Genomic DNA, 144179 nt, shown 5'->3' with positions numbered 1-144179 from the left:
TGCAAGGCCCCCCCCCCCCGCTCCATCAACATGCCATGTACAGAGGAGTTTACAAGGCTTATGCGCTAGAGCGGCTACCCATGCACTGTGATATTGCTCTGCATCATTGTCTGACTAGTTTCCCTACGACATCCCTTCTCCCTTTCTCCAAAAAGGCATTCCAATGTCTTGTACAAAGTAGATTGTAGCTAGACGTTCCTAGGAATGTGAGTGCGCAAGGCCCCTCCCCCCTAGCTCCATCGACATGCCATGTACAGAGGAGTTTACAAGGCTTATACGCTAGAGCGGCTACCCATGCACTGTGATATTGCTCTGCATCGTCATTGTCTGACTAGTTTATATTGGCCCTACGACATCCCTATCTTTCTCCAAAAGACAGTACTGCACGATCCTCTCAATTTGATATTGGCCATGCAACAGGAAATCCTTCGCTAAACTCAAGTACCATCGCTGTTACCAAGCTGAAATCATAAGCATTTGTACTATGAGTAGCTTCAATGCAGATGATTTTGCCATATAAAGGTGCAGCTCTAATATTCATAGTACAGAATGTGAATATTTGCCATTTTTCATTCTTTGTTAAAATTGTTTATTCAATTAAATTTGATTAAATTATTGATTTAGTTATTCCCTGTAATGTGAAATTTTCACCATGCATGCTGCCTCTTTGCTCCTGATGAGCACAGTATCCTCATCTGCACAGTGACAATGTTGGATGAGGGACTCTTTACCGGCGCTTCCTTCAGAGCAGCAAGTTCAGCACGCAGGGTCGCAATCTCATCCATCTGCTCTCTATTCTGCTGCGGTAGATCACGGACGAAATCTGGAGTTGCGACACAACCAGCTTGGTTTCTGGAGGCGGCCTTGTTGGATTGGTCGGCGAAGGATTGGTCGTCGAAGGATTGGTCGGCGAAGGATTGGTCGGCGAAGGATTGGTCGGCGAAGGATTGGTCGGCGAAGGATTGGTCGGCGGGTGATAGGTCGGCGAAGGATTGGTTGGAGGCTGGTAGATCGGCGAGTGGTTGGTCTGAAGACTGATCGGTGGCTGGTAGGTCGACTAAGGATTGGTCGGGGGCTGGTAGGTCAGCAGGCTGCTGGTCCGCAGCAGGCGGGTCAGCAAAAGATTGGTCTGCGCCTGGTCGGTTGGTTGTTGGTTGGCAACATTTAAAACATTTAACTGAATACATAAAAAAACTTAGAATAAACTTAGAATAATTTCATTTTTACAGAAATAGTTATTATTAAGATAATGAGCAGGAAGGAGGTTGTTTGATATTTGGAGAGGAGTTACTGGGCCCTATAGAATTTGGGGTATGAGATTGTGGAGGAGTAGAGGTTTGGACAAAGGCTTTAGTTTGATTAACTTTTGGATGAGAAGGCATTGTTTGAAGATGGGTAGGTTTGAGGGAAGCTTTACTTCCTGTTTGGACTGCGTTGGCATGCCGTTTGTAATTTTGGAGCATTGAATTTACTCTCTTCAGTGCTTCTGGATAGGTTTCTGTGTACTTTACATTTTGTACACATTTGGCTTTTTTTGTATGCTTCACACCCTGGGATGCTGCACTATGGTGCTTTCCGCACCTAACGCAGATGGGGTTCTTTTTTGACAATTGTCAAGGGTATGATTTCAGCCACACCTAGCGCATCTTGTTTTGGATCTACATGTTTGTTTAAGGTGACCAAAAACAGTTTTGGCACCTTTGTACCTTCATATTTATATTTATTGTACCATCAGCCTCTTTAGGAGCGCTATCTCTCCTTTAGACCATGTGTCCCTCCTATTCCTCAAGGCTTGTTTTCTGTCAATTTCAGCCTGCCTAGCTTTCTTTTGTACCAACAGACATATCTCTGGATGTCCATGCCGTTCATGTTGCAATAGACCTCTTTTTGGTACTAAAGCTTAATCCGCACTCAAAACATCCAAACTGTTGCCTCTTCATGACCGGGTATCTATTCGGCCTTTGCATTTTGGAACGTGGCATTCAAGCCCTGTGCTTTCTAAAAATCTGTCGAGACATCCAGTGCATTCATACACCACCCTCTTACCGTGAGCGTCTTTGATATGCGCCCTGATCGTTGCTAGGGTGAGGAAGTCTTTCGTGTAGCACTAACGGCTATAAACCTCTAATCACCACAATATTGGTATGCTCCCACCATCATCTATCATGCTGCTTACCATCTCGAAGGAACGTCACCCGTCGTCCCTGTGTAAATTATCAAACTTTGATTGGAATCGTGCCACGAAGGTGAAGCCAATGGCACATTCGTACTAAAACAGCGTATCATTGACCCATCCTTTCAATCCTTCGGTACGGTGAAACAGACCTTGGCAATTGGCGCAATCATGAGCTTAGACTGACGTGAGACAGGCTGTTCCACCCAAGCCTCTGCAATTGGCAGCCTTTTGCTTGCTTCGCAATTTGTGCGATCTCACTTGCAGATGACCCGGGCATGCACCTGCATCCCTGCTGCGATCCGCTGTGAGGGGCACCTTTGTAGGATCCAAGGGATTTGTTAGGGTAGACGAACCCCGTATATTAGTAACCAATGAATGATATACATCAAGTAATGACATGAACAATATCCTGATGGTGGATATTGTATAAATGTTAATTGTCATATTGCAAATGTATCTATGTGTATTATATATGATTATATGAAATAGATTCCAGACTCTCGAATGTGTAAGTACCCCATCCAACTGCACCGTCAAAGCACATGTATACAAGCATGAAATATATAAATTGAATCCGACAAACAAATCAACTTATATGAAATATATGGACTGTGAGTCACATAATCGTCCACTAATACCATGAGGCATTTATAAAGAACACAAACATACATTGAAATCATGATAACATGTATTATTTTAAGTACAAAAATGCAGTAATGAAATGAATAAGAGGATATGCAACCGCGTGCATATCCGGTTTCCATCCAGACTGGAACCTTGATCAATATCACCCCAGTCATGGGTGGAGCAAGGTAACTTCTTATCTTTTCATAAAAGCCCTCACCATCCAAAAAAAAAATGTCGCATAGTACCTTTTGCAGTATCATGCTGACTCGGCCTCTACTGAGGCCTAAGACCTTCACCACCTCTTTGAGCGGACACCATGTGCCCCTGGCTCCGCAAACGAACCTGAAAAACGGGGTTGGATTGTTCCATTATCACTGGTCTCAGCGGTGTGTATTTTTGCACTTTTTCCAACCCTGCCCTTCGTGATCTGCTTGGGTCGTCATCCCAAATGACTGTAGGGTGTATCACCTAACAGGGTCTATTGTTTCCTGCCGTGAACTCAAGATTTGGTTTGAGATTCCCAGAAACCCTTTCAAAGAGGGGCTCCTCCGAGACCCGGAGGCCTGCCGCCTCAGCGGCCTTAAACAAAGCTTTGCAGACCCTTTCGTGTCTGATAAGACCCAATTTCTGTACCTTATCGCAGAATCGGGAGATATGTCAACCGTTTCTGGATAGGCTTTACAACTTCGATAGTTGGTGTTTGCACCAGCCGTTCCTTGGGCCATCGTAACTCTAGTACATGTAGGAACGACATTGACTCGAATTTTAAGAGCCCACCGATACTCGTTTTCTTTCAGGAAACTCTGTACCCTGATCCACCTATTACCTTCACGATACTTGTAGCATTGCACCCCTTTACCCTGGCTGGGTTGGGCCTTCCAATTTTCATGTTGCCTTTTTCTCCACTTTTCATGTTGCCTTTTTCTCCACTTTTCATGTGCTTTCTTTTTACTAATTGGTAGTGGGAGGTTGGCATTCACCCCTATTTGCCTAGCTTTCTCTTCTATCTGTAAGGCTTTGGCCATGTCTGCCACAACCGTGTCTTGTGAATTAACTATCTTCACCAATTTTCTCATGCGTTCTGTCGGCACGTAATCAGCCAAATAGGTGATTCCTAACCCACCTTCCCTTGCTCTGGTGTACAGAAAACCATTGGTGGTGGAACTAGGTAAGAACAACCACTTTTCGACAAACGACCTGATTCAAAGATCAATCAACCTAACCTTGGTTCTGCTGAACCCTCTTTCTATTAACATATATGATATCTCAAATCTTGGTCACATTTGATCTACGGCGGCCGTACGGCGAGTCAAAAACAGCCGTTTTGTTAATTTTGATTCAAAAACCTATATGCAGCTGGGACAAATTTTTTTTAAACGAGTGTTTTCAACTCGCCGTACGGCCGCCGTAGAGCAAATGTGACCAAGGTATCAGGAATACCATGGGTTGTCAAAAGAAAAAAAAGGTCTGCCTCCTTTTCCTGCTCCTCCTGTCCGACATTTTGGCGCCGCAGACCGTGGCCTGGGTGTGCCCATCGGCGACCCTCCCTTTCTACAGCTTTTTGTGCTACAAGTCAATCCGTTACTCTCTGGATATCGGAATCTAATAGGGATTCACAGTGTCTATCTTCCTCTATATTGACCCATAAGTCTCTCGAGGAGCCTGTCTGGCTCCTTTTCTTACAGATAAAAACACTTCACAGTGTCTATGCTGCTCATGTTGGGATAGACGTCTTATGGTACTGTATTCAATTCAATTCAATATTTATTTCAATCAGTCATGAAAATACAGGTATATTACGATTCAAAAAGGTGTACAAACGTTCAAAAACAATTTTTCTAGTATCTTTGAGAAGATGGGTAAAACAGAAATTGATCTATAATTACCAATGTCTTTCCGATCACCCTTTTTGAAAATTGGAACAATTTTAGCTATTTTAAATTCATTAGGAACTTCACCATATTCAAGACACATATGACACATGTATGCAACTCTATGGAAGCAGGAGACCGTCAAAAATTTGGATATACGTCGTGTAGTAAATTGAATTACAACACAACATAATTATTTACGTGTAGTAATTCAAATTACTACACGTCACAATTCCAACGATTTAATGTCATGACTTTAAATGAATCAGTGTTGCTACATCAAATAATTTCACGATGTAAATACGTATTGTAGTAATTCCAAGTACTACACTACCTAAAGAATTATGTCTTGTAAACTATAAATGTAGTAAATAATTACTACACGACGTATTTCTGAATTCTCAACGATTTAACGTGACGTTAAATCAACAAATGAGATTGTTCGTTGTTTGCGTTGACTGCCGCAGACATGAAACTACACACATTATATGTACTGCCGCCATGTAATGCAGTCCCCAACAGACCTTATTGTCCTGCTGCTTGTTGAACACAACTACAGATAAAAAATATAATTGCTCAGTACCTTCTCATTGTTACATATAATTTTGAGTAAGGTAATCTTTTTTCATTTAGACCCCATTTACACTTGTTTGGTGCATTATAATTGCGAGGCTCAGTCCACAACTTTTGGAATTTTCTCGTTCTGGATTCCGACGGCATTTGTTCTGGTCGGAATCCAGTATCACTTTTGTTCCTCTTTTCATATTTTACTTGCCCAAACACAGTTTAAAAAGCAGACGTGAAGTATTTAACTTTTTTTTAAACTAGTCTTATTTTTTTTTATGTGGGGGGATAAAAAACAAAAATGCAAAAAGAATAAAGTGAGAACAAATTTTGTTAAAGACAAATGGAAAAAACATTCTTTCATCCAATTTGTGGTGCAGCCACAATTTGATGTTTGCTATTTCTATTATGATACATTTTACAGTTTTAGGTTGATGACACAACAACTTTACTGTATAACAAAGGCATGAACTTTCAAAAGGTCACAATAAAAGCAGCACTCATGAGAAATAAATGTAACCCTTGTGAGATAGTAAAAACTTGATGGAATTCGACTGTAGTCTCAGCTCTTCGCATTGCGCTCATATAACAAACGTTCGCATTGGTTGATTTAACGTCACTACACTAATTCATTTAACGTCATGACGTTAAATCGTTGAGCAGTAATTCAGAATTACGTCAGGTAATTACTTACTACACGACGTAATTCTTTAGGTAGTGTAGTAATTGGAATTACTACACTAAGTAATTATTTACGTTGTGTAGTAATTCAAATTACTACACAACCTTGCATGTAATTATTTGATGTAGCGACTAATTCATTTAACGTCATGACATGAAATCGTTGGGCAGTAATTCGTAATTGTGTTGTGTAATAATTCGAATTACTACATGATGTAAATAATTACGTTGTGTGGTATTTCGAATTACTACACAACGTAATTATTTACATCGTGTAGTAAATTGAATTACGACACATTTATTCATGTTTTTTACGGTCTCCTGCTTCCATACAACTCCTCACTCTAGACAACCAAAAACTTGTCTCTGAAGTAAAGGAGTATCAAATCGACCTCCACATTTTGGCACGTGGCATTGCTATCGACGCGAAGTAAAGCGAGCAAACTCTCGACGAAAAGCCAGTCCAGATTCGCCGACGAAATGATGAGGGCTGAGAGCCACAGTACGAAGATTGCTACGATGAATCACAAGTCACGAACTCTGAGTTCGAGGATGAAGTACGAGCCCAGCTCGTCCAGTTCTTTGGAACAGTCGTGCCTGGTGAGATGAGGGCAGATGTGGTGGCTTTACCTGGCCTGTGCTGCCTGGATCCAGCTTGCCAACGATGGGGATTAAGACTCAGCTGTGCCTGCACTACACTGCCTGCACTACACAGCCTGCAACATTCACCCAAAGTAATGGCCTACGAGAACCACACCCTCACACTCCGAGTTAAGACCAAATGTGGAAGGGTCTTCCTCTCCCGAGAATCAAACGATTTCTGATTTGCTTTTACTCAAACACCACTCCATCTTGACTCTCACAAAGACAAAGTCATTAACATTCTCAATATTCCTCTGCTTTACTCTTCCACGCTGAACATATCCAATTAAAACTACTTAACTATCCAAGCTTTAATTTCACCTATTCAAAACTCCCATCTCAAACATTCTCAACAATCTTTTCCTCTCATACATAAAAACAAACATCTATAGAATTTTAGAGCCCCATTGAACTTAACTAAATATATCAAGTTAAATGACCCAATGCTCATGACCTAAGCTTGTCAAGAAATCAAAGTAAAATTCTAATCCTTACACCCCAGCGGGTTTGATCACTTACTTAAAGATACAGTTGATTGACTCTGGGACTATGACAAGAGTCAACCACCCAAATTCCTTTTATTATATACAAGCTGAATGGTTACTAGGGTTAACACTAAATAGACTTACAGTCGCATTGTGACTACATGATGTAAATAATTACGTTGTGTGGTATTTCGAATTACTACACAACGTAATTATTTACATCGTGTAGTAAATTGAATTACGACACATTCATGTTTTTTATGGTCTCCTGCTTCCATACAACTCCGCACTCTAGACAACCAAAAACTTGTCTCTGAAGTGAAGGAGTATCAATTCAACCTCCACATTTTGGTAAGTGGCATTCCAAGCCATGTGCTTTTCCAAAACAAGTGAGACATTGAGTGCATTTGAACATGAAACCCTTCTTGTGAACTTCTTTTACATGCTTTATATAGATCTAAGGGTGATAAAATCTTTCTTACAACATGGACAGCTATAAACATCCCTTTTCCCTTTAATAATAATAAGATTGTGGACCGGAGTCCGGAAATCTTGAAAGTCAATGAAGTCCTCCGCATCTGATTTATTTTGATCGGGTATTGGAAGCAAGTGTTCTCTCCACCATAAAATCGGTTGTTATGGCCCTATCATCACGGGACCTAAAGTTTTTTGCCTGACCCGGCTGACCGCTGATCCTCCCCGAGACTCTATCCCTGTCCTGTGCACAGGTAGTGTGACTTGCCCAGGTCGACCGCACGACGACTATGCCTTCCGTCATTGTCCTCTGTATCACGTTCGCCCTGCGCAGAGGGGCCCGGTGTTCCTTCCGTGGCTGCTACTGTTGCCGTTATTACTATTGTTCCCTGAATCCATTCTTATGATCCCTCCCCCGAGGGGATATTGATCAAAGTTCTCTTTGTTGTCCAATTCTGGACTTGACTGCAATGCTCTTTCCATAGATTGGAACTTGTGCCACTCAGACTTCAATATTAGAATCTCAGACTACCTGAAAGACATAATGTACACGACACTCAAAAAATAAGATATATATATCAACCCACCGGGGGGGGTCACACAGGACCCGTCGAGGATGTGGGCCAGGAATACCTGTGAAGGAAATGAACATGTTATCGTAATCACCATACACCCCGAACTTAAAAGATGGGAAAGGGCATTTGCTCTTCGGCCGTAAAATCGTACTGCCATAAACCTTGCACATGGCGATCTTGTGGCTGCGTGACGTCTCATGCTTCAAATTGTTGCGAATCCAAAGTGGGAAGGTATTCACAGGGTGGTGTGACCGATCTCAATTCTGTGTGCTATTTTTTTTTCCCACAAACGACTGTTACGAGAGTGCTCTTAAAGATAGCCAAAGGTGAGTTTGGAAGCAATACTAATGATATTACATGTTCTTCTATAATCATTTGCTAAAGGGCCCAATATTTTCTTGAACTGGCATGGAGTACCCCTTTGATATACAATCAAATATAATGAATGATAGACAAACAATACAGTAATACTAGTACCCTTTGGGAACTGTTCCTGTAGAAAAACTGATAAATTAAATACAGACACTTTAAGTTTCCCAAACCAAATGCCTCCCGATGTTTCCTGCATCTATCAATTGTTTGGAGATAATCACCCCATGACTGCTCTTTACACATGCAATCGGACGGTAGTGGTAGCAATGTTATAAAATTATCCTCTCATTGTCCCTATCATCCATCAGTAAACTGACAAATGACAGAGACTGAAAGTTTCCCATGCACCGAGCGCCTCCCAAAGTTTCCTGCAGCTATTAAATGGAGTTAAATCACACCATTCTTGCTCTGTTTTTGATATGCCATTTGGCAAGGGTGGCAACAATGTCACAAATTTTACCCCTACCTCTTCCCCTTCCCCTACCTTGGGGTGGCGGCATGTTTGAATTGTTCCTGGCTCTTGTCGCTGGAGCATGGCCAGGAACTCCTTTAGTTTACTTTTTGGGGCTCAAGAGAATTCCTTTACCCCACCCTCAGCTTCCTTTTAGCCCTTCGTAACTTAGATGTAGCCATGTTGGTTTGTTAGCCGTCCCAGGTGGTGGTGCCCGACCCATCCTCGCTCTCAAATCCCCCAGCATAACGCTTGGGTGACAAGAGGACACTGCTACCAGCTCCACATCAGTGTTTTCAATGTCAGGCTTTGAATTTCAAACTTCGCGCATGAAGGCCTCTTGTCCCGTGGGGCCACTTACAATGTACATTGACGAGTGGATACCATGCGCGACCAAAAAACACGTAAAAAGGATGTCTTTTTCACGATAGGGCACGTTACGTACGAAACGTGATAAGGGTGTCAAAAACACAGAAATAAGGAAAAAGGTATCTATTTTGCTAGGAAAATTACGTGTTTAGAGTCGAATTTGCGGGAATGATAAAACAAACTTAAAATGTTTCATAAAGAATGCCCATTTTGCCCCAACACTTCGTGTTCAGAGTCCGATTTGCGCGAGATGTAGAAGCTGGGGTCGTTCTAAACCAATTTTAAGGTAAAGCCGACGACAGAAGGACCCGTAAGAAAACATTCCTGTACTTGTTTAGGGGTTCATTTCAGGGAATATTTACCAAGAATATTGTTTTGTTTCCAATACATGTTATGGGTAGGGTTTCATATGCCAATACTTGTTAAGGGGTACATTTTCAGAATATGGAAATTACGCGTTTAGGGTGCTCTTCGAGACCCCATGGTCGCGCATGGTATCCATTCGTGAATGGAAGTGGGCCCCACCCCCGGGCCTCTTGTCCAAGTTGCTTTACACTATTCCATACAACTTTGTATTTCCATTACACAACATTCACATGTACACATATACAATCTTGCACATGAAGAACTAATAATAACTTCGACAACTCTTACATTTTTAAATTTTTCATTATTTTATCATGTCACCTGGCTTAAAGATGGTATAGCTGATAACTCCTGTCATTGGGCTTGTATCATAAAATAATACGAAATTAAAAGACAACTCTGGACAACACTTTCCCACAACGAGACAAATAAGCAACACGCCCCTAAGCAGTCAAATTTAAATCTTCATGTATCCCACTGCCGCAGCCGAAATTAGAAATTCACAACAAAAAAATCATTACAACAGTTAAGAAAGTAGTTTTTTAATGTATTGATAATAGTTTGATATCGGCTCTTTCTTTCAGAATCGGCCTGTTTGGCCCATTTCCTCACCGAAAGACACACTCCAGGGTGTCTATGTCGTTCATGTTGGGAAAGACCTCTTTTGGTGCTGTAAGTAGCTCCGCACTCTAAACAACCAAATTCTTGTCTCTGGAGTGAAGGGGTATCAATTCGACCTCCACATTTCGGTACGTGGCATTCCAAGCCATGTGCTTTTCCAAAACGGGTGAGACACTGAGTGCATTCGAAAGTGATATCTCTCCTGTGTACTTCCTTAATATGTTTGTAGATAGTACCAAGGGTAATGAAGTCTTTCTTACAACATGGACAACTGTAAACATCCGTAGTTCCCTTAATTACAATAAGACTATGGACCGGGGTCCTAAAATCTTGGTCAATTCCATTCTCTGCCTCCGATTCCTCAGACGGGGTATCGGGTGCAAGCGTTCTTTGCACCGAATCAATAAAGTACCTTTCTTGTGACTACTAATATTCTCATATGTGACCCCGTCAGGACCCGGGTTTGAGCCCTTCTTTGTCGAATCAAGTGCTTTTTCGATCTCACCTATCGTGATTGGTTTCATGAGATCTTCGTTGTTGGCCATCTTGTCTGGAGGACCATATTTCTCGATATAGACTATCTTGCTGGTCTTCGAAAACCGAGTTGTGTAAGTATGAAAGATTTCCTCTGGGTCCAGGTTACACTTTTCCCTGAACCTGTCCTCTAAAATTTGTTCCGCTACCTTCTGCGGATTTTTCCTAAATAGTGTTTGAGTTTCGAAAAAGGTTTGCCTCCTTTTTCTACTCCTATTCGACAAATTCGGCGCCGCTGACCGGGGTCTTCTGGGGGTGCCCAATGGTTGCCTTCTGCGAGGGCGACCTTCCCTTTCTATCGTGTTACGTGCTACAAGCAAGCTCGATACTCGTTGGATATCAGACTCGAGACGGGACGCAGCCCTGTCCTTTTCCTCCGGTGAGTTTGCCATTCTCAAGGTATCTAGGAGGATTGATTACTAAGGATGTAAACATCCTTAGTTCCCTTAATTACAATAAGACTATGGACCGGGGTCCTAAAATCTTGGTCAATTCCATTCTCTGCCTCCGATTCCTCAGACGGGGTATCGGGTGCAAGCGTCACAGACAAAATGGGACGTGACGGTACGTTGCTTTTTTGTGTGTGTTTTAGGCAAATCCTACATTCTCGGATGCTGCGACCCAACAGCTCTAATTTGTATGTTGCATCAGAAAACATGTCTCTTTTGTGGAGTTCTAACAACCATCTCAAAAGTTTGTTTTCGCTCCAACAATGCAGTGTGGTCATGCTCAGGTGCACCCCCAAGCTTCTGCAATTTAGACACGTCACAAAAATGTGAATTATGATAGCATAGTCAACGCTATTTAATATGACTACGCCAGTACCTTTTTCAGGCTTGCAGATACATGTACAAGTATGTCCGTATTGACCCAAAGATCACACGTGGCAATCAGACATTCATGTAGAGGGTGCAAATTGCACCATGTGTAATTGATTGCTTTTGCAAATCTTTAGACGACAATGATAGTGAAGTGGACAATATACAATTTATACACTTCATGTAGTATCAACACAAATCTCGTGTTTAATACTATGTTTGACGTTTGAACAAGCATTAAAGACTCATTGATATTGCACTTAACTATGGCATGCATTTAATTTGTTTTTAAATTGATTTTATTTTTTCAAGTGATGTGTAAATTTCGATATTATTTTCTATTTCAGTATTTGAATTTTACTTATTTTAACAATTATTATGTATTTTGATCTGCAACCTGATCCTGGTAAAAAGCTTTTCAGTTGATTGTATATCTCTTTTTAAGATTGATTTTATTCATAATATGCAATCAATCATGATATGAAACTATTATTGATTGCTTAGCTTTACATTGGTGCTCAATAGTGAGTGAACCCCATCAGAAAATGAACATATTCAATTTGAAATGTGCTCAAGTTCTGCCATGTTTTAGATATTTAATTGTGAAGTCGGGCAATTACAAATATAACATTACATAAAGTTTCTCTCTCGGCTTGCCGAACACTGTAGGATTCATGGAGCTTTGTGGCCCAGTGGATAAGTCTTCTGACTTTGAAACAGAGGGTCGTGGGTTTGAATCCCAGCCATGGCGTAATTTCCTTCAGCAAGAAATTTATCCACATTGTGCTGCACTCGACCCAGGTGAGGTGAATGGGTACTCGGCAGGATAAATTCCTTGAATGCATGAGCGCTGAAAGCCAGCTCGAGCTAAAGTCGGTAATAATAACGCGCCTCGGAATAGAATATTTCTAGATAGATGGGCTATATAAATGCCTATTATTATTGTAGTCGACATCAACACTCGGCATTAAGGAGTGCATTTCGGGGTGAGGTTTACTAACTTTTGAGCACAATTGTATATGATAGGGTCTAAACTTTGCACCTATTCTATGAGAGCCATTCAGAGCACCTACGGCCTGCATATACATGTACATGTAGGTGCAGTCGGCCCACTTTTGCAAAAATGCTGTGAGAAAAGAAAGTGGATAATCTTAACCATGATCTCACGGGGCTAACCTGCCATTTTAACACCACCTATAGTTCAGAGTTAAAGGACAAGTCCACCCCAACAAAAACTTGATTTGAATAAAAAGAAATTCAACAAGCATAACATTGAAAATATCATCAAAATCGGATGTAAAATAAGAAAGTTATGGCATTTAAAAGTTTTGCTTCATTTCACAAAACGGTTATATGCACATCTTGGTCTGTATGCAAATGAGGAACTGATGACATCACTCACTATTTTTGTATTTTATTATATGAAATATTTTCATTTTCTTGTCATTTTCATGTGAAATGAAGTTTCATTCCTCCCTGAACACATGGAATTCCATTATTTTAACATTTTGTGCTTCAGGCAAGGAGGGCCTAATCGTCAAATTTGTAAAAATTGAAATATTGTATAATTCAAACAATAAAAAACAAAAGAAATAGTGAGTGACATCATTGACTCTCTCATTTGGATGTAACTGGCTCGTTCATATAACTATTTTGTTAAAAATAAGCGAAACTTTGAAATGTCATAACTTTTTTATTTTACATCCGATTTTGATGAAATTTTCAGCATTGTGCTTGTCTGATTTTTCTCTATTGATTCAAATCAACATTTTTCTGAGGTGGACTTGACCTGTGAGGAAAATTTTGCCCATGAGAAAAAGCAATACCTGGGAACCATTGCATAAAAAATTTGCCATAAAAACTCTGGTAATGGTTTGCCAAGAGTTTTTTAATGTGTAATTTTCAATGGCATAATTTTGTTGGCCAGAGTTTTTTATGGCAAGAGTTTTAATGCATCAGGTCCCGGGTTGTCCATATTTTGCATTGAACATGTATAGAAATGAACATTGGAAGAAATTAATGTGGATTGATAATGATTAAGTCAAGTTATTTCCTCTTTGTGAAAGACCCCAAAGAACTGCTTATTGCAGTATCTTGTTAGATAATATCTTTTACTAACACCTCTTTGGTTATATTGACTTGTTATATATGTGGATGTGTATATATTTTTATGACAACCTTTCTTTGTGAATTATCTATTTAATATTTTTTACTATTCAAGTGCAATGATAATGTATGTGTAAATAACTATCAATTTATGAAAAGTGATTTTATATTAGTTATATGTATATGTCTTTACTTCCACAAAATCGTTTCCTCCGAATCCACAGCATTGAAATCCTTTCGAATAATGAAATTCAGTACAAAAGCATTTAGTCTTCGGCCACTTGCAAAGATACTGATACTTTGCTTCCAGTACTAAAATAAAAGATTTTTTTTCTCTTATCTAAAGTTGCTTTGTCTTGGGATATGATTCAATTTTTCTGTGTGATTCTCATTAATATGAATATGTGTTTTTGTTTTAGCAGGTATCAAGGAGTTATTGCTACACGATGCATGACACTTTCAAGAACATAGAAAATGTATTATCAAACGCCCTTCATGATAATGAACGACCAAGAAGTCTTTGTCGAAAATTGGTGAATCAAAACAGCCGTTTCGTTCTGGACTCTGGACTGATGACATATTTGTCATTCGTCAGCTTCGGAACCTAGGACGAAACTGCTGTTTCGGTTCACCAATTTTTGACAGACCCTCTAGCTGTTCATTGTCATTTGAAGGGCCTTTTCAATACATTTTGTGTTTTTTAATCTTTTATTTTGCGGAGCAAAAACTCCCTTATTTGTTACTGCTGGTTTGGGTTTTTGATATAACTCTCTCTACCTATTAAATGTTATGATTGAACTCAATGCAGCATATTGAAGGAATTCTTACTATTTATTGGGACTTATTGTACCCATACATCCTAAAAACATCAGTTGTTTAAAGTCGTAACTCACCTACTTTCTCTCTTGCCCCCTTCTCTCTCCCCCCTTACAACACCCCTTCCCCTCCTCCCCCCCTCATTCTTACTCCCTCTTTGACTATCTTTTGCTCTATATTCTATTTTTCTTCCACTTGTCTTTCTATTTTTTCATAGCTCAGTTAATTTTCTCTTTCCAAGTCAAAACTGTCATTCCCATTCAAAATTTTCAATTGTTTAATACCTGGTAATATTAAGTCCAACACCATTGTATGTAAGATATGTTTATTGTAAATCTAACTCATACGAAAAGTTACAGATATCTTATGTAATCTGAAGACATGTGAATTCAGAGTCATTAAACATTATGAAACCAAATACATTGTTTTCATTGATTCTTTGTTTTGAAACTCATATAAACCGTGAGGTAGAAGACATATATGAAAAATAGTCATTTAATATACTCAGTGCATACAAAAATTCACTTCCCTGGTAAAGCTAGATAAGTGTCGTGACAATTTCAGATTAAGTGATTAGTTGAGCTGCAGCAGAAATGCCTAGCTCAATGGTATAGCTCCAATGTTAGACACTTGATTCTTAAACAAAGGGTTGCTATTTCATTTTTTATAAAAAAAATGTTAATATTCCAGCCAAAACATTTGACACCCCCCCCCCTGCAAAAAACTCTCGGGGAAATAAAACATGTACATATACCCATTGTGTGAAAGAGAAACAAAATCCTGTCTGTATAAAGAACAAAATGATTGCATATACACTAAATTTCAAGTTCATGGTTTCAATTTTGCTTTGATCTGCCTTTCTTGGCATGTATTTGTTTAAGCAAAGAAATCATTTAGGAACCTAGAAATAAATAAACTTCAGGAGTCAGGGATTGTGCCCATCTTAGAGTTAAGATGATCTAAAACGAATAAGTGAAAGCCATTAAAAATTTAAAATCATAAAAAATCGTTGAGGTTCATGCTCTGCCTCTCTGGAAACAAAAAGGGGCAAACTGACTGGAACAAAACCATGCTGCATTCTTAAAAGTTTCTCTTGCTTTGCACACACTTTGAAAGGATACTGCATTCTATATTTAGCTTCTGGCTTTCCATACTTTGATTAGATCAGCCGCATCTCTTTGTGACATGGGGCCCGGATGTGTAAGATTTATAAAAGATTTGAAGGAAGAATGATATTGATGGAATTTCAGAAAGGACCCATGTTTGACCCCTGAACAGCAGTAGCTACCATGTTACCACTGCTGAACAGTCAATCAAAATCAGTGATTTCCTCAAAAGTTAGCATTAATTAAACTGCAAAGATACCATAAAGTTATATTTATGCAACAGACCTTGCAGGGCTCTCATCTTTTACAAAGAAACAAGGTTATCTCTCTTTCATTTCAAATCGATCATTCATATCCAACAGACCTCGAGGAATTAATATCTCAAGATACTGTAATTACTGTAAATTGCAATTTTCCGTTTCGCAGTCCATGCAATTTGATTTGAATCACTTAAATGATTATTTAACACTTAAATGAAAATGATTATTCAAAATGCATTTTCACTTCACCAGTTCTCTACATTCCTTTATTCACAATCTAGTTGAAATAAATTGATATTTTCTCTTCTGCTAACCCTCGAGAGCTCATCCCCAAGCTCCCTCTCTCCTTTCATGGTGGGAATGCATCGTCAGTGTTTTACATAGCAACCGAGTTATGATGTCATTTCCATTTGCTGGATGTGGAACTTAATGTGGTCCTCCATGCACGAAGCGACGAAAAAGTAGCTGTGGTCGTGACCCTGAAATTATTCAAGAAAATCAGAAAATTGTATTTTAATTGCAGGAAACAAAATTGCGAGACAATTTGGAACACCATACTTCCATCTTTCTTCTCGTCTCATTAGCGAGTAGAAAATACTCCTCATTTCATATCTTACTTAGATTTTAAAATATATATATTTACGAAACTCTTGTCTGATCTTTCCCGATTTATTGAATTGATTTACTTGTAAAAATCCTGGGTTGAGAATAAATATTGGCCAGGGAAATTTGATTTAAAGACTTTTTTAAAAGGGTGCTTCTTGATCGAACTTGTCCCATACACCAGCCCCCTCCCCCTCTTCGACCTGAAACATGTCAAAATGGAAATAATCCATTTGTTGTGTATTTCAATCAAACTTTTTAAGTTAATTTCTTGATTCCAACCAGGGCCATATCCAGAATTCCTTGGGGCCCTGTCTTTCACAGATCGAGTAGCAATTGATCCAATCAACCACAACTATGGACGGCCAGCAACGTCAACTTCTGAAATGCAAATTTCCTCAAAATGTTTTCTAGATACGATGTATAATCATGCGTTCATCGTTCTCATGAAGATTCAGTGTGATTCTCTGTTTACTATGGAGATGGTGCAAATGGTGTGGAAGGATTTCCATACAGTTGAGATTGATTGGATCAATCATAACTCTTTGAAAGACGAGGGCCCAGATGTTTATGCCAAGCCAAAAGAGGTCAAAGGTCACCACGACAGAAACAATACCGCCCCCCCCCGCTACAAAAAAAACACCACTCACCTCGCGTATATCCATGTTAAGGGTGACATTGTTGCTGCCTTTGCAGACCTCAATCAGGTTTTCTGGTAGGAGTTGTTTATCTGGAGTCCATGGATCGTTGGTCCCTTGGCTTAGGAAGATCTCTCTTGGTGGCCCGTTGTAAAGTGGAACAAGTTCACATGTGTCGTACTCCTGCAAAGTGAAATATCATTCAAAAGAAAAAAAAATATGATAAGCACGTTACCTGGGAAAGATTTAAGCGCAACTCAGGAATACCTTAATCAGAATAAGAAGTTTCTTTACTACCATGGCCATTGGTAGCGGGCAGTTGCCCCCCCCCACCAAAATTTTGAAAACTTACATCAAAATTTTCACAACATTCCCCAAAAGAAGTGCGCACGAAATCCTTTAATCTCACTTCACTGCAAAAGTTCCCCAATGTCATGCTCAGTCGCTTTGCCCCCTGACTGTCGAGTTTGTTCAGAAATTTTTACCCGTCCTGACCACCCCCCCCCGAAAAAAAATGTACGCTTAGCCTTAGGGCCATGTTTCCTTTCAATAATACATCCCTGCGCAGTTTGAAAATCATTTTTTTCGCATCAAAAGTACATACCTTCCATGCGTTGACATCGTTCCCAAGGTAACCCTTGAAGGCTCTCACCCCCCACGGACTGATCGACGGATTACAGATTGGAGCAAAGGCTGATATAGACTGAAAAATAAATTAAAATCATTCATAACCTGAACATTTGATTCTTTTATTCATGTGAATATGTATACCCAGCAAGCTAGCCCACTGTTTTTTTAGTCAAAGGATACTTGAATGTGAATTGTATAGAAATATGCGTCGGACATTGGTTATGCCATATTATCCGTTCATTCTGACATTTTCTTGTATTAAATTTTGTCTTAATGAATTCATATAAACCTAACTTTTTCTCACTCGAAAAACGGTTTACATATCTAACTCCTCATGCGAAGGGTGGATGCAAGTTCTTTAATTTCCAGTGCATTTTACTCGTTTATATAATAATATCATAATAATAACAATGTTAACAATGATAGTAAAAAATAATGATTATGATTATAGTAGTAATAATAATGATAATAATAACAATAATAATATGATGATATCTAAGTATTACTACTGATGCATAAGATCCAGTTATGGTAATTACCATGGTAACGATAATCAACATTCAATCGAAACCAATGATTCCCTGCAAGTAAATCAATAAATGGATAGGAAACTCACCATCAGAGTGTACACAGCAAAAATTGTGGTGTTAACCGGTGTACATAGAGGACCTCACCAGTTATTTTACACTGGTGTTATATTGGTGGTGTTAGTTTTACACCTATAGGTGTTATTACAACACTTTTGGTTGTTACATTTACACTCTTTGGTGTTATGTTCAATATCTAGGGTGTAATTTTAACACCTCAGGTGTCAGTTTTAACACCAGTTTTTACAGTGTACCGTGATCAGAATGATTGATAAATCTCACTTCTATGCAACGAGGCCCATGCACATGGTTAATTTGACCACTATTAAATCCCTCATTATGATGGTGGATAAGGAAAATGAATTACCTTAAAGAGATGTGGATTCTTGAGGCCAAAAATCATAGCACCGTGTCCTCCCATGCTATATTAACAATAATTATGTATAATAATTAATTACAGACTTGAAAGAGGGAATTCAGAGTCTCTGGATAGCCCAAAATGGTAACGATCATAAATCATACACTCTAAAAACAAATCAGTCAAAAATGACTAGTTAATAGGGTCAGCTGGGTGCAACTGTTATTCTAGTCATATTTTACTAGAACAGAGTTATTTCTGACTAGAATATATGTCAGAAATGTGAATATCAGTGATTGCCATATCAGTTCCTCCCATCAGTCAATTTGACTGATTTGTTTTAAGAGTGTAACACAAAAAAATATATATATAGTCATCACCAGATCACTATAATAGTCAATCCAAAACCACTTTATATTATGAAATTATTCAATTGGGTGGGCCAAAACAGCCGGCTAATAAAGGCAAGATTAATGATTTGAGATTTTTTTTTTAAAGTGAGTGTTAAACGTGTTTTGATAATAATCAGTTCTCGCATTGTGAGAAATAAAAATAAGAGATCACACTCACGCTTTTCAAACGGCGCTAAAAACACGAATTTTATATGGTGCAATCAAGTTTTGGGGGTCTGGCATATTCTGACAGATGATTGTTTTTTCCTCGTGAAATCGTCTTTAATCACGTGAACACCAAAATAACCGATCATTGAATGCGAATAAATATCCATAGAAGGGGGATACAATCGTATTAATTACCTGTGGCCTGTAATTCCAACTTTTTCCGGATTGACGTTGAAATGCTTTACGAGGAGATCGAGAAACTGTGTCGATGTAATAAATAAAACATAAATGAAACGGTTTGAGGAGAATGGCATTCAAAGCCTGTATTTCAGGGGCCGCGGAACGGTTTTGAAAGCGGGGGGGGGGGGGTGGGCTGAGCCAAAAGTTGGGGGCTGACCTTGTAAAAAAAAAAAATCAGATTGTAATTTTTACGTTTTTGTATACGGTTTTGGAAAATAAAAGTTGGGGGCTGAAGCCCACCACCCCCCCCCCCTCATTCCCGCGGCCCCTGTATTTAGCTTTGGTAAATTCCCAAAAATATGGCTATCACTATTCATATTCATTTATCAGATTGTATTTATTTGTATGCCCTAAAACAGTTATGATGTACAGGATGAAATAATAATGTGTTTTACGTGATAATTGGTTTTTTTTTACAATCATGAAAAGTTATTTTGGTCAGGTGCCCGATCGAAATAAAATATCTGCGTGATTGTTCCACAATTAAAAAAACTATGCCAAAAAACTATTCCAAAGCATGGGCTGGGCTGAAAATATCAAGATAATCTTTATCTGTAGTTTTCTTGAAATCAAATGCATAAATTTGTAAGATAAATGGTCATAGAGCTCTGTTAAAGGAAAATAAAAACATCCTTGAGAAAGGGTGCTTGATAATAATGTTTGATTTTACTAGTTAAATTTTCGAAGAGGATTGGAGGTTGCAAAAAGATCAAACAACTATTACAAGGTTTTTTTTAAGACTATGGAATGCTAGATGATACTCGAAGTGTTGCGTGTATAATTCTCCATAGGCAGCACCCCCTGGAATTCTGGTAGGTGTGGCAAAATGGAAAAATGTTACCATAATGACCTACTTTTTTTTTGCTTGTCGAATTTCTCGGCACCGAAATGGCATTCATATTTGTTTTGGGGGAAATTCTTTTTAGCACCCCTGTCAAAAAAATAATTCCCAGTGCCCTGGAAAGAACCACCTTAATTCCAGAAAGGTCGGGGCTAAATTCACCCGATTTTTTTGTAAAAATTGTTGGCCAAAATATACTAAGGTTCGGGTGAAATTACTGAACCCCACCTTTTAGGAATTTAGCACGGGCACTTATCTCGAATGTTCGGGTTACGCCGGCGATTGTCTGACCAGACGTGATAAACCTGATGTGATGGCACATAATTATACAAGATCCTATTTCTCAGATAAAAAAAAACAATCGGTTCAAAGTTCTCGAGATGTATGCGATAGTCCTTGGCCTTTTCGTGGATCATTATCTCCTGATTAATCAGATTTTACCCATTAAATTCATTATCTTGCATTAAGTTACATAATAACGACAAACATTAAAAGTGTACACAGCCCCTTGCTCTATTTCACATGACTTTTAAAGTCGCATATCCTATACAAGCAGTAATTGTTAATGTTATTATTGTAGAATCATGAACGTAGAATATAATACAACTTACAAAAATAACTTGACTAATCCCATAATGTCTTTGGACGTCCGAGAATCTGAGCCCTTCTTTTTTTTTTTTTTTTTAGCAGAAAACGCACTCTTTGGAATAAAGTACAACTGATTGAAATCCGTTCATGCATGGATAGTTTCACGTTTTGGAACAATATACCAGACAATGGATATTTGATAATTGACTATTGATAGTTTACCCTGAAAGAAACTTTTCATTGTATTTATATCTAGCAGTACGTCTTCTGGATGGTTCTACGTAAACACAAAACAAAAAAATGGACCGGGGGCGGGCTCCACCTTTTTCCACAGAAGTCGCACCTGGAAATCCTCGTCAGGGAGGGGAAAATATTGACGCCTTAAAAAGGGTTACCGTCATGTTTGAAATATATTTTTCCGTGAAAATCTTTCCCCACAAGAAAAACTAAAGGATGATTTTTTTTTAGAGGGGGTAATCAACATTATGTCAGGAGGCAGGGGGGCAGAGGTATTCACGCTCGTGAATTGTAGGCTTTATATACCTCTTCTGTGATGTAAGAGTACATTCTGAAGTGTTTCCTCCATTTTTCCTCCGTGGCGTCGATGTAAAAGCCAGCCCCGATACCAAATTCCCACGTGTCCTCCGCCCCTTCGATGTTTAACCCACGGGGGCTTGTGTCTGGGCACGCGACTATCATACCATACTGGGCTGCTAAACGCTGGAATCCCGATTTGATGGCCGCATTTTGTTCGTTGGCGCGCAAACCTGTAGAGAAAAGGAAATGGATATTGAATGCATTGCTCCTTTGTCTTTAAACTTATATCAATGTAAACATCGCGTCTTTATGCACTATTATTTTTTACCGTGTAATCCCCCATCTCCTCGAGCTCTTCTCTCCATCTCTCTCCCTCTCTCTCTCTCTCTCTCTCTCTCTCTATCCCCTTCCTCTCTACCCCCTTCCTCTTTCCATTTCAAATTGGCATCGACACAATTGCAAGTTGCTTGCTAGTGCTTACTTGCTATTTTGGCAGTCGAAAAACATACGGTGCCCCCCCCCCTCCGTATATGGGAATTATATTTACTGAACTTACCGGCAAGAAATATGAGACATGGACATTTGCCTTTCTCGGCCTGCTTAGGAATATAGACTGAGAAGGGCATCTTCGCCTTGCATTCTGAGCTGAAAATTTGAAGAAAAACAATAGAATATTCTTTTGGTATATCAAAGTGTTCAAACCGCGGAAATAGCCAGCTGTCCATCTATTGACCAGACATGGCTTTAAAAAGAGAGAGCAGTGGGAGACATGGCCGTACGCAGCGGGTGAGGGGACAGTTGCCCCTCCCCCAGAAATTTTTAAAACTTACCTTTTTACTGAAAATTATCGCAAAATTCACCAATTATATGCATGAAACCCTTACATTTTGCTTTACAAACTGCCGAAGCACCCCAATGACCAGCTTGGTCGCTTTGCTCTCTTGCTTTCGAGTTTTTAGAATAAAGTTATTGCGTCCGCCCGCCCCCCCCCCCTACCTCCACCAAAAAAATCTTCGTACGGCCATGGTGGGAGATGCGAAACAAGAAGAGCCAGAGGGAAAAGAAGTACAGATGGATTTTGGGGAACAGAGAGAAAGAAAATAGAGGTGGGGGGGGGGTGTTTGCGGGATTTTATCAAACAGGCAAAGATAAATGACAAAATTATTCAAGTAATACGTTTGTTCCGTCCAGTATAAAACAAAAATTACTCCCGGTTATCCTATAACCGTTATGATACTTAAAGATGAAACATGCCTGAATATGCTCTATGTAACAGGTATAATATTACGTTGCAGAATTATGACCCCCCCCCCCAAAGAAAAAAAAATGAATAAATAAATAGATAACTAGATATAATAAATAAATAGATAAATAACTAAATAAAAGAAAATTAAATGAATATTGAAATAAATTTGATAAAAAATAATAAATTTAGAAAAAATAATGAAAATGAAAATTCAATAAAATAAATGAATGAAAACAAATAGAATGAAAAAAATCTTACCTCTCGTGTGTGAAAAACTTTTGGTAGCCGCCAAAGCACTTGTGGCTCGATACCTCGGTAAGCCCGTTCATCTTTCTTGTCTTTTATTTCAGCTGATGGGGGTAGATAGAAATATTGTTTCATTTCACACGTTACATTTCATACGTTATGATCGAGAGATATATTGTTTCATTTCAGACGTTATTTGAATAAATACAATTCTCACTTTTCGATTCGAATCTGTGAAATTGCGTGAAGGAGAGAGTTATTTCCTACCTATTCACAACTTTAATGGAACTTTGTTTTTTACTTAGCAAGAAATTTCGAGATTGGCAATTACGAATTACATACTAGACTATAGTATAGCATAATGGGCCTGATATTCCGGGGGGGGCAGACAATGGCGAATGGGCCAATATTTTGTAAAATGTCGCGAGCGATGCAAAATACTTGACGTCGTGATACGAAATTCATTTTTAAACAGGATTTGTCCTCATATTCATAAAATGGTATCATTATATGTCACGTTTTCTTTCATTTTCTGCTAGCTTCCTTAATAGGAAGCTAGCAGAAAATGTAAGAAAAATGTCTGGGGTCTATGGCCCCAAGCTCCCCTCCATATCTGTACGCCATTGTTTTGGACCAAAATGAAAAAATAATACATTTTTATTAATCAAATAATGAAAATAAAAAATGCGTGCAAAGCTAACATGATGAAGATTATTATGACTAAAAATATTGTAATATTTATTTTGATAATGATGATAACATAACTTTAATCATTATTGTTATTGAAATGATTAACATCATCACCATCGTTATCATCATTATATTTACTATTTTATACAGTACATTTAATTATTATAACCAATATATCGAATATGCAATGCATTTCATATTTTACCCAATTTATATGGACCCTTGTACACAGTAAAAAATAATTTAAACAACGTTGTTTACTATGTCCTGTATGTGAATCGCACAGTAGTTGTTTAAACATTTTAAACAAGTGTTTAGAATCTTAAACAACAAAGTTTGAATTGAAATATTTAATTATCAATAATTCAAGCATTGTTGTTAAAGATTATAAACAACTTACGACTGTGCGATTCACATAGTATACAGCGTTGTTTGAATTATTTCTAACAGTGTACAGAATTTACCTGCAGAAGCGTTGATTTTGTATCACTTAGACTGATTTATACTATTGAGACAGGATTTAATCTCTTGGGTAATAGTATGATAACACCTAAATGCAGGTTGATTCTAGGGATTAGACACCAAAAGCATTCCTACGCTAATCACATTGTTTAATTGGGTTATATAATAATTGGGCGAGAGAGCAATCCAATCTCGAAGGAGACGTGAATATTTTTCTATCGCAATTGTATTTACAATTCACAATTGTATTATTCACAATTATATTTACATGTGTATCCCGGCGCCACAATGGGAGAAAATAAATGTCTATATGAGAGAAAATGTTCATATACACGTGGATATATAAAAACAATATGATGAATTGAAATAAGCCAAGGTAATGGCGTATGTCTATCAATGCTGGGCCCTGCTGCAGGTAAATGCAATATAGGTATAATTATTAAAGAAAAAAAGGGGGAAATAAGAACCTCTAAATTACTTTTTGCTCCTAGCCTACGGCTACTCATAAAAGGAGAAGAAATTGAACAATATATATTTTGGAAGTTATTGTTTTTATACCTAACTAGTAGGCACTAGTGTAAAGATGAGAGGAGGGGGGAAAAAAGTTTCACAACCAACTGAAGAAAAAAAAGGAGAAAAGGAAAGTCGAAAAAAATTATCTCATTTTCTGAATATAATGTCAAAATCTATCACACATTTAGATAGGTCACAAATTATGCTTACATGACGATATTGAGTTATGTTCTCCTATGGTTGCATGAATTAAGGTACATAATTTATATTAAACGAATTAGCCTTTTTTGCGTCATGAGCTGCAAATGAAGAGGGTGTGTAGTTTTTTTTACTAAAACAAACAAATAGACGAAGAAACAAAGACAATTACAATTGTAATAATAATGCATAACAACCAAAAGTAAATACATATTATTTGCAATACCCATTTCGATTCATAATTTACTTACTTTAAAGAATTCCTGTTGTTTTTTCCGTGATCGATGACGTGATTCGTCGTCGCATTCGCACAGGTCCTCACTTGTGTTCGTTCACGTCTATTGCATTCTCATTTTGAGCACCCGATTAAGCCACGCCCAGTTTGTGCATTGACGTAACCTGATTGGCTTGTGCCTCTTTTCGTCAAGCGGATGGTTGGAAGCTCATTGGCGGAAGAAAATAGGCATGCGCAAAACTCAGAGGTTTTGATACCGCGATATGCATGGCGAGCATCAGGTGGAGTATTACATAATCACAGGAACCGGAGGGTCCCTTGCATTAGCGTACCTACGGGGGGGGGGGGTGGGCAGAGGGGAAGACTGCCCCCCCTGACGAGTCACAACCGATCCATGACGACCCACAAGCGGCATGCTCCTTTGAACTTGACTTTTTTTTTTTGCTTGTCAAATTTTTCTCTGGTACGAAATCCTTTATTTGTGGTTGAAGACCTTTTTTTTTTTTGCTTGTCAATTTTTTTTGCGGAAGAATTCCCCCCCCCTTTGGAAAATACTAGGTATACGCCACTGGTCCCTTGTGCAAAGTACAGAGAATGGGGATAACATAAAAATCAGTAGTAAGTGGCTTCCAATTTTAAAGCCCCATCGACACATACATATTGTTCAAAGTTCATATACTGTGGTGGTATACTGGCAGGGAACAAATCCGAGGAGCAAAACGAGGAGACTTTGAAAAGGGAGGACGGATCTATAAGATTGTGTGGCAAGAACAGGCTATATTTAACTAAAATGCACCTCTATGGGCAAAGATAACTGTTCCTTTTTATCTTGATTATCTTCTTTAAAAAGGTTTCTCTTGGAAGATTTTGAAATATTTGTCGCCCCCTCCCCCGCAAAAAAAATTGCAATACGAAAACCACTTAAAAGAAGAAACTTAAGGAATATATATTATTTGGACGGAACCTTCAAACATCGGGGGACCATTTCGTGATCAGTTTATGTGAGTGATTTCCAGAGCATGATTTGCTCTCATCCATACAGATGCAAATATTTCCTGTAGCTTATAACATATGTTGACGAAAATCTTTTTTTTTTTTTGCTTGTCAAATTTTTTGGCGGACGTTTTTGCCCCCTGTGGAAAATCCTAGGTACGCCATTATTTTGATACCAAAAACATAATGTTTCTCGCAAAATAATATGCTGTTATTTTCGCCCTTTTCCAAAACATTTTCCGCTTTCTCCATGATTTTTTTTCTCTCTCCTCCATCTCTTATGTGTATTCGTATCTTTCATTTTTCTCCTCGTCCCCCTCTTCCACAAGGTTTATTTTCGAATGGTCTAAGGCCAATTCGTCTAATTGCCAACTCGCCTAACTATCATTTGGTCCATCATCAATTCGTCCACTATCCATAGGATCTAAGTGCCATTTCGTCTACTCATCTTTTCGGCTAATACCCAGTTGGTCCAATAGCCATTTAGTCCATAAACCATTTGGTCTAGCTGGATAAGTGATAATTGGGAGAAATGAATGAAAATTAAATGGGTATTAGACCGACTGGTTATAAGACGAAATGGTCATAGACGAACTGGTGATTAGACTAAGTGGTTATTGGACCAAATGGTCGTTAGACGAAATGTTGATGGAGGGAATGGTGTTATTACACTAACTGAAGGTAGACCATGTGATGAAAGGACGAATTGGCAATATGCGAATCGGTGGTTTACCCTTCCACACGTCTAATATCGCCACCCACGTCTAACCCCACCCTACCACTATCTATTCTCCTCACCTGCTCTAGACGGAAAACTCTCTCTTTCCTTCTCCCCTCCATCATTGTTTCCCTCTCTCTACCTTTCACCCTCTCCACCGTTCCCCTCTCCTCCTCTCTTTCCATACCCTCTCCCTCTTTTTCTTTACCTCCTCTAGATCTCTCCTTCTTCCACCCATCTCCTCTCCCTTTATCGTCCATTACCTCGTTCGTTTTACCCTTCACCCTCATTCCCCTCTTTCTACACCCCCTCTCTCCCTCTTCTTCCACCCCTGTGTCCACATCTTCCTCCCTCCTCCACTCTTTCCTATACCCCCTATTCCATCCCCTCTCCTTTCCTCTATCACCCATTACCTCTTTTTCTTTACCATCCACCCCCCTCTTTATACACTCCCTCTCTAACTCTTCGTTCATCTTTGCACCTCTTCCTCCCTTATCCGCCCCCTCTCTTTCCTATACCCCTCCCTTCCATCTCCTTCCCTCTATCATCCATTACCTCTTTCGTTTTACCCTTCACCCTCCTTCCCACTCTTTCTACGCCCCCTCTTCTTTCACCCCTGGGTCCACATCTTCCTCCCTCCTCCATCCCCTCTCTTTCCTATACCTATACCCCCTCTTCCATCTATCATCCATTATCTCTTTCGTTTTACCCTTCACCATCATTCCCCTCTCTTTCTACACCCACTCTTCTTCCACATCTTCCTCCCTCCTCCATCCCTCTTTCCTATACCCCCCTCTTCCATCTCCTTTCCCCTTCCCTCTTTCATCCATTACCTCTTTCGTTATACCCTTCACCCTCATTCCCCCTCTACACCCCCCTCTCCCTCTTATTCCACCTCCACCATTCCTCCTCTACACCCCCTCCCTTTTCTCTCACTCTTCAACATCTCATTACTCTGCTTCACATCCAAATTTACATGGACAATGGCTTTTCTCTTTTTTTCCAGTTCATGACGATACTGTTCCAGGGGCCGTTTCATAATGCTGTTTGTAAGTTAAGAGCGACTTTCAGAATGACTGGTGATCCTTTCTTCCGCGCTTAGCCATTGTCAATGTATATATATCATTCACCACACGAAAGGATCACCAGTCATTCTTAAAGTCGCTCTTAACTTACGAACAGCTTTATGAAAAGGACCCATGGTTCATAATAATTCACACTTTGATAATATCAGGAAAGTATCTGAATTAAGGTCACACAGTCAAGCAGATGAAGTTTGAGACATTGGTGTTTCTGATTTTTTTTTAAAAATAATTTTCTTGGAAAATTCATGAACATCATGATTCACAAACATTATAATTCATCCTAGTAATTCATATACATGTACATTACAAATCAGTTGCAAATGAATTTGAGTTCAATGTGTAGTGTTGAGTGTAAGATTCTATATTGTTTCAATGGAAAAAAAATTGTGGAGGGTCCAAATTTGAATGAAATCAAAGAAAAATATGAAAATCATATTTTTTTCTAGAAATGCTTTCACTCAAATCGAAATTATATTGACAATTTCTAAAATTTGTACGGTGAAGTTAGGGTCAGGGTTAAAATATTTTAAGTTAATTCTCCCAACTAAAAATGTATGATTGAGGAGTATATTTCCTTTTCAGAGCAACTAGAATCATATGATATCCACAATACATTTTAAGCTAGGCTCAGATTTACAAGGCACACACTATAGGTAAATATGTAAATGAATATGGTTGCAGGCATGACAGATTTTTCCATAAACTCTGTAAAAATTATTTGACAATTCGCCAATATGATTATCCTCAATCCCCAGAAATGCTGCCTTCAGCATTGAACTGAAGTATGGAAATAGCGAAAAGCACTCATCCAGCAAAGTCTCAAGCCAAACTCCGGCAGATAAAACTGAATATCTGTAATTCATCCACTCAACAGAATTTAGTAACAGCATTATGAAATCATAGCTCCTTCATTGGACAAATTATGCGCTTCACAGAAGCAAAAGTATATACTTAATACTGATTTTTATTATTAGATAAATACTGGATACAAGCACATGGGAGCGATTCATTCTTTCCTCATACATTAAATGTGATCCTATGTCCTTCAAATGCACTCACAAGTAATGTGCTTTCATTGATGCTTATTAAGGTGAAAACCCTTGGCTTAAGCCCTCTCTGTATGGATGAAAACCCTATTTTGGATTTGGAGCTATAATGTGAATATCTACAATGATCAAAATCGTAAAATGAATTTATTCGCTTAAATATAAAATAGCTCAGCTTTTCTTTCTTTTTGCATCATAAATCACCACACACATTATCTAAAAACAATATTTATACTTATTCGACAAAGCAACATCCCATGATGTGCATTGCCTTACATGAAAATATAGAAAAATCATACATGAGCCTGCTTGAATAAAATGTACGTTCATACATAAACCTGGGTGATACATGGACCAGGATAACTTTGCCTTCAACCATAACTATCATGGAAATCTTATTTTAATTTTGAACTGGGCCCTCCAGTTTGAATTGGAGCAGTTCTCAAACCAGTCGATTTGCTGAAATTATCAATCAGATCATACGTAATCTTCATAATTGAAAATCTTTATTTTGATTTGCTACTATTGAAGACAGGATAACTAATGTTTTATGTGACAGGGCCCTCCAGTTTTGATTAGAGCAGTTCTCAAAACCAGTCGATTTGATGAAATCATCAATCAGATCATAGAGATATACTTTAAGCTTCACATGATATTGTGAGCAAATCACTTTATATATTTCCAGTTTCAGGATTGGTAGGCTATCTCACCTTATTCTCATTCCCCTTTTCAAGGATGCCACTAAGAATTGATTAAAAACTCTGAAATCATCTAGAATGACCCCTTTCCTACATGAAAAAGGTGTTTTCAATGGCTGAAAATATGTCGAAAATCAGACTTTTGTCTGAAAAGGGGCATCACTGTTATTTGACAACTGATGTGTTCCCAATATCCCATGGCAACCAGTTGACGTCATCACAGATGTTGTATGTGAAATTTGATATGATCCTCCATGAATGTTGAGATGAAATAGTAGCTGTGATCGTATCCCTGTAATTAACAGATTGAGATAGGAAGATTTAAATAATGTGGTATATACATGTATCCAGTGTTAGTGTTGGATCATGTTGAGGTTACCAACAAAATTGAAGTCTATAAATTTTTATCGAGGGAAACAGAGATGATATCAAAATCTCTTGCCATTTAAAGGAACATAAAGCTTATCCTCATTTTACAATTTTACCAAGTTCTTCTTCTTCTTTTACTTCTACTACTACTACTACTTTTTTTTCGTGGTCATGATTTTTTTTACTTTTTGGGGGGCCGGGGGGGGGAGCACCCCGAGCCCCAACCCATCAGTATGCCACTGTTCAAAGGCACCATAACCTTTGAAGCACACAATGAAAGGATTTGAAAAAAAAAGCTCTCCCATACTTCGGTTTGAAAAAATTGTTCTTGCCTAAAGAAGGAATATTCAAAGCTAAATGAGAACACATTAAACAGGAACAACTGGGGGGTGTTTCACAAAGATTTAAGTATGACTTAGAGTCGCACTTAAATGTCTAGTTGCGCGCAGTATAAAAGGCATGATAGCATTGGTCAGATCATACCAAGAGGACGCGCACTACTGCGTATTGATCAATAAGATTGCGCGTTGCATATCATGTACGCGTCGACATTTAAGTGCGACCTAAGTCATACTTAAATCTTTGTGAAACACCCTCCAGGACTATTTAAGCAAATAAGTAGATTTGGAAATGAATTTGACCGCATAATTCGAAAATTATGGCAAAGATAAGTATAAGGTTAAGAGGAAATCTGCTGATTAGCAAGAAGTCGATCATCATATTTATCATTTCATGCCATTTTGGCGCAAGCCTCCTTTTTAATCCAAGACAGAAACATTCCGTGTTCGCTCAAGCATGAACGAAACAATTATTATTTTAATGGCAATTGAAGGATAAGACTTTAGAGCACCTATTGTCACCAAAATATAGAGATCATAATTAGAGACAAAAATTTTATAGACTTCAAATCTGTCCTGGGTTTTTTTTATATGCACTGTATTTAATACTAGCTAGAGGGTACATGATTGTGCCTTTAAACAGGCAAAGACACTGCATCTTCCTTCAACAAATTCATTTCTTATGGGAGATACAATGGAATAAACCTACCTCACGTAGATTCATGATGCATGCTGTGTTACTGGCTTGACAAGCCGTTACAAAGTTCTCAGGAAGAAGCTGCTTTTGAGTGTAGAAATTATCGCCTTTCCCTTGATCAATGAGGATCTCTCTTGGTGGTCCATCGTAGCTCCTGACAAGCTCACATGCATCGTATTCCTAGATGATCATCAATGAATGATACATTAAGTAATTCTATAAAATGCAAACATTAAAAGAAGTGGATGCAATATGTAATACATTACAAATTCTGCGAAATTGATAAGGGTTGAGGACTCCATCACCAATAAACAGATAGCTTTTCTTTAATTCATTATCATAAATTTGATAATTAATTCTTTCATTCAATCGTTTGTTCATTCATTCGTTCATTTATTAATCCATCGATCTCTCCATCCATTAACTCATTCATTCAATACGTCGCTATGTAAGGTGTGCGATTGGTTTTAACCATGTACCAATTCACTGACTTGTCCCTCATGTAGCTGTTTTAAGTACATCAGACCCAAGAACTAGTAAGAAATTCTTTAAAGGCATGTGCAACTATTCACAAATGCCACACTTAAAGATAAATTCCAGTTTTGGTAACGATCTCAAAATGACTTTTGACAGGATCTAATATAAGTGTCTGTTTGTATGAATAAAAAATATGTGCCAAAGGATTCTGGAAGAAATTGTGTAATTGCTGAGAAATAAGCAAAATAAGCACGGATTCGGTCACTTCCGTCGGGTCTTTATTCCAGCAATATTAATACACTGTCCCATGTGTGCCTATCTGTGTTGGTGATCTCCACTATGAACATTTTTCTGCGTAGATTTCAAGATTTCACAAAGTTCAGTTTATGTAACTGTACCAGATCTAAATCCTCGATGATATTCTGACAATTAAGCCTGGTTTTAAAGACTTTCGCATGAAATCAGTGTTTACTGCAACTACTGGCATTTCTCTTTAAGTCAGATTAGAATTAGTGCATATGTACAAGTGTACTTATATTGCCATCACTTAGAAACAAGTGATATTATTACACAAAGTATTAAAGTATTACAGTATTACTATTATTATTATTATATCATTATTATAGTATTACACGAAAGTCTACATAAGTTGACCTTCTTAAATTTTGGTCAAGTCGAAGCTATTTTTCACACCATACTGAGTGCTCAAAGCATGTTTATTTACATCTTCCAAGTTTAATTTTGCTAACGTCATACTGATTTCTGTAATCACAAGAATCTTTACTCAGGCAGACTCATGTTTATCATTACATCATCATAATTATTACAATATCATACCTTCCAAGTGTTAACATCTGGTCCTAGGTAACCCTTGAAGGCCTTCTGTCCCCATGGGCAGTCGATGGGATTACAGATTGGCGCAAAGGCAGATACAGACTGCAAAAGAGCATCGAAAAAGTCAAGACATGATTAGAACTACAAGATTTTCAATGTAATCTATTTATACGAAGCATACGAAGGGGAGGAGGGTTACAGGGGTACAAAACCCCCCTTTATTTATTTTGATACCTGAAACCCCCCTAAAAATTTTGAAGACTTTTTTTTGCTTGTCAATTTTTTTTGGGGTAGGAAACAACCTAAACCTGGTGGTGAAGGCCTTATTATTTTTCTTTTTGGTTGTTAACATTTCATTCAGCTTGAACCCCCCCCCCCCTTTCAAAAATTCTGCCTATGCCACTGGTAAACACCATGTATGTAACAAACCTCTTCTGTGATTTTTGTTTTTGCTCTAAAATGGGTCAAAAGTAAATTATCAAAATTCTATTGCTTTTTGCGATTTTTTTTCAAAAGGGGTTCTGGAAACTCACAAGTATACATTTCCAGATCCTGTTGTGAAATTCACAGAAATCAAACTTTTGGAAGATATTCAGGTAATTAGACACAGCACATTCTTATCTAGTATGTAAATATGCATATAGGAATTTCTAAGATGTCTTTATATCATCCCATAATTTCCACAACAATTAGCAGCCAGCAGTCGCTCTCTCTCTCAGCTCAGCAATTAACATCATTGTTTACATTCTGCAGTGGACAAAATAATCCTACAGAACTGTAATTCATCTGGCATATTAAGAGTTGACAGTTTGAATAATGCCAAAATATATATTTTGCCAAATTTGAATTAAGATTATTAGACTTATAGTTACATAACTTACATTAAACCTTCATCTTAGGATGAGGAAAAATTTTCAGGTGCCCCAATTTGGCACTCCATAGTATTGTAAAGTCATTGGTAATAGTACAAAGAGTTCCATGAAGCACTCCATAGATAATGAAGAACACATTATTAGATTGGAAATATATTTACCTTGAAGATATGAGGGTTCTTAAGTGCAATGGTCAAAGCTCCATGTCCTCCCATGCTGAAAGAGAAAGATGCAGTGGTAAAAAAATATATGTATAATCATTAAGCAAAAAATTATTATTTTTTCATTCCTTTTTGCTTTTTTGCTGGCTTCTATTCACAACTGATTGTTTAAATCTGAAAATTTTGATAAGCTTTAAAGGGGAAGTTCACCCTGAAGAAAACTTTGTTGTAAAAATAGCAGAAAAAATAGTCAAAAATATTGGTGAAAGTTCGAGGAAAATCCGTTAAAGAGTAAGAAAGTTATTAGAGTTCAAAATTTTGGATTTGTGACGTCATAAATGAGCAGCTGCCCCATGTGTTATGTAATATAAAATGTATGAATTTCAAATTTTGCATGGTTCCTGATGACTTAATTTTGTTTTCTTTTCATGATCGGGTGTGAAATGATTTGTCTATTGATATACAAAAGTTCCAGTGAAAACCATTTTCAATTTTCTGAGAAAATGACATTTCATTGATTTTTTACCATTCGCTATGTAGGAATACTGCTCGCATATGACGTCACAAATCAAATAATTGAAATTCTAATAACTTTTTAATTATTTGATGAATTTTTCTCAAACCTTCGGCAATATTTTTTATTATTTTTTCTGCTATTTGTACAATAAACTTTTTGTCAGGGTGAACTTCCCCTTTAAACCTTGCAGTGAATGGGGAATTCGGGGGCTCTTTTAATTTTCCAAGGCTCTTTTGAGCATTTATGGGGCAAAATCACCCTGAGCCCCTAGGTAATGTGTTCACCTGAAAATCACTAAGATCTTAAATTGCAACACGATGGAAAGATAAAATTACAATATTGATTTTTTTTACATTATTAAATGGTGTCATAGATATTTTTTCCATTCACACATGCGGCCTGCTGCTTAAAAGAAACAAGTGGAATGCCTCTGGCCGTCTCACCTGCATCACGCGGTTCAACATAGCAGCAGTGCTGACTTTGAAAACTACTATAACTCGCACAAGATGTTCAGTGATACTTGGTTACTCTTATTTCCACGTTTTATGAACTAGACCAATACACTTACAGAGATAGGATGGTAATTCAACAAATACCCCCAATGTGGCCAAAGTTCATTGACCTCACATGATCTTCGACCTTGATCATGTGACCTGAAACTTGCACAGGATATTCAGTGATACTTGATTACTCTTACATGTATGTCCAAGTTTCAAAAGTCAGATCAATAAACTTGCAAAGTTATGATGGTAATTCAACAGATACCCCCATTATGGCCAAAGTTCATTGACCTTTGACCTTGGTCATGTGACCTAAAATGTGCACAGGATGTTCAGTGATACTTGATTACTCTTATGTCCAAGTTTCAAAAGTCAGATCAATAAACTTGCAAAGTTATGATGGTAATTCAACAAATACCCCCAATTCGGCCAAAGTTCATTGACCCTAAATGACCTTTGACCTTGATCATGTGACCTGAAACTTGCACAGGATGTTCAGTGATATTTGATTACTATTATGTCCAAGTTTCATGAATCAGATCCAAAAAATTTTAAAGTTTTGATTGTAATTCAACAGATACCCCCAAATCGGCCAAAGTTCATTGACCCTAAATGACCTTTGACCTTGGTCATGTGACGTGAAACTCTAGCAGGATGTTTGGTGATACTTGATTAACCTTATGTCCAAGTTTAATAAACTAGGTCCATATATTTTCTAAGTTATGATGACATTTCAAAAACTTAACCTCAGGTTAAGATTTTGATGTTGATTCCCCCAACATGGTCTAAGTTCATTGACCCTAAATGATCTTTGACCTTGGTCATGTGACATGAAACTCTAATAGGATGTTCAGTAATACTTGATTAACCTTATGGCCAAGTTTCATGAACTAGGTCCATATACTTTCTAGAATATGATGTCATTTCAAAAACTTAACCTCAGGTTAAGATTTGATGTTGATGCTGCCTCTGCAGTCGGAAAAGCGGCGCCTATAGTCTCACTCTGCTATGCATGTGAGACAAAAACTATACCAATTTTTTTTGGGGGGGGTCAGAGTTTTTGTTATTTGCTGGAGTTTATTTACAGCAAAAGTTTTATGCAACAATCAAAATTTTTAAATTGGCAACTTATTATTTAGTTCAGTATTTCCACTTGATAGCACATTCAGTGTCAGTATTTGGTTTATTATAGCTACTTTCAATAGCAGAGTATATCAGACAGAACAATTCCTCCGAAACCAAGGTTGAAAACGGATTGTTAGTGATTTTTGCATGAAGGCTTGAAGAAATATATATTTAATTTAATATAGACTTTTAATAAACATCAATAAAACCCCTATCAACGCTTTAGAGACTCCATACACTCTGGGTGGGAGTTTCACAAAGCTGTTCGTAGGTTAAGAGTGACATTAAGAACGACTGGTGAACTTTTTAAATAATCACTAATGAACATTTAATGGTGTAATTTATGTATATCATTTACCACAAGAAAGGATCACCAGTCGTTCTCAAATTGATCTTAAAGGAGAATGAAACCATTGAAACAAGATAGCTTGTGTGAAAACTGAAAAATCAAAGAAACAGATCAACGAAAGTTTGAGAAAAATTGGACAAACAATGAGAAAGTTATGAGCATTTGAACATTGCGATCACTAATGCTATGGGGATAGCAAATTGGCAATGCGACAAAGATGTGTGATGTCACTTGTGAACAACTCTCCCCATTACTTTAGTATATATTTCACTTGAATTGCCTCTTTTATCACATCTCTCCATTAATCATACTGTTCTTTCTACATGAGGGCATGTAATACATATTTTTTAAGAATACATCATGGATAAAGAGTTTGTATCATCATAAGAAAAAGCAAAAAGAGACATTTTGAGGGTATTTTATAGTCCACCAAGGAAAAGTTGTTCATCAGTGACTTCACACATCCTTGTCTCACTGCCAATGTGAGGATCTCCATAGCATTAGTGATTGCAATATTCAAATGCTCATAACTTTCTCACTATTTGTCCGATTTTTCTCAAACTTTCTTTATTCTTATTATTTGATTTTTCTGTTTCTACACAAGCCTATTTGTTTCAAAGGTTTCATTCCCCTTTAACTTGCGAATGGCTTTATTAAACGGCCCCATGGGCCCTGTCCCCAACGGTAAATTGCCAATTAGTGTACTGCCAACTTGTCCACTCACAACATGGTCTACTTTCATTTACTGGTAGTCTAATGCCATTCCATCCATCAACTGTTTGTCTAACAACCATTTGGTCTAATCACCATTTCATCTATGACCATTTCGTCTCACAACCAGTTGGTCTAATATCCATTTCATTTTCCTTCATTTTGCACAATTCAACACTTAGTCCAATTAGCAGAGATGCCAAGTTCAAAGACCAGCTATGCGTGAGATTTTCTGTGAATCTGAGTGAGATCATAGACATTGTGTACAATGTATATGGGGACAGGCTGTGATAGTTGCGTGAGACAGAGATTTGAGGGGATGAACAAGAGTCCAAAATGCGTGAGTCTCACGCATAATGCGTGAGACTTGGTAGCTCTGAATTAGACCAAATGGTATGTGGACTAAATGGCTATTGGACCAACTGGTTATTAGAAGGAATGGCATTAGACTGAATGAAAATAGACCATGTGGTGAGTGGACAAACTGATGGTAGACCAAATGATAGTAGACGAATTGGCAATCGGACTAATGGGCATTAGACGAATTAAAAATAAACCGCCTTCAACAGGTACGAATACCATAGTATTACATATTGACATTCCTGAATGATTCTAATAGAAAGAAAAAATAAAGAAAGTAGATATTAACCTGTGGCCAGTTATTGCAAGCTTCTCTGGATTAATGGGGAAATTCTCCGCAATCACTTGAATCAGCTGTACAAAGAAAAGAGAATAGAGGAACATTACAATAATCGATAAGCCAATTTTAATATACTGCTGAAAAATTCCTGTTTTGAGAAATATATCGTTTCTTTTTAAAAGGGGTCAAGTATATCAGAATCATCAGAATCATGACGTCTGTTAAAAGCTACAGAAATAGCCGAATCTGATTGGTTACCAGCGTGAGTGCGAGAGAAATTAAGAACGTATAATTGATAATGAGGAAAAATGATCCAGAATCATATTTAGAATCAGAATGTTCGATATCTATTCTGACTTACATTTTTTCACTTAATAAGCGACTTTTTTTTTTCAATTTAGGTGATCCTGTGAATTTATTAATGGCGTAGTCACATTTCCCCTATAGAGTACCGAAGTGCAGCGTCATAAATTTTCACTTTTTGCATGAAAAACCCCCACAACCCAAACATGATGAGAATCGGTCCATGGGGTCCCAAGACATGACCTGGTTGAAAGGTGACACGACATTTGCTCCGGCGACACAATTGCTCTGGGCTTAATTTCGTCTAAGATATAGGTTTAAAGAGAAATTCCAGTAGTTGCAGTAAACACTGATTTCTTGAGAAAGTCTGTAAAACCAGGCTTAATTGTCAGTATATCATCGAGGATCTAGATCTGGTACAGTTACATAAACTGAACTTTGTGAAATCTTGAAATCTACGCTAAAAAATGTTTACACTGAAGATCACCAACACAGATAGGAACACGTGGGACAGTGTATTATTATTGCTGGAATAAAGACCCGACGGAAGTGACCGAATCCGCGCTTATTTTGCTTATTTCTCAGCAATTACACAATTTCTTCCAGAATCCTTTGGCACATATTTTTTATTCATACAAACAGACACCTGGGTGGTCATTATATTAGATTCTGTAAAAAGTCATTTTGAGATCGTTACCAATACTGGAATTTATCTTTAAGGTTAGGGTTGCAATACGGTCTTATGTTAGGTTTCGGGTTAGGTTTAGGATAGGGTGTAGTGTTAAATCTAGGGTTGAATTTGGTCATTCTATTAATGAGTGCAATTTGCAGCGGAGCAAATGTCATGGACCCAGATGCAAGGTGCTGATGTACTGTACATTATCATGCATAAGGAAGAAAATGAGAGAATACGAGGATAAAAGACACAAACGTGTACTAATAATGTATAATGGTGGACTGCAGAAAACTTTTGTAAAAAAATGGAATGAATTATCTGTATAAATCATGAAGCTTAAAACAGAAGCAAGAATAACACATGAAACCAGACTGTATAGCTTACAAATTGCTACATGCCTACATCCCAATTGAAAAACAAATTGTTTATTCAACAAACAAATACTCTGGACATTAACCAGGCAAATCAGAATACAGTGCACACTGCTTCTATCTACCGTCTTGCATCAAATTATGTAACATCAAACACAACATCAGATTTAGAACAGATTCAAATCAATGATACCCCTGTATGAAACACCCCCTGGCCAGAATAGCTTCAGAGATGGATTAAAAGGGGATTAATTTCCTGATGGATAGACTTTGATTATTCATTAACAACTAGGGTCATTTCATGGCCAACTTTGGTTCTTATTCTGAATGCCAATGTCACACCAGAAAAAATGACTTCAGACCTAGCGAAGCTATTACGTTATTTCCAATGACATACCATTGGTCAATTTGGAGTCTGTCTCGTTGGTGTGGCTGCACCCCATGGCAGATTGTACATCAATTGAACAAAAATCCTGCATCTGGTTAAACCAACAATCTGGTCGCAAACACGAGGTCATCTCTTAGATAACGACTCAACCCATTGGAAAAAAACAACAAACTTGATACCGATAGCCAGACGATCTTGAACATGGATTACAGATATGGGCATCGCAGAAGACAGCCTTGATCATCAGGGAGCGACGTAAGATGTTGTCTGTCGTTCAAGACTTGGTGCCTCCTCCTGCACCAAAGATACCCAAGAGAGGGACATCCATGGGAAATGAGTGGCATCTGCAAATGGGTAGTCTTTATAGACAGGTTCTATCATGGGATATTTTTGGTAACCACTGGAGGCAGGTTATCACTATGTACATGTACCTTGAGACAAGTTTGAGGATATCACCATGTCCCGTGAGACAATTTTGAGAATATCTCCAGAACAGTATCTTTGTTGTTTGGGAAGGTACTTCTTCAAGGCTGAAGATCTGAAAAACCTGAGAAAATAGAGAGCAGCCAATGTTGGTGGCCACTGACAAAGATTTGACTATGTCTGCAGAACAGCAACTTTCCTTTTTTTTTGGACAGTACTTCTTCAAGGTTCAAGATCCCCCAAGCCCTAAGAAAGCAGAGGGAAGCAAATTTTAATGGCCACTGAAAACAGATTTTTACTACATCTAGAACAGCATCTTTGCTTTTGGGGACAGTACTTCTTCAAGGTTCAAGATTTAAAAAACATTCCTGAGAAAGTAGAAAGCAACAAATGTTGGTTGCCACTGAGACAGGTTTGACTAGATCTCTGGAACAGCAACTTTCCTTTTCAGGACAGTACTTCTTCAATGTTCAAGATCCAAAACCCTGAGAAAGCACGAGCAGCAGATATTGATGGGTTTGACTATATCTCAAAAATGGCATCTTTGCTATTGGGAAAGTACTCCTTCATGGATGAAGATCCCGAAACCCTGAGACAGAGCAGAGAGCAGCCATTGTTGGCTAGGAGAAAGTGTGGACAAAATCTTGTCAAGTACATTGTTAACCTCAAGGTAAGTACATGTACATTTACACTTTATGTTTAGCAGCCTCATCCATTTCCAATCTGTTTGTATCAATATATGGTTGTCTTGATTGTATTGTAATTACAAATTTTCCTTATTTTATTGATTATGTATCAAGATTCAAGATGCATGGAAAAAAAACTTTTGTATAAGTTGAAAATGGAAATAAATGAAATGAAATGTTTTGTCATTGCTACACAGAACGAGATTTTATGACAAATTTTGAATATCTTTCATTCTATTCTCTTTCTTGACAGTGCATAGACTTCATTTTACAATTTTATTATTTTCGCTAAATACATGTAAGCAAAAATAATTTGTGTATAATTAGGTGTTTTGGTGATTTGTATCAAGTTTGAATTGAAGTGTCTTTTAATTTACAATAAGGATTTTTGAAATAAAATGGCCATCTAACTTTATTTTGTGACTTAGGATAAGTCTTATGTTCTTGACTAAATTTTATTGACCTCAAATGAAGGCCAGGGCTTTGGAAATTTAGAATATGCCTTGCAAGTCTCGTCACAAGATTGGTAATAGTCAATTACCCTTGTCTGATTTTATGAAGAAATATATCTTATGCATTTACATCTAGTAATATATTCTGAAAATTGAAAATCTATCACACTTACGATTACCAACACATATACGCATATGTGGGGCAGTGTATTATTATAGCTTGACAAAGACCTATAACCTGGTTGTAATGCCATGCCTATTTTGCACATTGCTCAGCAATTACACACTACTAGAATCAGTCCATGTTTATTCATACAAACAAATACTTGGATGGCCAATTATCAGCCATATTGGTCATTATTGGATGTGTGGAACAGTCTCCCAGAAGACGTAGTTACTGTTTGTTCAGTGATTGCATTTAAGAAGAGACTGGATAAGCATTGGTAGAAGATTGCCTTTGATTTTGAGTGATTTTCGATTTTCGTGTGTTTTTCATGGAATTTTTGCTGTCTACGATACCCCTGCCACCCCTCCCTGCCAACATAAGTAGCGCATTTAATTTTGTCTGAAGGAGAGCAACAAAATACATTCTACTTTGATCAATGAACAGGCTTAATCCTACAACATTAAGTAAACTATACTATAATATTGGATTCTGTTCAAGCTCACTTTGAAATCCATATAACTGGCATTTATAATGAAACTAAAGTTTTTCTGCAATAGGAACTGAAAAGCCAGTAAAATGTACATTGCATTAATCACAGCACATAGGGAGATGAGCTGAGAGATACATGTATTTACTTCATGATTTCCAGTGAATCTCAGTGTAAATATTTGAAAAGAACACTATGTAAAATAACTTTAGATAAGATCATCAAGCCCTATGTGATCACATTTCTTCAAACACTACAAAGATACACTTATATTGATTCAACACATGTATGTGAAAATCTTTATGTAGAAGTAGCTGTCCCAAGACAGGACTTTCCAAATACTATTTTGTTTACTTTTAATAGCTATTAATTTTCAATTTAAAGGAAACCAAACCCCGAGAAGAGAAGCAATCTTATTGAAAAGAGTAAAATTAGAGGAACAATTTGAAAAAAAAATTTATCAAAATCGGTTATGAAATAAGCAAATTATGGAAGTTTGAAAACTCTTGTACTTTCTATGGAGATCCTCAAATTGGCAAACATGCTCCAAAATGGCTGATTCTGTGGACAACTCTCCATTTGATTTCTACACAAATTTTTAGATTTTCCTCATTATCTTTCAAATTGCATTTTGCCTCCTTTTAAGCACAACATATGTCATGGGAAAATATAATTCACACTACATATGTCAAGATCAGGAGGAGATAATGTGAAATATGTAAAATAAAGGGGAAAATCTGAAAATTTGTGTAGAAAACAAATGGAGAGTTGTCCACAAAATCAGCCATTTTGAAGCATGTTTGCCAATTTGAGGATCCCCATAGAAAGTACGACAAGACTTTTTAAAGATCCATAACTTACTTATTTCATAACCGATTTTGATGAAACTTTTTAAAATTGTTCTTCTAATTTTACTCTTTCCAATAGGATTGCTTCTCTTCCTGGGTTTTAGTTTCCTTTAAGATGGAAAAAGGGAAAAATCATATAATATTCATCTTTGTGTTTGGTACAATGTAATATTCCTATTCACAAGGCCAATAATGATTACGGCACCAGTATATTTCATGGGCATCATAGAATCTCTGAAGGACTGCTTTTCATAAAATTAAGAGGTGGATTATTAATAATGGTTATTTTAGTTTTTTTATCAAGACCCCCATTTATAATGTGAATTGAGAACACCTATTCATACAAGTAAGTCACATTATTGAACACTGTCCATGAACATAATATAGGGGGCGCTATTCACAATTGATATAACAGTGGGTTTGCACAAGTACAGCTGGTTGTAATATGCAACAAAGGTCACCTTAAAATGACATAACGACGGTTAGTTATTATGTAGTCATCTTCTCTTCTTCATATTTCAGTAAGAAGTGTTCAGTTTCATCTTGGTTAAGTTCAAATAAAAAATCAAATAATACTTATATATCAGACCAAATAAAATTAATTCAAATTCAAATAAAATCAAAAGAAAAAAGACATATCAAATCAAATCAAAGCAATTTAAATCAATTGAATTCAAAGAAGCTCGAATAAAAATTCAAGTCAAATAGAATTAATCAAATCAAACTGATTAATATAAACCAAACATAATCAAATCACCTTGAACAAACCAATTCATAACAAAACAAAACAAATCATAACAAATCAAATCAAACCAAATATAATCAGACAGAATCAAATCACATCATACTCATCAAATCAAACCAAATAACCTTAACTCAAGCATATATCAAATTAAAAAAAAAATCACACTAAAATCAAATCAAGGCAAACCAAACCAAAGAAAAGATATATATTTTTATTCAATTTTGATTAATTTAAAACATATCAAATCAACTCGCCGGATTCAAAGAAAAACAAATAAATCAAATCAAACCAAAACAATTCATATCAAATCAAATCAAACCAAATAAAAGTGAAGTATTTTCAAGCACAAACAAATCAACTTAACTCAACTCAAGCAGATAAAATCAAAACAAATGCATCATATTAATAGATATAGAAAGCATTGATACCTCTTTTGTAATGTAGGAGTACATCCTATAATTCTTCTTCCATTTCTCTTCGGTGGCATCGAGATAAAACCCGGCTCCAGAGCCAAAGTCATATGAATCATCCTCTCCTTCGATGTTACACCCACGAGGGCTTGTGTCTGGACATACAACGATCATTCCGTGCTGAGCGGCATAGCGCTGGAATCCACCTTTGGTTGTGACGTTTTGATCTGTACACGTCAGCCCTGAGAAGAAATACAATGAACGTTGCACAATTATAAAGATGCCAGTTGTGGTGATTTTAAAATGAGTTCTTTCTTGGGGACATAAAACAATAGGATACCTTGGTTATATTTTGATTACTGCCCCAAGGGAACAGGTTTGAGAAAAATCATGAAAAAACGAATGCTTGAAATTGAATTAAAATATTACAGAACATATGTGGTAATTTCATGAACCACAACATTGGCCACATTCCAGTTCGCAAATAAGTACAGAAATGTCTCATGCAAACACAATGGCTGAATTCCCAAAGGTGTGTTCTAACCTCTGGCTTCAAAACAAAGTTTATACAGATTTCTATCCACAATTACACTTAATTCAGTCCCTCAAAGCTCACTTATTTCAGCAGATGTGTAACAATTAGCTTAATTGGATGAGCCTGTGCCTATGAACGTTTTTAACAGAAATATGGCACAATATAAATGCTGTGGATATCATCATCATCATTCGGCCTATATCAAAAAGGCAAACAAATTAAAAGCTTTTATCACAGAATGTTGAATTTATGCTTGTGACTAAGGTTACAGTCAATAAAAATTATTTCACCATTTGTTATTAATGAGTCCACCATTTGTTTTAATAAATAATTTTCATAAAAAGTCGACTCATTAATTGACCTTTGACCTTAGTAACAAGTTCCTACTAAGCTACCTTATTAAAAATATCCACTAAAAATAAAGTAAATGAGAATGAACACCTCTGTGAATTTGGGCCAAAGATAATGCAAGATCTTTGAGAGTGGTCTACTTTGTGTGCTTACCAGAGAGATATATGAGGGTGGGGCATGGTCCATTCTCAGCCTGGCTTGGAAGAAAAACCGAGAAGGTCATCTTGCAATCGCATTCTGAGCTGTGATATAAAGTAAATGAAAGAAATTTTAAAGGTTAAAATTTCATATAGAAATACAACAGATGAGATTCATGGTCTCACATAATATGTGGTTTATATTCACAGGAGCTGTGGAACCAGAGGGGGGGGTCTAAAACCATGCACAAAAAAATACCATCTAAATGTGATTGTTGCATGGTCACCCCCCCCCCCCCAACTTTAAAACCGTTCTGTAGCCCCTGAATTTACTTGGTCTACTGCAAGGAGATAGTCTATAGTCTGCAGGCACAGACCCTGATAAGCAAGTCTCCATGCAAAGACTAGCACATACAAAACTTGCTGTCCTGAGCGAGAGCGCCTTCAGGACACAAGGCATCATAGTAGGCTGCACATTCAGACCCTTAACTCTAGTGAAGGGTTTGCACAGCAGACTTGATGGTCTACTTCTCTGATAGTAAAAAACCACACAGGCTATTCAACCAATATGGTCTACTATCAATTTGGCCCAATTGCTGTTTGGCCTACACCAAACTTTAAATAGTCTAATTCCCACTTAATAGCCTACTTATCATGTAAATGTAGTCCAGTTCCTAACAGGTTTGATGTCCATTTCTTCCACATAACTTTTTACTTTGTCAAATAAAAATTTGGTTCACAAACATAACCATATATTCATGTATAATAGAAAGATTAAATGAGAACAAAGTTTGAAATTTAATATTTATTTTATGAGTAATTTGGAGGGAGAGATTACAGGAGATCCCGCCCGCGCATGCGCAGTCATCATTCAAAGCATCAAATATGACTCCTGATAAAACAGCAAGAAAGATTAAACTAAGATGAGAACAAGTTAGAGCTAATTTTGCCCTTGAGTAATGGGAGGGAGTGGGGGGCCTGTAATCTCTCCCTCCAAATTACTCATAAAATAAATATTAAATTTCAAACTTTGTTCTCATTTAATCTTTCTATTTTATTTCGAAATTCTCCTGGAGAAATTACAGGAGATTTCAAAGCTCAGGAGGCATATTTGATACCAAAATTACACCAAGTCACAACCCTGGTGTGAACACAACATAACCTCTACAACCGAGTATGAGGCACTGCCTAACAAGGAGGCTGAGAAGTCACTTTTCTGATCCAAAGCGTACGATAGAGTTGTTAAAAGTTTTCTCATTAGTCCATCCAGCCTGTCTGAGATAATAGCAGCGATGGGAACTTCTGACCTCTCAGCTTCTGACACCGACGCAGCCCTCGTGGATTGCGCCTTATAGAAATCAGTGTCTATACCCCAGCTGCAGCTAGATTTACTCGTATCCAAAGGGAAATGGTTTGTTATAAATTAACTTATCCTCACATGAGGCTTCTGATAGCTGATAAAAAGGAACTTTTTATGATCCACTCAGACGTTCTGTTCCTCGAATATAATGTTTTAGATAATCAAGAACACACAGTCGCTTATCTAGAGGGTAAGCTTCCAATGTCATATCTTCATATGCCCTGGTCTGTCTTGTTCAGTAGTTGACCAAAGCAAAACGTAGCTCCACTACTAGTATCTTTAAGAGTCATATGCTCAATGTTTAACTGATGAAGCGACTGCACCCGCTGCGCTGAGGTTAGTGCCAAGAGGGTGACAATTTTTAGGCTCAAGAGCTTGAGGCTAAGGGTTCTCTCAGGTGCTAGCTTAATTCCTTAAATGGTTCAACACTTAAATGGTTCAACACTAATTTAACGTCCCAGATATGTTAGTGTACCTGGGTTTGGGTGGTCGAAGTTGAAAGGTTCCTTTCATAAAGTGGTGCACTAATGAATGAGTTCCCACTGTAAAAGGACCATCTAAAACTAAAAATTTAGACAAGGTACTTCTGTAGTGTTCAAGGTACTATAACCAGCTCTGTGTTCACATAACTTGTAAGGAACTCCAATAAATGTCTTGATGATTGAACATAACTCCAACCTTTGTCTAAATAAAATTTTTCCATTTTCTTATGTAGATACAGCGCATAGGGACATGCTATGCTACATGCGCTTTACAAGAATTGAGCATTATTATTATTATTATTGATTTTTAGTAGAGTCTCTCCGTGAAGACCTTATGATCTCCGTGGTCTTTTTATTCAGTCTCTTGAAAGTTTCCGGAGATCGTGCAACATATACATCAATGTGATCTCAAAAGGGGTGAAATTTGAGAAGGGTAAAGTTAGTAACCCTTTCCTCCTCTTGAATTCTACAGGTTTCCCTATAATTTGGAGCAAGGGAAGCCGCGATTGTGAGGGCCAATATGGGACACCTAGCAAGCCCGTATATCTTTGTCATTCAGAATTTTCTGCAAGCAACTTGGCATGAGACAAAATACGTGGGAAGACATAAAAATTCAACTTGGCCCAGTTTAGAAAAAAGAATGCATCAACCAAGAATGCACTAGGATCGGGTTGCCAAGAGACATACCTAGGCAATTGATTATTTAGTCGAGATGCAGATAAGTCAATATCTGGTGAGCCAAAGTAAGGAGTATATTGGTTAAAAGCTTGTTTATCCAGTGTCCACTCTGTCCTATCATTGAATTTACGAGACAGCTTGTCAGCTACTACATTTAGCTTGCCTGGAATATAAGAAATAGACAGCCAAATATTTCTCTCTAAACACCATTTACAGATTGCATTTGCAATTTCATTACAACTACATGATCTATGCGTAGTAGGATATGGTATTTTTCATAGATGTCCAAAAGGACTTTAGTCCGAAAAAGGCTGCCAGTAATTCAAGATAATCAATCTCATTATTCTGAGCTTTGGCAAGCTCCTCGGCATGACATCGCCCATCTTTACTAGAATTTAGCTCTATACATGTAGTTTCCCATCCCGAACCGCTTGCATCGGAGTACAACTCCAGGTCCGGTTCTTTACTCTCAAAGACGAGTATACAATGTGCAGGTTTGCTATCCACCATTCAAGATCGTACCGGGCTGCCTGCGAGAGTTGCATGGGTCTATCAAAATGACCTTTGTTAATTTTCAGTGCTACAATTTTGTCCAATTCCAAAGCCCGATAGAAAAGAGGGCCATATTGGACAGCAGGGAATGATGGTACAATTTTCCCAATTGTTCTGGAGACTGCTCTAATACTAGGCAAGTTGGTTTGGAGGAGGCCTATAAGCAACACTTTTTAACTTCATTTACCTTGTCAGAAGGGAATGTAATGGACATATTCACTGAATTAAGGACCAATCCAAGGAAAGTAATTTCCTGTAATGGTTTGAGTACCGACTTATCAGGGTGAATAATAAACCTAAGCTCTGATAAAAGGCCAACCGTGGCATCAATTGCCTTATGTACTTGGGCCTTATTGTTACCAATAATGATGGTGTTGTCATGATAACCCACTAAGATGTGGTTTGCTTGGTGCAGTGTGGCAAACACTGGTTTCAAAATTTTGGTAAAGAGCCGTGGTGCAGTACTCAAATCATTTGGTAAACATGTAATTTGAAAAAGCGTGTCTTGCCAAATAAATCTTAAGTACTTTCTATCTGAAGGGTGAACTGGGACCGAAAAGTAAGCATCACGGAGGTCCACTGAGGCAAGAAAACAAATTTTCTGACATTGTGTTGCTGTATGTATGCTATCCATCTTAAAATGCTGACAGCCATACTTTTTCAGGTCAGAAAGATCCAGAATAACTCTTAATTAGCCCAGTATTTTTCTTGGGCCGAATAAAAATGTTGGACACGAACTCTCCATTCTCATGGGAGCATTGTTCAATCACCTTTTCCTCAAGTAAGTGTATAATTTCTTGATTTGAATTACTTCAACTGTTCTGATATGAAAACAGTGTGGGGGTAGTGAACGGTATGGTTTAATAGATAAATTTTCAAACTCTAATTTATACCCTTCAACAGCTGATAAGATGACGTGATCAGAAGTAATATTTTCCAATTGTTTACAAAATGCCTCATTCGGCCACCAATAGGAAACTTTGAATAATCATTGAGTTAACTCGCCTCTTCAGTAGAAGTAGTTACTTTGTTTTCTTCCAAGATGCACCCTGCTTTGGGGGAAAGGGGCTGTTGAGAGGCATTCTGCTCTGCGAGCCTGGGTTCTGCCACTGGTCATGACCCTTGTTCTTGTGTCGTTTCCACTGGGGATGCCCTAAAAAAGGACCCTATGGTTGCCTGACCACAAATCATGTTGGGCTGATTGAGCCCATCCAGATTCACGAGTACTGGTTTTATTCCTGGCATATGGGTGATATGGGCTGTTCCACGGTTACTCACGTTACATTTGGAGACACCTTGACTCATGCTTGGAGCTGTAACTCCATTATTATTGATAGGAACTAAACATCTCCTTATCACAACAAAGTACACAGTCTGACTATCCTTCGTATAAAAACAAAACTTGGGAAATTCTAATATGCTCCTTGCAAATCTTTGGAATGTGTCGGTTACTCACGTTACATGATTTGGACATGCATAAAATGAAAAGTCAACATAAGTGAAAAGTCTCCTCATACAAGGCTTTTATGAAAGTTGATTATATCCATTTCAAAGAAGTATATTAGAGAGACAAACTTTGTATATAATTAAAAAAATAAAGAACACATGGTTTTTACTTGGGGTGCAGATAATATGGTTACTCATGTTACGGTTACTCACGTTACATTTTGTCCATGTATGGTTAACAACACACATGTCATTAAAAATTCAATAATGTGTGTAAAATTCATTGCTAGGAACATCTAAAAGAGATTTTATACCAAAAATTGGAACAATTGGAGCTTTATTAGGGAGTAGGAGGGAAAAGTATGATTTCGCTTACTAATTATGCATAAATTAGCATAATCGCTTAATACCAATTTGCATGAAATAAATTACTGTATAGTATTGTAGATTATGTCCAAGACAACCTGCACGCAATTTTTTTGGCATGATCGTGCCGAGATGGCCGAGATCCCAAGGGGGGCCTGGGAGCCCCCCCACCCCCGGGCCATATCAACTCCCAAAATACATGTACCCCGGCCTAGATAGGATTACAGGTAAGGGCATTCAATGTGTTGTTCAAACACTCTTTAAAGTTTGGTTAATCAAAACCAAGTCTTACTAATGCACTCTCGCATTGTGAATACTTCTACTAATATTCATTTTTTTGTGTGATTGTATGACCACTGATATTTTGATGAACAAAGAGTCGCATCAAAGAGATGTACCCTCATTTTGCTTTTAATTAATCAAAAATAACTTCACAACTCACCATGAGACTTAAAACTTGACATCCCACAGAAAATGTTACCGAACTGAATAATTTTTACTAGTTACTCACATTACATGATGGTTACTCACGTTACAAAGTTACTCACGTTACAGTTTTTCTTCATCAATTTTATAAAAAATTGTACTTTTTAATGATTTTGATAGTCATCACTGTGTCAAAGATTGTTTGAAGGAAGAGAATTTAAAATCCCACCAATTAACTGTGAAGAATTTTTCTCTCAGAAAACAAAGTCAGTTTTTTCGGTTACTCACGTTACATCACCTGAGCAGGTTGCAATATTTATTTTTGAATGAGTACTACAAATTTACTTGAAAAGCGGTTGTGTATTTTAAGTAATTTGACTCTTCTAAACTTCAGAAATATATAAAGTGGTATGTTGTTGCAACAACAAAATGGTAATAAGGCATATTTCATTTTTCACTATTTTTCTTGTATTTTGGTACACAATGGAAGACACAACTTTTGACCATTTTTTTCCAAAGTATACATATGAAAATAAACTTTTTATTTCTTGTTCCTGAAACTATCATGTATGAAGGACTTAAAGTATTAAAAAATTCAAGAAAATATTGAATTTGAATTTTTAAGCTCATGTCCACCAACCTGTGGAATTGCCCATATGTGTGAGACATGCTTGTCCTTCAATTGGCCTCTCAGGGCTCTCATCATCCCTGCAGCTGCCCACTCAGGTCTTTCACTTGCTTAGCAAGATCATCTCCAAATAAGAAGTTGCCCACTTGGGAAGATTTGCACAATGGTGTAATTTTCATATTCATATCAGGTCTGATAAGACGTTTCCTTGTGCAATTTAGCTCAAAATTGGTATTGCTGAGCAAAGCGAGGCAATCTTGTTGAGCTTCAGAAATATTCTCTGGGTCTAAGGATTGCATGAATGCTGTCAAACCTCTGGTTAGTGAACGTTGAATTTTTTGTAGTTGCAGGTTTCTTTGTCTAGTTAGGCCTACTTGTTTTAGTTTGATCCCCAATGGGAGCATTAACTCTTGGCATATCGACCAAGGTTATCAATTGCCGTGCCCCATCTCTTGGGGCTGGGAAAACTTCGCGGCTAATGCCGGTATGCCTGGGCCTTAATTGGCCCACATCACATTCACCTTCCCCACTCTCGAAATCTGGAGCTTGTGAATTGTCATCATTGACATTGGTCACATGGACCTGACCTGCGTGGAACTGTATTTAAGAATTCTGATCATCATAACCATTATTATCATCGTAAAAAGACAGCCTTAGAATACTATCTTGATAATGGCTGACCTATGCCTGGGGAGTAACTAGCTCCCTGACTGGTTCTGAAAAGCCTGGTTCTCCAGTGCTTCCGTCAAAGTGATTCTAATTTAGTCTCTCCTCAAACTCAGAGTTTGAAGTTGAGGGGGAAGGTTATTCTTTTTGGGCTTGGCTTTGTTGTCATATCGGTTCCTATGCCCGAAGAGCCCGACGGAGATTTAATATCTCCTTTATCTTTGTTTTTGACAATTTTATTGGGCTTGGCTTTCAATAGTGCCATATCGGTACCTATGCCCGAAAAGCCCGACGGAGATTCAATCATATCTCCTTTATCATGAAGTTAACTGTATTCGACGAAGTCGAATACGAAGACTGTTGATGCGACGCTGGTTGCTGGCTCGTGGAACGGGTCCCTGCGCCCGGCTTCGCCGGCGTCTGGCCCGGTGGAGAAACCGCACTCCGCTGCGACTGAGTCGCCGGCGGGCTGGTACCCACATTCAAGAAATCACGAATCATAATCGTATTTTTGTCATGAAGTACTCCAATTCGAACCCAATGTCGATATCAGAAGGAGGTTGTAATAGAAAAGAGCTCTAGCGCATAATTTCCAGCAACCAACTCGAAGAAGGGGAAGAAAAAGCAATTTTTATCTTACCCCAAATGGCGGAAAATGACTGCCAAAATCAATGCTGCGAACGTAATGACTGCGCATGCGCGGGCGGGATCTCCTGTAATTTCTCCAGGAGAATTACGAAATAAAATATGTACTGTCGATTGGGTGGTGTCAGACAAAGTGGATAATACACAAAATAGGTAGGCTACTATTAACCCTAAATAGACTGGGCTATTTTGATGCCTAAAAAAACTGGGGGGGGGGGGGGGCTGATTCAGCCCCCCTTATGATCTCGGCCGTCGATCGCGCGATCGCGACGAAAATTGGCATGCGCGTTACCCATGGCATTATCTACAAGACTATAATATCAAATTCTGCGAAAAATCTCATTGCTCATTAATTATGCTAATTTATGCGTAAAATCATAAGTTTGCTCTAATTAATAAAATAATGCCCCTAAAATGCTAATTTTTGTTTCACATACTCTAGATAGGCATCTGATCAAATTTATTTTTCAAAAATTAAAAAAAAACATTTATTTTCTTATGTATTCTATTGTTTTCTAAATTTCTTATGTATTTCTTTGTTTTTCGACTTTTTGTTTTTTATTGTTTTTTCAATGGAAATTGTCGGGGACTTTATTTTGACCATAAACAAGATAAAATTAATTGATTTTAAGCAGTGAAAGGAAAAATAATGATACATTTATGAATTTTGGCTAAAAACACTATTTGCATTGGGTTTGTACACAAATTCACGTTTTTGAGTAATTTTGGGTCTGCATGCACTTACGAAATGTTGCGTAATTTCGGAACCGCGTACACGGGGGTCACAATATTGGTCTCAAATGTTGCACGAGACTTGAAAGTAAAAAGTCAGTGAGCGACGTGGTTAAAAAATTTTGAGTGGCGGATTTATCACGAAAAATGTCGAGGGGGCTGAATCCGCCCCCCCAGTCTTTTTAGGGTTAAAGCTTTTCTATCCAGAGATTCTACATGTACATATTGGTAATGGGCTAATGACAACTAGACCTAATGGTTAGTACTGTAAGATAGATGAACTGGTTTTAGATTATTTGGATTAGAAAATGCGGAATAAGACCAAACGGAATGTAGATAGAGCGGAATCGGCAATTAACCTGTATGTACTGTTAAAGGCGAGTACTAGCCAAGTTCCACCAATATAATGCATCTAGATCTGTCATTCTCCCATCTTGATATAAAGATGGCACTATTCACTCTGTCCCGTATTCTGAAGTCGGGTTTAACTTAGACTCGGGTTTAAAGTTGTGGTTTAAGTATGGCGAGCCAATTGTCACATAAATCACTAACAGTAGTGATATCATACTTCAGCTCATTTGGCTCTTAAATCATTCATAATTGTCTAGGAAGTACAAAAACATTATTGGCTTCACCATCGATGAATCAGGAAAGAGCACAGTAGGGCCTAAACATAATAAGAAACATACAACTTAATAACAAATTTGATACGTTTGGCTTCCCATACTTAAACCACAACTTTAAACCTGAGTTTAATTTAAACCCGACTTCAGAATACGGGCCTTTGAGTTTACATGAAACTTTGTGGGTCTGTTTCATGATTGCTTCTCATAAGTTCTATGAACTGAATAGAAATATCCCTAAATTCAAATATGAGTTTTTTTCGTTCCACGATTATTTTCACTGGTCCGAAGCTATGGAATTGTTTAGATCCTGATATTAGAATTTGCCCCACACTGTCTAGTTTTAAAAAGGCACTCATATGATCAAGTCGTATACCCCCCTGATCCTAGTTTTATTTTATGAATAGCATGAATTTCTTATTTATTGTCTGCTTATTGGTTTGTTTACTAATGATCAGCGCCATTTCCTAAAGCTATTCGTAAGTTAAGAGCGACCTTAAAAACGACTGGTGATCCTTTCTTGTAGTAAATGGTATAATATATTGGCAATGGTTTAGCGTATAAGAAAGGATCACCGGTCTCTTAACTTACGACCAGCTTTATGAAACACCCACCAGTTATGATATCTTTAAATGTTGGGGACAAGCCATTGATAGGCCTCAGGCCTTTGTTTGTCCCTCCACCTGTTGACATTTTGTTTACTTTGTCTATCCGTTGTTTTTGTAAGAATTTTTCTATTTATTGTTTCATTGTTTTTGACTGTCGATTGTGCAATTTTGAAGTGATTTTATGAATTGAATGAATTGAATGAATTGAGAAGCATTGTAGGAAATACACTTCTCATTCTTTGTACAAGGATACTATGATCTGGTCAATGGCAATAAACGAGACTGGGAGTGGAAAAACTCACCTTTCGTGTGAAAACACCTTCTGCAAGCCATTGAAGCTCTTATTGGAAGATATCTCAGTTAGAACACTCTTTGGCTGTCCTATATATCAACAAACATGAAACAAAATAGATTATCTGAACACATACCCATCATCTGAAAAGAAGGCTCGTATTCTGAAGTCAGGTTTAAACTTAAACTCGGGTTTAAAGTTGTGGTTTAAGTTTGGATAGCCAATTGCTACATAAATCAACAGAAGAGATATCATATACAAGTATCAGCTCATTTGGCTCTCAAATCATTCATAATTATCTAGGAAGTAAATTAGATGATTGTCTTCACCATCGATAAGTCAGGAAAGAGCACAGTAAACATAAGAAACATACAACTTAATACAAATTTTGACACTTTTGGCTTTCCCCCATATTAGCACAGAGTTAGACCACAGTCTACGATAAAACTGACTTCAGAATATGGGCCACAATGTCAATAGTTTTTCCTGCAGTCTTCTTATCATATCTCAACAGAAAAATTGACTCACAACCATTTTATTTTCATAAAGTTCATTTCAAAACACATTCACCAAATGCAAAACATAGGCCTACCATGACCATAATTTTGCCTTCACAATACCAATATTTTTCATTTATATCTATTTCAACAGAAAAATTCACTCATTACCATTTTTAAAAAATATGGAAAAGAACAGGAATTTCTTATTAAATTTGGAGTTATGTTGAAACACAAAGGAGTAACAACATGGTGAATTCTAACTAAAAAAACATCAATAGATCTCATTATTTCTTAAAGGTCAAGTCCATCCAAGAAAAATGTTGATATGATAGAGCAAAATCAAACTAGCATAATGCTGAAAGTTTCATTAAAATCAGATGTAAAATAAGATAGTTATGACATTTTAAAGTTTTGCTTATTTTCACAAAACAGTTATATGCACAACTCAGTGACATGCAAATGAGACAGTTGATGATGTCCCTCACTCACTACTTCTTTGTTTTTTAACTTGAATTATACAATACTTCATTTTTTTTACAGATTTGACAATAAGGGCCAACTTCACAACTTTACTGAACCATATAAATTTCTAGTATTAAAACAATGCTAATTCCACATATTCAGGTAGGATTTAATCTTTGTTTCACTTGACAACGAGGATAAAATTAGAATATTTCACAATTCATATAATAAAATACCAAAAAAAATAGTGAATGACATCATTGGTCTCTTTATTTGCATCCTGACCAGAATGTGCATATACATGTAACTGTTTCATGAAATTAAGCAAAATTTTAAGATGTCATAACTTTCTTATGTATATGCAATTTTGATGAAATATTCAGTGTTTTGCTCATGGGATTTTTCTCTTTTTATTCAAATTAACATATTGTTGGGGAGGACTTGTCCTTTAATTATTGCCCAAACTTGCGCTAGATCTACCCAATCTAACTCAAAGAACTGGTAATTGCTATAATAGATCTGGTCGCATGTCATAAGGTGGTTCAATTTCGCGAACAGGGTAAAAGTGGTCAAAAATTTTATTATTTGATATGTTATAGCTATTACCATTCTCTACATAATGAAAAAGTTTTAAGTCTCGAAAACCATTATTTTTCCTTAAAATGACTAATTAACAGCAAATTATTACATAGATGTCAATGTAAATGTGAATTTTGAAATGCGTTTTTCTCAAATTGGACCTGCTGCACATAAAATGGTGTCAAAAGTTAATGCAACATTGGATCACCCTAGTATTTTGCAGTTATAATCTTGAAACATCAATGATTAAATCTGTACCAAAAATGAAATAATTATCTATTATTTTATGCATGTTAATTATACTAATTAATTAACAGTATTTAATTTCACATTTCTGCCCCCAAAATACCTTTCACTGTATTTGTATGCTTGGCAAAATGACAACATCATGGGTAGAAATGTTTGTTGCAATGATACACAACATTTGTACTAAAAATTAAGATTACAAATTAGATAATTAACCAAATCTCTCCGGTTTACTAATTGATAAGGTTGCAGATCAGAGCTGACATACACATGTATTCCATTGCTGCATATTTTCAAAATTGTCAAATTTTTATGACATTTAGTTGTTCCCTGCTTTAAAACGCCCAAAAATATGAGGATAACAGTCATATTACATATTATAGTAAGTTGTTAATTAGGTTTAATTAATATTTTATCATTTACCGCATCCACCAGCTCCGCATCCACCGGCTCCGCCACCCCTGTTACTTCAAACTTAATGTGCTATAGTTTTTGTTCCTGATATTGTATTGATCTAATTCATAGTAATATATTTAGCCTATAGTTCTAGCTTCAAAATGAGATATTACTCAATAAATTTGGTCAAGATGCTGTGATGTAGCAACAATTTATCCATGGCACAGTGTGGAAAATTGTTCATACGCCACCCTTTTTGCATACCCAACTTATGAAATGCGACCATCTAGACTCTATTTAGGCTAGGCAATGACACTAGATTTGTGCTGTAGACATGTGTCCAAAAAGTCAATAGGTGAGTTGGCCTCAAATTTTCTTTTTCTATTTTGAGTGAACAATGTAGTTAAACTTAGCGACATCTTTACATTTTCTGGCAGCCAAATTGATTATTAATTGATGTGACATTTCCACGGCTCCTCTCAGAGGCTCAAACAGGCTAGGTCAGCATAAGGACTTAAAAAAAGGGAGGCGCGATAGCTCAGTCGGTAGAGCAGGGATTCGTATTCCAGTGACTCTGGTTCAATTCCCACTTGGTGCGCTAGTGCCCTTTGGTAAGGCATTAATCCTCAGTACCAGGTCCTTCGGAGAGGACCTTAAGCCGTCGGTCCTCTGGTTGCTTGCTTACAAGCATTCATGCTTTCTTAGCAGTCAGGTAAAAAAAATCACCACCAATCACGACTAAAATGCCTATATTTAGCCACCGGCCCACACAGTATAGGGATAAACAACATGCTACATGCATTTCCAGGCAAATTTTATGGAGTACATTTAAGCCTTATTTTTCACTATTTAGGATATTTTGAGGTAAGTTTTGGGTAATGTCTGTGATAATAATGCTAATAAAGAATATATTATGGTAATGCTTTTTAGTATAAATGCTGTTTCACTTCTTTTTTTTTGTCCTACTTACCCTATTTACAAATAACCTGAAGAGGGACATGACTTCTGATGGGAGGGAATATTAAAGCCAGTGTCATCAAACATCTTACTCTCAATTTTTTTAGTTTTAATTTTAGACTTTACTTCTAGTCTATATTTAACTGTGTTAGTAACAAACTATTTAATTCATATAAAAATCAAGAAAGCAACTGAGCAAGTCTAGGCTCTTTGTCTTGCCGATAACAATGGCCTCTTCTTTCCAGGCCTGATCTAACTAAGACACAGTTGCCACTAACTTCCTAAAAAATAGTTTACTGGAACCCACTCATTCAATGAACAAGGTTATGATATAACCTTGTTCTCACTTATATCTCCATGTGTGGCAAAATAAGGGTGGCAATGTTTGGCTTATTTTCTCTTTTTCTTTGGGGCAAATGCCTGATTTTTTTACACTGACAGTTTCCATTACACCTATTATTCATACAACTTGGCTCTTATTTAAATTTGACACTTTAAATAATTTTTTTTAAAATTAAAAATAGAGATCAAAAAATGAAAAATTTCTTGCCATATTACTTTCCACCAATAGAGGGCGTACACAAAAATATGCCCAAAATTCAAGTTTTTGAGCGCTCTAGTGAATACAAAAATTATTCCCAAGTTACTAATGTAAAATAAATTGCAACTGTATGGAAATTAGTAATTTTGGTCACAAAAGTGATATTTTAATGATTTTTTAAAGTGTGTGCTCTGTACAACATTGGCATACCATAGTCCTACCTGTAGATTCCCCACAGGCGGTGAACAAGTGGTTGCCACTACCTTCCTAAAAAATAGTTTACTGGAACCTTGTTTAGGCCTAGTGGAAATTTAGTTTTAACGTGTAGTGAGAACGGTTGAAGCGATCTTCCAAACCAGTTCAGAAATCCACCTTGAGATGTAGTTTTCAAGATTGCCTCGTTAAACTGGTTTTGGCGCGAGAACACAAGCGATCTTCTCACATTTTGAGCGCGCTACACTGCAGTTTCAAATTTCCCGCGAAATTTGTGTCACCCCAGTGAAAGTGCTTCAATAGCAACAAAATCGCTTTACATAAAGTGATTTTGAAAACCACTTTCATGTGATCAAGTGGGAATGCTAGCAAAGCGATCTTCCATTTTTCCAAACATGTCAAACTCTTTTCCTGAATTGGTTTCCAATTCCAGTCATGCCAGTACTCTAGTTTTAGAAAGCGTAATGAGAACTGTTTAATTTAAGTCAAAGTGAAGTCAAGAGGTTGTGAAAAGTATATTATAAAATAGCTCTGTATTTTTAAGCATCGTGATTGGCCAATACGCGACACATGACATCCAACTTTTTTGGTTGCCGTGCAAAAGGTGCGCAATGAAAATTGATATTGCACGCTCGAGCAAACCAGTGCGGTAGAAGTCCAACAAAACTGTACTGTAACTTTTTAAGTTTGTTTCTGTGTTGCTATTTTATAAAACAAATAATGCACTCGCTCTGTCGTGCGTAAAAGTAAATGCAGAGAAAGCTTGGTTTCTTCAGATGATGCACACTGGGCACTCACCGCAAGCGGCTCGTGCAAAGTGCGGCATCTATCTAAAGAAACCACGCATGCTCTGCATTTCCACAAACGCACTCGGCTGCATGCATTATTTGAATACTCTTCTAGGAAAGACTTCCATATGTCCCCTCCACTAATTTAAAAAAATACTTCTCCAAAACCCCTTCTGTCTTTCTCTTTTTTCTTCTTTTTTTCCTTCTTACTTCCGGTGGGAACTTGGATTCGAACCTCTCGCTGCAGAACGAAGCATCTCCAGTCTGTCGCCTTACTCACTGAACTAGCAGGAATTGTTGAAAGCCATGGGTTTCATAACGGTTATCAAGCGATATTAGGACTAGTCTACTCTCCAAGAGTATTGGGTATTTATTTTTCTGACTAAATAAACCAATGCCATTGGGAATTACACACACTCGAACTTTTGACGGAATAAAGCGGCCATATTTTGGTATGTATCCGACTTTTCCTTCTTAAATCTCTTAGATATATGTTAGATAATTCTTGATAAACCTTCTCCATATTTTTTTTTCAATTTTAGTGGAGGGGACATATGGAAGTCTTGCCCTATTCTACCCCCCCCCCCCTTTTTTTGACATGATTGATGACGCCGACAAGTCCTGTGGCTGTGACTCAGTGTGAGTGTGACACAGGACTCGACTCAATGACAATGGAATCCCATCCATTTAAATATTCCCCATACCAGAGACAACCCTACATGACGAGGGGTAAATAGGCAAAATCGTGATATAGGCCCCGCTCGAGAAACACTTGTAATCGATTATACTACCTCAATATCTAGGTTGCTAACTTCAGCTCACTATATATACTCGTTATATAGGCCCCGCTGCTGTGTTGAACGGCTTGGAATGTCCGTGCGCGGGGCCTGTTTCACGAGTATAGTACTATAACCGTTATATAGGCCCCGCGCTACGGCACTGCAGACACTCCAACACAGTAGCGGGGCCTATATCACGAGTATATATTAAGCTTGCATCCTAAGATAGTCGCGAAACAGGCCCCGTCCAATGTGCTTATCCCAGCATTCGCACGTGCGTGGGGCTCGGATGACGGCTATATTAGTATACTCGTTATCGAGGCCCCTTACACTGCTATATAGTGGTATTTAATGTGGTCGTGGGGCTTGTTTCCCCGCGCGGTGGTCAATGAGAATTATGACGGGCGGGGCCCCCTCCCCCCGGGGGGGGGGGGGCTCTAATTTGTTTTCCAAATAATCAAGGAAAGAATATCATGGGCGCGGCGCCAGTTTAGGGGGCGGGGGGGGGGGGGCTCCAATTTAATTCTTCAGAAATCTATCTGTCGATTTACTTATGTGTCAATATAGTTTTTCATTATTCATTCATTAACTATTTGTATTGATTAATTAATGTATTCATTAATCATTTGATTTATTTGTGTTTAGTGTTTTTTCTTTTGTGATCTATTTGTATTGATTAATTACTGTATTCATTAGTCATTTAATTTATTTGTGTTCAGTGTTTTTTTTTCTTTTGTGTTATATATATGGAGTCAGAGGTCGTTTTTAATTTTTTTTATGCGGATCGAAGTTCATTTATTTCAATCTATTTTTATTGATTATCTATGTATTTATATTGATTAATAATGTATTTATATTTTTTCATTCAACTATTAGGTTTCATTTTTTTTCTTTTGTGATATGTAGAGAGTCAGAGGTATCATCCGTTTTATTTATATCTGTGCGTGAAATTTCGTTTATTTATTCATCAATCTATTTTAATTGATTAGTATATTAATACATATTCATTAAGTATTTCATTTATTTGTTTTCAATGTTTTATTTTCTTTTGTGATATAGAGTCAGAGGTATCATTCGCTTTTTAATTCTTCGTGGAAGTTCATCTAATTTATTTTTAATTGATTAATTAATGTATTCATTGAATCATTTAATTTATTTGTGTTCAGTGTTTCTTTTGTGTTATAAATATGGAGAGAGTTAGAGGTCGTGTTTAATTATTTTTATTTGCGGAAGTTCATTTATTTCAATCTATTTTAATTGATTATCTATGTATTTATATTGATTAATAATGTATTCATACTTTTTCATTTAATCTATTTGTTTTCATTTTTTCTTTTGTGATGTAGAGAGTCAGAGGTATCATTCGTTTTTAATTATATCTGTGCGTGAAATTTCATTTATTTATTTATCAATCTATTTTAACTACAGTGTTTTTTTTTTCTTTTGTGATATAGAGAGTAAGAAGTATAATTTGTTTTTAATTATTTTTATTTGTGGAAGTTCATCTAATTTATTTTTAACGGATTAATAAATGTATTATTAATTATAGGATTTATTTGTTTTCATTTTTTCTTCTTTTGTAATGTAGAGAATCAGAGGTATCATTCGTTTTAATTCTTTTTATGTGTGGAAGTTCATTTAGATTTTTGGTCAGTCTTTTTTTAATCGATTAAGAAATGTATTTTGAACACATTTTTATGAAACCAAGACAATGTACTCTGAACAGTAGATTAAGAGAATTTCAGTTTAAAATGTTACACGGCATTAACACAAATCATCACTTGTTCCGTTTTAAGATCTCACAAAATATCCTTTGTTTTTATTGTAAAAAAGAGGAGGAAACATATCGCCATCTTTTTTTGGAATGTGAATATGCTTGTCTGGTTTGGGATAATTGTAAGGAGATGTTTGGTTTTATTTCTACCGGTAATTTAAGCTGGGAGGAAATTCTTGTAGGGGTAGAATTAAAGGACGAAGGAAAAGAACGCTTAATCAATCACTTTTTAATCTTTGTTAAATTTTTGATCTTCAAAGGGAAGGAAAAGGGTGCACATATAACCATGGATGAAATTAAAAGGAAATTTAAAGAAGAAGAATGGGAAGAAAGAAGGCTGGCGCTAGGTAGAGGCAAGATGTCTCTTCATTTAAGGAAATGGGAAAATCTTAATTAAAAGAATAAATAGGGAGAGTGAGGCAAAGCCACAAAACAAAATAAATAAAAACACAGAAAAAACCAATACGGAGAATTGCAGTCCCTTCCATGTAGAGTATAGGCATAAAGGGAAGAATGCTCCTAACCTGGGGACGGACGGGGGGGGGGGGGTGGGAGGTGGAACAACATTTTTATCTTTTTTTCTCTCTGATCATGTCATATATTTTGTTAATATTTCATTTTGTAATTGCTGAAACGCATTTGCATTAATTTCTAGTATTTTTGAAGTTTGATGTATAAGTTGTATAATTATATTGTAATGGATTTATTGTATAATTTATAATTATGTTTCAAATAGTTTGTACAAATTGTTTATAGAATCTGATTGTGTATTTTGATTTGAGAGAATATAATAAAACATCCTTAAAAAAAAATTCTTAATCGAAGGTGCTCGGCCACGGAGAAGCCGTGGCCGAGAGGTCTACGCGCCTGGCTGTACATGGAAAGTCCGGGGTTCGATCCTCGGCCACTGCACCTACAATGGTCTTTTATCCTGCATTCAAATAAATGGAATTGCTATATGCATTTTTGGTAAGTAGGTGTGCACTTGTGTTTAAAAAATATAAATTTATTAATTATTTACTATATTCTTTTCTTTTTTGATATGGAATCAGGGGTATAATTCGATTTTATTTTTTTTATGTGTGGAAGTTCATTGTTATCTCCCTTGTTTTGGGGAAAATAAATTGGAGCCCCCCCCCCCCCCGCATTTCTGGGCGTTGTGGCGTGCGCCTGTAATCCAAGCTGTGGGGAAGTTACAAATTGATGCGGAGGTTCGAGTCCTGGTCACGTCTTTCGGATGGTGACGTTAAAGGTCGGTCCCATGCAGACGTAAATAATCATATCTGATTGATACACGTCTGACAAAATTCAAATACACACACACACATTTCATTTTGATTATTTTTTGCGGGAGGGAGGGGTTCATCAATAATCAAATTATATAATTCTTGTATAATTCCCCCAATCTTCCATTCATTCATGTAATCACCTGGATGTAAGAAGTCAATATATATATATATATTTTTCAAATCGGCTTTCTTCTCTTATTCAATATTGAATCATTCATCTGGCTTCGTGTGTATTATCGATTTGTATTTTTCATTCCTTTCATAATTCCCCCCCCCCCCCTTCCCAAATTTTCATCCATTTAAGTTCAGAAAAGACAACGAATAGTCATATTCATTCGGGGAAGATTTGTTAATTTTCTTTTGGTTTGGTCAATTTTATTATTGCTTGAGGGATATCTACACTATATTTAACTTAATCTATATTTTACTGAGACTTATCCCCCCCCCCGCCCCACAATTGGGGATCGGCCTTTCATTATGTATATTATCTATTTCGGGTAGGCCCTAATTTTTTACCCAAATATCAATTTATTCATGTTTTGTTTTTAAAAAGCTTACAATACCGTCCATTGATATTCCAGTATTTCTTCAGCTAACCTATTTCCCCATCCTGCAGTCATTTTAAAACTTAAAGGGATGGTCCGTGTTGAAAGTATTTATAGCTTAATATATAGAGTAGAATTCACTGAGCAAAATTCCGAAAATTTCCTCAAAACCGGATATCAAATAAAATTATTGAATTTTAAAGTAGTAATATTTTGTCAAAACAGTCGTCATGAATATTCATTAGGTGGGCTGATGTCACGACCCGGGTCACGACCCCACTTTCCTTTTATGTTATTAAACAAAATCATTGCTCGATTTTTTTTCACAATATATTTGTGAATAATGCGTCTCCTTTATAATGAAATAAGTTGCAGCAATGATGCACTAAATCAGTTGCCAATCCAATGTTTTAAGTTCTTCGTGGAAAAAAAATTGAATCAACCTAATTTTCATAATACAAAAGAACAATTGGTGATATGACGTCACCAATTTGCTAATTGAATTATTATGATGACACACCCAGGACTGTTTCATCGGATTGATGCAAATTTTCAAAATGCGATAACTTTGTTATTCCTTGTCCGATTTTGATCATATTTTCAGTGTTTTGTTTATCTGAATTTTCTTTACTTGTAGGCATACAAATCATACTATTTTCTGCCCAAAGTTTATTAGCCAACACGTTTATACGAGATTCTTTCCATTACCCACTTTCTAAGTCCAGTCTGTCGTTCTTATTATATTTGTGGGACTTTTTCGGGTGATCCCTCTCAATATTTAAGCAATCGTGAATTATCACTTCACTGTTCATTAATATTTTCGGGGGGGGGGGGCGGGGGTTACGGTCACTGTTACTCATGTTGAGAGATGGATTTTCTTACTTTTTATTAGGGGTGTATTGAAGTTGATTCCAGTCTTTAAATTTTTATTCTTTTATGAGAATTGCCAATTATTTATCTTATTTGAAAATCGCATCTGTTGATATCGTTTTTTTTTCTAGGTTGAAAATCAATTGCTTAAAGGGGAATGAAACCTTTGGAACAAATGGGCTTGTGTAGAAACAGAAAAATCAAAGAATGAGAATAAAGAAAGTGCTAGAAAAATCGGACAAATAATGGGAAAGTTATGAGAATTTGAATATTGCAATCACTAATGCTATGGAGATCCTCCCATTGGCAATGCGACAAGGATGTGTGATGTCACTGATGAACAACTTTCCCTTTGGTGGACTATAAAATACCCTCAAAATGTCTCTTTTTGCTTTTTCTTACGATGATACAAACTCTTTACCATTATGTATTCTTAAAAAATATGTATTACATGCCCTCATGTAGAAAGAACATATGATCTATGGATAGATGTGATAAAAGAGGCAATTCCAGTGAAATATATACTTAAGTAATGGGGAGAGTTGTTCATCAGTGACATCACACATCTTTATCGCATTACCAATTTGCTATCTCCATAGCAATAGTGATCGCAATATTCAAATGCTCATAACTTTCTCATTATTTGTCCGATTTTTCTCAAACTTTTGTTGATCTGTTTCTTTGATTTTCTGTTTTCACACAAGCTATCTTGTTCCAATGGTTTCATTCTCCTTTAACCATATTTCATTGACGAAACTGGTGCCTTATACTTTATGGGTGCATTGAGGTTTATCCCTGTCTTTATAGTTATATTATTTATTTTTATTAAATAAATTTGCCAATTACATATCATATTTAAAAATCGCATCTGTTGATACTGTATATTTTCTTGGTTAGAAATCAATCGCTTACCCATAAGTATTAATTGAAGAAAATAATGTAGGATGTTTATTGATTTTTGTTGAAGAGGTAAATAGAGACATATCTATTCAGTTTCTTTCTTGGTAATTTGGTGACTCTGAAAAGAGCCGTTGTGTTTAGAGGCGAGATTAAATATCAAGCCAAAATGACTCCTGAGAGTCATTCGAAGTCGCTGTCATCGCCTTCGCCCCAGGTAAAGACGCTCCTTGAGCATGTTGAGTAGTTGTTTGCCGTGGCTGGTTGACGACTGCTTGGACCTGAACCCTCCTCTTTCCTTCCTAATCTCGATGTAGTCAGCTGCACTGGCGTAAATCCCGGGGGGGGGGGGATGGGGGATATGTCCCCCTCTTTTCGAGGAGGGGGGGGGGTGGCCAGTACAAACACCCCCCCCACTTTTTACTGAAGAAATGAAAAAAAATCACAAGAGATAATTGGTTTGTTGGTGAAAATTCTTCCTAAAATACCGCTTAACAAATAAAACAATAATTGGATCATAAAATGCAAATAAAGAGCCTGCAGTTCACCATTTGCCAACGAAATCCTTATTATAACATTGAATTAAATTAAATGATTAATGAATACATTAACTAATCAATACAAATACATCACAAAAGAAAAAAAACACCAAACACAAATAAATTAATATAAATAGATCACAAAAGAAAAAAAACACCAAACACAAATAACTTAAATGATTAATGAATACATTTATTAATCAAGATCACAAAATAAAAAAAACTCCAAACACAAATAACTTAAATGATTAATGAATACATTTATTAATCAAGATCACAAAATAAAAAAAACTCCAAACACAAATAACTTAAATGATTAATGAATACATTAATTAATCAATACAAATAGATTGATAAATGAATAATGAATAATAAAAAACTATTTTCATACATAAGTAAATCGACAGATAGATTTCTGAAAAAGGAAATTGGAGCCCCCCTCCCCCGCCCCCTAAATTGGCGCCGCCCATGATATTCTTTAAGTTTATTTGGAAAACAAATTGGAGCCCCCCCCGGGGGGGGGGGCGCCGCCCGTCATAATTCTCATCGTCCGCCGCGCGGGGAAACAAGCCCCACGACCACGTTATTTTCCACTACATAACAGTGTAAGGGGCCTCGATAACGAGTATACTAATAGCCGTCAACCGAGCCCCACACACGTGCGAAGACTGGGAAAAGCGCATTGGACGGGGCCAGTTTCGCGACTATCTTAGAATGCAAGCTTAATATATACTCGTGATATAGGCCCCGCTACTGTGTTGGAGTGTTTGGAGTGCCGTAGTGCGGGGCCTATATAACGATTATAGTACTATACTCGTGAAACAGGCCCCGCGAACGGACATTCTAAGCCATTCAACACAGCAGCGGGGCCTATATCACGAGTATATATAGTGAGCTGAAGTTAGCAACCTAGATATTGAGGTATGATCGATTACAATTTTTTTCTCGAGCGGGGCCTATATCACGAGTATGCCAGTAAATAAGCTTCCAGCGTTGTCTCTACATCCAAGTAATTGTCTGTATAGTGTGTACGTTGCGCTGCACGTCAGGGCATCTATACACCAGCTGCTTCTCCCGCCAGCGCCAGCCATCCGCCGCCGTCTAGGCCGGCCGAAATTACAGGGCATCCCCGACTCCCGCCCCGACGTCCGACTCTAATTAAATTTTATACTTAGCAGCTTAGGCCTATTCGACCTAAAAAGTAAAAACTATGTCATGTATGTCATTCAAGCTGTCATATGCTAAGTAAATTTTCGTTTTGTTGTTACCTTGGTCCATGATGATACCAACCAGAATATTCGTACCAGGTTCTATAATTGACAGATTTTACCACCTTAAAAATATTATGAGTGTGCTGATCATGTGACTTGATGATCCATGGGCCTGGGATCAAAGGCCGACGAATTTTACGTATACCCTCAAGCTGGTGTACGGTGTTTTCGACTTGACAAATTCTGTATAAACTTTAAATCCGATATAATTATTATGTATGTCTGTCGTTGATCTTATTTGTGGTATCTTAGTATTAATTCCAGGTATCAATCACACTTTTCACAACATTCTAAAACTCATCTTGAAGAAAAGACAGAAATTAAACACATGAATCGTGATGTAACTAAACTATCCGCCATAGCTATCATTTTAGAGACTAAGGTGCTGAAAAAAAAAAACAATATCTGGAGTACTTTTCCATTTGTCGACTTCTGAACCCGGGGGGGGGGGCCACTTCCATTCACGAGTGGATACCATGCGCGACCATGGGGTCTCGAAAAGCACCCTAAACACGTAATTTTCATATTCTGAAAATGCACCCCTTAACAAGTATTGGCGTGTGAAACCCTATCCTTAACAAGTCTTGGAAACAAAACGATACTCTTGGCAAATATTCCCTGAAACGAACCCCTAAACAAGTACAGGAATGTTTTATTGTTACGGGTCCTTCGGTCGTCGGCTTTACCTTATTTGGTTTAGTACGACCCCACCTTCTACACCTCGCGCAAATCGGACTCTAAACACGTAGTGTTGGGGCAGAAAGGACATCCTTTATAAAACATTTAATTTTGTTTTATCATCCCCGCAAAGTCGACCCTAAACACGTAATTTTCCTAGCGAAATAGATACCCTTTTTTCATTATTTTTGTGTTTTTGACACCCTTATCACGTTACGTACGTGCCCTATCGTGAAAAAGACATCCTTTTTACGTGTTTTTTGGTCGCGCATGGTATCCACTCGTCAATGTAAGTGCCCCCCCCCCCGGGCTTCTGAAAATGTGCAATAGTCCCATAGTGCACCCTAGCATCAAGCTGAGAGTACTTTTCACCCAGCTTCTTGTCCATTATCGATGACAAATTAAAATGTATGATTCAACCAACCATTCTATACGATACTTGCCTGGGAACCGACTTATACACGATCGAATGTTCACAAAAAAATAATGAGGAAGTTATTTTTTTTAAAAATCGTCAGAAGTCGACAAGCTGATGAAATTATATCCAACAGTGGCGTAACTACGGGGGCATAGGGGGGCACGTGCCCCCCCCCCCAAATCGGCTGGCCCCCAAAAAACGGGAAAAGGAGAAAAAGAGGGGAAAAAGAAGAGAAACGTAGTGGGGGAAAGAAGAAAATGTTGTTTATCATAGTGTTGTATTATATTATGTTATATAACATAAGAAGCATTTTTTCACAACTTTATGAAACATTATTTGCTTAATTGTGTCTTCATTGTTCCTGGTGCTCGCATAGACTTTTTAACGAGATATATAACCTGCTGTACTAAAGCCTCCCGTTTTCAAATCAATATACAACAAAAATTGTTCCTGGTGCTCGCATAGACTTTTTAACGAGATATATAACCTGCTGTACTAAAGCCTCCCGTTTTCAAATCAATATACAACAAAATAATATATTTCCTCGCAATTAGAGTTATTATTGTTTTAAGTAGTAATATATTCTTCTTTTTCATGACTACTGAAAGTTATTGCCCTATTTTAAGGTCTTAATATAAAACATTTCCTGTCCGTGCTAACGTTCGCATTAGTGGATTGGTGAGATTTCTGCTCTTCATGAACTCCTAAAATCAGTCCTTAAAATGTCAATTTTTCTGATCTGAATATAAAAAAATTTTAGCACGCGCTTCGCGCTCGCATCATTTGGTTAGTGAAATACGTGGGGTCTTAGTGAATTCCTACAAACAAGCCTTGGAATGCCCCTCTTCATGTCTGAATTTCCTAGATTTTCAGCTCGCGCTTCGCGCTCGCAGTATTTCATTAGTGAGATGCGTATGATAATCATGATTACATGACTACAAAAGGTGCTTCATGACTGTGTTTAGATGTAATTCTAACAAAATCAGCAAAGGATGGCAATAGCATTAGATGACTATGGTGAGATATTTATACTCTTAATGGATTCTAAAATATAATCCTTAAAATTTCCTTGTTTAGGGTCAGTATATACAAAAATTTTAGCTCGCGCTTCGCGCTCGCATTGTTTGTTTAGCGAGACAGTTAAATATCATGATTACAAAACAATGCGCTTATAATGTCAATTTTTAGCCCTCAATATAAAAAATTTTCAGCTCGCGCTTCGCGCTCGCATTATTTAATCAGTGAGATACATATCCGTTTGATGGCACTGCATGTCCTTAAAATATCTCTATTAGGTCAGTATACCTGACAACTGAGCGCGCTCCCTAAGTGACCCGAAATTTCTGCTGGTGCCCCCCCCCCCCAATGCCGTGACTCACGGTACGCCACTGATATCCAACATAATTTAGAATGGGGATTTCATATAATAGTAAGTGTAACGTTAAAAGTCAAGTCCTCCCTAGAAAAATGTTGAATAAATAGAAAAAAATCAAACGAGCATAACGCTGAAAATTTCATCAAAAATGGATGTAAAATACGAAAGTTGGGACAGTTTATTAAGTTTCGCTTATTTTTTTTCACAAAATAGTGATATGCACATCTCGGTGACATGCAAATGAGACAGACGATGATGTCCCTAAACTCACTATTTCTTTTGTTTTTCATTGTTTGAATTATACAATATTTCTTTTTTTTTACAATAAGGACCAACTAGTCTTGATCATAGAGTAATGCTAATTCCAGGATTATTAATCGTTGTTTAACTTGACCATGAGGAGAAAATTAGAATATTTCATATTTCATATTATGAAATACAAAAGAAATAGTGAGTGGATGATGTCATCAGTCTCCTCATTTGCATGCCGACCAGGATGTGAATATTACTGTTTGTGAAATTAAGCGAAACTTTAAAATGTCTCATAACTTTTTTATTTTACATCCGATTTTGATGAAATTTTCAATGTTAGGCTTGTTGGATTTTTCTCTTTTTATTCAAATCAACTTTTTGTTGGGGTGGACTTGTCCTTTAAAAAGGGGCATATTAAAAAACTCTTTATGTTTAGATTAGTGGAAAAAATGTGAATTAACAATTTCTGATTTAATTCAAATATATATCCGTCCTGCATGTATTGTGTGTGCCTGAGTGTTTTTAATGGAAGTTTTATGACCATGTACAAAAATTAGAAAGAATCCAGAAAACAGTTTGTAAAATTATCCAAGGTAAAAGTTATTAAAATCATAAAGATGCTTTAAAACGATGTAAACTGGATACACAAAGCCGGATGGAGATGAACAAGTATGATTTTGCAGTATTATATGTAAGCAAAAACCCACAGTGTAAAATCTGGTTTCCGGAAAGAAACGTTGTTGGTATGACTTTACGCAATTAATATGATAAACAAAAGTATATGCAATGAAAATGTCCTCTCCTAAATAACTGCTGAACTGTATAGCATAATTTCATATTGTATACTGGATTTTTTTTTAATGTAGCTTTATCATCATTGCCATTCATGGGCGGAAATCCCATAGGGGGACAGGGGAGACGTGACCCCCTACCAAAATAATAGGGGGACACAATATCAAATGTCCCCCTACTATTTTTTTATGATAGAGAAATAATATATGTATTTTGGACTTAATGACCTTACAGTTTGGGTGAAAACCTTCTTTTTTTTTTGGGGGGGGGGCTTGTCAAATTCTACAGGCACTGGTCCCTCCTACCTTTGTGGACAGATTTCCGTCCACGATTACATTATTATTTTTATGCTACGTTGTGAAATGTTTATACCTCTGTAGATGCATGCATATCAGCTTTTTAATTGCAGTATAATTGCTTTACTGGGAATAATCAATAAACCGTGAAATGAATGAACGAATGAGATAATGTATTTTATCATTCAATTACCTCGGTGCGTATTTTTATTTGGCAAATTATAACCAGCTAAAGGGTGCAAAACAGTAAAAGAAATGTGCTCTAAATCTAATTTCAGATTATAGTATTCACTTTCATCACAATAAAATGGATATACAAATATTATTAGAAAAAGCACAGTATCTCATTTTGTTGTTGTAGGCCTATGTGAAACATTTACTTGGCCAAGCTGTATCCCAGCTATATTATGTTTCCTTTATAATTGATTGGACCATGACCGATATCGGGGGGGGGGGGGGGGGAGGGGCGTTGATTCCCCCAGGAATTTAAGCTCGCAAAATAGCCAGTGTATAATAAAAGGGTTAAAGGTTTGTTTTTTTGTATTTCCCAATGCTTTTTAAAACACATATTTGCATTGCATATTAGAATTTTTTCAAGTTATCATTGGGGGATCGATATGTCTCTTCCCCATAGGCGGCGGAAGCGGGGGGGGGGGCGGGGGACACCCAGACAGTTGGGGGATGCATTCCCCCATCCTCCGATCCCCCTCCCCCTCCTGTCACGCCCTTCAGGGGCCGCGGAATGGTTTTCAAAGGGGGGGGGCTGACCATGAAAAAATCACTGTCATGGTCATTTTTACGTTTTTGTACACGGTTTTGGAAAAAAATGGGGGAATCCCCCAGCCCCCCCCCCCCTCCCCTTCCACGGCCCCTGCCCTTAGTGACCTCCTTCTAATCCACCACTTCTATCTATTTGACCTTGATATTCCTCCGAAATTTCTTATATTTTTTCAGAAGCTAACTTCACTTATGGGGTCACTTTCTCAATACAATCGTAGACGCAAGTCTTATTTCCAGGGCTTTCCTCAAAAGCTTTCGATGTGGTCAAGCCCCATACATCTCTGGGATGTCCGTGAACTTTTGTTTAGAAAAGACATGTGAAACCTGGCACTGGCCACGTACGTCCGTAGCTACATGTAGCATGCATACCGTATACATCGACGACTCGACTGATTAGAGTGGAAGGGCCAGCTCCGAGTTAGGAATGAAAATTTACATCTATTTTCTAGCATGCTTGATTGATGACCCACATCTAGGTCAAGGTCTAGTTTGAGGATACTTGGTTTAAACTTCTTAAAAAAATGGACGACGAAGAGGAGATAAACTTGGAAGATACTTTTGATATCACGCACGAGCTTGAAAATCCCAATTCACCGTTTGCAAATAGCGACAGGGAACGGGAATGTAACGCTGAAGCACCGGGGATCGGCCCCGACCTTCTTCTGGTGGATGGGTACAAATCGGAGACGGAGGATGAGTCGCTCGGGATGTCCTCTGACATTTCTGATCAAACAAGAACCGAAGAAAGCAGAACGTTTCTTCAGAGTATTGGAGTCGGTGTTGTGTTTATTCAGTGTTGTAAGTATTTCCTTATTTTATTTGTTTGGCAGGCGCAGGTTTGCAATTGCAGTTAATAAATAATGTTATTTTTGACTTTGTTTTTATTTTGTTTATGTCATTTCATTGATTGTCAATTTGTGTCATGTTTGTTTTGTAATTTGGTCGTCTTGACTCTCTTGTTTTTTTTTTAATTATTATTATTATTTTTTTTGGGGGGAGGGGAGTAGCCAAGAGGCACCTAGACTAGAGAATGTGTTCTTACTCTCCACAGAGCTAGGTCCTAGGATTGTGGCCATGCATAGACATAATCATGTATGTCATACAGGACGGACCCTAGGCAAATTGACCCCCCCCCCCCTTGAGATTTCTACTTTTCCTAAAAAAGCTAAAAGTTCTAGCCCAAAATAATTAAATCATGTAAATGGGCTAGAACTTCATTTTCGACATTTATGCATTATCGATTACATTTTTAAAACGATACGAATTAAAAAATCCCAGAAATGAGAAGATGGGATGGCGATGTAACTTACTGATCATGTTTACATCGCCATCCAAAAAAGGTAGGAAAATTTTAATGTTTTTTGATTTGTGACATCATTGTGACTATCTCAAACTAGTATGGTAAAAAAATTAGTATACTAATACTAACCTCGCAATACGTGAGAGTGATCGCCATCTTGCTTTCTTTCATAGTAGTACAATGTAAGCTAAGCTATGATATGCATAGAGAGGGTGGCATGATGTTGCCTTTTTTTTCAAGAGTGGGTTAAGAATGATTTGTCTGATGATATACTGAAGGTAAAGTAAAAATTGTTTAATTCTTTTGAGAAAATTTAATTTCAATGTTTGTTTTTTTTACCATGGTTTGAGGTAGTCGATATGGGGAAGCTGCTCATTTATGATGTCACAAATAAAAAAAATATTAAAATTCTCCTACTTTTTTTTAGGGGGGGGGAGGATTGGTGGATTTTCCTCAACCTTTGCCAATGTTAATATTTTTTTTGTTATTCCCACTATGATTTTTTTTGCTATTTCCACTATGATTTTTTTTGCTATTTCCACTATAAATTTTTTCCTTAGGGTAAACTTTCCCTTCATGAACAGAACAACAATCAGCCAAGAACATTTAAACCAGAAATAAGGCGGACCTTCAAAATAATGTTACAGAGAAGAATTCTGTATTTCTGCACTGATCACAGACATCTCAAAACAATCACATTATCGTTATCAATATATTCACAACCAAGACAACGTAGGCTTAGCCCAGGGTCGGATCCAGGATTTTCCAAAAAGGGGGGGGCACATTTTCCTAAGGAAAATTTGACAAGCCCCCCAAAAAATGTTTTCGCCCAAAATTGAAGGTCATTTTTGTCCACAAAAAATTTGACAAGCAAAAACAAAAACAAAAAAAAGGTCTGAGTCTTGTATGAATGACATTGCCATTAATATGATGTAGCTTTCAAAGGGGGAGGGGGGGCACACTTGTGTAAGAATGGCATATTTACATTAAAAAAGACTATGCCTCTCAAAGGGTGGGGGGGGGGCATGGGCCAAATATCCCCCCTCCCCATTGAATCCTCCACTGGCTTAGCCAGAATGTGTTTGGAGAGTAGAAATCATGTGCTAAAGCAAGGTCTTTCCCCAAGTTCATGATGCCTAGAACTTGGTACTTCAGTGGCTTGTACAGGTACATGTACATGTAGTTCCATTAGATGTACAGTTGTAAATGTGGTATGACCATTAACGATTCACCATTCCAGTTCTTTGACAAAATGATTATAGAAATCTGACTTTACTTCATGAAATACTACATACATGTAGATTAGGCTAAGTGTTTATAACAAACAGCGAAGACAAAACTTGCTGATGGTCTCGCCACCATTTTGGCTTTGTCATGGAATACAGAACTGATCATAAAATTCTGACCTTGCTGTGATTATTGAACATTTAAACTTGCAATGCTTCAAGGATCATGACCTACAATATTTCTTTGTCTTTTTTTAGAGAGGAGTGTATTAGTTGGTATCACTTTGCAAATGTTTGTGGACAAGTGAATGTTTCACTACTGTTAGTCAGTAGTTGCAATTACATGTCCATGTTTCTTCATATTTTTCATAATTTCCTGTGAAAATGGATAAAACTGATGCATTGTTAAATCATAATAAAGGAATTATTTAAAATTACAACATTGTAAAAGGCGTAAAAAAGAAGGAGAGAACCCCCCCCCCTCTCTCCTTGCTGGCTAGCATCAATCTACTTAATACGGTGTATGAAAGTGATATGCATGTAAGTACCTGTACTTTATACATGCAAGGCTTTGTTTCTCACTAAGGTGCAAATTGTGATCAGTCATGCATAAATGATTATGAAGATTTTGTGAAATACGATAATGCATATTTTCAGACCTTTTGTGATCTGCATTCTCTTTTTATAAGGGAATCCAACTTTGGTATATACATTATAAGAAAATGATAGATCTATGTGAAAGGAAAAAAATAATAAAAACAGATATTAAGTAGAAGTACATGTAAGAAAAATTCATATCTGGGCATCCACCTGTGAGTCTGTGACCCAGAAAATTAGATCTCCTGCGAACATGCAATTTACATGTACAAATGCATTAACTGGATGCAATCCAGAAATGTTAATAGTCAACTTCCCAGCAAGCCTTCATAATTGATTAAAAATGAGAAATTTGAAATAGGTGTTTGAAACATGCATACATTCATTGTAAATGACAAATGTACATGTGTATGTAATTGTAAATCCATTTATGGTGGGCTTGTACAGTGTACATGTATGTAACAGGTGGCAAAAGACTCTTTGTTGTCATGTGAATGATGTGATAACAACATGCAGGAAACAAACAATCATAATGATGATGATAATAATATTATTACAATTATTATCATTATTATAATAATAATGATAATAATAATATAATAATACTAATGATGATGATGTTATTGTCATTTTAATAATAAATGATAATCATAATAATGATGATAATAACAAGTGCATCTCTATACACTTAACAAATGAATTATTTATCGTTCTGAATAAAACTTGAAGGTGTATAGGTGCGAATGGAGGATTTGTATAACATGCACAATAGTACATCATTTTGAGAATATTACATACATGTCTTGTTAGAAATTCTGTACCTTTTATGTTGAAATATTTGCTTTAACATTCAGTGCATGTATAAGTTACATGTACATGTATGATAATTATAATCAGAAACATGATGTACAATGTACATGTAGGAGCCTCTTTTGGATTTGTTGTATTGCATACATGTACATACACTGTACATCCAGACTCTTCAAAAGTACATGCATGTATGTACTTGTTTTGATTACCATTTTGAAGTGCTCTGAACCTGTATTGTTATTTATCAATGATTATCAATACAATGCCTAATCATTTCAGAATGACAGATCATTGGTATCTGTGACATTTTTACAAACATACTTCTTATAAAGTACATGTAGATACTTCTTGATATTTCCCAGTTCCCAGCTTCATAAATACACTGCACTCTCTTGAAACAATCATTTCGATAATGATATGAATTTATAATCACTTAGAAATTTTGTGTTTCTCTTGAGTCAGTATTTTAGGCATGCATAATTTTACTTGTTCATGTACATGTTCTGTATGCATGCGAATCATCCGTCGAGGTTGAATAAATTTACTTGCAGATACACCAGCATACTATTCACATATGAATCTAACACTCTTCCTCTACCTGATAAGATTAGAAGGTGGATATTAAATTGAGTATGGTTGGCGTGTGAGAAAGCCCAAGGAGTTATTGATTGTTACAAGACACCTTTATTGGGAATGCGCTACAGGCCTCGCGTCCCAAGAGAGTAAAAGTCACATTTTAAAGGGATGAAAGGAAAGGAAGCAAAGTATTTTACAGCCCCAAAAGAAATTGATCATTTTAGATTTGATATCAATCAAAGAAAAGAAAAGGGATTCGTTTAAAAAAATGCTAGAAGAAAATTGGATATATCTAGGGGAAGAAAGTTGATTGATTGATCATTTATAGTCCATTTTATAAATATATTATTTCAAACGATGTATATATACTTATGAATATTGCAATATACTGTAATACACAAGGAATGTTCATTTTACTATAAATTTGAATGGGAAAGGAGAATCTTTGATAAAGACGAATTTAAGGCTTTGCAAAATAAAGTTTCTCATGCACACAAAAATGCACACATGTGTAATTCATATTATAACAAAAAAATTATACATGCATGTAGATCATCGTAAAGTTATACAGGGGTTTAAAAAGAAAATCAAGAGGCAATATTAAACAACAAACTAATGGGTAGTGAATTATCAATGATACTTTGAATATAAATTATATATTTTTTTAAATTGAGTTCAGTTGGACTTGAGTAAATTTATCATTTACATTTACATGTATGACATTTCATTCCAAATACTGGTAGGGTATTCCTTTAATACACGTCTTTTGACAGACAGGTGCTTAATTTTCATGTAATTTTCAAGTTACAGTTTTATTGGGAATGAATTTGATTATTGACTGAGCATATGGCTAATTTTACTATTTGGTTATAAATCGTGAAATAATTGGAAACAAAGCAGAGTGGGCATTGCATTACATGTAAGTGTTGATATTTTAAAGGGACGATCGTGGGTACTTTACCTAGAAGGAACGAAATTTATATTTTAAAGAAAGGAACTATACTGTAACTTTAAACTCAGGGCAGAAAGTGAATATCCTAAGGTGAGAAGTAGATATTTTAAAGAGAAATTGGTATTTCATGAAATTAGAGACATTTCAAATGGAAGAGAAAATTAAACTAAAAATGTATGACACTAATATTTAAAGGAAGAAAGAGCACATTGAATGTTGGAAACTCTTTTACTTCTCCACTTTTCATTTTGTGTTATTCAACATAAAATACTGTACTTTGCATCTGCATTTATCCAGTACATGTCATTTTAAACTATTACAAGTGATCAATGGCCAAAATACCAGATGAAATGAATTTCCTGTGCTTTGGTCAGCATTCCGATAAGTGCTATTCAATTAACATCTAGTAAATTTGACATTTTGATGCTATCAGCCATACAGATCAGGGTTGAATTATAAGGGGGTGATACCAGAGTTCCAGTTTAAATGTCAGGAACTCGGGTTTCAATTTTTTTATAACTTCATAGTAGTTTTTATTGATACATGTATTTGAATGAACAGTTGTGAAATTTGTATTTACTGTACATGTATTTCCTTGCTCTTTTGGGGGATGGCACTTCTTCATACATGGATCCAGACATGCCAACCATTCCCTTTTTGTCTCACCTGCATAGCAGAGTGAGACTATAGCCGCCACTTTTCCGACGGCGGCGGCGGCGGCGTCAACATCAAATCTTAACCTGAGGTTAAGTGTTTGAAATGACATCATAACTTAGAAAGTATATGGACCTAGTTCATGAAACTTGGCCATAAGGTTAATCAAGTATTACTGAACATCCTTTAAGAGTTTCATGTCACATGACCAAGGTCAAAGGTCATGTAGGGTCAATGAACTTAGACCATGTTGGAGGAATCAACATCAAAATCTTAACCTGAGATTAAGTTTTTGAAATGACGTCATAACTTAGAAAGTATATGTACCTAGTTCATGAAACTTGGACATAAGGTTAATCAAGTATCACTTAACATCCTGCATGAGTTTTATGTCACATGACCAAGGTCAAAGGTCATTTAGGGTCAATGAACTTTGGCCGAATTGGGGGTATCTGTTGAATTCCCATCATAACTTTAAAAGTTTATGGATCTGATTCATGAAACTTGGACATAATAGTAATCAAGCATCACTGAACATTTTGTGCAAGTTTCAGGTCTCATGATTAAGGTCAAAGGTCATTTAGGGTCAATGAACTTTGGCCGAATTGGGGGTATCTGTTGAATTACCATCATAACTTTGAAAGTTTATGGATCTGATTCATGAAACTTGGACATTAGAGTAATCAAGTATCACTGAACATCCTGTGCGCATTTCAGGTCACATGACCAAGGTCAAAGGTCAATGAACATTGGCCGAATTGGGTGTATCTGTTGAATTACCATCATAACTTTGAAAGTTTATGGATCTGATTCATGAAACTTGGACATATTGTAAGAGTAATCAAGTATCACTGAACATCCTGTGCGAGTTTCAGGTCCCATGATCAAGGTCAAAGGTCATGTAAGCCTAGGTCAATGAACTTTGGCCGAATTGGGGGTATCTGTTGAATTACCATCATAACTTTGAAAGCTTATGGATCTAATTCATGAAACTTGGACATTAGAGTAATCAAGTATCACTTAACATCTTGTGCGCATTTCAGGTCACATGACCAAGGTCAAAGGTCAATAAAATTGGCCGAACTGGGTGTATCTGTTGAATTACCATCTTAACTTTGAAAGTTTATGGATCTGATTCATGAAACTTGGACATAAGAGTAATCAAGTATCACTGAACATCTTGTGCAAGTTTCAGGTCACATGATCAAGGTCAAAGATCATGTAAGGTCAATGAACTTTGGCCATGTTGGAGTTTTTTTGTTGAATAACCATATCTCTGTAAGTTTATTGGTCTAGTTCATAAAAAGTGGACATAATAGTAACCATGTATCACTGAACATCTCATGCGAGTTAGAGTAGTTTTCAAAGTCAGCACTGCTGCTATATTGAACTGCGTGATGCAGGTGAGACGGCCAGAGGCATTCCACTTGTTAGAGTATTTGTTTCTCTTTTTTGATATGAATACACCAATACTTTTTTTGTATGATTTGTTACTTTTTTTTAAATTTCTGATTGATGGAGTACATTATACACAGCGTGTGACACTAGCACCGGTCCGACAGTCCAGGGTCCCATTGAAGAAAGAGTTGCGTTAAAACGCAAGCCAAAAAATCAATCGCAAGTCCCAAATGCGCGCTGTTGATTGGTTGAAAATCAAGTTGCGCATGATTTTTAGAGATGCGATCGATTGCAACTCTTTCTGCAACGGGCGCCAGACCAGTAAAAATCACTGTCTGGCCACGAACTTGTTGCTTGAAAAGAACAAGTATATTTTCACCTCCGAGCACATGTTTAAGAGGCTGAATTATCAAGATTTCAAGTAGAGTCATTTCACATGTTTTTTCACCAATCTAACTCCAACAGGCTGGCAATTGTTATGCTAAGCCAAAATTTTTAAAATACTCTTTTTTTTGGGTCAAAATTTTTTTTTTTTCCTTCTAAGAATACTTTATTTGGTTGTAGAAGGTTAGCAGGTCTGTGTATCTAAGATTATGGGGGAGATGAAAGACGAGAGATAAATTATCAAATAATAATAATAGCCCATTTTTATAAAGCGCTTTTCCCAGAATGGCCAAAAGCGTGTTACAGCATATTATTACCATGGTCATTGGATTAATTTCAATCAAGCATGAAAAGTGCACAATTTCCACTCCCTGGGGAGCATTCCTTGCATTCATCGCAGCCACATTATGGCGCTGGCAAAATCAAACATACAATATCTTTCGCATCCTACCGGGTACCCATTTAGCACCTGGGTCGAGAGTGGCAAAGTGTGGAATAACGCCTTGCCAAAGGACGCTAGACCGCGGTGGGATTCGAACACACGACCCTCTGTTTACAAGGTGAGAGTCAGAACCACTACACCACGGCTCTTCCACAAATATTCATGTACATGTACTGTCTACATTTCTAAAAATATACTGTACATTGCATGCATGAATCCAGGGTGGGGGGCTCACCCTATAAAAATGAGTAATGACCTTTAATTTTTCTGGCTTGTCAAATATCAAAGTGACAAAAACGCACCCCTTAAAACAAAACTGGGATCTGCGGCTCCATTGCCACCTCAAAGAGAGACAGTGTCCCATTCTAATGATGTACATGTAATCGTATGATGGCTACATGTATATTTTCACCTTCTTGAATATTTTCACTTGGTTGTGATAAGAGGCTTTACGCCCCTAAAGTGTTGCATTTTCTGCTCCTTAAGAAACAATTTGATATTCGGTCCTTTTCTTTCAGTTCTGTGTTTTATGTAATTCTCCTGTGACCTTATATATCCTTTTTTCTTTTTCAGATTTTGTGACCATTGCCTGCATCTTGGGGACTGGAATTCTTGGTGAGTAGAGTTTTCTTCCATAATCATTTTTAATTTACACTGTTATTTAAAACCTATACACATACACATGTATGGTGTGGTGCCCAAAAGTTCCAAGTCCATGCATAGGCCCCGGGACCTACTTAGTATAAATGTATTAAAGATACGGACATGTATATGCTGTGGTCAAGAGTCGAGACCCCTATTTTCAGCCTAAATTTCTGTTCCAGAGCATCACCAATTTAGAAAGCCATAGAAATTGATATTTTTCCCCGTTCCAGAAACCCTCATGATTCTCGTTCTAGTGCACTACCATATCCACTACCATGTACATTGTACAATATAATGAGTTCTGGAGAACCCCTTTTTTTATAAATGTGGTCAATTCCAGAGCATTGATTGCATTTTTAGCGATCATTGATCCAAGAGCCATTCCGGAGGCCCCCATTTTAAGACCTTGATTTAGATGTAGTTCTAGACCCCCCCTATTTTTTACTTTGATGTGGCACATGTATGTAGGTATCTACTATCATGTTATAATTCAAGTAGCCCCCGCCCCCAGGCTTAGGCCTACATGTTTCTGTGTAATTCTAATCAAAGGGGACTGGAAACAACCACAATTTTTGCCACTGAAATACAAGTACACACAAGTTATTCAAATTATCAACAACAACAACAAAACAAATCCAATTTAGGAAAAATTTTGAATTTTAAGCCTTTCATGTTAATAATTATGGCCACTAAATTTAGTCTAACACCTGAAATGTATGCAAACTGCAGTTCTTCATGACCATTGCTGTTTTGTATATTTTTTTGTCATACATGTACACACAAAAAACTCTGAAACAAGGACATTCATAATAATAATGCATGCATTCTGCATCAATGTACGTGTACACCATCAGGATCGAACTTGGAGTTGGATTTAGAGAGGCCTTTGAAAGGTTTGACTCTTGTGTTTGTTATGATGCCTGAATAGATTACCAAGAAAGGGCACTTCAAACCCAGCAATCCCTCTTTCAATGCCCTAGATGTGTGAGTTTCTTATGCATAGAACCATGCATAATTCACAGCCCCCCACGGGTTGTCTTTAACTGTCCAATTACCATCACCATCTAATCTTACTAACCCCCTTGACTGATGATGATTGTAGCAGACTGTTTACAGCTCCGCAATGATCTGTCATGCATTGTTTACATAATCGATGGTGTTTCTCTGAAGAAAGCGTTTTATATGTCTCATACATGCACATGTAACTATCAGAGAATTAAAATAATGGTCCAGCTAATGCACCCGTGAAGAGGCCTGAAAACAATTTAATTGGTCTGCAATTGTCTTGATGTTTTCTTACATCGTGGAGTAAAAACAAGAATTGCTATAGCTACATGTATGTAAAAACAAGAATTAGCAGTAGATAATGTTTTGGTTGCGGAGTATGGATGTCTGTGCCTGGGAGTTGAATCACTTTGTTTCCATTTCTCATGTTTGTTTTTACAATAATGGCTGAAAACTCTTCAGAGCAACCTTTCTCTTTGTAAGCATAAGTGAGGGAGAAGGAGAAGAAGGAGTGGGAGGGGTGGGCAGGAAGAGGAGGATATCTGTGAGTTTACTTTTCACTGTTTTCATATCTGCAGTAGATATGGATTTCATGAATGAAGGAGGAGGAGGAAGAAGAAGAAGACGACGAAGAAAAAGAGAAGAAGAAGAGGAAGAAGAAAAAGAGAAAGAAGAGGAAGATGAAGCAGAAGAAAGAAAGAAAGAAAGAAAAAGAAGAATTAAGAAGGAGAAGAATAAGGAAGAGGAGGAGGAGAAGAAGAAGAAGAAGAGGAAGAAGAGGAAGAAGAGGAAGAAGAAAAAGAAGATGAAGAAGAAGAGGAGGAGGAGGCGGCAAGGAAAAGACAAGTAGGAGACAAAGAGGAAGACAAACTAGAATTAGAAGTGGATGGAGGAGAAAAGTAAGGAAATGAGAAGAAGGATGAGAAGCATGATGATGAGGAGGAAAAGAACTTTCATATCTGCAGTACATGTAGATAATGATCTCGAATGAAAATGACAAATTGAAATTAAGTAATGAAGATCAAGGTGAAAGATATTAGAAGGAGAAGAAAGAAGGTTGAGGCTAAGAGGAGGAGGAAGTGTTGGGGGAGAGGAAAGAATGAACGACAGTGGGAAGAAATGATGTACATGTATAGCACAGTATAGCATTCTGTTGAGGGAGATGTGCGCATCCTAGTAGGATCCATGATGTACATGTACCAGCAGTTGATGCATATCCTAAAGCATTGTTTATATACAGTGTGGGTTTTGGAGTAGAACACATCACCTAATATTTATCTAGCAGAGTGCAAATGTTTCTAGTTTGCTAATGGAAATGAAAATTACTTGATAAACATGTGCGATGTATACATGTACAGTTGAAAAGATCAGTTGATAATAGCATGCCTGCTTCCAATTGTTTTTAAATATTTTCTTTTGTAAATTAGTGTACATATTCCGAATCATAATGTATATGGCCAATTAATCAAATCTCATTTTTGATGGTACATAAACACCCCTCTCTTTCTTTTACTTTGTTGGATTGTCCCCCCCCCCCCCTTCCTATCCTAGTTTTCTTATCCCCCCCCTTCTCACCCTCCCTGTTCCCCGCTATCTCTTCTTCCCTCTCTTACTAGAATTTTGGGGGTTTTGAATTCAGTAAATGCTGAATGTTGCCGGAGTTGTGGATTTTTATGAATACTGAAAGTAATATATTTTGACTAAAAAAGTTTATATACATGTTTACATACTTGTAATTAATGATTTCGGTGTTAGAATTGTCAGTCTCTACATTTGTACAAAGAAGCAAATGCTACTGGTACCACTTACATGTAGTGTTTTCATATCCCCCTCTCTCTCTCTCTCTCTTCCATTCTTATTTTCATTCATGTGCATACGTATGATTTATTGATTTGCTGATTTCTGGTTTTCTTTTTTCGCAGGATTACCGGTGACGTTATCTCATTCTGGATTCCTTCCATTTCTGATCTCCTTTCTGATTGGATTTGTTGTTCAGGTATGAAATCCTTTTACATGTGATATTCTTTTGTTCACATACTTTTATTCTTTCTCTTGTTATTATTGTTTTTTATAGTCTTCTTTTCTTTCTTATTCTTCTTAGACTTCTTCCTCCTTTTCCTGTTTGTCTTCTTATTCTTCCACTTCTTCCTTCTGTTCTTCTCCTTCATCATCTCCTCTTTCATGTTTCTTTTTCTTCTTTTTCATCCTCATACTCCTCTTCATCCTCTATACACTGAGTGATTTCAAGTCCGGTGTTGGCCTTGGTGTTGAAGTTTAGATTGCTTCCCCTAGCTCCAAAACCTATTCAGAGTTTGTAAAACTGATCCAGATCACATTATTGACATCTCAACAACTAGTGAGTGACTTTTCGGGACCATCTTCATTTTATGTTTTGTGTTATAAACTTGTAAAAATTGACCTAACACCAACACCAAATGGTCAACACTGAACTTGAAATCACCCATTGCTACTCCTTTTTCTTTCCCCTCCTCCATCTTCTTCTCCTTATTCTTCTCTTTTTCATTTTCCTCTACCTCATTCTGCTCACCCTTCATTCTTTTTCTTTTCTCTTTTTTGTCTCGCCTGCATAGCAGAGCGTGACTACAGTGGCTGCTTTTCCAACTGCAACATTGAAATCTTAACCAATTATTACTTAACATCCTGCCTGAGTTTCAGGTCACACGACCAAGGTCAAAGGTCAGTAGGGACAATGAACTTAGACCATGTTTGGTTGATCAATATCAAAATCTTATTAAACCAAGGTGAAATTTTTGAAATGTCATCATAACTTTGAAAGTTTATGGATCTAGTTCATGGAACTTGGACATGCAGGTATTCAAGTATCCCTGATTGTCTTGCATGAGTTTCAAGTAACATGCTCAAGGTCAAAGGTCATTTAAAAATGATGACGATTCTGATTTGTCTCTCTTTCAGGCACTGCTTATCTACTTTTTCATTGATGTTCTACAGAGAGCGCATGCATACAACATTGAAAAACATAAAGTAAGTTACCACATTGATACATGTATATCTCGGAAAGGTTAACTGATAAATATGAAAGAAAAAGACAGGTTTGAGATTAATCCAAGGCCAAGGCTGTTGATGTTCTGTTGACTGGCTGTCACGCCCCTTCCATTGGTATTGGAGATGTGTTGTGCCCATTTAAAAAAAAAATCCTTTTTATGCAGCAATATAGAAATTTGTCCTGTTGAAATTAAAGAGGTTTAAGGTGTATAACTTGAAAGTAGTTTGTATGATTATGAATGCAAAATGAATGGCACAAGTGAATATTTTATATGGCCATGTGTTTTGAACTTGCCCCATTGTGTTATGTTGCATGAATCTAATGATGCACCTACATGTACATGTACAATGTACATGAATCGGTATCAAAATGGTCTTACTTGTAAAAAATATTTACCCTATCCATACAAAAAGTATGTATACTGCTTTCAAAGCAAATTTCCTCAGATCCCTTTAATATATGCATGCGATGATACCCATGCTTGTTGTTGGTTGCTTGAGTTTAGAGTGGTGATGGCGCTATCCATTGATATCCGATGATTTCCTCCAGGCAAAGTGAGAGGAATTCCACTCTCCCCTGTACAGCTCTAGTCACTGGATTTTGCTATTAATTGCTTTACTGAGAATGTGTTTAATATAATCATCATTCTAATCTATAGTCAATTTATTTGCATGTGGTGTAAAGGAAGGATGTCACCAACTTGCTATCACTTTTATTTTGCTTTCAGTGTCTGAGTTTTGAAGAGCAGCAAGTCCCACTCACTAATCTGACTGACGATGAAGAATCTATCCATGGTAAGGACCCACCATCTTTCAAAATTGAAGTCATTAAAAAAAAAGAAGAGAGAGGCAAAAAATACAATGTACTATTGTCAAAAAAAGATTCTAATACTAGTATATGTCAGTAATTGTATCTACTTGTTACGTTAGTTCTTTGATTTAACTTGCTGCCCGAATAATTTTTTTAAACAAGTGCACACCTAGTTTACTTACCAATAATGCATATAGCATTTCCATTTATTTGAAAGCAGGATAAAATAGCATTATAGATTAAATGCATTGCTCACGGGCATTGGTATCGCGGCCGAGGATAGAACCCCAGACATTCCATTTATAGCCAGGCGCCTTAGACTACTTGGCCACGGCACCTCCACAATAATACACTCTAATTTCCATGCATAGCGCCCTCATGTGACACCTTCCCGTCTATGTGATATCGTGGTAAAAGTCTATCACTGTTTCTCTCATATTCTCAGGTTCTTCAAAAGCAAGGCATTCTCACCTTAGTATAGCCAGGAAAGTGGCCAAACCAAACCTTCATATGATGGGAACATTGTTTCTTGGACGGGGCCTCAGCCAAGCATTCGACATCATTCTCCTCTTACAGTTGTAAGTAAATTGAATATTATTCTTTTTTAATGTATTGAATTATTGACATCATTCAAGTAAATTGGAGTATTTATTTATTTATTTATTCATTTATTTATTTATTCTTTATTTGTAAAATTATTTATTTATTTATCTATCTATTTATTTGTTTATTTATTTGTTTATTTATTTATTCAGGTACAAAAGGTCAGCAAAAAGATTTTTTCATCAATGACCTGATAAAAACAATATCATTAGTGTTCACACTTTGAAAAAGTAGTAATATTTGGAGAGAAAAATTTGGACATTGCTTCATGCTTTTATTTTCTCTATTCTGTTGTACAGTAGATCTAGGAGCAGCAGATTGGACGGAATCGGGTGAAAGTGAAAAAACTAACGTCTAATGGGAAGTGGATGTTCTAAATTGGAAGGGAATGTCATTTTCATTGTTGCTTGGAATTGTGTGATTGTTGTGATTGTACATAAATCAGAATTCTTTTTTTTTAAGATACCAATCTTTTTTTGGTCATTTTTCCTCTGTCTCACAGTGTTTCAATCCTAATCAGCTATGCACTGGCTGGGAGTGAAGCCTATGCACAACTCTTTCATATCGAAAAGTAAGTCTAAATCCTTCTTTTTTTTTGGGGGGGTCAAGCATTTTTTGTGTGACCTGTGTTATCAATTATATTATACCACTTATGAAGCACAGTTGAGGAGTGATATGATACATTATTATCATTAGTAGTAGTAGTAGTAGAACTAGTAGTAGTAATAGTAGTAGTAGAAGTAGTAGTAGTAGTAGTATATTAGTAGTAGTAGTAGTAGTAGTAGTAGTAGTAGTATAGTAGTAGTAGTAGTAGTAGTAGTAGTAGTAATAGTAGTAGTAGTAGTATAATAGTAGTAATAGTAGTAGTAGTAGTAGTAGTAGTAGTAGTACATGTAGTAGTAGTAGTAGTAGTAGTAGTAGAGGTGTAGCAGTAGTAGTCGTGTCATTGAAACTAAAGCTGCTACTACTAGCTGTTACACTTCTTCAACTAAAATGTACTATTCTATAGCACTACTATTTTCACCAACATCTCCACTGCTACAATGTACTATTACCTGAGCTAAGACTTTTCCACAAGACAGGAGCTACTGTTTAAAATGCACTTGAGCCATATTTTACTGGGCACTGGAGATAATATAAAAAGTTCATCTCTGCTGTATTATTCTCTTCTTCGATAGATACCTCTACATCATCCCAGCTTTTGTTTGGATTCTGTCTGGGAGCATAGTGTTTGCTCAACGGATCATCCAGCCTGTAGTCTCCCTATTTACACTGGCCAAAGGTGGTCTGCTTGTCGCAACGGTGAGCTCACATGCAAGCCAATATACCCAGTTGTTTCGTGTCCGGACAATCAAGTTTTAAACAGCCATTTGTACAAGTTAATGATAAAAGTTCTTTCAAATTTTAGTATAAACTGTTTAGCAATATTATAGAGAACGGAATTGAAGAAGATTGCAACTATGGAACTCATAGATTTTGTGTAATCCAAAGATAGGCTTCAAAATTTTAAAGTGTCTAGACACCCCCCCCCCTACCAATATGTCAGCCATTTTGGGCATATTGTGAGGGCAGAAATTTCATTATCTTGAAGAAAAAAATACCTACGCACTGTACCCGTACAGCAAATTTATGTTAGAAAAAGTCAGTATTGTTCATCCTAGCACGTTTGATTAATGAAACAAAAGTTTTCCAAAGGGAACGAAAACACTTCTCCACTTTGCCCCCCCCCCCCCATCATCAAGCTCTGTATCCAAAGATCAGTCTTTTGATCTCGATTTCAGGAGCATTTCACAAAACAAACAGTGAACTTCACTGACATTGGTGACTAAGCTTTAAGTTAGTAAATTGCATCTCTATTGGCTCAGAGCAAATTTGCCAGTGAAAATCACCCCCCCCTCGTTTCATGAAACACTCCCCTGTCTGTACCCCTCATATACATGTATATTCCTCATAAGTAACATATATTTCACAATGTCATTGTACCTTTCCTGGAACTTTTCCTTGAAAGAGTTGTGTTTGTTTTCTCCTTCCTTTGTAGGTTGTGGTAACATTTGGTGTTGGCTCGGCAGTAGGCAATACTATAAGCAATGACTTTCACTACATGGGGTCGCCCTTCCTGATGGGAACTGTAGCATTAGGTAAGTCTTTCACAGTCAAGTATATCTTGGTTAAACAATCAAAATCTATAATAATGATGATTATGATGATGATAATATTCAACATTTAAATATTGCTTAATACAGTGTTTCTACATGTAAGTACTGTATATTATTACCTACTTACATACCATTATAGTACGTTCTTATTCTTCTGCTTCTTACTGTTTCCCTCTGTCTTTTTTCTTCCTCTTCCTCATTTTCCTTCTTTTTTTCTTCCTCTTCCTCATTTTCCTTCCTTCTTTTGTTGTTGTCTTCTATTTCTCCTCCTCCCTCCTCCCCCCTCCCCCTCCTTGCTCCCTCCCTCTTGTCATTTATAATAGTATGTAAAAAAAAATAAACAGTCTTGAATATGAATAAAATGCAATGTAGACATGTACATAATTCTTATCGATTCTTTCTGTTCAAATCGACAGGGGGTGTGTGCAATGTGATGCCAATGATGTACAGCAGAATAGCATACTCTAGAAAACAGGTTAGGCATATCAGAGAAAAAATATATAATAAATGTGAAGTTCTTGGCTTTTCCATTAAAAAAAAAATAGTCTTTTTGTACATCCGACCCCGATTTCCTGAGCCCTGAGCCGTATATCCATGGAATGCTCAAGCCAATATTATTTGAGAGTACATTTTATTACAAGTAAAGCAGAGACAAACCATTCTCGGAGGTCCCACATATTGGGGAAGGGGGGGGGGGGTTAAATGTTTACATTTCATGCACTTGCCCTTCTAATTTATATTGTATTATAATCAAAGATGCAGTTGAGGCTTGTACATTCAAATCACAAGGCCATTACAGAAAACCTTGTATAGAATTTGTAGAATTTTAACTGTTAAATTTGTACCTTATTCTGTAAACATGTAACATTTTAAATTAGTCTATTGTATACATAAGTTTGTATTAATTAATTTGTTATATCTGTATATATTATGTGTATCTACTTTGTAATCAAAGGGCCCCAACGAAAACCAGTGTTTGTACTGATTGGGCTACCCTTTTTAAATATGTGGAATAAATAAATAAATAAATAAAGTACATGTGACTCAAGCCGAGGCCAAGACCAGCAAAATGTGGCCTTGAGGCCGGCCTAGACTACATTGTACATCCCTAATTATAATAAGAATAAAAGTCAGTTACGAATGAATGTTCTTTTTGTGATGTCGCCTGAAATCTTTGATTTGAAATGTAGAGTAGTGTTGATGTGCATGTTTTATTTCATGACTCAGTTCATACACTGTATTGTATCATGTGACTAGTAAAAAAAAAATGTGTTAGATTTAAAGGGGAATCCAACCCAAATAAAAACTTGTTTTTATAAGAAAAAGAAAAATCAGACAAGTTGATAGGTGAAAGTTTGAACAATATTGGACAAACAACAAGAAAGTTATGAATTTTTAAAAGTTGTCAATATTGGTAACCACTATACCCGTGGAGATTTCAAATTGGCCGCATATGGGATGGCATAGTGATGTAAGGCAAGGACTACTCTTCCATGTACTCCAATACATATTATGGCTAAAATGTCATTTTCCCAAAAGTTTTATTGCAAATTATATTTTTCTTTCATGAGGACATAAAACAATATACTACCTGGATTATATTGAGATTACTGCCCCAGGGAAATTGGTACTTAGGAGAAAACCACAAATCCCTGATAATAAAGTACATGGCCTATGGGAAAGTTGTCCTTGCCCCTTGTCATAATTTACTTACCCTGTTGCCAATTTGAAATCTACATACTATTAGTGATCTCAATTTTAAAGCAGCTATAACTTTCTTATTGCTTGTCCGATTTCTTTCAAACTTTCACCATTCTGTTTAATTTATTTTTCTCCTTCCCAACACAACATTTTATGGCCAAGGCTGGATTCCCCTTTAATTGTATCTTTATGCCCCCCAAGGCCCCCCTCCCATTTTGTACCATTACCTGACCAACGCTAGTATTAGTAATACCTGTTTGTCGTAACTCCTGTAGGATCTCTGCAGGGCAGCATTTTGCTGGTAAATGCCAAGCTGGTATATAAACAATTACTTATGAAACATTTTATGTTTAGGTTAATCAGTCATAGTGGCTGACGTTATAGACGACAGATTCACTCTCGGGCTTTTTTATCAAAGTGGAGACAATGGCAGAGTTGGTTTTTCGAACTCACAACCTTGAAATTATGAGTTTGATGTTCTAACCACTGGACCACACGACCTGACAATTTCAATTTGTTGTTTATTCAAATCTGATCCCCCCAATTAAAAAGAAAAAGGGAATAAATTGAGGGACATACCCTAATTTTCGTCATATCTTCATTACAAAAAAGTTAGTAAAACTGGAAATCAAACGGAGCAGGAAAGCATCGTCCATATTATGATAAGAGGCCACTTGTGTCTGACAGACCCTCGATCTCCATGTTAACAGCATCAATCATATTCATTATTCATTTCAGATTTCGTCATTCTGGTGGACCGTGTTTGCAGGTCTTGCCACGTGTATGATCCTCAATGTGTTATGGTGAGTTAGGACTTTAATAAAGGTCAAGTCCACCCCAGAAAAATGTTGATTTGAATAAATATAGAAAAATCAAACTAGCCAAAATGCTGAAAATTTCATCAAAATCGGATGTAAAATGTGAAAGTTATGACAGTAGTTTTGCTTACTTTTCACAAAACAGTGATATGCACAATTCAAATGAGAAAGTCGATGATGTCCCTCACTCACTATTTCTTTTGTTTTTTTTTATAGATTTGACAATAAGGACCAATTTGACTGAATCATATAGTATTAAGCAATGCTCATTCCACATGTTCAGGGAGGAATTAATCGTTGTTTCACTTGACAATGAGGAGAAAGATAGAATTTTCCCTATTTCATATAATAGAATACAAAAGAAATAGTGAGTGGATGATGTCATCAGTCTCCTCATTTGCATACCCACCATGATGTGCATATAACTTTTTGTGAAATTAAGCGAAACTTTGATTTGTCATAACTTCCTTATTTTACATCCGATTTTGATGAAGCTTTCGGTGTTATGCTTGTTGGATTTGTCTCTTTTTATTCAAATCAACTTTTTGTTAGGGTGGACTTGTCCTTTAATGACTTCCTTTTTTTTCATTTAAAATTTTAAATGGTTTATTACAGCAAGGGTATCTATAGCGGCTGAAGAGCCGAATTGCATACCCTTATTCTGGTCATTTGTGTTTACATATACTCGATCAGTCAATCAAAGATATTAAATACTAAAGCAATTCAGTATAGAGAGCGGCCAACCATTTTGTTGCCATAGATGTTATTAGGTTGTGGTTTTCAACCAAATTACTTCATTACGCTTTCCGTAATAAAGTATGATGATCTGAACCACTGTACTTTATTGAGGAAAATTGTCTGTATATATCTCTACTTCATCAAATTTACAGAAGTCTAGGCAAATGGATTACTTGTATTTGCAGGTAAACCAGGCCACTCATCGATCTTTTTTTGGGGGGGGTGGGTGGTAATAGAACAATGCAGTTTGGTGGATCACAAAAAACTGTTTTTTCGATTTCACAGAAGTTGACATGGCTGGAATCAGTTTCATGTTGACAATTTCCTAAGTTTTGTTTGAATTTTTGATTTGTCATTATGATTCCATTTTATTGGTAGCACAATGTTAGTAGCTCTGGGTATACATATAGTCTTGTTTTCAATGTATGAAATTATAACATTCTTGCAATTTAATTGTACATATTCAAAATTGCATTTTGGTATTTTGGCTGTTTTGTACTCTAAAGGTGCTGGGCTGTGTTAGACATTGTGCCCCAACTCAGTAGCTGTACAACTCATCTAACAGAAGAAGTCCTTGTTCATGATAACACGACCGAGGTCAATATATTCACAACGCCATCTGTTGCACCGTGTGTTGAAGATTTATCACTAGAAAGGTATAGTGTTTTAGTAATTGATTCACCAGCATTTAGCCTTGATATGAATAAGCAGGTAGGTGTTTCATAATTCTGTTCCTAAGTTCCGAGCGACTTTAAGAACAACTGATAATCCTTGCATAGGCGCTTAATCAACATTGAAAATTTGGTGTAATGTGTACATGTATATACCACAAATGATCATAAGTCGTTCGTAAAGTTGCTTGTAACTTTTGAACAGCTTTGTGGAACACCCAACAGATTTATTTTGTTTATGTCTTTTTTCTTTAAGGGAAGCAGCATGAAATAGAGTTTGCATGCTCAATTTGTAATTGAATTGAGTCAGAAAAGCTCTCTACATCAATGAAAATGTTAATTGTTAGGGGGGGGTGTTTCCAAGAAGGTATGGTGCTTAATGATAATGATTTCAATGCCTTGATTGCAGTGATGTGATGAAACTATATGTTTACAGTATTTCTGCTGCTACACCTGGGGTCCGTAGCAGAAAGAGTCCGTAGCAGAAAAAATCAATCGCAAGTCCCAAATGCGCGCTGTTGATTGGTTGAAAATCAAGTTGCGCATGATTTCTAGAGTTGCGATTGATTGCAACTCTTTCTGCAACGGGACCCTGTACGTGTACTAATAACTTCTCCCCATACTTACAATAGATATCCTGAACTTGTTAACGTTTAAATCTTATCTCATTTTATTTTTAGAATTAAAAAAAAATATATATATACTTATTGGTTTAAATGCCAGTATATTTACAACAAATAACCTAGGATTCGTTCGGTGTATGCAGAAAGGTACATGAACAAATGTAGGAATACAAGATAGATGAGTCAGAGTAAGATAATAACACACTCCGATGTCTCAAGTGAACGTGAATGCTCATGTCTTACGGATGTATTTGTTTTTTCTGTGTTGAGTTGAGCACAATGTAAAGTGGATTAATGCAATTAACATTAATGATAACTCTTCCTCATCATTAGTACTATTCCTCTTTTTTTTAGATCTGCAAAATTTCAAGTCGGTTGGTGCTAAAACATGCTAGTGAAAATCTTCCTAATCATCATGATTATTATTTTTTTTTGCTTTTTGATTTCAGATCTGCCAAGCAAGGAGAAATATCAACTGTTCCATTAATAGAAGTAAGTCAAATCAATCAATCATCTTCACATATGTTCTGATTTATTATTTGCATGCTGTTGTGAACAAATAGAGACAATGGGGACACATGCTACACTTGTGCAAGACATTATGGCCGAATTCACAAAGGTGGTTTTGAAAACCCATGGTTGAGTCCATGGTTTATGCAGATTTCCTGTATAAATTACGCTTCATTTAGCGCGTATGGGGGCACGTGTATAAAAAATGTCCAATGCTAATGCGCAGTTTTGTCACAGTGCACCAAATTGACGCCTGTTACCATGATTAGATACGCTATTTTATTCATGAGTCCACTGTTCGAAGAGTGGACTCATGAATAAAAACAGTGGACTCATAAATAAAATAGCGTGGATAACCATGACAACAGGCGTCAATTTTGCGCACTGTGACAAAAGCGCGCATCAGCATTCGACATTTCTTATACACGTGCCCGATACGCAATAAATTAAGCATAACTTATACAGGAAATCTACATAAACCATGGATCCAACCGTGAATTCGGGCCATAGGTTTCCCAACCATAATCACTTCCTTCTGATCGAAGTATTGTATTGGGCAAATCGGGCAAAAAGTTATCTTTTTTATTTTGGGGGGAATACTTTTCACAAACTACTGCCTGAATCTGAAGTGTTTGATAAGCTATAACATTGATTGCAGTGATTGGGGGTTTTCCAGGGCTCTTAATTGTATTTTTAAGTGCTCTTTTGAGCATTTGGGGTTGAAATTGCCTCAAGCCCCTTGTATTTTTTTCCCTGAAATGCATAGAGCATTCCTACAAGCTACCAAGTTGGAGGACTGGCAATGAACATGTGCATGAAAAATGATGAAATCAGGATAAAGCACATGTGTGCGATAGTTTTGTCATCCAGCAAGTCCGCTGGTGGGAGTTGTCTATTAAAGTATAGTACTGTATCCTGAAAACGGGTTAGATTTTACTTGGTCATAATTTGTAAAAATTGATTGTGCAGACTATAAAATGTTTGCTGTGGAATATTTCTCTATCCATATAGATATTTATTAGATATTTATCAATGTTTGAGAATTTAGGTAAATTCAAGCTTTGTTCTATTTCATTCTGAACAGCACAAGCAAATACAATGTACATGTGTATGTCAAAACGTATGATTTTTGCAAATAAGAAAACAAAGTTGTGTGAGTCTTATGAAGAAAACACAAAGCAATCATGTCTTCTTGGATTGAAGGTCTGATTTTGAATTAAAGTAAAGAGGGGATTTGATCGAATTTTAAAGAATTTGTATGTTTCTTTTCTCTCTGTAGATCTTAGAAGATGATTACCCACAATACACTTGGGTGGCTGTCCTGGTGGAGCTATTTATCATGATCAGTATTACAGTATCGTACCTTACGATAGGATCAGCTTTATTACATTCATGTGAGTATTCATGATAGATGATGATACATGTAGTGGTGGTGGTGGGGATGGTGATGATGATGATGATAATGATGATGATAATGATGATGATGGTGATGATGATGATGATGATGGTGGTGGTGGTGGTGGTGGTGATGATGGTGATGATGATGATGGTGGTGATGATGATGATGATGGTGATGATGATGATGATGATGATGATGATGATGATGATGATGATGATGGTGATGATGGTGATGATGATGATGATGATGATGATGATGGAGATGATGATGATGATGATGATAAGGATGATGATGATAATGATGGTGATCTTTTAATGCACCCTCAGATTTACTGATACCCTACATTGGCAAATATAAGCAAGAGACAGAATGAAAATATAATTTGGAGAGCCGATTTCAATTATTCATAATTAAATATGACATTACTGTTCATGATGAATCAGCACATCTTGTTGCATGATAGCTAATACATGTACACTGTGTATACATTATAGCTGAAAACCATTTTTAAATGAAGAACAAAGTTTGTCTATCAACGTTAGAAATTTGTATTATTTACTCATAGTATGTACTTCTGTAGATTTCACTTTAAATTGGTTCTTTTCAATTTCAGTTCTTGGTTGGTTAGATGCTCACATGGCATGGGATAAAGTTGATAAAGGGAACACAGTCCCAGCAAAGGTTAAATACTGCCCTAAAAGGTAAGCTGAATGTGAAAATAATTAAATTCTCAGATATTTCTCACTATAGCAAATTAAATCTTAATTTTTCTGGAGGTTTTTTTAATGGATTTGTTGAAATATATACACTGTTGATATGAAATTATCCTTTTAATTTCTGATAGTTGTCTTCATAATCTTTTGAGTTATGTGCAGACATTCTTTGCATTATATTTAACATGTGGCATCATCAACTACTTGACAAGGCAGTTGATTTAAACACATCCGAATTGACTTTGATAAAGTTTTAGCAACATTTATAAATCCACTTTTGCATTAAATTCGAGAAAGATATTGTCAACCAGTTATTGTACACTCAGTGATGGGAGAATTTGATATGAGAAAGGGAAATTGATTCCAGAATTTGTTTTTTGAAATTTCTTGTAAATTATAGATCGATACTATTGTTAAAAAAATAGTAATTGAGAAGGCAGGACCCTAAAATTTAGATACAATTGTATGTTCTAAATTTTCTTTGAAAATGGAATCAGCTTCTTTGCAGAAGATAACAAACTGGATATGTGTGTATCTGTTGATTTTTTTTCAAAAATTTTATTATCCCATATAAGTTCCATTGGATTTTGTAATTTTTAGAGGATAACAATTAATATGATTTTTTATTAATCTATTTTATTTCTTATTTCAGGATATGCAGACCTTTGCTCAGTCTTCTTGTCTTTGGTTTAGTGTTTGCCGTTGCCATGTTAGATCCAAAGGTAAATATCTTGCATGGGTCTTCTGTTATTCTTTTAATTAATCTCTTTTATTATGACAAATTAAGTAGAAATACTCAATTGCCCCTATTCTGAAGTCAGGTTTAACGTAGACCAATGTTCTAACTATGTGCTAAGATTATGGGAAGCCAAAGGTGTCAAAATTTTTATTAAGTTGTATGTTTCTTATGTTTTCTCTGCTCTTTCCTTATTCATCGATGGTGAAGACAATCATTTATGTATACTTCCTAGACAATTATGAAAATTCAATGATTTGAGAGCCAAATTAGATGAAATATGATATCTCTACTGTTAGTGATTTATGTAACAATTGGCTATACATACTTAAATCACAACTTTAAACCTGAATTTAAGATAAACCCGACTTTAGAATACGGGCCAATGTCTGTTGGATCAAACAGTTAAACAATTTTATTTTTACCCTCTGTAACCATTCATCATTATTTATATATTTTTAGTTGAGACAAATTGAAAGAAATATGTAAAAATTATGTAAGATCCAAAAGTAAAAAGTGTTTCGTACAGTGCTTTGTTTCCATTCTTCATTATATTTTTCCGTTTAGGAAAATTTGAAGAAATATGAGAAAATATATGCCCTTTTTAAATAGACAAATACTTGGACCTAAATGTCAAATGTTTTATGTAGCCTCCTATTTCTGTTTCTTATTGCATGTTTAGTTTGTAAATGTAAAAAAAATTGTGAAACCTATTGGCAGCAGAAATCTTTTCACATTTAGAGTTATGGTGTTAAAATGTTTGTTTGACTTTTATTAATGTGCGAGCAAGAGATAGAGATAGTGAATGCATGCTAAAGACTGTAATGACACAGCATGTTTTATGTAATGGTATAATCTAATCACTGTTTTTAAAGCTGAGCACTAAACTATTCTTGAATCATTTCTTTTCACTAGGGTTTTGTAACAATGCTTGATAAAATAGCTTCCCTTCTCCTCAATTTGGAAGCAGGACTTTTCATCTTTCTCATGATAAGGCGGAGCAATTCAGCAAAATACAGGTGAGGCTTATGGACTTTTCTTGAGATTCATTCTTGAGAGGTTTTGCAGCTCAGTGGATAAGTCTTTGGACTCTGAACCACAAGGTCTTGGGTTCAAATCCCAATACATAACTCACAGCCTTTGGTAAGGTGTTACATTTGCCTCTCACCGCCCAGGGCCCTGTTGCATAGAAGTTACTATTATGGGATTGAAAAACCATGGCCTGGTCTGGCCGCTTCCTGACTTGATCTGTATCAGTGTTGGTTAGGAACACACACAGCCTCGATGTTGTTGAGGTCATCAAGCCCAGGTTAATGCTCTATCCTGTGTCTTGCTAACATGTTCCCTAGCAGCTGCCCCCGACTCGGGACGGGGCGGCGGTGGGTGTTTGATTCAGTATGATTGGTCATGTCTGGTAAGGCTAGGTATCACCAGTGATATTAAATACCATCCACCCATCCATCCATCGCATCGTATCCATAGTTACCATTGCCATCCATCGGTAACTAGCATGGTAACACTAATAAATAGCTAATCAAAATCAAGAATTCCATGCAAGTTACCATTTCTTTTATGCAACAGGGCCCATGTTTAGTGAATGGGTACCCGGTAGGAAGAAATTCCTTGAATGCTGGGGTGCCTGATAAGGACAGCCATGCAAAAGCCTGGGTAATAGCATGCAGCACTTTGAAAGATTCTATCGATCGTTATGTACAGTTGTAAATGTTACATATTATTATTCTCTTATATAGAATGTCCTAGAAAGGAGGAAATATTACAATCATCCAAAATATATTTTTTTCAAATAAACTTTTTTTAAATGAAAATAGTTGGAGCGTTGTGGCCCAGTGGATTAGTCTCCGGACTCTGAAACAGAGGGTCGTGGGTTCGAATCCCAACCATGGCGTAATTTCCTTCAGCAAGAAATTTATCCACAATGTGCTGCACTCAACCCAGGTGAAGTAAATGGGTACCTGGCAGGAATTTATTCCTTGAAACGCAGCACGTGTAACAGCTGCACTGCTAAAGCCAGGGTAATTATGCTGCATATACTGTAGAGTGCTTAGAGACTTCTGACAAAGTAAGTATTAAGCGCTATATAAGCAAGTATAATTAAACTTGTAGTTAGAGTGAAATCTCCTCTTTGATTTGAGGCCAAATTTTTAGTGAAACACTCATGCATGGAAGATTACCATTATTGACAATTTTCAGAATACTTTGACTAAAAAATGCATATCTTTATTCACTCTTGTTAAGATTTAGACAAAGAAGAATGAACTAGAATAGAAAAGAAAATGCTAATGAGCGATCCCTTTACTATGGAAGTGTATTTCCTGGAAATATCTCATTTTTTTCTGTTTCAAAGCAGATAATTTTTTTTTAAAGATATGAATGGGATTGTTTGAATTCCGATCATGAAATTCAATTTTATTAAGATTTGTAAATATTTGGGTTTTAATTGTTTTTTTGTTTGTTTTTTTTTTCCTTGTAGGAGTCTGATAATACCTTACCCAGTCCATCGCCTCATCTATCCAGCTCATTACATCATCGCTATCTACTTCCTGTTCGCTGTCGTCTATGACATCACAGTGACTGCCATCGAATGGTTTACATGAAATTCATCATTAAGAGTAACTTTTAAATGTGAAGAGGTATCTATTATCACAGTGATCGCCATTGAATTTTCACATGAATTTCATCATTTCACAAGTTTCAGATGTGAACATGTGTCTCAGTATTACTGTGACTACCATCGAATGGTTCAAATGAAATTCATCACTTTCAAATGAAATCAGGTATCAATGGTTATCACAGTGACTGCCATTGGATAGTTCAATGGAAATTCATCATTAAGAGTAACTTTCAGATGTGAACAGGTGTCCCATCAGTAATTGCAGAGACTACTATTGAATTATTCACTCGAAATTTGTCAGTTAGTCACTTTCAGTTGTGAACAGGTGTTCCTTTGGTTATTTCAGTGATTACTATTGAATTGCTCACATGAATTTCATCATTAAGAGTAACTTTCAATTGCAAACCGGTTTCATTAGCTGTCCCAGTGACAGTTATCACAGTTACTACCACTAAAACTTTGGGTAAGCTTTCAAATTTGAACAGGTTTGTTATCTGTACCACTTCAGTGATGGATAATGAATGGTTCTCATCAAATATGCTGTAGGTAAACTTTCAAATCTTGCAATAATTCCTGGAGAATTGGATTTTTTATTTATTTGAGCATTTGAACAGGGTTCTCTTGTATAACATGCCAGGTGATACATTGAATCAAAGGTTAGTTTTCAGATATGAACTGGTGCATGTTAATAACAAACAAACCACTGCCAGTCTACAGGGTAAAACATGTATGTACAAATAATGACCAACCTTTTTTTCTACTTAAATCATGTCAAATTGTCAGTATTCTACACTTACATCAAACATAGATCATGATATGAATTTGAGGTTTTGGTCAAGTGGGCCATTTATGTGATGCAAGTCTTTAACAGTACATGGTTTGTTCATAGTAACAGCGATTATAGAATTACAGATTTCCTATGTATTTCATATATTTTTCTTATATACCCTGTACAATTAAGCCTCTTTAGTAACCCTCTGACACAAAAGAGAAGTAGGTAAAATAAGCAAGCTATTAATTTGAACCAATAAATATCATGATTAAAAATCTTAGACGGCTACTACACCTACATTGCATCAGGAATTAAACAGTTTGGGAATGACCCTTGAAAAGGGCAAGCGTTGTACATGGTCGAGACATCAGTACTTTTGGTAATGAAAGTATGAAATGACCCCAAAAATTGCAATAATGAGTACTAGTAATTGTAGTTTTCTTGAAAGTTAATAGAGAGAACAAATGTGGTTTGGATTTTAGAGCTTAAACTGAGTTGTTAATGTAGTGTCCTATAGTTTGACCACAAATTCAACCATGTTTTGATGTATTGAATTTATGTGAATGCAGGTTCATGGATATCGTCTCACATGTGTTTTTATGGTACATGTAAATTCAATATTTTTTTTAACATGAGGCTATAACAGAGAATTGCTTCCATGAACAGTATTGACCAAGGATTTTCTTCTTAAGATTAAGTATTTGTTTTGATGATAGAAAAAAAAAAGTTTTTTTTATGGTGGCGGAGTTAAGAATTTTTTTATTAGGTTATCTGTTAGATTTATCTAACCTAGTTTTAGAGCTATTTTGAAACATCACATGGCACTTTCATTTCATATTTTCAGGATAATTTGCTTTTGTTCTAGATTTTTTTGTCATGACATCCAAACCAATGTCCCATAGATGGACATTAAATTTGAATAAAATTTTGATACATTCCATATTTAAATAATCATGTTTACCAAGGTGTTATGAATGTATTGATATTGTATTCTTTCCTTCCACATGTACATCAAGTTTAAAGCCTAGGTCAAGCTTTGGTAAACATTTAACAATGTGGATTACGATCTGCATCGGATTTTGACATTCCAATATTCAGCTAATGTCGCTATTCATCTACTCCATAACTTTATTTTTTATCTTATTAGTGAAATCATGCATGAATGATGATTGTATAGTTCTATTTTTTCCAACAAAAAATGAAAATGAAGCGTACATTCTACCCGTACAACTGAAGATTCTTATGTATATCAATTGACATTTAATAATTGCATGTACATGAAGATGATGCTGAATGGTGCTAAATGTTAGAAATTGAAAACAAATCCATTAGTTTAACAATAAATAATAGCTTAAATGAAGCATTTGAGACATAATGGAGACCTCTGCACTTTACATAGTATCTTGTACTTTTAACATTCTATTCAATAGTAGAGGGTGTAGTTCATTCATTGGTGTTAGGATTGTGTATGCATAGACTTTTTGGACAAATCAGAATTTTATTTTCATAGTAGAAATATTTACATTTCATGCTTTATGAGCAATTTTTTTATTATGCTTTTACTGTGCAATAAGCTTGTATTTTTTTTTATATTTTCATGAATTCATCAATCATGTCTTTATAAATTTGATATACGGTACATCCAGACAGCATTTAGTTTAATTCACCAAGACCCTCATGATCGCTAACTTGTAGTCATATGTATTAACATATATATGTTCTTTGTCTATTAAAAGCCAAAGTGGCTATACATGTATGTAATTTCTACTGAAATATATAGCCTATGTGTGAAAACCAAAATGACTACACCCCCCCCGACAATTTTTAAATCATATTTTTTTTAATTCTTATTTGATCAGTTTGTCAATTTAGCTGTGTTTCCCCTCTTTCTCTCTCTTATATTGTGCTCAAACATTGTTTATTCATTATATGTATCATGCATTTGTAATTTGTATATTGAATGTTACATAGAGTTTTATGGTAGTGTTAAATAGTAAGGATAATTTGCCAAAAGTTGTCATAGAATCCCATTTGATTTATGATCAATTTACTTCTTTGTGATACACCTGCTTTGATATGATATCTCAGGAGAATCCGTACTTACAGACTCCAAAAATGTATTTTTTTAGCAAGATGAGAATCCTTATGTTTTCACAAAATACAAGCAGAATAAAGACTAAGGCTGCGTTTAAATGCTTCCATCCAAAGACAGAATGCCTACATGTATTGCAAAAGTGGTCCTCGGATTGTTGTCAATGCTTAATTTCAGAGGCGAAATCACAATCTGCAGCTTGCTTCCTTTTTGCAGGTTTTTCTGACGTGGAAAGTGTGGTCAAATTGGGCACGTCCCTTTTTTTGAAACTCTTTTTCTCTTCAAGTGTTGTTACAGCTGGCTCTGAACCATCTTTATTTGATTGACAATATCGTGATATTATTCTCTAACTTCTTACAACTTCCAGTCTTGCAGTAATAGTGATTCAGTTATATAATACTTGGCATAGACGTGAATTTTCTCCATGGTAAGGATAAAGAGACGTCATTTGCAGTTGTTATTTGTGCTCCTTTACCAATGTTCATTGTGGTGATTAATTGGAGTATTATTAACAAATATTATAGAGTGTACTTAATTCAGTACTCAAACGTGTATCTTGTTTGCCATTCGACTGTATTTGCGTGTGGATTTTCAATCACACCAGAAGCATTTACCAAATGACGTCATTTCAACATTATTAAAATCGTAGTCTTTATACTAACCCAGGAACTGCGATTCTGGAGAAAGGACAATCGAAAATGCACCTTTATGGAAGTTTACGATCAGCATTTTGAAACGCCGTTCCAATGAAATCAAGGAAGGACACAGCCGTGATTTGAACTAAACTTGTCTGAAAACGATGGTTTTGGCCTGATAAGTGGAAGCAGAAACTCACCCTAAGCAGCATGTGTACCATATTTTTAAAATATGTATGCTTTGAAGGCTTCAGTAAGTCTCACTTTATTATTGAACCAAGATTTGTAAAGTACATGTACAGAAACTCAGCATAACAAACTATGTACGTGTACCAGTATACATGTACATGTACGTGAGGAGGAAAGAACCCTAATAGTTATCAAGTACATTAGTTCTTGGATAACTATTGTTTCATTTTGCAGACCGGGGGTTGTTCCACATAGAGTTTAAGTGCAACTCAATAGTCATATCTTAATCTTGATACATGTATGTGCATGGTATAGACCTTTGAAATGAGGGAATATCTTGCTTACATGTATTTTGCTGATTACCAAAAATATTTGGCTTAATATTTATTGGTCACTTTTGTTGTTTTCTTAGGATTCAGTTTGTAATCGTTAACATAATTGTTGAAATTTATCTGTAAGTGTATTTGTAACTATGGTTTGTTACATACAAGTGTTAAAGAGTTTGATGTCATTTTATATGTTGTGATGAGTTGGTAATTTGTTTTTGTGCTGTAAGATGAGTCGCGCGCACCCTTCCGCAATGTTGATCTTCCTTTGTGTAGTATGCCAAGCTGTGATTAATCAGTAGGGGAAGGCGGGGTAAGTTGAGCATAGGGGCAAGTTGAGCCACCAGCCCCAGGTCAATAATGAATGAGTCAGACATTGTAGCGGTGTCATGTATTGATGACCCATAGCATAACCCCTAACCCCACCATATTGTTTTCAACTTTGAAGCAAAAAGTAGTTTTTTAGAGGGAAAAATATGAATTTCAGCCAAAAAAGTAAAAAAGAGTGTGAAATAGATAAGTGCTTTATAAACACACACGTCTTTAAATATAATAAAGACATGATAACAACATTATTAGTCCAGGTATGGATCTTCATTCTTGTCATAGTCTTTTATATGATGGATGCATAATAAATGTGTGGATACAAAATTATCGCACAAAGTTCGGACTGGGGTAAGTTGAGCCAAACAGCATGGGGCAAGTTGAGCCATGGTAATTCCTATGGTAATGTATCTTAAAAAACAAACAAACCATAAAAATCGATCGAAATGCTGGCTGAAAGGAGCAAATTTACATGACTGCTCTTTCCTTTTAAAGGATGTTAGTATTTATAGAGAATTAGCAAGTGAAAAGACTTTAAACAAAAAATTGACATGCTGGTTCTCCCCTCATACATTTTGTACATAGTTTTTGTGGCTCAACTTCCCCCAGAAGGTGGCTCAAACTTACCCCATATATGGGGCAAGTTGAGCCATTTGACATTGTTTTTTTCAAAGGTCACGATGACTTTCAGTGTGGGGAAAGAAAGTTATATATAGGTGGAAAATATTTCAGAATCTTGAATTAAATTTCAAGGTAAGGTACTTATTTCGATAAGATTATTAATCATATCAATTCTAACATGCAAAAAGCAAAAACTGTCAGAACTTACCCCGCCTTCCCCTACACTCGCTTTGCAATAGAGTATAGAAAATAATCATGTCCTTGATATGGTCCCATGACATTTGCTCTGGCGAAAATTGCTCTGCTACAATTTCCACACACTATATCAATTGACTAACTTCAACTCTGGATGTAACAAGTACCCAAAACCTACATGTAAATTTAAAAAATAGGCATTTATATAGCGCCATCTATCTAGAAATATTCTATTCCGGGGCGTGATGTTATTATCATTATTACCCCGGCTTTAGCTCGAGCTGCCTTTCAGCGCTTATGCATTCTAGGAATTAATCCTGCCGGGTACCCATTCCCCTCACCTGGGTTGAGTGCAGCACAATGTGGATACATTTCTTGCTGAAGGAAATAACGCCATGGCTGGGATTCGAACCCATGACCCTCTGTTTCAAAGTCAGAAGACTAATCCACTGGGCCACAACGCTCCATAAAATATAAACCCCTTTGCAATCCTAACCCTACATCTCAGACAAAATAAAACCCGGAGCAATTATCGCAGGGGCAATTGTCGCAAGAGCAAATGTCACGTCACCCCTTTGTCTAACCAAATAGAATGCTGATACTTATGTTCCTTTGAAGGCTGTCTATAAATTTTGAGAAGTTGGTGTAAATTGCTTATTTTTGTGATGAATATATTATACTGTATCGGATGGATATAATTATCAATCATATTTAAAATAAAATGTATTTTATTGTGAAAGTGTTTGAATGTTTGTTCATGTGTTGAGTAATGGATAAGTAATAATTCCTTTGACTTTAGCCCATCTTTCATCCCAAGGTACCAATTTATTTACCGGGGTCGAGGACAGCACAAAAGGCAAATGTGAAAGAATTACTGAAGGAAATCAACCACTATTCTTGATGTTTCCATAGTAACTTAAGGGTGACCAAGATTTTTCTTAATGTATGCATCTTGCTTTGGAAAATGATGCAGGAAATAATTATTTTTCAATCATTTTTATTGTCTCACCTGCGAAGCAAAGTGAGACTATAGGCACCGCTTTTCCGACGGCGACGGCGGCGGCGTCAACATCAAATCTTAACCTGAGGTTAAGTTTTTGAAATGACATCATAACTTAGAAAGTATATGGACCTAGTTAATAAAACTTGGCCATAAGGTTAATCAAGTATTACTGAACATCCTATTAGAGTTTCATGTCACATGACCAAGGTCAAAGGTCATTTAGGGTCAATGAACTTAGACCATGTTGGAGGAATCAACATCGAAATCTTAACCTGAGGTTAAGTTTTTGAAATGTCATAACTTAGATGGACCTAGTTCATGAAACTTGGACATAAGGTTAATCAAGTATCACTGAACATCCTGCATGAGTTTCACGTCACATGACCAAGGTCAAAGGTCATTTAGGGTCAATGAACTTTGGCCGAATTGGGGATATCTGTTGAATTCCCATCATAACTTTGAAAGTTTATGGATCTGATTCATGAAACTTGGACATAATAGTAATCAAGCATCACTGAAAATTTTGTGCAAGTTTCAGGTCTCATGATTAAGGTCAAAGGTCATTTAGGGTCAATGAACTTTGGCCGAATCGGGGGTATCTGTTGAATTACCATCATAACTTTGAAAGTTTATTGGTCTAGTTCATTAAACTTGGACATTAGAGTAATCAAGTATCACTGAACATCCTGTGCGCGTTTCAGGTCACATGTCCAAGGTCAAAGAACTTTGGCCGAATTGGGTGTATCTGTTGAATTACCATCATAACTTTGAAAGTTTATGGATCTGATTCATGAAACTTGTACATAAGAGTAATCAAGTATCACTGAACATCCTGTTTGAGTTTCAGGTCACATGATCAAGGTCAAAGGTCATGTAAGGTCAATGAACTTTGGCCATGTTGGGGTTTTTTGTTGAATAACCATCATATCTCTGTAAGTGTATTGGTCTAGTTCATAAAAAGTGGACATAAGAGTAACCATGTATCACTGAACATCTTGTGCGAGTTAGAGTAGTATTCAAAGTCAGCACTGCTGCTATATTGAACCGCGTGATGCAGGTGAGACGGCCAGAGGCATTCCGCTTGTTTTTTAATTTATTTATTTATTTTTAATAAATATTATTTTGTTTATCATTATTGGATTTATTATTTATTCATTATTACCATAATTATTTTTTGGGGGGTTGACTAAAGTGTATGTATAATAAGGGTATACGTATTTGAATAAAACAAGAAATCTGTCTGTCTGAAAGAATCAGATTACATTTTATTACATCCACCATCTTTCAGCATCCTGCCTTTGTCTTTTTACCACCATCTATTTTCTTACACTTGTTATCATGTCTGGGTATGATCAGAAATAAATAAAAAAAGGCCATTTGTACATTTTGAAACAGTTTTATTCCATAGTTTCTGTCAATATACATTATATTTCATTTCAAACCATCACATATGATTTCCAGAAATATAATAACAATATACCCATTACCCCTTTCCCAAATACACCAAGTCCATCCCCATCTACTCAAAATCTATTTCATATATTCTCTTTTCCTTTGATCAGAATACAGTCAAGATACTTGGTGTGCTGTTGATGCACACAGGTTTGGTTGTGGCTGCATACAAACCGATGATTGTGGCTTCCAAACACGACTGAACACAAAATGCGGGCATTAAAAATGCCTTGTTTTTTCTTTGAAGCATGTACATTACACAAGACACATAGGCACCATGGACTAAAGGTTGTATACCAATGCTTTTTGGGGGGGCAAACAAGACAATGCATCTAAAAATTTTGAGAAAATCATTACTAGTATTTATGCTTTAATGAAAAGATAATGCATAGAGATAACCTAACTGAATTCAAACTTTCTTATATAACATATTGAAGTCTTTACACCATGTTTATAGGAACATGATCTCATTGGATGATTTGGAGTTCGGTGTTGGTGCTGGTGTTATAAGCACGTATTTGATTGCCTGTCCCAGCTTCAAAACCTTTATCTGACAGATAGGTGTTGGTGCTAGTGTTGGAAGCACAAGTTGATTGTCTGTCCTAGCTTCAAAACCTAATTTGAAACTTTGGTGTTGTGTCGGTGCTGGAAGCACAAGTTGATTGATTTTCCTGGCTCCAAAACCTAATCTTAAGGTATGGTGCTAGTGCTTGTGTTTTTAGCAAAATTGACTGCCTTTCTTGACACCAACACCTAATCTGAGTTTACACAAATGATCTGAATTACATCATTGTCAGCTTACCCCCTTGTTAGATTCATGAAGGATAATCTTTTAAGTTTGGTGCAATGATGACAACAAATTAACCAAACACCAACATTAATAGGTCAGCACCAAACTTAAAATTAGAGTACACCCATTGTATACTAGAGTGTTTATATGGCAGCCAGGTTTTGTGAAACAAGATCTTGTTGCAGCAAATGGTTGCCTTGTACATATACATTCTCAAAACTGAGTAAAAAAATAATGTGTAAATCTCCACACACAAGCTAGATAGACAAATATAATTTTGTGTTTAGAAAACAGTGTCTTGGTTTATAACCTCTTGGTTAAAAAGAAAAGTAAAATATTTCTAGTCTGTGTACATGTATATTGCGTACTATATGCCAAATAATGATGTTATATCTGTTGACATACACGTAGTAACAGCACTAATCAAGAAAAAAAATAGTTGTGCTTTGTTCATGTCATTTTATAGCGTCAAACATAATCTTCAATGATTTTTTTTAAAAGTTCAATTTTCTTCTTTTTTTGAAGTACACAAGTAAATGAGAGAACATTTTCCAGCATTTATCGCATAAAGTAAATGTACATGTCGTCGCACACACCACGAACCGTCCTCTCTGCGCACTTCGATGCGAAAGTTAGTTTTGCAAAAAAAAGTTTTTTTAAAATCAGCAATAAGTGCACCTACAAGGAGAGCAAATTATTTACCGGTGTCTTTGTTCGATAGTTCAGGTTCCAAAGTTTCATCCCGTATCTTTACATTTCTCGAAGTGAATTATTTACGCCACAATGAGCATCGTAACAGAGAGAAGGGTTGGTGGTGAAATCGCGAGGCGTGATAGCGCACTGTATCTGCACAGAGAGGACGGTTCGTGGTGCGTGCGACGATGTACTTTCCAACCACTCTCCAGCAAAGCCAATAGAAAACTAATAGAATTATATCATTCCATGCATAACCAACCCTCAAAGAAACCTTACATTTTATTAATCTAACAAATCTCAACCCCAATCATAACCCAAACCCCAAATATGATAAAAAAAAACCAAAGGATTGTTATTGCTGGAAGCATTTATCCTAGAATAGCAAACATATTCTGAAATACATGTATTTCATCCAATAGATGGCTTCAAGAAAATAAATATTATAATTTAAACAATGAACATCCGTTATTTCAACAGTAATTCAGCATTATGATGTACATTGTGCATAAAAAATGAGAGAACAGAAACATTTGAAGTGTACATTAGATGTACATGTAGTTCATATTCAAGTATAAGTGCAATTAATTGCAATAAACGCACAGGAGTGAATACAGCACAGTTAACATAAAAATGAAAATACAATGTAAATTATCAACTTCATTTTATACTTGATATTTTCTTTCAAACCCCTTAACAAGCACACACATGTATAAACGAAGTGCATGACGTTTCAAGCTACCATATTCAGTATTTGTTAATATAATTTGCTTGATCCCTGACTGGGGTGGGGTGGGTATATACTGCTGTTTACACGCGTGACCAAGGAATTTCCAAACACCCCCCTAAACAAGTTTTTCTCTGTGTGTAAAATAACCCCCTAAACAAGTTTTTCATGGGCTTTATGTACACATTTTGGCCCCTAAAGAAGATGTCACCAAAATAAGGCCTCGGGGGAAAAAGCTTGGGGAAAAAAACATACCCAATAAACACGTTTGGCTAGTCTTAAAAAAAGAGTTTTGGGAAAAAACATGCCCTAAATACGTTTGACCCCGCGATTGACCATTGACCAGTCTTTCAAAACCACCCTTTTTCTTAAAAATATGTGTTTTTGATACCCTTAAGGAGTCAACGCGCAAACCGCGTCCAAAATTGAAAAAACACCCCTTTAAATATATTTGACTGCTCCCCCCCTGGAATTGGTACCCAAGAACGGGTCACCAGTCGTGCGTAACATCACATGTAACATCATACATCAACGTTGCGTAACTTCGTGCACAATGTCATGTGTAACGTTGTGCACAGAATCGTGCATAACATTGTGCATAACATCAAACGTACACGTAACTTATAAACAACTTCATGAAACCGACCCATTGTAATTTTTTTCTCTCAAGATGCTCTCCACGATACGTATACAAGTTAAAGATAAATTCCAGTTTTGGTAACGATCTCAAAATGACTTTTCACAGAATCTAATATAATTACCACCCAAGTGTTTGTTTGTATGAATAAAAAATATGTGCCAAAGGATTCTGGAAGAAATTGTGTAATTGCTGAGAAATAAGCAAAATAAGCACGGATTCGGTCACTTCCGTCGGGTCTTTATTTCAGCAAAAATTATACACTGTCCCACGTGTGCCTATCTGTGTTGGTGATCTTCAGTGTGAACGTTTTTCAGCGTAGATTTCAAGATTTCACAAAGTTCAGTTTATGTAACTGTACCAGATCTAGATCCTCGATGATATAGTGACAATTAAGCCTGGTTTTACAGACTTTCTCATGAAATCAGTGTTTACTGCAACTACTGGTATTTCTCTTTAATTTCATCTCAAAATACGGGGGGTGATCATCTCTCTCTTCCAAGCTTCAAACTACATGCATCACATACCACAGTGATGTATATCGGAGCTTGACCATGGTGAGCAGCTTGCCATTTGGTAGCCCTTTTTTTCCCCTTTTTTATAGCCGTTTTGCTGTCATTTTGAAGCCCTTTAGAAAAACGGCTATAAAACAGTTAATTTAGGCACAGCATTGCTCACTGTGGTGTATCATAACCCCGGGAGGTATGCAATTGTGATGACATGATTGCAGCAACGCTAATGTTCGATTTTTCTGTCCTCTCGCAAAGTCCCGTGAACTGTAATGATGTGTCACGCGCTTATTCCAGCTCCAGAATAATGTCTTCTTCCGCTATGCTGTCACCTTCAACAAAATGAATGGCTTTGACCTGCAACGGGAAAGTAAGAGAGAAAGAGAGTAAGAAAAAGAGAGCAGATAGTAATAATAATAATATGGCCCAATTATATAGCCCGGCTTCTACAACTGCATATACTCTGGGCTTGATACTTGTTACCATATGATTACCCCCGCCGTAGCTGAGCCCCCATATAGCAGCTAAAGCATTCAAGGAGTGACTCCTACCGGTCGGGTGTTTCATAAAGCTGTTCGTAAAGTTACGACAACTTTACGCACGACTATAACATGTTCTTAGGTTATAACTCAATTACATAGGGATATCACATAGCACAAGAAGGGATCACCAGTCGTTCGTAAAGTCATTCGTATCTTACGAACAGCTTTATGAAACACCCGCCAGGTACCCATTCTCCTAACCTGGGTTGAGTGCAGCACAATGTGGGTAAATTTCTTCCTGGAGGAAAACATGCCATGGCTGGGATTCGAAGCCACATCCCTCTGATTGAGAGACGAGTTTTAACCACTAGACCATGACATCCCCACAGATGGCAAAGGGATAAACATACAAAAAAGATGTACAGAGTAATAAACAAGAATGGGAGTGGTGAAAATGGAGGGAGAAATGGGGGGGGGGAAATAAGAATTGATAAAAATACAACTGACCACTTCAAAGTGGTCACAAGACCTCTTTGATTTAAACATTTTTTCTACATTTATAAGCTTTCACTCACTAAATGGTTACGGTTCCTCATTAATGCATTTTTATTCCCCATTTGAGAAAAATACAATGGGAGGAGAGACTTGCGGGTCATAGTGATTCAATTCGGTTGTTGCCTCCCAAGCACAGGTGGCGCCGAAACAAATAATAATAATAATCTAGTCTAGTTATTCAAATGACCTATGTCTGCACATGCATACAAGTCCCATATATTCAATTCTGCATTGTGAAATAACTTTCCCCCACCAGTCCCATGCATTCAATTTGTTGTTACCTTTCCGTCTCTTGATGAGAAGAGACTGTTGTGCATCTTCATTGCTTCTACAACACACACCTCCTGGCCTTCACCAACCTGTCAATAGAATACAGAAATAAAGTTCAATAAGTTGCACAGTGAATTCATTTTTCATTCATAAAGGAAGGAACATCAATGACGTAATTCATCGAGGTAGCTGATAATATATTCACTTTATGAGGAAGCCGACGATATACTCACTATATCTTTTGTATTCTTACACCTCAGTCACATTCCCATGAGGTGGTTGCACGACGAGTCAAAAACAGCCGTTTTAATCATTTTTTTTCAAACCACCTATATGTAGCTGGTACAAAAAATATTTAAAGGGCTGTTTTCGACTCGCTGTTACGGCCGGCCTAGAGAAAATGCGACTTAATCCCATCTACTTTGCTCAATTGGCATGGACTAATAAAGTTGATCATTCTGAGTTGGTGAATTATTGTTCTAGTGGCCCAAGCATAGAGTAGTGTGTGTGCAGCGCTTTGTAAAAGGAAAAAGTGCTATATCCAATGACTATTGAATTTAATGATTCTATTATTTTCATATTATCATATACATGTACTTTCAATTTTTCATCCCACAATGTGAAACTCTGGACGATTCTTCATGGAAAATGGAATCAAAAGCCATGATTGTGAAGTAGTGAAAAACTTTTTTTTACTATCAAACTATCAAAACGAGTTTTTATTATTATATAAAACAAAATACAAAAGAAACAGTGAGCATGTGACTTCATTGGTTTTCTCAGCTAAGTCTAGGCCAAGATGTGCATATTTATCATTTTGTAAAAAAATAAGCAAAACTTAAAAATGTCATACTGTAATTCCTTACTTAACATCCGAATTTGATATTTTCAGTATTAGGCTTCTTATATTTTTTCTAATTTACTTAAATGAGCTTGTTGGGGTGGACGGCATTTAAATCAGAAATTTGGCAGGCATCATTCTGTCATGCTTTCTAATCATGAAATATGAAAGAAGTAAAACTGAAAGTGCTAACAAACAATAAAGGCAACTTACCGAATCTCCTACTTGCACATGGAGGGAATGGAGTTTGCCAGGCATAGGGGAGACAACTTCTTTACTCACATCAGGCTTGACCTTCTCAGGCATCAATGCTTGGAGATTAGCTGCCTCTTGCTGCATTACATTCAGGGTAAACTGGAGAATCAAAGTAAGATTTGAGGGAAAGGAAGAGGGAAGGGGGGGAGAAAGAACAGGAAAAAGGGGATAATTAATCCACTTTAATAAATCTTACACATGACCGAACAAACAGACAATGTTAATTAATTTCTTTTTACATGCCATCAAAAGAAAAAATAAATAAATTCTGGGGGGGGGATGCTAGCAGATCACTACCATGACTGAAACGTATGGTTTATATACATGAAATAGTCTCTTAATGCTACATGTAGTAATTATTCACTATGTTAAAATCCTACAATATACATGTAGTTATACAAATGTGAATATTTCTTTCCGATGATTTTGATTCATCATGCCATAAATTCTGGGAATGGGCGTGTCCTCATACATGTACTTTTGTTGAGGAAATAGACTCTTCAGAATGTTTTGAGTTTGATGTGAAAACACTAATCTATCTCTTTATCATATCCATGTATGCCCTTTATTATCTCTTCCCACACAAACACTGATAATGGCCAATGGCCATGTTTATCAAGAGATTAGGAGCAAGAAAAAAACTCTAGATAGTTGCCTTAAGACACTTCAATAAAACAGAAACCGTTTTCCTTTTCTTCTCCCATATGTACATGGCTTATTAAACTTAAATTCCTGATTCCGCTTCCGCTCTGAAACTAGGTAAATTTGAACAAATATGCAACTATTTCTTCAATCACAGTGTATATCATAAAATGGCAATTTGGATCCCAATGAAATGATTGGCCGAAGTCCATCATGTGACCAGTCATTAATTTTTGCTAATGACTGGTACTGACGACTTGTTCTATTGACCTGTCATGGTTTTCAGATGAGGATGGTTTATCAAATAACAAGGATCCACATCATTATCTTATAAAGCAAATAATGCCCATCATTTAGCCCAGATTCTAGATTACCCAATACTCATTACTTTTGAAATGCATTAGAACTTTTCAAGAGGGACCTCCTGCGTATAATTCTTACTATTAACACTCATGAGGTGTATTATTTGCATACTATGTACATGTACTCACGATTGTGCCTTTGTATTGAAGTTGAATGTTGCCGGCAGTATCACATGAAATAACCTTGAATAGAGATAAAGAAATTAAAGATAAAGACATTAATAAACAAGTGGAATGCCTCTGGCCGTCTCACCTGCATCACGCGGTTCAATATAGCAGCAGTGCTGACTTTGAATACTACTCTAACTCGCACAAGATGTTCAGTGATACATGGTTACTCTTATGTCCACTTTTTATGAACTAGACCAATAAACTTACAGAGATTCACCAAAAAACCCCAACATGGCCAAAGTTCATTGACCTTACCTGACCTTTGACCTTGATCATGTGACCTGAAACTCAAACAGGATATTCAGTGATACTTGATTACTCTTATGTACAAGTTTCATGAATCAGATCCATAAACTTTCAAAGTTATGATGGTAATTCAACAGATACACCCAATTCGGCCAAAGTTCATTGACCTTTGACCTTGGTCATGTGACCTGAAACGTGCACAGGATGTTCAGTGATACTTGATTACTCTAATGTCCAAGTTTAATGAACTAGACCAATAAACTATCAAAGTTATGATGGTAATTCAACAGATACCCCTGATTCGGCCAAAGTTCATTGACCCTAAATGACCTTTGACCTTAATCATGAGACCTGAAACTTGCACAAAATTTTCAGTGATGCTTGATTACTATTATGTCCAAGTTTCATGAATCAGATCCATAAACTTTCAAAGTTATGATGGGAATTCAACAGATATCCCCAATTCGGCCAAAGTTCATTGACCCTAAATGACCTTTGACCTTGGTCATGTGACGTGAAACTCATGCAGGATGTTCAGTGATACTTGATTAACCTTATGTCCAAGTTTCATGAACTAGGTCCATATATTTTCTAAGTTATGATGACATTTCAAAAACTTAACCACAGGTTAAGATTTCGATGTTGATTCCTCCAACATGGTCTAAGTTCATTGACCCTAAATGACCTTTGACCTTGGTCATGTGACATGAAACTCTAATAGGATGTTCAGTAATACTTGATTAACCTTATGGCCAAGTTTCATGAACTAGGTCCATATACTTTCTAAGTTATGATGTCATTTCAAAAACTTAACCTCAGGTTAAGATTTGATGTTGACGCCGCCGCCGCCGCCGTCGGAAAAGCGGCGCCTATAGTCTCATTTTGCTTCGCAGGTGAGACAAAAATGGGTGTCTGTTAAGTTCAAGATTTTGTACCCTTCACTAAAATGAAATCACTGTACATATGAAAATAAAAATTTGTCAACTGCCAACTTATCCACTCACCACATGGTCTACTTTCACTTAGTCTAATGCCATTCCGTCCATCAACGTTTCGTCTAACAACCATTTGGTCCAATCATCACTTCGTCTAATCACCACTTTGTATATGACCAAGTCGTCTCATAACCAATTGGTCTTATATTCGTTTAATTTTCATTCATTTTGCACAATAAACACCGAGTCCAATTAGACCAAATGGTACATTATATGGACTAAATGGCTATTGGACCAACTGGTTATTAGACAGAATGGCATTAGACTGAATGAAACTAGACCATGTGGTGAGTGGATGAATTGATGGTAGACCAAATAATAGTAGACAAGTTGGCAACTGGACAAATTGGCATTAGACCAATTGGAAATAGACCAAAATAAATACTGTACTTTCATTCACACGTGGCATACACCATGTGAAAGGGGAAGTTCACCCTGAAGATTGGTTTGAATAAAAGGAGAACAAATTGAGAAATTATTGATGACAGGTTTCCATCAAACCTTCACCTCTATTTTCCTCTAATTTTCTTGATTCTATTCAACCCAACTACTAGTATCTTCAGAATGAACAATGACAATATACAAAAATTTGAAATTTGAAATATTCAACGAGTTGACAGAGCTTACCTGTAAACATAGAGTAGTATCATTTATAGTGGGTGTGATAACATCTTGGGCTGTTGACCATGATATATTGACATCTAATGTTTCTCCATTGATATCCACCTGTGGAGAGATATAACAAGATTATAATTCCTAACCATTTAGATCATAATTAGAGTTTTATACAATAATATTTAAATAAATATAGTATGAGGTGTAACTTGAGAGATCTTTTGTTTTACTTCGCTCCATTAGCTTTTAAAGATGAACACAATATTTTTAATTCTAAATTACTGCATTTAAAAATTAAAAAGACCCCTCTTTTTAAATAGTTTTACATCAGCTTCAATTAAACATACATGTACATGGATATTTCAATATCAAAGAATTTGGAAAGGACAAAGCATTCACAAAATTTCGAGGGAAATATATCTTTCAGCCCTAGTTTTAGTGATATAAAATACAATGAAAATCATAGTAAAACAAAATCATGCAAAACCATGTATCAGATGAAAATATGACACATTCACATTCTTTAGCATGAGTTTCCCGATCATTATCTGCATAGGGCAGCGTAGTATACATGAATATAGAAAATTGCATTTTACTCTAATTCAATATTGCTTCATCGTGCTTATGTCACCAAAACGTACAGATTTTTACACAGAAAGCCACAGGATTTGCATTTTTTAAATGGAAAAGTGGCTATACTATCGAGACATGTTCCTGTGACAATTGCTCCGGTCTTAATATCTCAGAGGGTATAGGGTTAGAGTTAGGATTGTAATAGAGTTTTTGGTTCAGAATAATGTAAAGATAAGGATTAGGGTTTATTTAGGCTTTAGGTTTGGCTTAATGTGCAGATTTTCAATTGGAGCAATTGTCGCCGGAGCAAATATGGAACCAATTCCTCATACTGTGAATGAATGTCTGTACAGTCCATAAATGCACCTGTTAGCAACTAAAGTTTATTATATACCTCATACTAAGATTGTTATCTCTGATTGGTCATAACTTCATCATGTAACGTGGTGCTATTCCGTCTATCGTCTCAGGGGTTTGACTAACTGTCAATTTCTTCTACCAAACCCTCTGATAGTACTTGTAACCCCCGAGGGCGGGACCACAAGTTGTGTTTCTACGCGCGCATCTAGCTGGCTGCGCTGCAACGGCGCACTGGCCAACTGGATTTATCGGTTTTCCAGCAGCAGAGCAGCTCGTTTAAATTACAACTTACGTGATTTAGCAAATCAAATTGAGATTGAAGTTACACTAGTGGTACTGAAATTCAATTGATTTGGGATAGAGTTATGTGATTACCAATGAGGTCAGTATATAAAACAAATATGGACTGCTCTGTATTTCGGATGACAGTGAAAATCATCACTCCCACTTTTCTTACCGGCCCTTAATTCTATCACCCCTCGGCCAAGCCCTCAGGGTGATAGAAGGGCGAGTATGAAATGCACCTCAGGGCCCCGTCTTACAAAGAGTTACGATTTATCCGATCAATCACAACTATGGACGGCCAGCAACGTCAACATCTAACAACGCAAATTTGTTCAATGTATTTTCTAGATATGATGTACATTCATACCAGCGTTCTCGCCAGAAAAAAATTCACCCACGTCTGGGACTTGTGCTCCCACTCCTGGGGGGTTCACCCCTCCCGCGCGGAGCGCGGAAGCGACGGCCTTTTCATCAAATAGAGACGCTAAGGAAGCCCCATTGTGGCGTATTTTTAAGCCCACACAAATGCACATAAATGCACAGATACTTGCCGTTCAGTCCAAAGAAAGAGAAGTGCAGCTTTCCAGCTTATGAATTGTAAATATTTTTGAGAAAAGGGAAATCACGAAATGCATTCAACTTCGGAACAAAACAGCGTTCATGATTGAGGGTCATGTGATATGTAATGGAGTTGGTCAATAGAGTCGAGACGCATCATCCAACTTAATTCGCTGAGCTAGCTGAGCGCATGCATGTGGCTTTCGTGCACATACACAAATGCAAAATATATCACAGACACTTCCTAGTGATTTACGACTGTGTGTTCCAACACCAAACAACGTAATGGCGTGTAGATCGACATGTAAGTTTTGTGTGAGTCTGTGATCTGACGTTTCACCATGGAGCATAGCCGGTGTGATGTGCGGGGCAAACGGGGGAATAGGCAACGGAACGACCGTACCGTGCCGTCATATGCCCGCAATAGCAGCCGCGAGCTAGCTGGGCGCCTTGCCACTTTCCTAGCCGTAGTAGGCCTGTAAGTGGTCTTAAGTTGGTGGGACTTCGGCGCAACCCGATAAATGAAGTTGATATCACTAAGATGAGTTCATGGAGTGTATTATTTTTTTCTGAATATTTCCATTTAATTTTTCCACGCATGTCGCACTTGGTCTCCATTTCCGCACGCATGGTGTTTGAACCATGCGTATTATACACTGGCGAGAACGCTGATTCATACATGTATTGTTCTCTTGAAGATTCAGTGTGATTCTCTTGGTTTTAAGGAGATTGAGTGAATTCCCTGTAGAAAAAAAAAATTATGACAGCGATGGATTTCCGTAGAGTTACGAATGATTGGATCAATCGCAACTCTTTGTAAGACGGGGCCCAGGCATGATAATTTACACAGTCATCCTCATGCACATTACCTTTCCTCCAGCATCATTCATCTGTACTACTATATCCTGTCTCTTGCCGTCGATGAATACACTCAGTTTGGATTGGTCCCACGATACTGGCGTCGGTGGTACCCTGTTTATAAGAACAAATAATTTGACACAAGTTTGAGTATTTAACATAGAGGATTACAGCTCACTATGTGGTTAGTCCTAGTCCTAGTTTCATTAAAGTTACAATGGCCTTTACAAATGACCGGTGACCCTTTCTTGTACAAAATAATATTCATCAAATCTCTGTTGAGGCTGATTTAGCACCTGAGAAAAGATTACCGGTACCAGTTGTTCGTGAAGTTGCTCGTAACCTACCAAAAACTGATAATAAAATGCACGGGGGGCTTTTGGCTCACCACGTGGTGAGACTTGAAAAGGATTGTTGGATGGTGGAGTTATAGAGATGAAAACTACAAGGCAGAGTAAGATGAGAGAGAGAAAGAGAGAATTATCTTTCTTCTGCTTTATGCATGTTATCTTGTGTTATAAGAACTCATTATCACAAGTACAAATTTCTTGAACGTTTAATTGAATTTATCATACATATAGTCATGTAGACATTTCATGGAAATTTAAATAGTTATAATCTAATAATAAAAATAGAATACAAATTTAGGAACATGTAAAATAAGACTAGATATTGACATGACCAAGAAATTTGGTGGGTCGGATAAAGAAATGTGAGAGATTTTATGGCCCATACTTCATCTTCACATCGTAATCGCTTCTACATGTATGCCAGGCTCAAAACTTTTCAGTCCCCCTCGTACATATTTATATATCAATTCTGCTTACCTAGTTTGGTTTGTAAATCTTTGGGCTTTGAATTGATTGAGTATATACAAACATCCTGCTACTGCTTTAAGATTGGTCTCCTCGCTTTGGTCAAGCTTCCATCCTGCCAAAATATCACAGACAAATAATGCAAAATAAATTGTAGAGGTGTTTTGGATAAGTGGATATATCCCCTGACTTTGAACCACAAGGTCCAGGGATCAAATCCCACTGTGGCACTCGCGTCCTTCGGCAAGGCATTTTCCACTCTCTACCCAGGTGCAGTAAATGTGAACCCAGTAGGAAGATTTTACGCCTAAGTGCTGATCAGGGAAGCAGTGCTACAGCCGGGTAATAGTATGCAGTGCTGTGTATTAAAGGTATTGTTTAACTTTGTGAGCAGCCGATTTAAAAAATTCTCAAACCAAGCTGAAACATGTGTACAAGTGCATGTATTAGAACTAATAAACCCTGAAAACAACCATTATTGAGAATGAAAAGCTAAAACTACAAGGCAAACCCCGATTTTGTAAATAGGTCTCTTATAGATGCCTAAATAGTACACATAACTGTATGGGATGAAATTAAGATGGTGTTTCCGGTCACTTTATATTTCAATTTTTGAAGCACTAAATAATGATTTTCGAACGCAATTTTTCTGGGCTTCATTTTTGTAACATATCACAGACACAGATGACAAGTGTGACCTTCTAGCTCAGATTTTTTAAAAGTCAAACCAATTTAACCAATCACTTTAAGCGTAACAGAAATGTTGCATTTTATCATTATTATTACTATTGACATAAATGTATGTATGGAAAAAAAAACATTGAATGACAATCCTATGCATTATTTAATCTTATATGATCATTTATAATTAATTTGCATCAAAAACACCTTTAGTTAACTAGATATAATACATTGATTAACTTTGTTTTGCATATTTTATGTACTGTTTGTATTGTTTGTATATTGATATTTAAATGATTGAGTAAAATGAATTGAATTGTATGCCTGTATTTTTTTATTGGTTTTATACTCTTTCTATAATTTTATGGTGAGTTCTTAATCTTGGATTTTGCTTTGTACTTATTTTGTCAATCTATTTGACATGAAGAAGAATAAATTCAATGAATCTTGGATGTAAACATGTATATTACAGCCATTGGCTGCCAATCATGTGAATTATTATCAATACGCCATTTTCTATACTACATGTATACAATACTATTGGCAAGTATGGGTTTGACAGTATACAAATAATGCACGTAAGCGCGTGCATGTGGGGCCAAATAATGAACAATGTGCAAGAAGAGCTAATGGATATACCTCACCAAGGTCCGAAGGGCCGAGTGCGGTATACCCATTTGGCGAGCCGAGCACAGAGTTCATTATTTAGGTCCGCTATGCACGAGAATGCATGTATTGTTTGTTTTATACAACTCCCCCCTCACCCATGTTACTTAGTTTCCCTAAATGCTATCTGATCATAATTCTAGATAATTCCATAACTTGCACTATCACGTCAGAGTGCAGGTCTGGATAGTGCATTTTGGATGCAATAATGCAATTCACTGAAAATCATGTGATCCGATTTGGACCAATCAGATTACAGAACTTTCTTGGGAGTTGTATAATACCTGAGAAACCTTCTGGGTACTCTTCTTGTAAGAACTTTGTGCTGATATCACCTGAGATGAATCTAGGATTGGCAATCACATCTTGAAGCAGTGATATGTTGTGAGTTACACCTATAAAAATAGAAAAAGGTATACATCTTACAGTTTAATAGTTTGGATGATTACAACACAATGAAACAGGGCTTTAAGTCAAGGCCATCCAAGTCCATATCGTTGGATGGCCTTTTGGATGGCCTCAGTCCCCTTTCCCTTTAAAATTTTATTTTTTGTGCTGTAACATCAAAACATGCCATTTTATAAATGGGGCCTTGCTGTAAAAATATCAAAATTTAAGGCCTAATGAAAGAACATGTATGCAAATTGTAGCTTGTGCCCATAGGAGTGCTTCACAAATATTCATGTGACTAAAACTCTAATTTAAATTCTCTGTTGAGCATGATGTACATGTACAACACATCATTACATTGGTCAGATCATGTTCGTGTCACACACGGTCGCACTTCTGTGTAATCAATCTGATGATGCGAGTGTTGGCAATTAGGCCTGACTTTGTTTCATGATGCAAAGATTTCTGAAAACGCAAAAAGGTAGGTAAAATCTGTATCAGAAAACAATAATGGTCATTCTGTAATTAGACAACAAAATATCATTTATTATTGCCACCTTTAGTTTGTCTGGTACATATTTTTGTTCCAGTATCAACATAGGGCATTGGAAGTACATGTATAACCTGGGTCGCGTTGCATAAAAGCTACCATTATGGTAACTTAGCAATCTAATGTTGGAATCCTTGATTTTGATTGGCTGTTGATCAGCGTTACCATGGTAGTTACCATAATAGTAACTTTTATGCAACAGGGCCCTGGAAGCATTCATTCGGTATCCTATTTGTAACAAAAAAAAAGAGCAACAAACCTCTAATAATGTATGTATCCAAGGCTTTTTCCATGGTTGCTAAGGCTTCCTCTCTCGTGGCTCCATATGTAACAAGCTGATTGGAAAGAAGATACACAAACACAAGAAAAATTCAAAGAAACTTATTATGTATTCAGTTTGTGCTGCTTGTCAATCTTTAAACATAAATAAAAATGATGAATAAATACATAAATAAATAATGAATAAATACAAAAAAGGGGGACAAATCAAGAGAAGCGTTCCTTTGCAGTCAGAAGAAAAGATTTATGAAACAAAGCAAAGAAAGATCAAAAGAATTTGGGAACTACTTCTTAAACATTGTTAAAATAACTAATATACAATAGCAGTTAAAAGCTACTAAAATCCTTCAATGTGATTGGCTGATAGTAAATTTGTTATAGAAACTGTTCTTTTGTTTACTATAACAAGTCTTTATGAAACAGGAACAAGCTCCTTTGACATCATCAATCAGAAAATACTTGTGAAAGAAAATCAAACAAGGAAGATGAAGAATGGGGTACCTTTGAGATCATGGGATCATAATACATGCTGATCTCACTGCCTTCTTTGATCCCGCTGTCTACTCGGACTTTATCAAGATGGAGGGGCTCGGAGTAACGATGAAGATGACCGATGGACGGAAGACCAAAAGATTTGTAAGGATCCTAGAAAGAAAGAAAAACAAATCTATTAATTTGGTGATTTACCAAAAAGGAAGAGAAATAGGACATATAAAACTGATTATGATTTTAAAAATGTGAAAGGTGAAATGAAAATGGATAAACATGACAATTTAAAGATAACAGAAAGATGTAAGACTTATATGGAACAGGGTGCATATTGACAGATAGATACATGTACAATATAGGTAGGTATATACAAAATGGATAGAAGGATAAATAGATGGATTGATAGACTGATGGATGAACAGATGGGTAGAGAGATAGATGGATGGATGGACGGACGGACAGACAGGCGGGCGGGCGGGCAGGCAGGCAGGCAGGCAGGCAGGCAGACAGGCAGACAGACAGACAGACAGACAGACAGACAGACAGACAGACAGACAGACAGATAGATAGATAGATAGGTACATGTAAGTAATGGCTGAGAGAAATATTCATGTACTAAAAATCCTTATCCATTTCGTCCCATTTCATATCACCCAAAATGAATTCCTTTCTCAGCGTAAAAGTAAATTCTGATAAATTTCTCTCATCTTTCTATTACGCAGCAGATACTGCAAGCATTAAACCTTACTCTGACGTCCTACATGTACACGTAAAAGAAAAATTTTACGTGTATGAAAAGCAAGCAAGGCCATATTCCATGATTACACTTCATATAGTCAAGTTCAGATAGTCAAGTATATCGTCGCCGATTCCACAAAGTGTCACATGCGATTGTTGATGCGCAAAATCCCTTTTCGAGATAAACGCGATTAAAGATTTTTACATTTTCAATTGCCAGTTGCTATAGGATTGTGAAGTTTAACAGAATAAAGAATGCACATTCCACTAGCCAGGTATTTACTCCTGCTTCCCATGTAAAAATTTTATCGAATGAACATCAAATCTTGACATAGCAGTGATTCAAACACAAGCACGACCAATGTCGTTTTGTGGAATATATTACTTCAGCGTGCGTAGAAACGGCACGCACATGCGTGCCATTTCGTGGAATATTTTACAAAGGATTTTGAGGCTAGTGTCGTTTTTTTCACTTTAATTATCTCATTAATTACAGAGAATTTGGTTCTAAAATTTCAGTGAAATGAGACCATAGCCAAGGGATACTAAAGCTGAAAGATACTTGAAATTGAATACTAAAACAGAAAGATACTCAAAATATATTTTTCACATGATTTTGGGATGTTGTGCCACTTCATGAATTCAGCGACGCCAAAGAATCCATGAAGTGGCACACGCGATAGTTGATGCGCGTAATCAATAATCGAGATAAACACGAATAAGATTTTCACATTTTCAACTGCCCATCGCTGTATGATTGTGAAGTTTAACAGAATGAAGAATGCACATACCAAGAGCCAGGTATCTACTGCTGCATTCCATGTTAAAAATGTATCGAATGAACATCAAACCTTGACATAACTATGATTCAAACACAAGTGTCATTTGTGCTACAAACGGCGCGCACCTGTGCGCCACTTTGTGGAATTTTTTAAAGGATTTTAAGGCTTGTGTCGCTTTTTCACTCTAATTATCTTATTAATTACAGAGAATTGGGTTCTAAATTTTGGTGAAATGATAGACCATGACTAGAAAATACTAAAACTGAAAGAAACTAACAAGGCAAAAGCAATTTTGTGTCTCGCCCACTTATGAAAATATCCAGAAATATCATGATTTGCGAGGGCACGCAATAGAATTATACCGAAACTTCATTGTGAAATGCCTGGGATGGAATAACACTTGTCATAAGAGCCTTGCACGTAAACTTTAATGTTGACCTGAAAATGACCTTTGACCTTACCATGTGACCTCCGACTGCAGCATAACATGCAGGTCCCCCAAGTCCATCTACCATCCATGTTTGGTTGAAAAGCGACTTACGATTGTGGAGTTAGGTGTCATAAGAGTGTCTTGCATGTAAACATTAACGTTGACCTGAAAATGACCTTTGACCTTTCCATGTGACCTCAGACTGCAGCATAACACGCAGGTCCCTCAAGTCCATCTACCATCCAAGTTTGGTTGAAAAGCAACTCATGGTTGTGGAGCTATGTGTCATTACAGGTTTGTGACGGACGGACGACGGACGACATTTGGATCCCTAAGTCTCGCCTTCACCTTTGGTCTGGGAGACAAAAATTGACTTTTCACATGATTTTGGGACGTTGTGCCACTTCGTGGATTCATCGACGATATGATATATCCTCATATCATGCATCAAGATACCCGATTAGTAAGCAAAGGGAAGCAGCAAAGACTTTAAGCCTCCTCATTATGGTGGTGTTGGCTTTCCATAGTTAGAATTGATCAGATCTTTCGTACCTCGGCATAGACTCTGCTCTCAATGGCCCAGCCATTGATTGGTATATCATCCTGTGTGTATCTAAGGGCGTGTCCCTTAGCAACCCGTATCATCTCCTGTACCAGATCAACCCCTGTGATGCACTCCGTAATCGGATGTTCAACCTGCATGATGAAAATGAAAAAGAGAGTAAACAAAAATAGGAAGGTTTAAAGGGGAAGTTCACCCTGACAAAAGGTTTATTGTAAAAATAGCAGAAAAAATAATAAAAAATATTGACGAAGGTTTGAGAAAAATTCATCAAATAATTAAAAAGTTATTAGAATTTCAATTATTTGATTTGTGACGTCATATGCGAGCAGCATGCCTACATAGCGAATGGTAAAAAATCAATGAAATGTCATTTTCTCAGAAAATTAAAAATGGTTTTCACTGTACCTATTGTATATCAATAGACAAATCATTTCACACCCGATCATGAATAGAAAGCATAATTAAGTCATCAGGAACCATAAAAAAATTGAAATTCATGCATTTTATATTACATAACATGTAGGAGCATTTTTCATAATGAATGCATCTTTCCTTTCTCAATCAAATTGAAGAGGTCGCTGAAAAGAAGCAAACAACATGAATATTCATCCAAAGTTATTTTTCTTCCTAAAATTTTACTATCAGAACAGAACTAAAGAAACTACATTGGAACCTTGCAGTAGTAAGTAAGACATTCATTGAGTTCAATTAAATACATGTATGTGATGAATACATTTACTTTTCAATCCAATATTACCAATGGTATAAACTGTACAGTTAAAAAAAAATATATGTTGATATCAATGTGCAATTTACTATTTTCGACTGTGAGGCTTGATTTTGCTCAAATGCCACGTTTCACTTCCAAACAGCTTTACCCAGCACACATAAATCATTACACAAAGCAATTACAACAAAAAAACTTTCTGTATTAGAACAAGGGGATAACAATAGTAATTATTACTAAAAAGCTTTTCATATTCAAGTAGGAAATTAAATTTTTACCTGCAATCTGGTGTTCATTTCTAAGAAGTAGAAGTTGCGCTTTGAGTCTACTAAAAATTCCACAGTACCTTCAAAGGGATAAGTTAAAAATATCAAAGATAGAAATTACTATTATCTTTAATTATTATTATCTGTTTGGCATCATTGGTGCCTAAAATTTCAACCATACCTACATGTACAATCTACATGTCAATAATCATGATAAAAATTTACATTTTCATAAAGTCATGCGTAAATCAATATTTCATTATATATTAATGTGAAAAAGCAATATATTGACTTAAACTTTCTTATATATCCATATATATATATTGTTTTGACCGTGACTGTTTAAGTTTATGAAACTAAGTCCTGGAACTTGCATCTTATACAGATATATCTTTACTACATGTATGCAAATCAACTTTTCAAGTGTGTAAATGTACAATATACAAGCAATGATCTCAAATTAACAATTCATTTCTTTTTATCTCCATATACTGTTTTGACAATCACTGTTTAAGTTTATGAAACTACACTAATACCCAGGGTTTGCTTTTTATACAAGTATTTCTTTTTTGACAAACCTCTCCAAATCAATATTTCAGTTGTGCAACCATGCAATATACTTCCAATTACAGTCTTATCACTTGTCATAATCATATCTCGCTTTCATAATGATTGTTATGAAACTAAGCCTGGTGCTCGTATAGCATTTGCCTTTCTTAGTCTCCAAAGTTTCTACTTTGCTCAATCAAGGTTATATTCGTCTCATTCTTATTCATCCCCACTATTGATTACTGATGTTTAAGCTTAATACTAGACTACATACAAGTATATACCGTTATTGTATGACACTTGAATTTATCAGAGTTTTTTCTGTAATCTGTTATCTCTGAAATGGAAATAATATTGTTATTTAAACTACAATGTCTAATAATGTTTTCCCATAAATTATCTTTCATTTTATAATCAAACTAATTTTTTTTTTTTATTTGCTCAAGACAGAGAAAGTATCTAAGGACTTACAGATTATCATCGCACAAATTGTCATCACGCGATTCACGAGTACATTTTTTTTGGTGCTGTTCTGAGGAGCGTTTCAGGAAAAGTTGACATATCTGACAACTTGTCATACAAAAATGTTGATGAAACCCTCCCCTGGTCTAAAATTTAGATCCTCTTTCCATAGCATATTATCTTTTCTTCTTTAAGAAACTATACACATCATTCTATTCTACAAAACAACAAATTTTTCTCACACAAAATATTTTGTTATAGTCAGAGATGCCAACTTTTGGAAATCAGAATTAGGGAGGATTTGCAACTGCCACCAAATTATGTGCGCGTAGCGCACATCTCGAGCGCGGAGCGCTCGACCCTTGCGGCCGGGGTCCAGGGCCCGCCTTAGGGCCCTGGAAGCTCTGGGTTTCTAGATGCTCTCTGGTGCAATCTGACCCTTATTTTGGGGCATTTCACATGTTTTCAAATAAAAATTGTTCCCACTTTTAAACATAAAAATATCAAATATGCATTCTTACATGTAAAAAAAATGAGGGGACAAAAGAAGTATCTGTTCAACAATAATAATTAATAAGGAGGAATTATCACTATCGGCTATAGGCAGGTTATGTTCCACTATAAATCCAGTAAAGAAAAGCTCAGCGCTGGTCCCTTGCTTGGTGAAATAAAGTCAACAGGGTACTAGTGGAGCTCGAAGATCTTGTCTTCGTAATTTCCGTAGGCCTATGCCGTTTGCTCCGGCTCCCGAACGGTGCTTCCGAATATCATCACGACCTCCGTACTCAACTGAAATGTCCACGCTGCAAGTTACGCAAAATGCATGGTAAATTCCGACTTCCGAATACACAGGTACTGGAGACTGTATTCAGTCTTATACTTCTGAGACCATTTCTTGGTCTTCTTTTGTTGATTTACCGCCATTTCGTGTCAATATCAACCCATCAATACACCAAAATCACACACTGATATTCCACCGCACGACTCGACAAATCCAGTGGCCGCGAGCGCACACGCCTCGCGAAGCTAGCCGGGCCTACCGGCCTGGTGCACAGTGGATTCCCGTCGGGTATATCACATGCACCAGCTTTTCGCTGCTCCTTATTTGTCTACCTTTAACACACAGAATTTAGTACAGCGAACGTAATGGAGTTACTACATGCTAAAGTTAGCAGACGATACATGTCCTTCCAATCCAATTTGATCAATTAAAAAAAATCATAATTTCGGGAGGATAAGGATGGTAATCGTAAGGGCGGGAGTTGGGATGAATTTTCGGGAGCCTCCCGATGAAATCGGGAGGGTTGGCATCTCTGTTATAGTCATAAATGGACAATAAACTGTTCAATGATGTTGATAACTTATTGCAATCATATTCATACCCCCCCCCTCTGAAAAAAGAGAAAATATTGATGAAAAGATTATTACCTGCTGATTTATAATCTACTGCTCTTGCTAGTGATACTGCCTGGTTTCCCATGGCTTGCCTTGTAGCTTCATCTAAGAAAGTACTACAAAAAAAGAAGAAAATAAATTATATTTCATTTCTTCATGGGCAATTTATTAAATTGACTGGACTCCACATATCTTTTATCAGACTGGAGAGATCAAACCTACTAAAAGTCAGCTGAAATGAATTTTTAGTTTGTTTTCAGATTAATGGGAAATTCTAAGCTTTAACACGACTCATAACTTTCAATAATGTAGGAGACTTAATTTTCACCTTGTGGTGAGACCTGAAAAGGACCATTTGGATGGTGGAAAGAGGAGAAATTGATGAGAAAACATGAGAGAATGTGTTGGAATTGACAAAAACTATCTTTAGTCCTCATGAACCATTAAAAAAATAAAATTCAGAGATTACATAAGACATGACCATGGGCCGATCCAGGATTTTTTTAAAGGGGGGGGGGCACATTTTCCCTGAGGAACTATTTGACAAGAAAAAAAAGTTTCAACCAAAAATTAAGGGGATTTCGTCGACAAAAAAAATTTGACCAAAAAATCTGATGTTTGCTTTTATTTGGCTATTTTGAATGAAAAAAATCTTACTTGTTGGTTGGTATAAAGCAATGTGAGCTATCCCTTAAAATCTTTGGATGTGTTCTCTTACCTGGGTGCTTCTTCAATGACCTTCTGATTTCTCCTCTGTATCGAACATTCTCTTTCATTCAGGTAGATTGCGTTGCCATGGGAATCGGCTAATACCTAGGAAATGTACAAGTATACAAGATTATCACCTGTCTTAAGACATTATCATTCATATTGAATCCACATGCTTTGTTCTCTATTTAAATGTTTATCAATCTTGCAAAAGAAAGAAAAAATGGATGGATGTAGGATGCACTATCATAATGTCTATTGATTTAAACAAGTTTCAATTTCATGCAAGTATATCAACCTGTATCATTGTTTCAATCTATTATCATGATTTACAATGTTGTGGCATAAAATCATACATGCATATTTTAAAACACAGTGTATGTATTATACATTTATTTTCTATACATCACAAAAATGGATATATAAATCTAGAATTTTGAACTGTCAGAGACCTTAACCATTAAAAGGATGGTCCGGGCTGGAATTATCTGTATCTTAATACATACATGTAGAGTAGAATTCAATGAGCAAAATGCAGAAAATTTCATCAAAATGGATAACAAATAATAAAGTTATTGAAATTTAAAGTTTAGCACTATTTTGTGAAAACAGTCATCATGAATATTCATTAGGTGGGCTAATGATGTCACATCTTCACTTTCTGTTTTCTTACGTTATTACATAAAATCGTAATCTTTTCATTATTTCATGCTTGTGGGAATAATATGTCTCCCTTATAATGAAATAAGTTGCAGCAATAAATATCTAATGCACTAAATCAGTTGTCAATCCAAGTTTTCTAGTTCTTGGAGGAAAAAATTTGAATAAGCCTAATTTCATATGATAAAATACAAAAGAACAAGTGAGGATGTGACATTATCAGCCCACCTAATGAATATTCATGACTGTTTTTACAAAATATTGCTAAATTTTAAAATTCAATAACTTTATTTGTTATCTGATTATGATGAAATTTTTTGCATTTTGCTCAATGAATTCTACTCTATTTACTTAGCTATAGATACTTCCAGCCCGGACCATCCCTTTAATCCTCCCTCTCTTCAGTTAAGGCGAGCATTTCATCAACATCTGTCATCCAAATTGTTGTCAAATCTGATGACTTTGCTTGATTGTAATCATGAGACAGTTGCTATGGAAATTGTCTGGTAAAAAAATGAAACGTCTGACAAGTCCTTTTATGGAATGAGCACAACACGAAACAAATTGTGATTGTTACTGTTATACACGGTAATCTACTGAAATCTTTGCATCTGATTGGGTTGATGATCTGCAGTTGGCGTGACTCTGACAACTTAATTTATACATATTCCTATATCCTCTGAGGGAGGGCACTATGAGATCATGATGTCACATCTACATTAAAAAGGTCTAATATGTACATGCAATAGCATCTGTACCAGAATGTACATTAGTGCTACAGTTGCAATGAAATACTCACTTGTATTTCTATATGTCTAGGATTATCTATAAACTTTTCAACTAGGAGTCTGTCGTCTCCAAAACTAGCCGCTGCTTCCTGCGATGACAGTCGGAATCCTTCCCTGTAGAGGGCAGCAACCAACAATGAAAAGAAAGAAATGGATTCATACAAGTAGTTCCAGAAAGAAATTAGCTTAGCTGTTTCTGTCACATAAAGCGCTGCACACACTCCGATGCAACACAATTTTTATTAAATCGCATTTTGCACTAAATGTGACAATACCAAGAGGTGAAATTATTTTGTTTAAAAGTTTGGCATTATGTTATGGATAATACATGTAAAATCATAATTTTGCTTTACAGTAAACCCTGTGGTCGGACTAAAGTCCAAATCGGCTTCAAGTCGCAGCCGATGATGACGTCATCACAATTTGAATTTGCTCTTATTCCTAAACGAAGGCTGGAACCAGACTGAATTTCGATTTCAGTACATATAGTTCTTACCATTAATCTGAACTCGCTAAGACTTTATCTGCCAGAATGTTCATCTCAAATGTTATTACAATTTTTTTGTAATTCGTATCGCAATGAATCACATGGTGTGCGCCGGGCTTAACATGCAGCGTGCACAGTGGTGTCATGGAAAAATATTTGATTTCACTTATGGAAAAATACTCATTGGTCAATAATCTGTCCATACATAACTGTATGTCTCCTCCTTTTCTTCCTATTTCTTATTCTTACCTTGTTTCATCATCATTCCATGCTATCCTCATTCCTTTTCCTCCCCCTCCCGCCGATGCCTTCAACATGACTGGATAACCTGTTCAATTAAAGAGATGCAGCTCCTAAGTTACCTTCACAAGATAATTGCTGTTTATCAGAAACCTACATTCATGTTTATTGAAATGCATTCCAGTCATTTTTTAGCCCATGCTAATGAAAAAATAAAGATTTTCATGTGAAGCATATAGGTTTTTACAGGTTTAGGGCTAAAAGAACACAGAAAGATCAACAGTATATGTCTCAAGCTATATTGAAAAAAAAATCATTTTTTTACAAATGCATATTGATGTAAAAAAAGGTGAATTGTCTGTTTATTTGCTTAGTTCAAATAAAAACATATTTGTGACTATGGCTATGAAAATTCAAACTTCAATGTATACATGTAAAGTCCATAGCTCCAGATATATGACAATGCATAATCCACATCTATTTACATGTACATTATCTATCTTTTTGTCATAATTCATTCATAGAAGAATAAGCAGGAAGTGTATAATTGTTCAAATGATTAACGGATGAAAAAATGTTTATAGAGTTTTGGTGACTTTTCATGGAAGAGTTCAGTGATCATTTACAAGTTAACAACATGAGATAAAGAGGCCATCAATCACATTTTGGTCTAAAAAACATGTTTGAAAATGTCCTTTTCGGCCCCATAATCATCCGCAAGAAAGACTGCATGAACACACCCTACAAAGATATACCTATATCATTAGCGACCTCTACTGCCTGATCCGGTGTCTCTACGACTCCATCGAAACCTGGAATGGTGTTGACCTTAGCCTCCTTGGCCAGGAGTTTGCTCTCGATCTTGTCACCCATCGCTTGGATAGCACGGCTTCCTGGCCCGATAAATGATACCTCTGCTTCTGCCTGTAAGCAATGGAAATTTGCAAAGAAACCTACATGTACACATAAACAATGGAAATTTACAACGATATCTACACATAAATGATGGAAATTTACATCAGGGGAATAACTTGGGTATTTTGATAGGGGAGGTTAGGAGGGCCTACATAGAAAGGTAACAAGCATTTTTTTATCCAATTTAAGTACAAGAGTAATTGAAAGTTACCGTATGTCCTAGACAGTGTCTTAATTACTAAAGGTCTACACTACTACCCTGCTAAAAAAAACTCTCTTTTTGGTACTCTTCTTTTTTTCTTCTCTTATCTCTTGTTTTTCTCTTCTCCTCCTTTATTTTTCATTTTTCACTATTTAAACAATCATATTAGGCATTTCGCCCCTCTGCCCATCCCCCATAGTAACCCCTTGACTTACAACATTACTGCTCCTTCTTATTCCAATTCTCTCTTTTTTCATCATATTTTTTTGTTTTTTTCTCCTCCTTCTTTTCTGCATTTTCATCATTTATTCTACTCTTCCTCCACCTCCTTTTTTTCTTTCTTGCTGTTCTTTATCTTCTTCTCTTTTTTTTAATTTTTATTCCCCCTCCTCGTTCTTCTCCTCTTCCACCTTCTCCTCTTCCTCCTTCTTCTCCTCCTCCTCTTCCACCTTCTCCTCCTCTTCCTCCTTCTTCTCCTCCTCCTCTTCCACCTTCTCCTATCCTTCTTAACATCCCTCCTCCTCTTCCTCCTTTTTCTCCTCCTCCTCTTCCACCTTCTCCTCTTCCTCCTTCTTCTCCTCCTCCTCTTCCACCTTCTCCTCCTCTTCCTCCTTCTCCTCCTCCTCTTCCACCTTCTCCTATCCTTCTTTACATCCTTCCTCCTTCTTCTCCTCCTCCTCTTCCACCTTCTCCTATCCTTCTTAACGTCCCTCCTCCTCTTCCTCCTTCTCCTCCTCCTCTTCCACCTTCTCCTATCCTTCTTAACATCCTTCCTCCTTCTTCTCCTCCTCTTCCACCTTCTCCTCCTCTTCCTCCTTCTGCTCCTCCTCTTCCACCTTCTCCTATCCTCCTCCTCCTTAACATCCCTCCTCCTCTGTCTTCTTCTTCCCTTTCTTCCTTTCCATCATAGTTTTATTCTACTCCTCCTTCTCCTAATTACCCTCCATCTCCTCCTTCTTATCCCCTTTCTCCTTCTTCATCACTTATTCTACTCCTCCTCCTTCTTCTCTTTCTCTTTTTCCTTCTTCTTGTTCTTCTTCATCTCCCTTTTCTCTTTTTTCATCATATTTTTATTCTTCTCCTCCTCCATCTCATCCTTATTCTTCCATTTCCCCTGTTTCAAAATTTATTCTACTCTTCCTCTCTTCCTCCTCCCTTTCCTCTTTTTTTTCTTCTTTTTGCTCATCTTCATCTTCTCTTTTTCTATCATAATTTTTCAGCCTCCTCCTCCTCCTTCTTCTTCTACTTTTTCTTCTCCTTCTTCTCTTTCTTCACATTCCCTTTCTCTTTTTTATATTTTTAATCTTCTCCTCATTTTCGCTTTCTCTTTTGTTCATATTTTTATTCTTCTCCTCCTCACTCTCCTACTCATTCTCCTTCTTTCTCCTTTATTCTTCCTATTCTCACATCTGCTTTCATTGTACTACGATACCACCTTACATTTACAGACTAGATCAAATGCTTCTTCTTCTCCTCCTCCTCCTTTTTCTTCTTCATCTTCATCTTCCCTTTCTCTTTTATCCTCCTCCTCATTCTCCCGTTCCTTCTCTTCCTCCTATATTCTTCCTATACTTACATCTGCTTCCATTGTACTATGATACCACCTTGCATTTAAAGTGATCACACGCATGTAATTCAATTCTTACTAGTATACTACTTCCAACTTGTTATCAGAATCAAGTGGATTTTACTAGGAAAAGGCTTTTTAGAGTCAGAGTCATTTCCTTTTATAAAAAAAAATAACATACATGTAAGTTTGGAAACTTGTCACGCCATCAACTTCCTTTCAGTCAACAATTATAATTAATATATAAACATATTGGCTAATGAAATTACAGATATCCTCCCAATATTCCTGTTAACTTTCCCTGAATAAGGCCATTTAAGTTTGCTTCATATTTACTGAAAAAATACAGAGTACAAGAAAAGAAGGAAGTAGGAAAACAAAATAAAAGGTTAAGGAAAACAAAAAAGTCAAAGAAAAAAGAACTTTTTGTAAAATGCCTAAAATAAGTTTGTTTTCAGGGTTTAAATCCAAAGTGCAGTCTGCATAAAAAAATGGACCACAAGCGGAAGCATTCAAGTTAATAGTTGCTAGCTTTAACTTTTCCAAGGAAAAAATAAATAAATAACAAAAATATACAGTACAAACCCTCTTTGACCTGATATTCTTAAAACCAAGAAGCAAATCAATTCTGTACATTCATTTATTTATTGCACTTTATATGTATTCATCAATTTCAAAACAAATCTACTCACTAAATTCAGCATTCATTTCTTATTCTTGTATCCATTAAATCATTCATGATGATATTCATTTGTTCATTTACATAGACCTATTTATCTGTAAACTTTGTGCAGAAACTGTTCTTAATATGATCTGCATTCTTCAAATCTGTGTATTTTGTCATCTACACACAAAAAATGTCTATCCAATATTATTCTGGAGATGCATTTATGGAAAGACAGAAAGGACAGGGGAGATGCTCAATTCCCACTCACGATTTCATCTGAAGAAAAAAACTTGTCAAACCAGAAAATTATTTCGGAGATAAAAGCAATCCTAAAGAAAGCAAATAACAAACTCCCATTCCCAACCCATATTCATAATATCATGCCCCATCAATAGAAACATTCAAATCACAGCTTAAAACAATGAAGATGAAATCAATTACATGATTATTTAGAATACATCTCAGTATCTGATACCCCTTTCATAAACCCAATTATGCGGCTAATAGCAGCATAATTTGGTCGTAAAATTGGAGGAGGACCAGAGTTATCCGCATTATTTTGATGCTGCTATTATCCGCAAAATAGCAGCATCGGGACAAGATTTTGAGTTTATGAACGCATTTCGAAAGTAATGCGGATAATTGCCATGTTGCGGTCACAAGGTCACCCTTTTCCAACACAACCGCATCGGAGGGGGCGTGTGCGGTTGCCTTGACGATTATCCTCCTTTTTCAGGACGGGCGCTCGTAAAAATAGTGAGGATTATTTTCGGAGTTTATGAACGCAATTTTTATTGAATTATCCGCATTACTCTTAGGCGGCTAATTGGAGGATAGGTTTATGAAAAGGGTATAATATTAGGGAATTGAATATAACTAAACCACAATACAAATCGACGTTCTAAGAAATCTAAAAATAAAATAAACTATAAGTTTATGTGCCTGTGCTTATCTAGAAAAAGATATAAAATAATCGAGGAACTTCCGTTTTCTTCCTGCTCTGATGTAAACAAAAAATAAATAAATAACTATGGAAAAGGGGAAGTAGGAACTATAAACAATTACCTTTTCAGATTTTATGTACTTCCCTATAGATGAACATATTACCCCCCAAAATAGGCAAGGTATTGGTTATTACTATTATTTCTCTGGCAGAGAAATTAACTTAAAAATTTTCAGTCATAATATACATTGTATCTTAAAAGTGTTTTCATGTTAATGCGACTGATTCCTTTTCTCCCTTGTTTTTATCCCTATTGTTAACACTAAATATATAGCAACAATTAAAGTTCAATATTATAATGAACAAGCCCTCAGTAACGTTAAAAAGAAATGCCGTTATGGTAATGATCTCAAAATGTTTGTACATGTATGTATAAATATGAAATATGAGCCAAACGGCTCTGGAAGAAAAATGTTGAAATCGCTGAGAAATTAGCAAAATAAACATGGAATTCCATGAAATCTTATATATAGATACATGTAGGTATTCTTCCAAGCTATGTAATAATAAACTGTCCTACATGTGATTTTCTGTATACATGTATTAAGATTTCATGATATCATACATGTAAATATACATTGTAATTTTGTTATTGTTCCAGATCTAATAGGGTGACAATTAAACTTTATTTTAAAGATTTCCTCATGAGATAATAATTGTTTGCTGCATTCTTTTACCTTTCACCAATGCCTTCAAATGGAATGCCATCTTTATCATCAAACCAAAATGCGAGTGAGGCACATGACAAATAACATTCAGATACAGGTGGGCGTTTCATAAAGCTGTTCATAAGTAATACCATGGTCACATTTGATCTACGGCGGCCATACGGCGAGTCGAAAACAGCCGTTTCAAAATTTTTTGTACCAACTACATTTAGGTGGTTTGAATTGAAATTAATAAAACGGCTGTTGTCGACTCGCCGTACGGCCGCCGTAGATCATATGTGACCAAGGTATTAAGAGCAACTTTACGAGCGAATGGTGATCCTTTCTTGTGGTAAATGGTTATTCATTGGCGATGGTTAAGCATGTAAAACAGGTTCACCAGTCCTTCCTAAAGTCACTCTCAACTTATGAACAGCTTTATGAAACGGCCCCCAGAAATGTATCAGTTACAACGAAAACTGGAGAATCATTCATCCAGGAAGATGGAGCGATAAAACAGAGTTGTTGGTTCCGTCAGAAAGTTTATGCCGACTTCCCACTTCAACTTCTAAAGTTTTAGATAAAAAGGATTCTATCTATAATATAGGCTCTGAATATCATTTTCTTCCTCTTTATTTATTTTTTTATTCTTTTATAGTTTCTTTCTTCCATTTGTCCTTCTTAATTTTGTTTCCGTTTCTTTGACTTTTGTGTAAAAGGTTGTTGAACTACAGAGTTTACAAGATTGTATTCAGATCCAGAAATGTATCAGTTACAACGAAAACTGAAGAATCATTCATCCAGGAAGATGGATAAATAAAACAGAGTTGCTGGTTCCGTCAGAAACTTTATACCAACTTCCCACTTCAACTTCTCAAGTTTTAGATAAAAAGGATTTTATCTACAATTTAGGCTTCAAATATCATTCTGTCTTCATTAGTTCCTTTTTATTTATTTTTTATTCTTTTACAGTTTCTCTCTTCTATTAGTCCATCTCAATTTTGTTTCCATTTCTTTGTCTTGTGTTTAGAAGGTTGTTGAACTACTGTGTACACAAGACTGTACTCAACTTTGTTCTCATATTTCCCCAACTGGTGGGGTAAATTGCCAATTTGTTTCCTGCCAACTTCTCTACTCAGCACATGGTTTAACTTCATGTAGTCTAATGCCATTCTGTCCATCAACATTTCGTCTAACAACCATTTGGTCCAATCATCACTTCATCTAATCACCAGTTCATCTACGACCATTTCTTCTTGTAACCAGTTGGTTTAAATTTTTTTAAAATTTTTATTCACTTTGCCCAATTAATACATAGTCCAATTACATATGGACGAAATGGCAATTAGATCATGTGGATAGCGGACTAACTGATGGTAGACCAAATGATAGTGACAAGTTGGTAATTGGACAAATTGCCATTAGACCAACTAAAAATACAAGTGGAATGCCTCTGGCCGTCTCACCTGCATCACGCAGTTCAATATAGCAGCAGTGCTGACTTTGAATACTACTCTAACTCGCACAAGATGTTCAGTGATACATGTACATGGTTACTCTTATGTCCACTTTTTATGAACTAGACCAATAAACTTACAGAGATATGATGGTTATTCAACAAAAAACCCCAACATGGCCAAAGTTCATTGACGTTACATGACCTTTGACCTTGATCATGTGACCTGAAACTCGCACAGGATGTTCAGTGATACTTGATTACTCTAATGTCCAAGTTTAATGAACTAGACCAATAAACTTTCAAAGTTATGATGGTAATTCAACAGATACCCCCGATTCGGCCAAAGTTCATTGACCCTAAATGACCTTTGACCTTAATCATGAGACCTGAAACTTGCACAAAATGTTCAGTGATGCTTGATTACTATTATGTCCAAGTTTCATGAATCAGATCCATAAACTTTCAAAGTTATGATGGGAATTCAACAGATATCCCCAATTTGGCCAAAGTTCATTGACCCTAAATGACCTTTGACCTTGGTCATGTGACGTGAAACTCGTGCAGGATGTTCAGTGATACTTGATTAACCTTATGTCCAAGTTTCATGAACTAGGTCCATATATTTTCTAAGTTATGATGACATTTCAAAAACTTAACCTCAGGTTAAGATTTCGATGTTGATCCCTCCAACATAGTCTAAGTTCATTGACCCTAAATGACCTTTGACCTTGGTCATGTGACATGAAACTCTAATAGGATGTACAGTAATACTTGATTAACCTTATGGCCAAGTTTTATTAACTAGGTCCATATACTTTCTAAGTTATGACGTCATTTCAAAAACTTAACCTCAGGTTAAGATTTGATGTTGACGCCGCCGCCGCCAAAGCGGCGCCTATAGTCTCACTCTGCTTCGCAGGTGAGACAAAAATGGCGGAAGTGCAAATTTAAGGTGTAAAACCCCAACAACAACTTTATACTTTAACTTTGAAATTTATCCAGATAGGCTGTGGTTTATCACTGAGGTGTATACATTGTTTGAGCATGATCAACCCCTGAGCTTTCATAATCTGAGGCATCCAGACTTTCATCTATATCACAAAGGAGGCTGATTGCATAACAGCAACATACTTGGGCATTTATTAATTGAGCGTGAACATAATCTGTTATTAAAAACATCATGTTTGCAATATTTGCGTTTTTCGCATGTGAACAAGCTTAGGCAGGAATTTCATGAGATTTTGGGTCCATCAGGCTGGGTGGGGGGACAAAGCAATCTTCTCTTTAGGCTGTGTATAAAATTAAGGAAAATTTAACCCCCCCCTTGGGATCACAACCAATGTGACCAGGGTATGGGTTTGTTGACCGCATGATGGTATCAGTATTAGATGACCAGCGGAAGTAATGGCTTTTGAGTGAAATGTGTGGCTTTCATCATAATATCGCAAGTACAGTGTACATGTACTTGTGCGAGTGAGGAAGAGACGAGATCCGGTGTTGTTTGATCACCCCTGGCGGTAACGACTTCCTTCTCGTGAAGAAGCCTCTTATAATGAGAGGGGGTGGAGTAAAGAATGAGAGTGGGAGAGAGAGGGAGAGGGAGTGGGAAGAGAGAGAGAGGGGGGAGTACAGAAAAGAGAGAGGAAGATAGCAAGAGACATATTCTGAGAGAGACAAGAGAGAGAGAATGTGTAAGACAGAGAGGGAGAGAGAAAGAGAGTCAGAAATTAATAGAGGAAAAAGAATGACAGACAGGAACTTAAAATGGAAACTGAAAGGTTAAAGGAGGAAGTCAATATTGGATTTCTCAACGGAACCAGAGTGTTATATGACCTTTTTAATTGTCCCATCTGCTGGGCAAAATATTAGTTTCCAAGTCACAAGATTATCTTCCGGGGTCTTTAGTAATTTATTAACTTTCAGTTCCATCTATTTTCTACTGCCTACATGTTTACACTCTAAATTTCAAGGATAGGGCCTACAGAATAAATCTGTATTGACTGTGAATACTGACATGCCCCAAAATTGATGTATTTTGAATCATAAGGATTAGTTTTTTTTAATCTTAAAAGGATAAAAGGTTTAAATCTTTTTAGCTTTCTTTTTAGCTTAAGATCCACAAGGTTTAAGTCTTAATCAAATACACGGCTGGTTGAGGGGGCAAAAGAGTACCGAAGTGAAAAAAACCTTTTTGCATTTCAGCGTTTTTGATACCATATTTTGGTAGAGAATGATGAAAAACCCCGGCCACTTTCAAAATATGGTGAGAATCCGTCCATGGGGGCCCGAGATATGACCTCATGAATACGTAATTAGCCCCATTAAAGTCAATGTGTTATTGACCTGGTTCCTAACATCTAGAACCAGGCCAATAATACAAAGGGGCTAATTACATGTATGTATTTATGAGGTCATATCTAAGGCTCCCATGGACCAATTCCCACCATATTCGGGTTGTGGGGGGGGTCATCATGCTTTACCAAAATATGGTATCAAAAACACTGAAATGCACAAAAGTGAAAATTGATGATGTCACACTTCGATACTCTATGAGAGAATATCAATATTGCATTTTTGCTGAGGGGTACGGCCAGGATTTTTTTTAATGCTTGCCGATGCACATCTAATAAATTAGCATTTATGTACGGGGTGATACATTTCTACTGCATTTTTCACCACATGTTCACCCTTTCACGCACCATAAGCACTTCACTCACGTATTCCCAATGCATTTAATATATGAAAAAGGTTATCGCACTAGAGCAGCAGTGCAGTATGTAGAGGTATTTCTTAGAAATGGGTAAGTTCCTCAACAGGACCTACTCACTATTCGAGTGCACACTCATTGCCAAGAAAGACAACACATTTTGAAATGAAGCCTTCTAAGAGACCTGTACTTTTAAAAATTCAACAACAAAATCTTCAAACAAGTGAGATACATGCAGAAGTGTCGGACGACCAGCTTACGTAGTAGCCTAGTAGGGTTTCTAAAAGTAGAGCTTAACCTAAAATGGGAAATTGGGAATCCTACCCAAATATAAAAATTTCTTCAGAGGAAATAAGAAAAATCAGACATACATGTACAATATGTACGAAAAGTTTGAACACTTATCGGACAAACAATAAAGAAGGTAAGGAATTTTTCAAAAGTTGTAAAAACTTGTAATCACTATACCTATACCCAGGACAGTGACCGCATGGAATGCGCTTCCCAAAACCATCCTTGATGCCCCTTTATTACAGGCATTCAGGGGAGCGCTTGCAACCAACATAAAAACCAAGGAACTAGATTTTTACTTGCATTTTTACAAGTGGAATGCCTCTGGCCGTCTCACCTGCATCACGCGATTAAACATAGCAGCAGTGCTGACTTTGAAAACTACTATAACTCAAACAAGATGTTCAGTGATACTTGGTTACTCTTATTTCCACGTTTTATGAATTAGACCAATACACTTTTTAATACAGAGATAGGATGGTAATTCAACAAATACCCCCAATGCGGCCAAAGTTCATTGATCTCACATGACCTTTGACCTTGATCATGTGACCTGAAACTTGCACAGGATATTCAGTGATACTTGATTACTCTTATGTCTAAGTTTCAAAAGTCAGATCAATAAACTTGTAAAGTTATGATGGTAATTCAACAGATACCCCCATTATGGCCAAAGTTCATTGACCTTTGACCTTGGTCATGTGACCTAAAATGTGCACAGGATGTTCAGTGATACTTGATTACTCTTATGTCCAAGTTTTATGAACTAGACCAACATACTTCCAAAGTTATGGTAATTCAACAAATACCCCCAATTCGGCCAAAGTTCATTGACCCTAAATGACCTTTGACCTTGATCATGTGACCTGAAACTTGCACAGGATGTTCAGTGATACTTGATTACTATCATGTCCAAGTTTCATGAATCAGATCCAAAAACTTTTAAAGTTTTGATTGCAATTCAACAGATACCCCCAAATCGGCCAAAGTTCATTGACCCTAAATGACCTTTGACCTTGGTCATGTGACGTGAAACTCATGCAGGATGTTTGGTGATACTTGATTAACCTTATGTCCAAGTTTAATGAACTAGGTCCATATATTTATGATGACATTTCAAAAACTTAACCTCAGGTTAAGATTTTGATGTTGATTCCCCAACATGGTCTAAGTTCATTGACCCTAAATGACCTTTGACCTTGGTCATGTGACGTGAAACTCATGCAGGATGTTCAGTAATACTTAATTAACCTTATGGCCAAGTTTCATGAACTAGGTCCATATACTTTCTAAGTTATGATGTCATTTCAAAAACTTAACCTTAGGTTAAGATTTGATGTTGACGCCGCCGTCGGAAAAGCGGCGCCTATAGTCTCACTCTGCTATGCAGGTGAGACAAAAACAGTCGTAACTTCATTATTGCTTGCCCAATTTCTTTCAAATTTTCAAGGAGAAAACTACAAATCCCTGACAATTAACTACATGACCGATGGGATAGTTTCCCCTCCCAAATACCGAGTTGCCAGTTCAAAATCTACATAGTCTTAGGATCGCAATTTTAAAAAGAGTCATAATTTTCTAATTGCTCACCCAATTTCTCTCAAACTTTCACCATCCTGTTTTTCTGATTTTTCTCCTACATGTAGTTCTCTCATATTTTACGACCAAGGTTGACTTCCCCTTCAATAAACGGAGGTGGAATTTTCATGGTTGGTTAACATTACAGGTTGTAATAAGTAAAATGAAAGAGTGAGATAGAGTCTAAAGATACATGAAATAAAAGAAAAATCCTTGAAATAAATATATTCAATTAAATATAGAAAACCACTTGTATATCTAAGCGGGTAGATCCATAATAGGTATACTTGATAGTATAGAAAAACAAACGACACTTGTAAATTTCTGAGGGTAGACTCACACTGCACTTCAACAATGACGCTTGAAGTGAAGGGTATCCTTGATAAAAAAAGCGTCATTCATCGCCTTGTACATGTACATGTAGTCTAGATTGCAAGGTGAATTGGTAACTACATACTTAAGGGAGGGTAGGGTATCTCTTGATTCACCTTCTTAGTGATGCATTGCAAATGACAAACTGGGGCGATAGACAAGTCAAAATGAATGTTTAAACTCTGGTTTAGTAGTAAATCACTTTGGACTATAGTTTCAGTTTGATTAAATAAGCCAATTGTGACATAAAGATCAGGGCCCTGTCTTACGATGAGTTATGATTGATCCAATCAATCGTAACTCTATGGAAATCCATCAGTGTCATAATTTTTTCTACTGGAAATTTGCACAATGTCCTATGAAAACAAAAAAGAAAACACCAAACTGTCAAGAAATCAATTAACTTACGGATATACATTCATATTTAGAAAAAAAATTGAGCAAACATGTATTGTATATGTTGACTTTGCTGGCTATCCATAGTTGCGATTGATCGGATCAATTGCAACTCTTTGTAAGACAGACCCCTGGGCCCTGTCTTACAAAGAGTTATGATTGATTCAATCAATCGTAACTCTATGGAAATCCATCAGTGTCATAATTTTTTCTACTGGAAATTTGCACGATGTCCTATGAAAATAAAACGAAGCATACCATATCAATAGTAAGTCTTTGTAAGACGGGTCCATCAGCTCGTTTGATACTAAAATCATATATGATTCGTGATGACTAAAAACAAGCATGAGGGAATAAATAGTAATTATAAGAAACATACAATGTAAAGTTATTGAAATTTTTGGCTTCAATAAATTTAGCACAGGGTCAGACCATGGCCTAATTCAAACTGGACATCGGAAATAGGTCCATTATGAGTGCATGCTTGCATCATTGTGTTCAAATTGCTGACAATGGCTTGCACAATGTATGTGTATCACGTTGAATTGCCTCTTCCAATTTAAACACCAATTTGTTGTGTCGGAGCAAGGGTGCCCCTAACACCACACCTTAAAGGAGAATGAAACCATTGGAACAAGAGAGCTTGTGTGAAAACAGAAAAATCAAAGAAACAGATCAACAAAGGTTTGAGAAAAATCAGACAAATAATGAGAAAGTTATGAGCATTTGAATATTGCGATCACTAATGCTATGGAGATAGCAAATTGGCAATGCGACAAAGATGTGTGATGTCACTTGTGAACAACTCTCCCCATTACTTTAGTATTTTGACTTGAATTGCTTCTTTTATCACATTTATCCATAGATCATGTGTTCTTTCTACATGAGGGCATGTAATAAACATATTTTTTAAGAATACATCACGGATAGAGAGTTTGTATCATCATAAGCAAAAGCAAAAAGAGACATTTTGAGGGTATTTTATAGTCCACCAAAGGGAAAGTTGTTCATCAGTGACATCACACATTCGTGTCGCATTGCCAATGGGAGGATCTCCACAGCATTAGTGATTGCAATATTCAAATGCTCATAGCTTTCTCATTATTTGTCCAATTTTTCTCGAACTTTCTTTATTCTTATTCTTTGATTTTTCTGTTTCTACACAAGCCTATTTGTTTCAAAGGTTTCATTCCCCTTTAATGCATTGCACACATTCAAAAACGCTGTTAAGAGCAGGCATATTAGTGCATTGCATAATGGTGTTTCTGCACAGATGTGGTGTGCGAAAATATTTTGCTATTTCTGGCATTCTTGCATCCACACAACAGATTTCATATCAGGTTAAATGGTTTGTATTAACTTGGTCTACTAGAAGGCGCTCTAATATGGATCAAACCATTTGCTCCAATGTGGCCCATTGCCAGTCTGTCCAACCATCCCTTCATCAATTTAAAACTTTGCATTTTGTCAAATAAACTTGGTTTCTTAGTTATTTTTTCGCAAGTAATTGTGGTGGCATTCTGGTGGAAAAGTCAAGGTCAAAGTTAAGAAATCAATAAAATTCAGTGCAAAATGTGACCATACAACCATGGTAGAATTTGAAGACAGTACATCATGAACACACACTACCCAAAGCCTTACTATTGCATCATTATTATTATATTGGGGGGAGGGACTTGGGAAATTCGGGACCAAGAGTTGTGCAAGACTTTGTGCAAACCTCAAGAAACATAAAATTTTGCAAAGTCATGAGGCAGCCCCTGAGATGTCTTGGGAGGCGTGATCGGAAACTTGGGGTATAATTATTTATGAAACTTAGCCAACATGTACCAGTGTCCTTGCAAATTAAGAATTGATATGAAACCTGCTGTATAATTATTGTTGTGAATTAGACTTCGTTTACCAGTCTCTTTGCAAATTCATGCTTATTTAAAGTGAACTTTTGTTTTTGTGAACTAGACTTGATTTACCAGTCTCTTAATCTAGACTTACATATTCTAAAACATCCCATGGAATGATTCTGATGACAATCAGCTCATAGTTGCTGTTTTTTAACTTGTCTAAATTTAATCTGTAACTTGCTTTATATATCATGTTAATCAGAATGAACTTTATACCAGACTCTTTGTAATTTTGGACTTAATCCACATTTTAGTTGATAAAAGATTTTAAGAAAACTTGACCTACCATTCTCATTACAAATTCAGATTTAATCTGAAACTTGTTTTTATAAAAGATGTGGATTAAACTTGTCTTACACAACTATTTGGAAATCTACACTTAATCTGAAACTTGTTTTATACATGATGTTCATTAGAATTGACTTGAAAAACTCTATGCAAATTCAGACTTAATCTGCAACTTGCTTATGAATGTAAGACTTGACCAGACCTACTAGATTTGTATCTTTGTATAAAACTTCAGACTTAATCTGAAATTCACTTTATGTTGATTAGACTTGACTTACCAATCTTTTTGCAAATTCCATATTCTCTGAGAGAAAACCATAGCCAGGATGAACCTGTTAAGAACACATAAAAGAAATAAAAAATTACCCGTTCAGGGGGGTGTTTCACAAAGATTTAAGCATGACTTAAGTCGCACTTAAATGTCGAC

General features: G+C 36.5%; 4 protein-coding genes across 5 annotated transcripts in view; 1 reads left to right on the top strand and 3 right to left on the bottom strand.

Annotated features, from left to right (window-relative positions):
* Positions 1-14859: 14859 nt before the first annotated feature.
* Positions 14860-25217, bottom strand: LOC121430365 (S-formylglutathione hydrolase-like). Of its 2 annotated transcripts, XM_041627650.1 has the most exons (9): positions 25103-25217; positions 23001-23092; positions 22053-22141; positions 21503-21726; positions 19486-19550; positions 18740-18794; positions 17760-17858; positions 17168-17338; positions 14865-16393 (listed from the first exon to the last, which is right to left on the bottom strand). In XM_041627650.1, exons 2-9 carry the CDS (start codon positions 23069-23071, stop codon positions 16307-16309), a joined length of 861 nt encoding a protein of 286 aa, XP_041483584.1. In that variant the 5' UTR covers positions 23072-23092; positions 25103-25217; the 3' UTR covers positions 14865-16306. The 2 variants fall into 2 exon arrangements, with proteins under 2 accessions (XP_041483585.1, XP_041483584.1); XM_041627651.1 differs by lacking the exon at positions 25103-25217 and having other exon boundaries at positions 14860-16393; positions 23001-23077.
* Positions 25218-28588: 3371 nt separating this feature from the next.
* LOC121429630 (S-formylglutathione hydrolase-like) lies at positions 28589-66448 on the bottom strand. Its single transcript, XM_041626767.1, has 9 exons — positions 66342-66448; positions 53709-53787; positions 44211-44299; positions 43190-43413; positions 37226-37290; positions 33375-33429; positions 32345-32443; positions 31043-31210; positions 28589-29918 (listed from the first exon to the last, which is right to left on the bottom strand). Exons 1-9 carry the CDS (start codon positions 66349-66351, stop codon positions 29844-29846), a joined length of 864 nt encoding a protein of 287 aa, XP_041482701.1. The 5' UTR covers positions 66352-66448; the 3' UTR covers positions 28589-29843.
* Positions 66449-71304: 4856 nt separating this feature from the next.
* On the top strand, positions 71305-98800 carry LOC121429655. Its single transcript, XM_041626802.1, has 18 exons — positions 71305-71733; positions 79848-79889; positions 82847-82920; positions 83859-83927; positions 84677-84743; positions 85205-85337; positions 85865-85933; positions 86541-86664; positions 87401-87500; positions 87935-87993; positions 89958-90022; positions 91282-91431; positions 92519-92561; positions 93859-93973; positions 94592-94679; positions 95344-95413; positions 96343-96446; positions 97919-98800. Exons 1-18 carry the CDS (start codon positions 71457-71459, stop codon positions 98040-98042), a joined length of 1773 nt encoding a protein of 590 aa, XP_041482736.1. The 5' UTR covers positions 71305-71456; the 3' UTR covers positions 98043-98800.
* A 10131-nt stretch (positions 98801-108931) lies between these two features.
* The window catches only part of LOC121429633 (propionyl-CoA carboxylase alpha chain, mitochondrial-like), a 52070-nt gene continuing 16822 nt past the window's right edge, over positions 108932-144179 (bottom strand). Inside the window, exons 5-22 of the mRNA XM_041626771.1 lie at positions 144031-144084; positions 130515-130683; positions 129769-129847; positions 129044-129146; positions 127595-127689; positions 126910-126992; positions 124483-124550; positions 123465-123608; positions 120975-121118; positions 120454-120529; positions 119539-119649; positions 117920-118022; positions 117104-117206; positions 114471-114569; positions 112561-112614; positions 111386-111526; positions 110343-110420; positions 108932-109381 (exon numbers count right to left, since the gene is read on the bottom strand). Of these exons, the coding sequence (XP_041482705.1) occupies positions 109313-109381; positions 110343-110420; positions 111386-111526; positions 112561-112614; positions 114471-114569; positions 117104-117206; positions 117920-118022; positions 119539-119649; positions 120454-120529; positions 120975-121118; positions 123465-123608; positions 124483-124550; positions 126910-126992; positions 127595-127689; positions 129044-129146; positions 129769-129847; positions 130515-130683; positions 144031-144084 (1773 nt within the window). The 3' untranslated portion in view covers positions 108932-109312. The remainder of the gene's footprint in view (positions 109382-110342; positions 110421-111385; positions 111527-112560; positions 112615-114470; positions 114570-117103; positions 117207-117919; positions 118023-119538; positions 119650-120453; positions 120530-120974; positions 121119-123464; positions 123609-124482; positions 124551-126909; positions 126993-127594; positions 127690-129043; positions 129147-129768; positions 129848-130514; positions 130684-144030; positions 144085-144179) is intronic.

This window comes from Lytechinus variegatus, chromosome 16, assembly GCF_018143015.1.
Source record: "Lytechinus variegatus isolate NC3 chromosome 16, Lvar_3.0, whole genome shotgun sequence".
Classification (NCBI taxonomy): domain Eukaryota; kingdom Metazoa; phylum Echinodermata; class Echinoidea; order Temnopleuroida; family Toxopneustidae; genus Lytechinus; species Lytechinus variegatus.
The sequence above is the reverse complement of the archived record's forward strand: the minus strand, read 5'-3'. Positions and strand labels throughout refer to the sequence as shown.

What these genes read in the sequence shown, in the direction of transcription:
- LOC121429655 (XM_041626802.1), top strand. Translation starts at nt 71,457, where the DNA reads ATGGACGACGAAGAGGAGATAAACTTGGAAGATACTTTTGATATCACG. An exon ending in CTTGGGGACTGGAATTCTTG is followed by an intron (nt 79,890 to 82,846) that starts GTGAGTAGAGTT and finishes CTTTTTTCGCAG; the next exon opens with GATTACCGGTGACGTTATCT. An exon ending in ACAACATTGAAAAACATAAA is followed by an intron (nt 83,928 to 84,676) that starts GTAAGTTACCAC and finishes TTTTGCTTTCAG; the next exon opens with TGTCTGAGTTTTGAAGAGCA.
- LOC121430365 (XM_041627650.1), bottom strand. Translation starts at nt 23,071, where the DNA reads ATGAACGGGCTTACCGAGGTATCGAGCCACAAGTGCTTTGGCGGCTAC. An exon ending in GTTGGAATTACAGGCCACAG is followed by an intron (nt 18,795 to 19,485) that starts GTAATTAATACG and finishes TTGTTAATATAG; the next exon opens with CATGGGAGGACACGGTGCTA. An exon ending in TTAACATGGATATACGCGAG is followed by an intron (nt 16,394 to 17,167) that starts GTGAGTGGTGTT and finishes GAATAATTTCAG; the next exon opens with GGTCACGACCACAGCTACTT.
- LOC121429630 (XM_041626767.1), bottom strand. An exon ending in CTTGCAATAACTGGCCACAG is followed by an intron (nt 33,430 to 37,225) that starts GTTAATATCTAC and finishes TTTCTCTTTCAG; the next exon opens with CATGGGAGGACATGGAGCTT. An exon ending in CAGATGTTAACACTTGGAAG is followed by an intron (nt 31,211 to 32,344) that starts GTATGATATTGT and finishes ATGATCATCTAG; the next exon opens with GAATACGATGCATGTGAGCT.